Below are 144179 nucleotides of genomic sequence, written 5' to 3'. Positions count from 1 at the left end.
ACCTCATTAGCCTTATTTGTTCTGGAGTTTTCCGTTGGAACCCCTACACAGTTCACTGCCAGAAAAAGATCACTGAGCTGATCAGTGAATCCATCATGAATTGTTCAAACCACACAATTCACTTCTAGCCCTTCAGGAGCTTTCCTGAAGCCCAGGCCAGGCTGGCCAGCATTGCTACAGGACAGAAGTGGTGCAGAGGACTAAGAAGCTGAATCAAGTGGGAGCACAAATGTTTGGAATCCTCATTCTGAGTGCTGATGGACACTGCTGTGCTCTGATTTATTCTCTGTAACCTTTTTAAGGGCAGACATTAAAATGACCTCTCCACGTGTCTCCACCAATGCTCATCTGGTATGCAACAGGTGTGAGGCTGTTGCTGTTCTTAACATCTTTTAAATGTTCTACCAGATGAAGAGATGAATTCCCTTTGTTCCTTGGAGATGGAGTTTCTTTCATTTCCTGCATAAGGATGCAGTCCACACTTCCAGTAGAGGGAACAGATGATGTAGGCCTAGAGGCTAAGGGTGCATTTGCATGGGATGGGTTATCAAGTGTTTCTGCACTATCTAACATTTATGCCCATTGGGCTGTACATGTCTGGTAACAGCAGTACGTTTCTGCGGGTGTGCTCTGTTTTGCAAGAGCTCAAGAGACGAAAACCATCCTTTCAAATCCCTTTGCTCTCAAGCCCATGGACACAGTCTCTTTAAAATCAAAGCTGAATGAAAGGACCCTGATTTGGCTTATTTGCATATGTGATTATGTAAATCACCCTAACACTGCTTATCCCATGGCAGCAGACCTGCCATACTAGGCTGCAGAAGAGCCTCCAGGTCTGTGCCACAGTGGAGAAGATTGGATTATAGAAATGGACATATGCCCGAGAACAGGTCCTAGCTGCATATTCACAGATCATCAGCAGGCACATGAGAAAAGTGGGATTTAACCCTTTGTTATCAGAGAGGTAGGGTAGAAGAAAGCATTGAAGCAACCATGGAGCATGCTTAGATATAATGGACGCCTTTGTTTGAACATTTTTAAGGCTAAACAGCAGAAGCATTCTATGCCTGCTGTGTGCAAGAAGTTTATTGATCTTAAGCCACCAGCTTCAGCAGAAAGTCCCCAGAAATCAAAATGGTGAAAGATTTCCAGTCCCAGGATCATCACAGGGTGAAATGTCCCACTCACATATCACTGTCACCTAATGGTGTGGATGCACTATCTGCTTGTGCCTCGGCAGCATGCACGCTGGCTGACTTGTGAGATGTACATTCTGCATGGCTGCAGAGCTCCCCTCCATCCCACTGCTACCTTCAGGCCTCCACACTTCCAGCTGCCACCCTACACAAGTAGCACCCACACCAGTGCTAGCTGTACTACCCAGTTGTCCAGGGTGCCACAGCCCAGTACCTCCTTGGTCCTTTATGGTAGACTCGACAGGCACATCAGTGCAGCAGCACTCCTAGGGTTAATGCAACCCCAGGGCGGAATATCTGAGCATCTGTAGGAAGTGGAACATTTTTAATGCTGTGAGGAAACTGCTGCATGGACAATAGAGACAGAGAAACCAGGCTCCATCAAGAGGAAATAGAAGCACTGTTCAGGGATGCATGGAAAGTGCTGAGTAGTCACAAGATGTATTTTGCAAGCTCTAAATAATCTCTTACTAGGGCTAATAAGGCACTTTTCACAAAAAGAGCATGAAAAATAACAAAAGGAAAATATAATTGCCATTTCTGGAGAACATGGCCTTTACGAACCAGTCATCTTCCACGGACTCATTTTAAACTGGCAGTAACTTCAGGGCTTCAAGAAACATTCTGAAGCAAGACTAAGTATCTGGATTTCTCTTTGTTCTGAGAATTAAACTCAGGCTAGTTTTGGCCAAGAGTTACTCAGCTTTTAAAGCCAACATGGCCCAAACTAAAATTTCCAAACCGAGGCAAATTAAGTGGATTTGGCTGAGTTTTCCTTGGAGGGATTTTGCACATGCTTTGTTAATCCTGCCAGGACTAGGAATACAAGGGGAATTTCACCAGTACTGTAGGTTGAACAAAACCACTAACATCTCTTCAAGTGATGATGTTTTTACCCACCCTGGCTCAGTTACCCTAACCTACTCTTTGTAAACATCTGAAAAAGCACACCGACATGCAGTAGCTGACACATGACAATTTCAACTAAACTTCCTACTGTAAGCATGGAACCAGGTGAGAACAAACGGAGTGGAGTCGAAATCAAAATTAGTAAAATGGCAGCGTTAAATGTAGCCCTAGGAGTCCCAAAGGACATCACTTCAAATATCTGCAGTTTGAAATGTAAAAACCAAAATTTCTTCACTTACAGGATTCCACATTCTCCTAACTCAAACTTCAGCTTTGATGCTTCTCAAAGGCAAGAACGAATGCACGAAGCTAGAGCATCTGGATCATATCTGTACTCTAATCCTGCAGTTTAAATGCCAACTTCCTCTTCTGTGGTAGAAATCCATCTGCAAAGTCATGCTCAGAAACAGGAGATCAAGCAAGCATCAGTTTTTTTTTCACTGTTTCAGAATTAATACCGGGGTTTTGCTGTGGGGTTTCTTGCACCCCAGCTGCACTGCTCTAGCCATGGCACCATACTGATTCTGTGGTCAGAGGGATGACACCAACAGAACAACATCCGAATAGCTCCAGCAAAAACTATTCTGGCAACTTCTAAGATGATTACTAACCTTCCACTCATTTGTGTTTGTTTCCTCGCAGTGGAATTCAGAGTATGTGGTGGTGGAGTCTCAACAGACTTAGAGGCCTGCACATGACTGCCAGTCACAGCCACTCCAGAGAAGAGAGAGAAAGCAATGAGAAAGAAGGAAGCCATTTGTGGGAAGGAACATTCATATGGACAAACCCATCCAGATGAGCACTGCAAGGAGGAGCAGAGTGTTGAGTTCAGTGCATCCTTAGGGACAGAGCCTGGAAAGAAGAAGTGCTTGGATGTGCTCAACAACAGCAGTATGAGCTAGCTGCTGAGAAGAACCATCAATGGCAGCAGTCACACATTCTACTTCTCTTTCCTCCATTTTGAATGCTCCTAGCAGGCCTGTGCCACTTGAAGGTATCAAAGCCTCCACATGCACCATCTCTCTTCTCTTAGGTCTCTTCAGGGCTGGACATGAACCTCCCCTGTTGCCTGTAAGTGAATCTCACTGATCTCTCGCAGTCAGGATCTGACAAACAGGTGGGATTGCTGCTGTACCCAGCAGTCTGTGCACAGCACTCCAGATGCACCAGTTGGAAAGGTGGCTGCTGACTGGTGGAGGCCACCGTTTCCATAGGTAAGACTAAGGCAGCTCTTGTCAGACTGATCAAGAGCTTCATGCCCTAATAGCAGGGCACCCTGCTACTCCTCTGTTCTTCTGCCTGCCCCTCCCCAGGGGTCCTGTGGCACCAGATAAAGCAGCCCAAGGTCACAGCATGCTTTGTCTGGAACTGCCGTAGCATCCATAGTGCCCTGTCCCTGGCCCAAGAGAGAGCATCACTGATGCAAGGCATTCAGTCTCAGCCAGCCCAAGGTTAGGCTCCAGCAAAGTCTTCCTATCCCTGGCTGGCTGTCTCCCATGTGGCAATGCATAGCATTGTTCACCAACTATTGGCCCAGCCCAAAACTGTTTTTATTAGAAAACACTGAGGCAAGCCTTTCCAAGCCTCAGAAGAATCATCTTGTAAAGATCTGGGCTTGAGATGCCAAATGATTGCTGCTTTGGCGGAGTCTGCACATTCATTTTTTATTGGTCACAAACGCTTTCCAGATGCTGGCATGCTGGCTGCAGATTGCAACTCTGGGGACTTGGCTTCCAGCCCTAGTCACTTTGTTAAACTCTTGACCTGCTGTGGGTTAAAAGAAGCGGGGAATGAGACTGAGTCACCATGAGGGCATTGCTAAGAGAGAGTGCACTGCACAGCAGAGACCCATTTCAGAAGTTTTCTGTGCTCAGCTGGCATGGGAATCTTTTAAGGTGGTCCACAGCAATCCTGTACAGCTGCCAGAGATGGTGAGAAGTGTATGCAGCATAACACCAGTCCGAGGTTTAGGAGCAGAGACAGAGAAGGTGTCCTACTGCTGGATTTTCCACACTTCAGCCCATGCATCTTTTTCCATCTTTTTTTTTTTTTCCTCTACAAAAGTGGATTTCTCATCTCTGCTCCAAGACTAAAGTGATCCTCTGAGCCAGAACCATGTGCAACATCAGAATGAAAGCTGAAGCCAGGAAACCTTGGGTTCAGGTTTCATGACAAGCCTGAAGCTTGTTCATCAGGGAGGTTTGCATATCTTTAGGGAAAAAAAAAAGGCTTTCTGGATTTTGAGTTGTTACAGGATGTCCCAAATAAGGGAAAAAAGAGAAGTGAACAAGCAGAAGGAAACACTATTTCAATAGAGCTGTTTTATATTTTTCTGACTGGAAAAATTTCCCTTTGAAAAACACAGCTGTTAGAAATAATTGTTGTCCCCCCAACGTAGGGGATTTTTTTAACTAACATTTTGCATTTTTTTTATATACTTCTCAACTGAAACTCTTCTGCAGTAGATGACTTTCTTTAATCTCAGTTTTCAAGAAGAAAAGGTTCTCTCAGAATCCCAGTTCAAAGAGAACTCTACAAGCTGAAACAAAATGTTTCATTCTGCCTTGAAACATCCAGCCAAAAGAAGCGTTTCATAGAAATACTCCCATTCAGAAGTTCTGAACAGGAAAGAAAATGGTTCCAAGCTAGCTCTGCTGACCTAGACACAGCTCTGTCCTCCCCTGGTTGGGCTTCCAGCCATGGGGCTTTGAGGAGCAAGTTCCTGGGCATGGCCCCTACCCAGGACATCACCTCAAGCTCTCATCGCTGCTCTCCCCATTTCCGTAACAGAGTGCTGCCTGAAGCACAGCCCTGAAAGCTCCAGGTCTCTCTGCAAGGCACAGGTAATGAACTACACTGCTGCAGATGCCAGGCAGGACAGTGGACATGACAGCAGTGCAAGATGCAGACAAGTGCTGGAGACTCACAAAAATGAAGCAACTCCCCTGCCCTTCACAAAATGATGTGGTGGTGCCAGTAGCTGCCAACACTTGCTCTGCTACTGCTTCAGCTGCAGGGAAACTGAGCAGAGGTCAGACTTGCTACCATCCACCCTTGTATCTGGAATTGGAGATTTTCAAGACACAGTACACTCAGGGATGTGGGGTGCCTCACTGCTCCTTATACTAGTTAATCTCTAAGCTGTCTTCAGACCTCCTTGAGAGCTCAGTGTCATCCATGGGCAACCAGGACCTCAGAGCAGAGAGGCCTACTGCAGCGTCTTGAGCAACACAGGGAGGAGAGAGTGGGCCAGCACTCCTCCAACCTTCAGCAGCCACTCCAGACACAAGCCAAAGGCAGGGGGTGCAGCAGGTAAGCTGCTGTCTGCCTCTTCATACTAATTCTCCTCAACAGAGACCAGCTCATAGCAATCCTGCCTGATGATCTGTTCAGCATACAGAAAGCTCAGCACTCCTGAGGGGCACTGGGGAAGGTTTTATCACATAGAGCTGGTCCAGTGATACTAATTAAATCAACACATTAGAACTGGGGGCTTCCTTGAGTAAGTGTTGTCACTTGAGACAAATTGCACCTCACAGCGCAACCAGGTGTGCTGTCTAGCCTCCAGAGAGCCCTGCCAAACTCGTTTCACTTGTGCTACTAAGGCCAATTCCAGCACAGCCTACAGAGATTAATAAAATAGTGGAGCAATCCAGAGTAAACCCAAAATCTTTTAGGCTCAGCCAAGTGGAAATCCAGCCTGACTCCCCACTCAAAAACAAACTGAGAAAAAAAAAGTTTTACATAATAATCTATCCAATGTTACAGCAGACAGGGTTTCTCCGAGGACATTATGTAATGTCTCGTAAGGGCTTTTAGACGAATTATCAGGCAACTTGCACAATTACTAAAGAGAAAAACAGAAAAACAGGTGAGCAGTGGGTGTGAGAATACACATTTCTGCCTGTTGTACATGAGCAGCAGCAGAAGTAATTCAGAATCAGTGAGATGCCACTGGAGATAGGCTTATGCTACAGATCTCAGATGTGGAGCTGACAGTCTGCAAAGCTGCTTAGATCCAACATCTGGTCCAAGTGTCTTCCCTTGAGCATGAAGCAGAACCCCTTCACATTGCTCTGTAGAGGGACAGATTCCCTGATGTACATTTCCTGCCCTCTTGTATCTTTAGGCCTTTAGACCAGCAAGCGCTGTTCTGGGACCAATCACTTGTGCCACAGGGACACAAAGGAGAGCCCTTGGCTTTTTCCTCTCCTATCGTCCAAGATAGGAATGATGAAAACAGTCCAGATGAACTCATGCTAGATTGATGCTGACATTTACTCACGTGCTACTGAGAACTGCTGGGATGCAGGATGAGGACATGCAAACACCTCTGCTATATCAGGTAATATAACCCTTGTGCCAGCTTACTGAGTTCTCTTAAACTCATTTCCAAGCAAGAGGGGCAAAGAAAAAACAACAAAAACATTGCTTCTTTTTGGGAGTCTGTTCCAGAATCTCTCTCCTCTGATGGTTAGGAACCTCCTAATTACCAGCCTAAAGTTACTACTGGCTAGATGGTACCCATCTGTTCTTGTGTTGCCAGTGTTGCCTTTAGTTTAAACAGTTCATAGAATCATAGAATCCTTAGAGTTGGAAGGGACCTCTGAAGGCCATCTAGTCCAACTCCCTGCAATGCACAGGGACACCACAGCTAGATCAGGTTGCCCAGGGCCTGATCCAGCCTCACCTTGATAGTCTCCAGTGATGGGCCATCAGCCACATCACTGGGCAGCCTGCTCCAGTGCCTCACGACCCGCACTGTAGAAGATTTTTTCCTTATATCTAACCTAAATCTCCCCTCTTTGAGCTTGAAACCATTTCCCCTTGTTCTGTCACCACAGACCCTGCTGAAGAGTCTGTCCCCTTCTTTCCTGTAGCTCCCCTTTAGATACTGACAGGCCGCTCTCAGGTCACCTCACAGCATTTTCTTCTCCAGGCTGCACAGCCCCAGCTCTCTCAGCCTGTCCTTGTAGGAGAGGTGTTCCATTCCATGGATCATTTTGCTCTCCTTCCTTGGCGTTTACCGCCCTCCCTCCTTTCCCTCCTGTCCTGGTGTATTTATAGAATTTCTCTCAACCTTTCATTTTGCCAGACAAAACTTTTTATTGAGTGTAGTCTTATCTGATGGGTTTTACATTTGTTTTTGCCATAGGTTGGTATTTATTTGTCCAGTTTCAATGTCTGAGTGGGGAACTTTGCTTTTACATTAGCACTGTCCTTTTCACATGGCACTGAAGAGGTACATCGTACATTCATTAAATGAATGAATGCTTTATTGCTACACAGAGTGCTTTGCAACAGAACAAACACAGGAAGAAAAATCTACAAAGTGCTATCATAACAACAGTGATTACTGATGCAACAGGTAGATATTAGCACACAGAATGCAACAGAAGAATAAGGTGGATGGTACTGAGAGCCATTTGAAAGGGAAAAGAAAAGTCACTTGGCAGAATGAAGAAGAATTAACTTCCAGGCATGTGGAGACACCTAATACTGCTTTGGAGCAAGCCCCTAGGCAACAGACCAATGATGGATTGCAGTGGAATGAACTTCTCCTACGGAGTAGAAAAAAAATCCCACGTGTTCCCAAAATTTTTATACTAAAATTTCTTTTCAGCAGACAGCTCTAATAATTTTGCATGTGAAATCATGAAACTGTACCACAGCAAACTTAAATCCCCGATTTTCCCTCCTGATTGCTAGTATCACAACCCTATTGTGACCAAACCAGCCAGACCAGCGAAGGAGAATGCCTTTTGGGTGAATACATGCAAGTTTCACATGATGGTGGGATGAGATAGGAAGGCTTTGTCTTGCCTCCTTCTGGTTCCATAATGCTTTTCAGTGCAGCAAAATAGCTTATAAGCATATTGTCCTCTCTGCTGTGAGTGCAAGCCAGCAATACATATGTGGACCCAAGCCAGTATATGCAGCTGGCTTAAATACATCGCTGTGAACTGTGCTCCCAACAAAAATTGCCTTAGACTCCATTTTCTGGCCAAATTACTCCTGACATTTTGAAGTAGTTTCTACTGGAGACATTTTTAAGGCTAGGCTTTGTACACGCTATAAATCAAAGAATTCCAGCTGACAGAATTATTCCAGATTTCAGCAGGGCAGCTGATATAAAAAATCTCATATTTTGTTTCTCTTGCAAACTCTGCTGTGACGTCCTGTTGGTTAACTAACTTATGCATTTCACCCCCGAGGCAGCTGCATCAGACTAGTGAGTGAATAACTGAGTTAATCCATTACACTGTGTTGTTACTTCCTACAGAGAAAACAGCACTTCACAAGACCTTAGCCTATTATAATTTAAGGTAAGCGCAACTGGTTAGGTAGAACTTGGGGAGATATAGCCAGTCCCCCAGGAAGCTTTAAAACACATTCATGTCTCTTTCAAATGCATTTAGTGCTATATTTTCCAGGTTTAAAGACTTTTTACTAATCACTGCAACAAGCCTCCAGCAACACCTACTGTTTAAATGATGGGTGTCCGACCAACAGCTCTTCTGCTCCCCCTAGCACTTGTTCCTGTTATTGCAGATTATTTATTGCATTGCCAGTTACTACTAATTTGACAATGTTCTGATTGCAAAGCTGGGTTTCTCTCTCCCACATGAAACCTGTGGGAAGGGAGGATAGGTAAAGAGAGCCATGAGAATATTCCCTTGAACCAACCCGGGAACAGCTGGTTTTGGCTCGCCCCTATGCATACTGGCCCACACTGCTCTGCTCCTACAAGTAGATGCAAGCACTCACTTATGCTGAGGTCTGCTACAGGCCAAAGAGGCTCACTGGTTTTGCCTCTGTTCAGAGCATCTCATTCTCATTACATTCCTGATTGCGCATGGACTGGGGAGAAGACATGGCTGTAGTGTCCGTGCTTGGATTTGCACTCTTAGACTTACCCACATCTGTACATGACTGCACACACGGAGCGCACAACAAAGAGTAAAAACATCCTAGCAGTTCTATGGAATTCTTCCATTTGGAACTCTGTTAAGTATAATAACCATTATTACTCTCTTTGTTTGCAGGACATGCCACTGCTAACTCACAGATCCAGTGGATCCCAAACCTCACCTCTAGTGCTGCTGTACAAATAGAACAGAGTTCCTTCCCAAACAGTCACTTGGATACAGCTCTTAGACAGAGGGAACCTCCAGCACAGAGCCCTGCGTGCATGGAGCACGCTGCCTCAGGGTATTCCCAGCACTGACATCAGCTCCTCGCATCAGGAGTCTCATTCCTCACTGATATTCTCCGTGACTCACTGTCTATTCTCATGTTCTCAGCTGTCTCTTTGTAAGCATTTCTTCAGTAATTAATATATAAATGTACACATCCTTGTACACATCTGTACTCTAATATTTCAAACATGCATCTGTCATTGTGATGCTGGCAAGCTTCAGGAAAGGAAGAGTGGGTCTGATGGCCTTTAGCAAGGATTGAAGAGTGGTGTTAATAAAGATAGCCTCATTCTTAACTAAAATAAGGCCACGCTCTAAGGAGGATGAGTGAAATGCAGAGTTCTAGGGGGCAATGTATGAGAAGAAAACTCCAACAGACATACCATTTAGGTTCCCTGTGGTTAGGGCAGGGGAAGGTTCCCCAGAACACACCCTGGGGTTAGAGTGTGGGGTTCGGGAGATAGGAGTATGACTAATTCAAGCACATCATACCTCCTCCCTCTGAAAACTAAGGAATCAACACTGACTGGCAGGGAGCTGCTAGCAGTTTGGAACTGGGATTCAGACTCCAGGCATTTTTTACTCTCACCACTTTGCTCACTGGCAGATCAATTTCTCTCTTAAACATTGCCCTCTTTCTTCCTCTATTACTCACTTCCTCTCCTAAGCATAAAATGAGTCAACTGTGTAGCAAACCAAGAAAGAAAAGGAAGATATGTTTATTAGAAGCTGGACAGAGTAAAATATCTATCTGCTATTGCAGAGATTGGCACAGATTCCTACCCATAAAGATAAGCCTCTACAGCCTTAGCTCTAGGAGTTAGATGTTCCTCCAAGCATGAGGCCTCCAACCTGTGGATAGTACAAAGAGAAGAAGGATTTCCTTGGTATTGATATGTATTTTGTTAAGTTCCACCTTCAGGCAATATAAAATGGATGAATTATAAACTCTTGAAATCTAGTTTTCTAGTACAAATATTGGTAGATCCCTGAAAAAGTCATATTGATATAACAATTATGCCAGATAGCGCTGTTTACTAGCTGCAGTAACACACCATAATAAACTATAATCTACTATGGTATTTCAATATTGCACTACGATTACAGCTAAAACAAATATTATGCTGAACTGTGTGTATGACACTTCCACATTCCTCTGCTCAGCCACTCGTAAATCAACTGTTAGCACATCCAAAAACCTTAGCTTGATTTCAAGTTTCACAATTGCTAAAAATGCCAAAATAAATTGAAGTCCACACGCAGAACAAAAGGAAACTGGGAGTTGTGAGATCAGCATGCTTCAAAGAGGAAAAGGGAAAAGACCAGCAAAAGCAGAAATAGGCAAAGGGAATCACTTTATGGAATTGGAAGTAGAAGAATGTCTGGAGGGTTATAAAGCAACGTACAAGGGCTGCTCCAAAAGTAATGACTCCTATTTCATTATGTTGGCCCACGACGTCAGAGGCAGATGTTGGTGGGATGGCAGCAGAGGTTGAACCTTCCCACCAATATCCCATTACGTTTTGTCGCCATGTGACAGATGTAAGCAGAGGGGCACTGACAGAATGACGTCTGACGTGGGAGTGTGCATGGAGCAAAGGTGTGTCACTGAATTCCTCCGTGCGGAAAAAATGGCACCCATCAACATTTGTCAACACTTGCTGAACATTTCTGGAGACCAAACAGTGGATGACAGCACAGAGAAGCAGTGGATGGTGCATTTCAGCAGTGGTGACAGCAATGTGAAAGACGAGCCATGTTCCAGACAGCCGTGCAGATTTTTACGCGTGCTGCATTCAGTCTCTTGTTTAGCACTGGTGAAAATACATAGCTAACGGTGGTGACTCTGTTGGAAAATAGTGTTTTGTAGCTGAGAATTTGCTCTATTAAATTGTATTATTGTGCTCTTTGTATCTGTGGTCATTTCCATGGAAATAGAAGGCATTACTTTCAAAGTGAGCAATGAGTTTAAATGTCACAAAAATCTTTGATTTCCCTTTACTCTTTAAGATTAACAAAATAAACTGCACGTGTGCAGCAACAAATGATTTGGTCATATTTGTTTAATACATACATATCTGAAGAACTCAGTAGGAAAACATCCAAAACAAAACTATGCCACTGTTCAAGCTGCAGCTGCAAGAAACATTGTAGCTGTTCTACGGTCTGCCATATCCTTCGAAGGGATGCTCAGACTATTGCACAGTGGCTTCTATTTACTTCTAGTCAGTTTTACTGTTTGCAGTTATAGTAACTTTTTAAAATGGTGTTGGACATTTCTAATAATTGCAGCAAGCAGGCTGAACAGGTCTTCCTTGCGTACAGAATGGACAGGATATACCATCTCTCAGTCCCACCCCTAAACCATCCTTGAACAGTCTTTTCTTTTGCTTATTTCTGCTCTGGATCCACCCTGTATACAAAAGGCTCATCAAGCCATTGTGCAAACTAGCTGGGGTTACACACAAGCAGAGCTACAGTTAACATGATTTTGGTTAGCCCCATGAAAGCTACGTCTCCAGTTTTCAGGCAGTCTTGCAGTCATAGGTGAAATGAAGTTGTAAACAATTCTCATCTATCGTAGCCTCACTCTACTTTCTATAGCTGTATGTGAATCACTGCTAGTTCCAGTTGCCACACTCTGAAAATCAGAGTGTTCATTTTGGAACTGGTTTGTACACACACACTTAGTCCATAATATCACAAACACGGTTTGTCTGAAGTCACGCACACCTGATAGACTGCTTTCTGCTGCGTTATAGGCGTGGAAGTGTCACTGGACCATGAACTCTGAATTCTTCTTTGGGAGTCAGAGGAGTAGGACAGACCTACCAGTTCTGAGCTTCAAGCTGCTGCAGGCAGATTTTTCTACCATCAGTGTGATTCTGGTATCTCTGCACTACACAGCAGTCACTCTAATTCAAGAACAGAGGAAAAAATAAGATCAGAGACTGATGTTTTATGAAAGTTGAGATTCACCCTCTCTGCATGATACCATTTACCACCTCAGAGAAAACCCAATAGCTGTGGGCTTCCCATCCAGCTCTGGCTCCTACATGGCAAAGCTACAAACTAAATTAGTCAGTGACTTCAAGTAAAAGCAGAATTAATACACACTTGTCAAGCAGCCAATTCAAAGCAGCAAGACCTGAGGAGGAGGCTAAAAGTTTGATAGCTTTGCTGGCTTGACTGGCTGCCGTGATGCCCAGGATGACCGATGACACTTTCTTGGACAGGAGCCATCTCCTGCAGGGCCCACACCCTGATCAGAGCCTGCTCTCCTCCAGAGCAGCTGGCTCCTGCAGGGGGTTCACGGCCTAGATGTTTGCTTCTTCCCAACTCCTGAAACAGGTCCTACTTGTATGGGGGCTTGGTGTGTCTCTGGTATTGATAATTACACATTCATTGAGCTTGTGCAATCCAAGCTCCAGCTTCAGGCCAAAAGTTCATTGCTAGAGGGGTTCAATAATTTCCTCCTGAGAATGGAGCATTACATCACTTGCCAAGCGTGTCAGGCAGTTTTCCAGCCTCCTGTTGGGTCACACCCATTTTGACTACTCTAGTGGCTGGATACTGTACAGGCCTGGATGTATCCTTACGCTCCATTGGGTTCATTGTGTCTGCACGGTCCAGACACCAAAAAACCAAGGGAGGCTGTCATGCAGCCCCTGCTGTCACAGCCTAAGGAACCCAGAACAGCTGAAGGACTCCTGAGGTCAGTAAATAAGGATGAAATTCCACTTCCTAGCAGCAGATGACCAACTGTTGAATATTTTGCATGTATATCCCTAAAATATCAGACCATTCTTTGCAAATCTCATCACACAGCAGGCAGTCAGGGTTGACAATGATGTTTTTTTCTGACGGAATGCTTAATAATCTCAGGGACACACCACTTATCATGCTATAGACAGTGTATACATTATAAAAAGTGATGGCTCCTCCCCAAAAATTCCATCTCAATGCAGCTTGATGTCATGTTCTTTTCCCATTATTCTTGTAGCATCATGAAGAACTGAATCCTTAATAGTGTATTATCATTTCACACTTAAGGGAACACAAATACTGGTCATTCTCTTTGCCATTAAAGGATCATTGCCTGTCTTTTCACACACACACACGTACCTGAAGACACTGAAGTTAAGAAAACAGCTCATCTCTAATTCTCCTACATGATACAACACCATGCTGACATGCTGATTAACAGAATAATCCTAGTGCAAACAAACTAGAACTCTTACACAAGCAGTTTTAATTTATTATGAAGTCTGATACCCTTATGGTAGAAAACTAGGGGAATGAGGCTATAATTTTGCTACCAATATCAAGGTTCATGAGGTTATAAATGTTCCTTCTCAGCCGTAATATATCAGTTGCCACACGGAACTGCATTAAGCTTTACACCACCTTGCAATGTGATAAAGTGTTCTGCAGATGGGGAAACAGAGGCAAGAAGTCAAAGGCTTTTCAGGGGGATCCCATGGCGAGTGAAAGATACAGCCATGAACAACCACATATCTCTAGTCTACACAATCCCTTTACTGGATGCTGAGCTGAATTTCCTCCACCTCAGATGGGAGCATCTGAGGTGGAGGAAATCTAGAGTCAATGAACTAACTTGAGACTACATGGGTAACTTGGAGAGGAGAATTGAGAAACATAAATACAATCCTATTCCACAAATATAATGAGCAGATAAACCCAGATCTAACAGATACCTACATTCCTGTAGATACAAGGTTCCTTTTCTCCCATGGAACCTACCTACAAGCTCTGTGCCCCCCAGCCTTCAGAGATCTGTATTCGAAAACGAGCAAGGAACACATAAACATGATTTGGGGATATACAAGCAGCACAGCCTGGTGATTTCTTTCCAAGTCAAGGCTGCCAGCATCAGCATAACCTGCACAGCTTCAGCTCTGTTGCAAGGGACTGGAAGGAGCCTCCAAATAAAAATCCCATTGTGTTGACCAATAACTGTTCCAGACCACCTTAAATGGACACTGTGCCCATCTGCTCTTCCTCTCCTCCCCCACACCTCCTCCCTCAGGGTTGTAAGCCATCCTGCAATATTTGAAGTAGCATTGTTCTCCTCCCTTCAGAAGCCCGTGGACCATCTGAGTGGCTATATATTCTCTCCATGCTGTTTGTTATTCCTGAGGACAGGCACATTGCTGAACATACTAATAAAAATTTCATAAAAGAGGTTGCCAAAGGGGTGCGTATAAGGAATTTGTAAAGCACACACACACTCTCCATTCACCATTAAGAAAGGGCTGCAGCAGGCAAAGGCAAGCAATTCTGTACAACAACAAGGAGCTGTGCTACTGAATGGAACCAAAAGATCTTAGGTGACAGACTAAAGGTCTGTATCATCCAGTGATTCAATATAAGCAAACACAGAAGTCTATTCCTTTGCAGTTCCCAGTAAGTTAAGTGAAAGGCATGAGGAATTAGCAAGAAAATGCCTGTGCAAGGCATGCCAATGTAGTGATAAGTGCTGTGCATACATGTTAGTGTACTGCCTGCTTACTCATCCCCTAGCAGACTGCTTGCACCTTCACTGAGCAGGGATTAAAACACAGGGAGTAACATAGTGACTAGAAATGTATTTAGGTACAGAGATTTGTTTTGTTCTTTTTTCTTTTTGGTAGCTTTAGTGCTCTACTATCAGCTCTAGAGCCTGAAATCTGGAGCCCATCTGTTGCAGGTAAAGTGAGCACCTTCCCTCAGTCAGACCCACGTAGAACAGATGTGGCGACATCTTCCGACACTGGTACCACCAGGGGATGGAGGTTGGAGACTTGCCAAGTTCACTTCTTTCAAGGCGAACAATCACACTGAGGTCTCTGCAGCTTCTTATTGCTGACCTTATTAGCATAGGATTGTGGATTTTTACTTTACAGTGCTCATTTTCTGCAGACTGGGGCTCAGTGGAGGAGCAGTAGGGCTGGTACTTGAATTTGAGGCTGTAGTAATTTTAAAAGGTGCTAAATAATAGTTCAAAGCATTGAGCAAAACTATTAGCCTCACAAATTGTCCTGCCTCAAGGATAATCAGAAATAGGTTTCATATGAAAGGAGACATCCAGAAAGCTAAGGCGCTAAAGAATGCTTTCTGGTGATCTGTTTGATAACTTTTTCCCTTTGCATCTTTCCCTAGGGGATCAGTGCCCTGCGTGGAAGATTTAACACTCACTTCTACTAACCCTGGGATTGTCAGCTGAGATTTTCTGTTCAGGATATGGGGTTTTAAGAAGCTCTTAAAATTCTTTAATCTGGTGTGAGTGTAGAGTTCTGGGGATGCTGTGCCCCACTTCTAAGCTACTTCTGTGTTGGCAGTGAAGTCGCACAAGTTTTATCTGAGCTGCATCTCTGCCTCCTGGATAGAAAGCACAGTGCAAATATATGTCATTACAATCAAATGCTACAAGTAAAGAAACAAAAAACACACAAGATCTGCAAATGCATGTTTTGACTACACTCAGGAGGTAGAGCATTTACAGAATTGTAAATAAATTACCTCGGGAAGCCAGGGTCTTTGTTAAGCCATACATTAGGAAATTACTGAAATGCAGGTTATTGCCCCCACAGAGAGTAACAGCCCATGTGGAATGAGTGCTCTGCCATAACCAGTTACACATTAGGGATTTTTTTATTATAACACCTATTTACAGGCTTCATGATCTGTCTTGTAAATACATATTAAGGAAATGTAAGAAGTCAACTTTCAGTGCTGGGCCTTCGGTATTTGCCAGCTCTACCTCAGACAAACAGAGACAGCCTCCACAGGATGCAGAGCTTTGTAGCTGCCACTATAGGAAATACTTAGAAAGTACAGGAATTACTTGCAGAAGCAGCAAGCTTAAAGGAACCAGCTGTCTTAACAGTTAGAAAAGAGAACTTGCACACAAAAAGTCACACCATCCAGAGGTGAAGCCTCCTGAATTATTTGAAATACATTGATCCAAACATGGGCATTTGGGCGGGATGTTGGCTTGAACCCCTGGCATGATGTTGCTACAACACAAGGAAAATATTTATAGTGTTTTCCATCCAACCCTCGTGCACAATCTACTGATGTACCATAGTGAACATTGGTAATTGTTCTACTGGCAAACAGATGTGTGCTGCATGAAGTGCCTTGGCTAGAATTTTACTAATGTACAAGAATATATTCACTGAGAAGAACAAATTCTTTTCCAGACGACAATTTGTGCTGCATATTTCATATCCATTCACCAGTTCAGCAAGTTCCACGTATGTACGTACACCAAATGTACAGATGTTCACTGTAATTTGCTTAATGAACATCATATGTATTTAATCAGTTTTGAAGGTCAACCATATTTTAGTATTTCCGCAAATACCTTTGGAACCAACTTAATTAAACATCGCAGTTAAACTGGGCAGCAAGTTTTCCTCAGAAATGTTTACAGCAACTAGCCTGCAAAAACAGCTACAGGCTCCAAAGCCATCCAGCATGAGCACCAGAGCCAGAGACCTTTAAAAGTCCCTTCCAACTCAAACGATTCCATGATTCTACATACATACAAAAATACTTGCTCATCTCATACTGTACATATGTAACTGCAGATGCCCTGCTTCTCTACATGAGTACTCATGCAAGACACCTTTTGTATGTCAGCAGTGCTTTATGCTGGGTTTTCATGTGCAACGTACATCTTATTTTTGCACGTCAGCTCAGCAGTGTGTATGAACATCAGATTGCAGGCACATGTGCACATGCATGTGTTGTGAAATACTCTGGCAAGCTTTAGGAAAATGTTCTGTCAGACATTATGTTGACAGATGTAGATGCAATGACTCTTCCAAATTACAGAAACCAGTCCAGACATCATCTTTCCATATGCACAGCCAAAATTGGAGTGTTAAAAGTCCAGCATTGACATAACATTCAGTATTTTAATTGTTATCGCTTGACCCTTTAGTCCATGCATGTTCAAGGCAGCTTCTTTTTTTTTTATTAATATCTTAACACACTGTGCGACACAACTTGAGTGTGTCCTAATTTAATTTTAATTAGTGCTGACTTTTTCTTTCCTCGCTAATGAAACAGTGCTCATTATGAAGTGTAATTGAAGACCCCTAGAGGGAGGGGCGTCTGGAGACCTTATTGTGTTGGTACCCGGCATCCTGCCCAATAAAATTCCCTTCTGAACGAAAGCAGTTTTATCATTAATTCATACTGCAGGGGGGCTAACTAGCTGCCAGCTGCTGAGTTCATACTGCTGTTAGGAAGAGCCCAGAGCCTGTTTGTTTTCTCCAAAGAAACAATTCCAATTTTCTAATGACTAAAATACTTACATCGTAAATCCTTCACTCTTGTTGTTAAAAGTATCTTTGAACATGGCTGTTACGAAAGTGTGCCTCTTCATTAGATGCAGACTACTCATGAACTTTTTCTGTGTGTGCTTTTCATTGAGCTTGAGTGATATAAATATTGAGTTGTGGTTCACTCCTTTTTTTAAAAAAAATTAAATAAAAGGGAGAAGAAAACATGCTCAGTTTACTGGCAGTCTGAGATGACTCAGGCAATTGCAGCAAGAAACAAACTCATAAGAACAAACCAGGTAGGTGATTAAATGACTATCTCTTGTGGCATACACGGAGTGCTGATAGGAGAGATGTCTGTATGCTCAAAGCATCCCCAGAGCCTCAGTTTCTTTGCTCTATATGTGTGCAATCATTGTAACTGCGCTGAAAAATTCTTCAGATGACTGAACGTATTTTGTTTCTGGCAGATTCGGGACTTCTTGTAATTTTGGCTTCAAATGTTTCCCCTCTCACAGTTACTGGATACAACAGAACTGCCATTGAGCTCTCCCTGAACAATGACAGAGTATCTACAGGGATTATTCAGGAACAGTTATTGCATGTTAACATCACCTCCTGACTTGATCCAAGCTAAGTTTGGAGCATTTCAAAACTCTGTAACAACAGGACGGAGCAAAATGAGGCCTCCAAGTTTACCTAAACATCAGAAATGGCGGAGTTATTCTGGCACAATGAGTGTCCTGCATCCGGGCTGTTGGTACTATGTCTACCAACAGATACACAGATTTGTCCAGGAAGGGGATACAGATTCACATATACAACTCATCTGATTTTGCACTAGAAGTTTAATTTCATCAGCACGAGATTAGGCCTGTAACCGGGTTTTAGCGACTGTCTGCTGGCATCTAGTGATGATCCAAGAAGTTTATGTGAAAAAGGCATCTCCTGCCAACAGGACTGCCAAAAAATACACATCCTTTTTGCCAACACTGATCATAAGAAATGGCTGATTGGGATTTTCCCCAAAACCAGAAAAATTATATATCTTATTTAGAGCAGTGGGGATTCAAAGATCTTTTCCTTCCATGGCTATAAAAAACACCACAGATTATATTCTAATAAATAACTAGAGAGTGCGACAATAGAATGACTCACAACACCTCTCAGAATTTTGGGCCCTACAAAAATCTCCTATAGCTAATGGCAAAATTACCATTTTGTTTCTGATTCTACAACGCTTCTCTGGGCTAAGGTTTCCCAGTCAAATTTGGCACATGCGCACTGATCTGCAGCACCTTCAACTACTCCATTCCAGGGCAACATTTGCCAAACAAAGGAAACTTGTTTCAAAGGTAACATGCTTCCAAAATTTTGTTGTCCCAGTTGAAAGAACAAGTATTCTGTAGGGTTGAGACATAACTCAGCACTCCTGAGAGCATGGGCAGACTGTACAATGCACTCAAAACATGGAAGAAAATGATATGTTTACACAAATCTAGTCAATTTCCCCAGGCCTCACATTAATGACTGTCAACTGTTTACGGGCGTTCGGCCCGGTTCCGTGACGAATGGGGCGGGGGGCCCATGGACCCACGCCCTGGGAAAGTGAAAAGGGAAAAAAGGGTAGGGAGATGGGCCTGAGAGCAAAAACAGCGGCAGCAATCTGAGGAGAAACAAACTAATTTACTAAATAAGATATCAGAATGCAAAATAACACACTATAATACAATATAATTACAATTTAAGCTGATAAATCCAATACAATGAGAAAGAGTGTCCAAAGTTAAGGTAGGCTTTACGCTGATACCGATGGTGAGATGGCTGGGGAGCGAGATGCTGCCGGGACGAGAGACGGGCAGAAAGAAAGAGCAAGGTCTCGTGATCTGCGAGTTTTCATCTTTCCCTCTGACCGGAAAATGGTAACAGGGTCACAAAGTCCCCTGGGAAATGTAGTAGTCCTTCCCTTCTGAGAACCAGGTACATACACTACATGATGTTATGATGTGGAATACCAATAACCGAAAATCAAAAACCATGACAATGACTCTTCCTTAACTTTCCGCAGATACCCCTGTGTAACGAAGCTGCAGAAGAAAAGATCCATGGACTATTGTGCATTTAGATGACTCCACTTCCAGCTTAGTTCTGGAGCTGAACTACAATTTAATCGCATCTCATAACAGAAAAGCCTGTGTTCTTTGTGGCCATCATAAGCTTGGACTTTGGTGATGAGAAAGTTGGGGGAGACCTAGGGAAGGGATTCTGCCTACTGACTAACAGCACCCATCACCAGCAAAATATCATTAGCAAAATTCAGTTCCTATAATAAAGAAGGGTCTGACAGACACTGCTACTGTGCTTCCGCTATTAATCTTATCCTGATGCTGTTACATTAGGGGATGTAAACTATCTTTTCTCTCTACTCATTATGGAAACTGTGCAATTCACATCCTCCCAGGAGTGCTCCAATTAGCCAAGCTTGCATCTCTCTCAGCTTTCCATCAACTTGCTGCATTATGCTGGGCTGGAAAAACTAACCTCCTACCACAGGCATGAGCAGAAACAGCCTGCACTAGCATATCGCTGCTGACTCTTCAGTTACATTCTCTCTAAAGTTGTAAGTTTTGGTCTCATCAGCAATTCCTGAACCTTGGAAAGTGAATCCAACAATGAAGTATTTTAAAGTAGCTAAGAGACCAACAGAACCATGCCTCTGAACTGAGTGAAAAAGGCAAAGGCTGCATGTGACCTTAACCAGACTACTTTTACACAAAGAGCCTGATTTTGTACTGTCCAGCATTAAATGCACAATGAAACAACCAAAAGACACATTTTACAGTCTGAGTAATCCTTTGATGGCACAGTTGACAACCAAATAGTTAACTGAGTGCTCTGTGCCTCTAACAGTGTTTTCAGCTTGGCTCTCAGGCTTTGCTAACTTGCATTTCAAAGTACTCCCACTGCAGCCTCAGAGTTTTACACAAGTAAGTGAGTTGTAAGATGTGATTAGGATTGCTTTACTTTGTTTTGCTTTATCCAGCTTAAAAGCAAATTATTTCTGCACTGTTTCCATAGTTAACCTCATTTTGGATGGCAAGCACAAAATTATTCTGGCTCTCTTAGGTGAGATCACATACGAATTATCCTGTCCATGGGAAGTGAAGCCTGCTTCAGCAGAAGATGGGTGCAGTGGCTGGCAGTGCCTCTCAAGCTCTGATCACACCTCTCAATCCGCATGCAGCTGACAAATGATGTTGCTAATTCCCTGGTGCAGGTCCTGCCACAGCCTGTCTGATCTGTTAGCATTACTCCCGATACACTTGCTCCTTAACTTAGTGATGCATGTTGAACTGGCATGGGGAAGGCAGCGGCGTATTGCTGCCATGTGTGTCTCAGCTACAGCTAGAAAAGGGCATGCATTCAAATGAAACCAAAAGTTTTTGGCTGTGCTTGCTTGTTGCCAACACTTCAAGGCTTTGGTGGGGACAGGAGAAGGAAGTACTGATACCGTAAATCCGTCAATCAGGAAACTGTCTAAGACTCAAGTTGGAGTGTTAGAAAGCTGGCACTTTTTATTATCAACAACTTGTATCAGTACAGTATTTAAGATTTCATCCTTCGGAAGCTAGTTTCAGCTGTCTGAGAAGTAAGAAGAAACAGCTACACATGCAGAGTGACGCAGAGCTGCTGATAACAGAGCCTGCAGCTCCTCAGGCACTGTGCTCCCAGTCCCTTCCGTAGCACACTGACTGGAGCACGTGCTGCATACCAACACTCACTGTGGTGCAGCTGGGGAAGCAGAAAGGATGCTCCACAGAGTACTGCACAATCTGAGCAGCCCACAGACACTACTGAATGGACACTGCTGGGTACTCCAGAAAGATAGGAAGGTGGGGTGGGGGGTGTAATATTAAAAAAAAAAATACATGTATTTTAAATAGCTCTCCTGCAACACATTGGGAAGAACTTTTAAAGCAAGTTCTAACCCTGAGACCACCTCCTATATCTCAGCAGTGCAGCCTTCTCGGATGGCTGGTGATAGAGTACAGGTCTGAGATTTTTGTAGGGAATAGCCATAAATAGTATTTTGTATGCTATTAGTTTTTCTTAGTTCGAAATGCAATCTATGTGTATATGCATTAGCAAAACGGCACATTCCACTGCAAGGGGAGTGAACCACTCTGGAGGTGACATTGGGCAGAGGTTACACGTGCATCAAGCAGCCAGCTGATGCATGAATCCATTATTGTTATCAGCAATGCATTCAAATGACCCACTTTTAACACTGTCACAATGGCCCGACAGAAGAATTCAGTAAATTACTGGAATGCAATCCTCTGCCTAGAGTGGCAGAACAATAACCCATGCAGATACATAGCGGGTTAATCCTTCTCACATCTAGCTGTATTTTTTTCATGCAAAACTATCAGAGAAAGGTGGAAGAAGCCAAGAAAGACCTATTCAATGATCTGAATGCTCTTTTCCAGTACTGAGTCCCCAAGGTCACTGTGCAAAATGGTGCTTAAATGGCAAGTACCAGAGGATCCCAGATTCTCATCCAAGCTAAGGGTGCAGAAACTCATTCAGCAGCACCGAAGTAGCACAGACAGCTTATCACTGTTCCCACTCTTCACTGTACATTGTCCCTTTACATTTCTATTAATGAACTTGTTGCATAAACAGCAACTGTCTTGTTCTCAAGTTAGAACAGTCTGCTGAAAAATCTACTTTAGAGCTGCACGCTCATGAGCAGATGTCATTGTTCGCCCTTATATTCCTTGCATATTTTCATTTGGTCCTGAAAGAATGCTTTTCACCTGCTAAAATGTACAAATGCAGCCACATGCTTTTAAGCATATCTTGATGTAATGCCTATAATATAACACCCAAATCCAGTAAAAAAAAAATTTAAATCATAGCTTTTAGTTATCTCAAAAGTAGAACAACTGTACTGACTATAAAAAGATTATAATGAGACAATGGCCCTGTTACAAGTTTGTTGCAAATGCATTAAGAATATGCTGAAAAGGCATCTATAAATCAATACATCTGTGGTATTTGCCAGAGATCAGCTTAAGTAATTAAATAACTCAGCTGAGTCCCACTGGTTTCAACAGGGCCAAATTTTTAAGCCAGGTCTTCTGGAGATTAGGTTCTGTACACCTCTCTTACAGATGAGCCAGAGCTGCAGACAATCCTGATCATCCTCCTGCTACATCTGTAGGAATCTATCTCCTGTGTCTGTTCTAAGCCTATCAGAAGACACACTTGGGCAGCAGACAGTCCCAGAGGGGCTGCTCCAAGATGTCAGTATACTCCTGGGCCATGAGAGAACCGAGTGCTTGGCACAGATGCAGCTCCCCTGGACCCACATCAAAGAAGAGCATGAAAATGCAGAGCAGGAGCTGGCTCATAATCTGCTTATCCTAGAGAGTACTGTGCTGGCAAACATCTCTCCTCTGTGCCCAGCATTTTAAGGAACGGGGTGCTTTTGGAAATCAAAATCAGTGTGTCCACTACTCATTCAGAGCCCGGGAAGAGATAAAGACTGTAGGATGATGGCAAGGCAGCAATTTATCTGCCTCTCCACAATTCTGAATGCATGCTTGCTCTAAGTAGGACAGTTTACAGCAAAATAGAGCTGAGAAACCTTTGACCAAACAGCACTAGTATATTAAAAAATATATATTTTTCTTTACAGAAGGAAAAAAAAGCCTGAAGCAAGCGTTTCATTTGCAGGATACAGAAAAGCCCTGTCCTCAGAGGCTGTAGGCACATAAATGTACCTGTGTACTACCTGACATCAATTGGCATGTTTAATATCATAAGGCATGCATAAAAAGCAAGTAGAGCTAATAGAAGTAGGAAAAACTAAACATTCAGGTCTAGAATAATAAATATAATTATTCAGACACACCAGAGATGCTTAAGTATGTCTGTGCGCACATGCTTCTTCGCTGCCACACATGCATACCTCTCCTCACGTTAATAGAAACGCTCTCCGTTTGTCATTTTCTTGCTCTTAGGATTGAAAAGTTAGCTTCGCAAATGGCTGTTCAAGGCAAGAGCAACTACCTACATTGTGATGTTTTACTACTTAAAAACGTTAAAACATAACACATGCAAGATGGGTTCAGCTCACATAGGAACAGACTGCTGACACATGCCAAACTGGTGAGGAAAAGAAAGGGGTTTTCCAGTCCTGCATAAACCTGCACTTCGATGCAAGAGGACAGTGATGTGGGAAACCTTGTCACTCTGTGTAATTAGGGACAGAATATGCCATATGCTTGCAGTACAATTAGCACCAACTTAGTTTAACGGAGCATGGGGCCTCATGGCCACAACTGTAGTAGGAAAGCAAACTGGCTGAAATCAGACTACAGAAGCCTCCAAGCTTAGAAACAGTCCTCCAGAAAAGTCTTTGCCTGTGGGTGTTCAGAGCTGGCAGCCCCTGCTGCCACCAGGCAAAGCCCAGACTAGCAGCTCCTTGCACCGGCTCCTGCCAGCCAGAAGCTCCTGCTTTTGAACTATGCCATGCCATACATCTTGCACATAAAGGGTCTGCTTTGCAAGCTTCTTGTTACCTGCTCCTCTAGACAGATGTTCAGGGCTGTCCGTGAACAAGTTTGGGAGTCTACTTTCACTATGCTGATCAGATCTGAATTAGCAGTCTAAGGTTGCAAGGCCAATTAGAAAGGGATTTTTTATTTCCAATAGGTTTCTTCAAATTAAATCACAAGCCAAAAAAACAGCTCTAGTCCTTCAAAAGCTGCATTTCTCTAAGGCCCTAAGGGCATTTTGGCAAGTTTTTCACAGTTTGATTCAAATATTATCTCTTTCGCTGCCAAATTTCAAGATAAACCTCTCTTCCACAGAGAGAGTGTCAGTATGAGTCTATCTGGTAGTGAGACAGCAGTCTGCACACCTAAGTGTACATATAGGCTGCCCAGTTCTTGCTTTCAGGGCCACTGGAACAGATCACAGGTGGGAAGAGGGCAGAATTCTCATGATTCCATGGGGCTGCAGATATCTCCGCCCAGAGATCAGTGTTTGGATGACAAACCTTGCAGAGCACTGCCATTCACCATGTAGTTCATTCTTGTTCTCATCACTCATTAACACAAGTTCCAACTATGAAGCACTTCAATGTGTTCTGCATAACAAGATCCATCCTTTATTAAAAGAGTGACATACCGTTGTGCTTTCACTTACAATGTTTTCCACACAATCCCATTATTCCTGCGATTTCAGAGAACTTAAGGTCTATCGTGCAACATCTAATCTTTGTTTTACAACCTAAGTCAACCAGAATTAGCACAAAATTCATTAACTCCTTCACTGCTATAAACATATGATCCAAAATGATTTTCCTCTCCTTTCCATTTTGAAGTGGATCATTTAAATTCTATTTCTTTAAGTTGCATGCCTAACTCCTCACAACTCCAGTATTGCCTAATGATCTGTATCATTTTTGCACCAAATCCAGACAGAAGTATGCTAATAAGCTTCATGCACAAAACGTTTCAATTCTCAAATTCCCCTTTATGTTCTCTTCACTTTCATAGTAACTATAATCACTCTCCATGAAAAGGAGGTTGAAGTGGCCAGTTCACACAATGGGACTTGCTTTAGCATGAGATAGCTTTACAGACGTGATGCAAGCACAGACCAAGAGCTTTGAAGATGACACAAAACGGTGATGCTGTATTAGAAGGAGCTGTATCTTGACAAATCAGGGCTTCTTCCTATTAAATCATCACTGATAAAAATACATATATATATATATAAATATATTTAAAAAGCAATGAAATTTCCTCTAGTTATATACCCTAACTTCTCTAAATGTCTCTTAAAGCAGAGAGGGAACATAAACATAAACATACCTTTAAGACAACACATTCACCAAATGCATGTAATGCGCAACCCCAAAACGCATGCACGTAACCACCTAGTACAGTGACATCCAGAGAATGTGTATTTGCTATCTCCTCAACCTATTTTCCAAATGATGGAAGATTTCAATTTCTAATTTTTTCCATTCCCTTGATGAAGGATTTCCACTTTCTTAACCACCCCAGGGAAGCGGAGTCGCAGAGTCACAGCAACAGCAGCAGGGCACTGTAAATCTTTGAAACTGTTAAGTATTAACACATAAATCTATTTAATGCGTAGGGCTCCCAAACACGCTGAGTGGATAATATATAAGGAAGAAAGAGAAAGAGAAAAATACAGAAAGTAAAAGAGAAAAAAGCAATACACCATCAAGGAATTTTCAGATAGCAGAAGGGCCTGGCCATCTTTCCGAACATGAAGATGGAGTTATATTTCAGTGACATGCCTTCATTTGCTGGAATAATTAGTTGGCACGAGCCTTGGGAAGTCCTGGACTTCCAGCTTCTCATTCCATGTTGACAGCAGCTAGGGGAGCACCTGGCTTCCTCCTCATCACTTACTATCAAGACAAAGCTGTGCTAACTTGAGCCCCTTCTTCAGATGTGAATTTCTACCAAGCCAAAGAGGGTCATTTCCCCCTCACTGAAAATGACACAGGAGCTAAGTTTGAGATTCAGGACACGGGTGGTTCTGAGATTCAGAGTTCACTTCCATCAATACTCTCAGGGAAAATGAGAAACAAGTGCAACGTGCTCTATCAGGAAGCAGCTTCTGTGTTAGGCACAACATAATGCTCTGGAAACGTGGGCAAAGTACAAGCATCCTACAGCAGCCATGGGAGAATTAAAATCTGACCTGAGACTAGAAGGAATGGTAACGGACCTTTACAGGTTGCATCTTCCCATTATAGCTCCCCTTTTCAGTCCTAGCGGCTTCTCCAACCTCACTGCTTTGGCACATTAAGATACAGCAGCCTTTTGCAAGAGAATGCAGTTATAGCATTTCTAAGTTATCTATCTTAGCTAGCATTTATTTGGTCGCCAGCAGGCAGCTACCAATTTAAGCAAACATTCTCACCTTGCAGTGCTCAAAATGGAGCCTGGTGTGATGCAGCCACTCTTCTACACCAGAAAGCTTGGAAGCAGCACTTATGCAGATCTCCTCCCCTCCTCTTACCCCTCAAAACATACACAAGCTCAGGGCAGAACCCACTGTTAAATGACTTTCCTAAAAATCAAACATCTTTGTTTTATATTAAGAAGTCTGGTATTTTCTCTGAATAGAAACTTCAAATTCTGGTTTTACAATGAATTATTGGGGAATTTACAACTATACAACACTAGTTGGCTCAGGCAGAAAAATTAAAATTGGGGTCCATTAAGAAATCCGGTATGTTCCAAGTGATCCCAACTGAATACATATTTTTTTTAAAAAATAATTAATTAATGCATAAATCTAATGTACCTTAAAATCAGCTTAATTTTGGCCACAAGCACTATGGTATCTCTATCATAGTAACAAATCTGTGTCTCTGCAAAGGTAAGTTAGATATTTTTGGATTATTTTTCATTCCTTATTTTATTTGAATACTTTCAAAGTTTTATCTGAATTCCCTGGGTACATAATGCCCACTTCTGGAATGATAATATAACATAATCTGCAACGTTTTGCCCTTCAGCCATTGATATGCATTCTCCCTTTAGTAGAAACATTTCCTGTGACTGATTCTGAATGCATATCCAAACTTTACATCTGAGGACACTCTTGCTATTTGAAATATCAAGAATAGAAGATACTCTGAGCAGAACTGCACTTAAAAAGAAGCTATCCACAGGACTTTGGCAAATCTTAGAAAAGCCACTGTAGGAATGTGACACTGAGGTCTACAGTATCAAAATTCAAGGCAAGATGAGGAGTTTGAGCAGAGGATTGGACAAGGTGGTCTCTTCTAACCCACATTATTTTCTGTTTATGAGAGTATCTCGCATTTTGACCGCTGGAGAATTTGTGTCACTGTATCTCTATCTACCACTCAACAGAGCAGAAGCCAACTGAAGGATCCAAGTCGCTATGAAACCCTCCACTGGGAAAGTTCTAGATAGTCTGGATCAGGCCCTCCTCCTGTCTGTAATGGAAATGTGCTGACTGTAACTAACTGCACTTTGAATAGGCAGATCAAACACTGCGAGTGACAGGTTAAGAAAATGAAACAATCACCTCCGTATTTTGTTGTACATTTTTTTCTCCAAGAAAATATGAAAGTGAAATGTAGTGGACAAGTCCAAAGAGACTGAATTTAATCTGCTTTTGAAGTTATTTGTGGATGGCAAGAATAAATGTGAAAAGAAGTTTTGGACAGACCTCCTTCTATTTTGCAAGCTAAAGGAATTTGCTGAAACAAGACCACGAGCTACTTTGCTTATAGTATTTTGCACTGGATTCCAATACATTCATTTCCTTCTAACAGCTACTGACTCTGTTGCATACTAAAGATGGGCCTCAGCCAGTAGTCCAGATCCAAACATCCCTTTACCCTAATGGTACTCAAAACTAGAGGCTACATTTTTCAACATGGAAAGTATAATGAATCAAACAAACTCTCAAGTCAATGACCTCTACATTCTGAGTGTGTACAACTGAAATCTTGGTTAGAACTCTGTGACACAGAATCCTGAAAAATAAATCATGAATTTCCTGTGGACAAACGGACAAGATAAGAAAGATATTTGATAGGAACTTTCAAAAAGCATTTTTAATGTTTATTTTTTAGCCAACATTTCTTGGAAGTTTGAAAAAGTTCAGATCTTCCTTTCCAAAGTATTCATTACTTATAGGCTGGTTTCCTAAGAAAACAAGTCTTATGCAATTCTGCTCTGTTACATATTTGTGCAAGTTTTCTCATTAATAATGGTGAGATTTATTAATACCTATATACTACAGATTGTATATCAGTTGAACTCATTTGCCAATGTCAACTAAATTGGACAGATGTCAAATCCGGTTTTAGCAAAAACTATTTTGCTATCTGCACAGTTTTGCACAGAAAACTCTTTCTGCAAAAATCCGTGTCCCTGGAGGTGTTTAAGGCCAGGCTGGTTGAGGCCCTGGGCAGCCTAATCTAGTAATTGATCTAGTGGCTGGCAACCGTGCCAGGAGGGTTGGAACTGGGCTGGAACTTGATTATCCTTGAGGTCCTTTCCAATCCAAGCCATTCTATGATTCTCTGTGCAACCACAGATGCTGGCCAGGTACCAATTCCAGCGAGAGACATAAGAGCGCAGACCAAGCACAAGGCCAGTTCAGAAAACAATCCATCATCCTGTTTGTTGCCATCCCCCCAGTTTATATCAAAAGCTTCCAAGTTTCAACTGTCCACACAGCACTGGGATACCTAGACACCCTGTCTTTCTTTGTCTGATGCTTGTCACTGTGTCTCCATATCACCCACCTTTCTCAGCCTCAGATCTGCTTTCCAGCAAGTGATTGAAGTCTTCAGCTGTAACACAGGTGAAAAATAGAGACACAGCTTTGGGACATACAGAAACAGAGTCTAGGTTTCAGTTCCACCATGCCTCACTCACAGCTCCATGCCATAGAATCTTAGAATCACCAAGGTTGGAAAAGATCTCCAAGATCATCCAGTTCAACCACCCACCTACCACCAACATTTCCTCACTAAATAATGTCCCTTAGTACAACATCTAAATATTTCTTGAACACCTTCAGGGATGGTGACTCAACCACTTCCCTGGGTAGCCCATTCCAGTGCCTGACCAGTCTTTCAAAGAAGAATTTTTTTCCCAACATCCAACCTGAATCTCCCCTGGCACAACTTGAAGCCATTCCCTCTAGTCCTATCGCTAGTTACCCAGGAGAAGAGGCTGACCCCCACCTCACCAAAACCTCCTTTCAGGCAGTTGTAGAGAGCTATAAGGTCTCCCTTGAGCCTTTTCTTCTCATAATGACATAATACTCTGCTCTTTATCAGGAACCTGGGCATAATACATCCCCGATGGAGTAAGTGATATGAGCTTGAACTCACAAATCTCTGAAGATGCCTTTGAGACTCCTGAAGTGAAAGGGCTCAGTAAATGCTGCAAGAGCACTTTTGCACATCAAGATGCTGCCACCTAACGGCAAAAGAGGAGGAGCAGCAGTTGGGTAAAACTAAAAAAAAGACAACCATTTGCAACATTCATAAAGGTATGGGTTTTCTCGGTAAACTTAGAGAAGAATTGAATTTAGGCTTTACTCTGTAGGAAATTCCATTTGCTCTCTGGACACTGCTGATCTTTCTAGTGGGTATACAGATCCCTGAATACCACCCTTTCCACGCCACTATTTACTAGTCACACACTAAGACATTGTTACTGCCTCCAACTCAGTCCCTTTCCATGCATCCTCATCAGTAAAACTTTCCTTGCTGTGTCACTCACACATTAAATATTCATCCCTGTGATCCACACGTGATCGATCTCCCCATCCCACATTACAGTCAAAATTAACTTCTCCCACTATGTCACATATTCAGTACACCCCTTTACCTCCTTCACTCAGACAAAATGAATCTCCTTAGTATTGTCAATAATAATTTTCTTTATATCCTGTGTAACAACATGAGGCAACCTGACAGAGCACTCAGGCAATAATTCAATCCTAGCTTCCCACTGTTCATTAAACTGAATATAACTTCACCAGAGCCGCCACTGAATTATACCCTCATATCCTTGTGAGAATTGTGTATTATTCCCTTGGGAATAGCAGCAATACAGCTAAAGATGAAATAATTTGTTTTAAAAACCCCAGGATTGTATCTGATAGCACATCATTTCTTCATCTCATTACTCATTTTGCATTAGCAATTAGCAGAGGATATTTCCTCCATTCTCCTCCTCCCTTTTGTTTCATTTCATGTCTGATAACATTAGTCCATGGAAGATAAGATGCTGTAAGATTTTAATACAGCTGAAGTGACTGGGATCTTCGCTAGAAGCATACAAACCCTAGGAAATTCAAATTCAATTTGGCAAAAAAGAAAAATCACTTCTCACCACTCTGCCCTGTACTTTGGCATCCACCCCTTCCCCTAGAGAATGGGCCTGCTCTGGGCCCTGCAGAGCTGCATGGTACAGGGTCAGGTGGTTTCTACACTGCCATCATGGCACTGTGTCATTCACTCATGCCGAATGACCAGCACAAGATTATTCTGGGTAGTTTCTCATGAGGACTTTGGAAGCTATTCTGTGGTGCTGCCGTGCAGGGGATAGGAAGAGTTTGCTACATGCCACAGAAACCACAGATGAAGCTGTACCTGTACATGATCAAAATAAATCAAAAAGTGTGCAACTGAAGGTTTCTGCCTGCCCTGTGCTGTCCCCTCCACTCTTCCTGGCCCTTGAAGAGCTCCCTTTTGGCCTGCACATATGATATCATTCCTTATTTCCTATAACAATGGGACTAGATTGCCTTTGGCAAGATGGCCACTGGTCACAAAGCAATTAAAAACCACTATGACATGCTGCTGGCATCAGCCCCTATCACGGAACTGTCTCCCAGTCTGAACCACAGCAAAAAGGGCTAAAGAGCCCATCTACGGCTCTGGTGAGCTATAAGCACAAGAGCCAGGCTCTGCCTTCCGCTACTTTTCCATGAGCTGCTTGTTCTTGGGGAGTTTGGGGTGAGAGCCCAAATGTTTCCCCTGCTCCCCCACATCAGTCTCCTGATACTGCACAAGTTGCCTGCTGTTAAACCTTATCCTGCGGAATACCATGTGTTTGATATTAATTACATGTCCGAGCCCCATGAAAGTCATTGAAATTTAATGAGATGCAGGGATGGAACCACTGAGCCAGTGGCATTCATTAAGGGTTGCCATGGAGATCCATTTGCCAGGCTTGACCCATATTAAGTGCCACCGGTCACCGCCCAAACAGACAAAAACATGAAATTTGGGGGGGAGGAAGCCAATTCTTGAGGGGTCTGAGCACCCGAGCTCTGATCACCTTCAGTCAGCATAGTTTGGGCTCAGCAGCTCAGTGCATGAGCCATGGGTCTGCCAGGGAATAGTGCTTTAACAGAAACTAGGGGTGCTCCTCTTTGGCATTTGCAGGAAAGAAAAAAAAGAGCAATTCATTCACAAAAAAGAAGCCAGTGAGCTCTTCACACTACTCTTTTTACCCCTTCAAGTGGTGCAGCTGAACAAGGCAGCCACTAAACCACGTTTTGTGTTCTGCTTCCAAAACGATGCTGCTGTTCCTAGTGGATATTGGTATTGTGGCTCTAAGTCCAGGGAGATGGAGTGAGTGAGGCAGGAAGGAAAGAAAAGTTGATGTAACTTATCATGGGAATATTAAGATGGAGAAATTTACAAATAGAAGGCCTGAGTGAGAACCAAGGATTCCCTAAGATACAAGCCCTGCAGGGGGTTTGGGAGAGATGATGTTACCTCCCACCCAGCCAGTTTGTGCAGCTCTGGCCAATTCCCTTACTCACTCTGCCCTTTCCCTCTAGCGCCATGCAAAACTGGAGTCACAACAAGTCATTTTTTTCTCACTTCTTGTCTAGTGAGACAGAAGCCAAATTAAAGTAGAAAGCCTCCAGCCCACAGGCTTTTCAAGTGCCTGGGGGGAGGGGGAAAGCTGAGCTGAGACAGCTCTTTGTAGTTTCTCAGTATAAACAGTAATAATAAACGAGAATTAATTAACCAGCTCTCCAATCTGTCTACTTTCCAGACCATCAGTAATCTGTAAGAATCAGGCTAAGATACAATTGCAGGAGCAGCTGGACGGGGTGGGGAGGGCTGCCTGCACAGCGATGGACTGATACCCAGGCAGTCCTTGCCTCTCAGGTAAGTCTGGTGCCAGCACAGTGCAGCCACTTACGTGGAGCTGGAAGCAGTGATAGAGTATTGCAGCAGCAGAGCTGCCTCTGGAATCCCAAACATCTTGTAATATTTTATTTTTCAACCTTAGTCCAAGCACTCGCGTACAATCAAATGCACACAACTGTCACATCTCAAGATCTAGAGAGGAACCCGCAGGAACAGGATAGTTTAAGCCAAGCTTCAGTGAAACAAAAAACGCACTCATCACAAACACAGAAGTATAAGTTACAATTTATAAGGCAACTAACCCTGAAGCACAAGGGCCACCCTTTGAAGCACAACCAGAAAAACAAAGAAATTGCAACAAACTTATCTGAGTACATCTGGTTCACCTAAACCATCTGCAGCCCTGGGAAAGAACCTCATTGCCAAAAATGGCTGAAACCTTATCCTTACAGCCTACGGGGGTTCAGATAATTATATCTGACATGAAAACTTGTAGCATATACAAAAAAAACTGGAGGGGGAAGAAAAGGTCAACTGTATAAAGATGCAATCACTGTAGAAGGGGCCAAGTTACAGCATGGTGAGCTGTTTAAACAGCCAAGATAAATAAGACACAATTAGAGTTACATTGGCTCACCCTTTTGAGATCCCACATGTGGGCGTATGAACCTAAGGAAAAAGGGGCCAAGTTATCAGGACTTGATGCTTATTTAACTTGGCCCATTTCAAGGCTCTGCCTGTACTAACTTTGTTCAATTTTTGCAGCAAACAACTCATTTTCAATATTTTTGTATTTGTAAAGTGCTTTCCGATCACATATCTCTTCTTTTTATTATTTTCACTAGAAAGAGAAAAGTGCTGAGAAAGGGAACAGAACCTGAACTCACAGCCTCCTACACCAAAGTCAGCAGACTGTATCCCTTTGTGCCAGCCAGCTTAAGGTCTTCGGTCAAAAATGAAAGCACAAGAATTTCCAGTGTGTTTAATTAACAACCACAGGGAGCCTGGTACACATCACAAATGGAATAAAAACATATTGAAAATGGCAAAAGAAAATAATTTTGGGGAAAGGCCACAGAGTTGGAGTCCATTTCTGGAAGGATGCCAAATTTCATGGGAACACAACATCAGCACTCAAAGACTGGCTCCTGCAGAGCTGCCTAGCACCATGCTTTGGAACGAGCACTGCCCAGCCTCTGCAGCACTTCAGAGCTGAATCCACTGTTTTTACACAGCTACCACACTGAAAGGGGCTTGAGTACAGCAATAAGACTAATACAGAACACTTGTTAGAGCTGTGCCCAGTTCAAAGAACTTGATAAAGTCAAACATATGTATTTAAGTAGTTATTACCATCACAGTTATTCAGGATCCTTCTTGCTACTTTAGTCTTACCAACATCACCACTGAAAAAGACAGGAGGCTGGCTCTGTCTCTTACTTTCAACTCCATATGCCACTCCAAAGACGCATAGGAACCACATCTCCAAACTTTTGAAGTACCTTCATTAATATGTGAAACCGTACCTGGTTACGTGACAGTGGGAGGACTGTGGTGACAACCATTTGGGGCACAGATCAAAGAGCAGGAGGGATACCATACTGATATAACATGCTGTAGGGGAGCAGAGGAAAGAATCAGTGGTGCAAATCTTTCACTTAGTGTATCAGTTTTGTTAAGTCTGTTAAGGCCCTGCACCTAGCAACAGGATGAGATGGCCTTGCTACAGGCAAACAGCAAACCTGCCAAGAGCAGCTCCACGATGACTTCAGCAATGTGCTACTTTGGAGCCCTGGAGGGTAGGCAATATTACAGGTGCTCTCATTTTGGTAACTCAAATCCACTCAATCATTCAAGGGCGGATAGCTCTCTAATTCTTTCATATACATTAGGACTAACAAACTCTCTGGAAAATGTATTCAATACTACACATCTTACCACAGCATAGAGTGCTATGGGCTGTGAACATAGGAGCCCTGTGGATGACAGTGAACAATGCAGCACAGTTAGCTAAGCTGCAGTTCTGCAGTGTGGTTATCTAGAATAAACCAAAGTGGATGCTAAGAAAAAGGATGCCTTTAATAATTCTGCAGCGAATACATACTTTAAAGGTTGATCTGCAGAGCACTGTACACAGAATCATACCACAGATGTGCTGGCCCTGTCACTGTTGCAACAAAGTTCAGCAGCCTCTGCTGGCTGTCAGTTTAGTAAGCACCTGCAAGTATTACTGTCAGAACTGGAGCCCCAGAACAACAACATCACATGATTTTCTGTGCAGTGCTCTAAATCATTAGAAATGGGTGAAAGTACTGCTAAATTCATGTTTTGTTCATTGCACATTGTCTTTCAGCAGCTTTCATTAATTTACAAGGTCAGCAATGTTTTAAGGAAGAGCAAGTCTACCTCTTTCTCTAGCATTCACTATCACCTTTTGTGCTCTGTGGTCTTGCTCCTGTACCAGAGGAGTATCTCTGCATGCACCTTCAAGAAGCTGCCTGGCAGATGGGCAAGCACTTTGCCTGGCTTGTGAGAAATGTGTTGTTTTAACAGAGTGGTGATGTGTGAAATTCTCATCCTCATGCACCAATGCAACCCCATAGAAGACAAGGGGAAATCTGCTCTCAGTGAAGCACAGAAGCCAGCTGGTGATGGCTCATGGAGGTCTTCAGAAGAAAGGCATGACCAAGGCAGTAGCTGTAATCATCTGTGCCAGACTCTGGGAGGATTCAGCTTACGACCTGAGCTAGACAGGCACGTCCATTGAACTCCCCTGTATCCAGCACATCTTTCTGGGCTAGAGGCACATTCAGACAGGCTACCCTGCCATACTACAAACAGCCAGATGGCCTCCACTGCCTCTGCCTTGGGGACATCCACTCACCTAGTTAATCCCAAAGTTCAGGCAGGATTGAAGTGCACTGAATTTTTATCAGTGGTGCCAGGTTCAAGTGGTCCCTGATACAAGGACATTAACCACGGGGCGGGGATGGGAAATGCAGAGATAAAGGAGCTGAGAAGGTCTGACCCAGAGTGGTACACAATGAGCCACCCCAAGAGGCCAAAGTCTGTTCAGGGACATCTGGTCCTAAGAGCCACACCAGTCTCCCCCTCCCTCCTTTCTTCCCTCCCTCCCTCCTACTGCATATTCCCCCTTCATCTCTGGCAAAGAGACTGGCTTCCTGCAGTCACAAGAAGGAGCAATTACCATATGGGCTTGCTGCTAGGAGACAAGAGGGAGACCCAACATAGCAGACGGATGAGGGTGGAGCATGCAGGGGAGAACAGATTCCCACTCCATCTCCTTGCTACCTCTGCCAGATATTTAGGAAACAACATTCCTGTCTAGTTTCATTAAACAAAAGATGAACCCTATTGTGAGCTCTTACTGCCCCAAGCCAGAGAGGCATCTTTGTTGTGCTACACTTCTTCCTTCTGCCCCACACTCCCCAGAGCCATGGGCACAGGCTCAGACCAATGAACAGAAGTACCCCGAGGAGGAACCCAATCATGCAGCCCCTCTTCCCCTCTCCATTTATCACTGTCAAGCTCCAATAATTGAACATTTGCATCCCTGATTTCCCACAGCAGTTCCCCCAACTCCCCTCAAATTAGCAGTCCACCTATATTTACACACCAACATGTCCGCTACATATCTGCTTGTAGTGAAGGCTGCAGAGGGAGGGCAGAGCAGGAAAGTGTGATGTTTCTCTCCCGGTGCTCCACAAACATTCCTGGCCCTGAGTAGTAATACCAGCTTTCATTCTTCATGTTCCCCCATCCCACTCCACAGTCTAATGAAGCCAAGCGGTGCTACTGCTGTTACTGGGAGTTTGTTCTCTTTGTTTGCATCATTATCACTTATCTCCTTCCCTTGTGAGCCTTCATGGAGGTGTCTCCATTTAGTATGCAGGCCTGGCTGACCAGTTGCCATAGTAATCCATTGGAGCCCTTGACATATTACAGGAAGTAATATGAAAAAAGCTGTATTGTAATAATGCCAAAAAAAAAGAAAAAAAAAGAGCATGCGAAGAAGGAAAGGCATCTTCTCCACTTCTCTTCTACTCCACCACACACACTGGTTCTTTACAAGAACACAACTTTTGTGAACTGGAGTAGAAGGTGAGAACATAGGTTCAATAGCCACACTGTCAAAAAGCGACACCCACAGGGAAGAAAATAGGCATCTCTCATTCAAAAGTGTGACAGCATACACAGCATGCAGATAACCTCCATCCCTTGGAATGCTTTATGCACCACTTCTCCCTCTGGTAAATGATGCACTACTCAGCCGAAGACAAGGCTTTACCTAGTACCCCTTAGGCTTCGCAAGACCCAGTTCCTTTTCACTAAGGACAGTGAAACAGTATGTTTATCCAGATGGTCCAACTTTGCTTCAGGAGGAAGTAGTTCACCACCTGGATTTTGCAGAGGCTGATGCCGGCCCTCAGTGACTAGAGACCAAAGAAAATCTTTCCCATTTATTTCACTACAGCAATTTCATTTGATGTTTTTCCTGGATGTGCTTGAGATGCTCATTTGAATCAAGTTTGTACTGTTGTTCAATAAGAATTAACACAGCCCTTTACAAAGGAGCCTCCAAACTGAACGTAAGCATCAGCCCAATCACTATGATATACAGCTAAGTGCTACATAAATGAGCCTTTGCTATAAAGGAGCCTAGCGGAGGAATGCAGCAAACACATGCTCTAAAACATCCTGTTTGACACGAGGTCTGAAGCAAAGGTTAGAGTGCCTGGTCTTGGTGATGCTGCAGATGATGCTTAAGTCAGCACCAAAGCTACGTGAGTGCTATCTGCTTTCTGCTCCAACTTGTGCTGCTAACCACACTCTGTGGATTTGTGTAGTTATGAAGTGCGTAAGTGAAGGCAGAATCCAGACAATGATACCAGAAAATCAGACCTGGGCTCATCACCAAGACCATGCCCTCTTCCATGCCTTCCCTGAGCCCAGAATCTTCACTCATCTCTTCCTTCACCTGTCTCCCTTCTCCATTTTGGACATTTTGATTTCCCTGTAAAAATATTAAAGGAAGAAAGTTGAAGGTTGTTTTTTTGTTGATATTCCTGCTGTTTCTACCTTTTTCTTTTTTTTTTTTTTTTTAAATCCATATTGTATAAACAGCTCTAGGGAGCAAGCAGATGAAGACTCCATCCCCACTGGAGAGCATGTGGCTAATGGGTATATTTATTTCATATGAAGCACACTGTTCTCTTGTAAATCCTGCTTGGCATATTAAACTGATATCTTACATCTCTTTCCAGTGCTAGAAATATTCATTTCCCACATCATAAAGACTCATCCATGAATAATAATATTAATAATTAAGCGCCTGACTCTAGGGCTATACTTTGAGTATCATAACACTGTAATCATTTGCTTATCCCATGATAATTATACTCCTCTTTCCTATTTCTACACTCTGACTTATTGGTTAACCATTTACTTGCCACAGTCTGTTTTTTAAGACTCCATCAAAGTGCAGTTCAGGCCTTTAAGTCCCGCCTTCTTAAAAAACTGGTGAGATATGTGCTCCAGATTTAGAATGACTTCTTTTTAAAATAACATCTCTTTGTGGCACTGCAACAAGCAAGGAAAAATCTAGTTATTGCTATTACTTTTCAACAGCAGCATAAAAGCAGCACCTTGTATTCCTTTCTTAGAGTCTGAGAGCAGTAACATTCCAAAAGACAGTGGTTAAGGCTCTGCTGATACCCATCATTCTTGCTAGGCTCAAAATCAGAGGTGGACTGGCAATATGGAGCAGTACGGATGTCCCAGCAATCTGCGTTACAGAGGAAGCCACACTCCTGAACTAAGGCAAAAGTGGCCAAAGCAGTGAGAAGGGAGGAGGATGAACCTCTGCCATACAGAGCAAGGCAGACAATTACAGCTAAGTTTGCTCAGCACCAGTGAAGAACTAGAAGAAATTCAGCTGAGTTAACACGGTATTCTGCTTGAACTAATTAGGTTTACTAAGAAGCATGGACAGTCTTGCACAGGCTCACCTGAAATAGCCACTTGCAAAGAGGTTCCTTAGTTCAGGGGGTGGTTTTTTCAAGCCCAATCCTGTAAAAATTATGGTCCTGGTTCTGCCATTTTTCCATGCCACACGCAAGTACAGTAGCTACAGTACTGATTTCAACAAGAGCTACTGTCACAAGTAGCTCAGGATAAGAAAAGGCTCAATAACTACTTTTGCACACATCTCTTCCTTCCATTTTTTCTCCACCAAGATCTGAAACTGCAGCACAGATATCTAAGATTCACAAGCAGCTCCATATTCATGGCATTTTTGGAAAGCCAAGCCACAAAACTGCTCCACAGAGAAGCAAGTCTCTGAATAGGCAAAGATTCCTCATTACCTGTGATCTCATAGCTTATAAAGCATCATTTCTGAAAGGGCTTCAGAAATGTTCATTAAAAGCAACCGGACAGCAGTCCGCAAGGCCATCAGTAACAAGAAAACCAGAGCAGAGAAGCAGAACAAAATGGACAATAACTACTAGTTATTTTCAAAAGCAAAACATATCAAAAAGTTTAGTGTCAGCAAAGAGGGATTAAGAAAATAACATCAATCCAGCAGGACCACAAACAAAGTTCTGATAAGGCAGAAAGCCTAGCATGCTGAAAATAAAGTTAGAAAGGCAACTCCTGATCAGGACAGTTTTATAAAAAAATGACATACAATACTCTAGCACTGACACTAAAAGACAAGAGTCAGAACGGCTGACTTCAATTTCAGTGCTAGATTTCAATGCCCTGAGGTAGTGATACATGCAGAGCTAACTCCCAGAAATGATTAACCCCATTTAGTGATGTCACATAGAGCACATTAGGTTTTATGGAGGAAGCAAATGCCTATATGGCTTGTGGTTCCCCACACATCTCTAAATGCAAGTCAGACAATGTAAAACAGTGACACTACTGCTCTTGTCCAGAGCTTTGCCTACGGCTCAGTCTGCACTAGAAAGGTGCACTGCTTTGTTATACTAAGATCCCTACAAATTTCCCTAGCCAGAAAGACCTTGTCTTAAATGCATTCTATGCAGATTTCACTATTCCTGTAGGGAAATTGGGACAGTCATCTCTTACAGCAGTGCCCAGAGGCAAAGATATGCAGAGGTGCATGATGCTTTTTCCTTCCTTCGCAACACCACACTGCCTCTCCCCTCTCCTTTTCGGTCAAACAGCTGCATGCTAAGTACCTGGAAGGATCTCGCAGGGGTTGCTGTCTGGTACAGAAGCAAACCACCACCCATCAGCTCCAGGAAGTCACTGCCTGGAGAGTGGCTGCTCACTGCTAGATGTTGCCTCCTGCAAGACAATGCCCCTGACTTCTCCTGAGCTCAGAAAGCATCTTCAGCTCACATTGCCCAGCTCATAACATTGCCTACTAATAGCCTACGTATCACTGTATCTGCCTTTATATCACAATTTTTACCATTACAACCATGCAAAGAATATTGTCTAACCATATTTAGATAAATTATTAAAATTTCAAGCCAGGTTTAGGTCAAGCTATTTAAAAGAAAACCAGAAATAGATACTTCCAACCACTGCTTTAACAGGATAACACAGCCTTATCTGATGGTTTATGCAAACATATTACACAACAGAATAGTTCCAATACTTCCTGGAACCCCTTGCTTATCTGGAATATTTGCAAACAACTTGTTGCAAGTGTTGACTTTGAGTGTTCCTTATTGGAATTAACTGTCTAGTGTGACAATTGTCTAGACCATGTTTCTGGCTTTGCTGTTTGCCCAAATGCCTTCCAAAACAAAAGCCAGCCTTCAAAGTAGCCACCGAGTATTTCAACATGAATATTGCATATGTCCAGAGTTAACACAAGTATCTACAAGTGTCTCTTTTCTCCAACATCTCTATAAACTAAACCATGATAGAGCATTGAGGGGAAGGCAACAGAGAAAGCCAGGGGTATGATGGCAATTACGTTTTGATAGCTTATACCAAATCCTGCATAGCAACTGAGATGGGGTAGCAAAAACCACCAATTATCCATCAGTGACTTTTGTCAGCAGCCGTACAGCTCCATCTGGTACATGACAGTCCCCCTTGCCACAGTTATTTCAGGTTTCTTGTCTTACTGAAGCTGTGCACTAAAATATTTTACATTGTTTAAAGACAAACCAGAGCATAAACACTTGTATAAACTGATACACAAGCAAGCCTGCCCCTTTCCATCCAGGACAAAGCAAACTTAAACTTAACGACAAGACCATCACCTGACAGCCACGAGGACCTGAGGGTAAAACCTAGCTGTTTCTTTATACTTTTAACTGGCTGGTGATTTGTTTGTTGTATCAGTCTGCTGTCTCTTTGTGTGCTCAATATTTTAAGAGCTGCAGCGCAGAGGCCATCATTTTTTGTATGTTTATACAGTGCCTACAATACAATAGCAACGATACAATAGCAATTGGAAATAAAATAATTAAGTTGTTATGGTAATAATGACAGGGCTGAGTAGCAGTGACTCTGGCAGTCTGAAAGCTGCATAAATCCATTTCACGTTTGCCCAGATATTCTAACCTCCCCAGCCTAACTCCTAGGGGCACAAAAACAGGGACGTAAAACAATGCACTGAGGGCTAACAGTCCTAGTAGGTCAGTACATAGCTGCCAGTGGGGTGACACGATGGGACGCTTAAGGAAGCAAATGACTGCTTCAAAATTTCCATTCTGAATGCTGTGGATTAAACGCCCTTTAACACAGAGAGTTAGAACTGAATACAAGAAAGATGAATGAGAATCTGAGAAACTACTCAGATCAGCAAACTAAGTCAGGCTTGGCACACTCAACCCTTCCATTGCACACACAACAGCTTTCCCCGCAGTGATGTTAAAGCCTCAGTTCCCTTTAGAGGCTGGTTCTACACAGCTAATTAACATCAACAGCACAAGGCTCCACATAGTTGTCTTATACAAACCTGAGTGTAAACACACCTAGTTTTTACACAGTCGGTGAGGCAAATTCAGCCACATGCTCAGCTTTGACTATTTACCACTGATGCATCAGCACCATTAAGAGACGATTCCTCAGTCTAAGCTAACACAAGACTGTAACTCCCATAGCTTTCAGTGGCACGCATACCAGAGAGCATGGACACTGTGATCTCTCTACTGAGGAAGATTAAGTAGAATACAGTCCAGATTCACAGATAATGCAGAGATAAAAGACAAGAGTAAAAGCTTATTTTTATTCTTTCTTTTAGCTACTGTTGCATATAAAAAGTAGTGATGTGTTGCCTATTATGCTAGAAATTCTACGAACATTTACATCTGTTTTTACTTAAGCAAGAGCTGCTCTGAACTGATTATACTCTCAGTTAATGACAGGCACAACATGTGGGTGGAACAGAAGGAGGCAGAAAAGGAGACAATACAATGAAGTAAATTAGAGCATTTTGTATTTTAAGCAGTTATCGCAATTCTCTACACCCTAAGATTGACAAGTACCTTTTCTGCAGCCCTTCTGCAGAGTTCATCCATAAGACCTATTCGTTGTTTGTATGACAACATTTACAGACATACAAGAGAAACACCTGCTGTCATGGTTGGCACTGCAGGAGATTCGGACTCCTGCTCAGACAGGCTACAGTGTTTTGAAACAAACCAGAGAGGACACCAAAAGCCAGCCTTGTTTCCACCTGGCCTAAAAACTCCACCGACTACAGCCCTACCTTATTAGACGTCATACTAACACGCTATAGTTCTGGGTCCGAATCTTAAATTTTCACCAGACAAACGGTGAAAAAGGAGTATAGCTGAGATGCTACAGGGAATAGAACATATCAGAAAAAGGACAGGGAAAGACCTCGAGTAACATCAGATTTCACCAAGACATCATACTACCACTGCCTTACCCACATTTTGTCTTACAGAGCACAAGGTTAAGACTGTACCGTCACTGCTTTCTCCAAACAGTCCAGTCTGTGCCTCATCAGTGGAAAAAGGGGACATGACAAAAGGTCAGGAAAAAATAAGCACCACTTATCAGACTCGTGATTGGCTTTCCCATAGCTAGTCACCTATGGAAGAACCAGCATCCGACGTGACTCTGAAATTCAAAGATAAAAAGATCAAAAAGCCCCCTTATGCTGAAGGGGTCTGTCATGGTTTTATGATTTTTGTTATCGGTATTCCACCTCATAGCATAATGTAGTGCACTGGGAGTTAAAGAGTTAATGCTCCGGTTCCATGGATTGTCAATATTTTCGGGTAACTGGTTCTCAGAAGAGAAGAAGAACTACATCTCCCACAAGACTTTCACTGTTCTGTTTCGATTTTCCATTTAGAGGGAAAGATAAAACTGTTCACAAGTCATGACACTGCTCCTTCTTTTACTGCTCGTCACTGCGGTGTGGCCTCCCTAGCTGTCTTGCCTTCAGCATTAGAGTAAGGTCTTCGGTTTTGGACACTCTCCCTCTCATTTATTTGATTTATTAGCTTCAATTCCAATTACATTGTATTATTGTATTACACTGTGTCATCTCGCATTCCTTTATCATATGTAAGTAATCATATGTGTGTAAGTTTTCTCCCTTAGCTCATTGCCACTGTTTCGTTTTTAGGCCCACCTCCCTACCTTTTTCCATTTTTTTTTTCTCTTCCCCTTCTCCCGGGGTGTGGGTCCATGGGTCCCTCTGCTCCAATTAGTCACAGAACTGAGCCAAACTGTCCCATAAACCATTGACAGGGTCAGATACAGGACCCAGTAAAGTCTGGCATATGCATTATTGATGGAATCATTGGTAAGTCAATTGCTCTTGCCACCAAGGCCTATCCACAGCACAAGCAGTTCCCAAGCAGGATTCACCAGGATGCACGTAGCCAAAACTTCACTCTGGGAGGGTGAGCCCAGACCAGGTTTAGCAGAGGGCTTTGTTCTCTTTCCTGTGACATTCAGACTCCCATGCAGCCACTCATACTGCCAGCAATTCCAAGACTGAAAGAAACCCAACAGGCCATGATAGGCACTTGTCCTTGGCTCCCTCCACTCACAGAGACACAGCAAGTGGCAGAACAGCAGGGCAACACTGGGCAAAAGTTATCTCCCTTGTACATGCACAAGAAATCCATCTGTCCCACATCCCAACCCTGAATCCCTGCAGCATTTGCTTAGGGAGGGAACTGCAGGGTCAGGTGGGAGGCAGGAGCTGGAAGCTATTGTCAGTGCACATGAAAGTCAAGGAGGTGATCCAAGACAGTCAGCATAGCTTCTCCAAGCACAAATTGTGCCTGACCTATCTCGTGGTCTTCTGTGATGGAGTGATGGCTTTAGTGAATGAAGGAAGGCAAATGATGAGGTGACCTACTGCTTCACAGCTGTGATGATGGCATCATTACTGAAATGTACCACCCCCTGCCTCAGTGTATTAACATTCACTGTTTGACACTGGTCTCCCTAAATGTTCCGCAAGCATTGATGAATGTCAACAAGTGCCACGTTTTCCACAAGGAGGAATTTTGCTCCATACTCACTTCCGTGTCAGATGCCATTCTGACAGACTGTCCCTCTGCTGCCATTTGTTGCATGGCAACAAAATGTAATGGGATATTGGTGGGAAGGTTCAGTCTCTACTGCCATACTACTAACATCCACCTCTGGTGTCGTGAGCCCCCATAATAAAATAGGAGGTTTTACTTTTGGAGCAGACCCCACATGATTCTGTGAGGCATGAGAACAAAACTGCTGTCACTCCTTAGAGGAGCAAGCATCACAATCCTGCAGTCTGCCAGGGTGGCTGCAGATGAAGCTGGCTCACTTTTGCCACTCTGAACTTTTTCAGCTGCAGCGAATTTAACAAGAGCAATATTAAAATAACTACTCACTTGTAAAAGCAGGCTGGCTTAGTGACATTTCTATCACAGAGTACAAACCACAGGGAGATTTCCTGATGCAGCAGCAAACCAGTGCAATGTGCACTACTCTCTGCAGTACGTATGAAGAAGCTGTGCCATATCAGTGTTAACAGCAAGGTTTGATTCTTCTTCCCCTAGAACTGAGGGAAGTTTTATCATAGGCATTGGCAGTAATAAGTATTAAATCCATAAGTAACCACTTATGTTACTTGCAACCTGGTCTAGTACCAGATCTGGAGGTTGGTAGCACTGCCTTTGGAACTCGATGGTCCCTGGGGTCCCTTAAACCCAATCCATTCTATGATCCTATGATCCTTGCATTCTTCACGTCATGTAATCAGCATTACATATCTTGTAATCATGCTGTCACTGCAACATCTTGCAGCACGCTATTCTTCCCAACAGCCCAGTCTGAAATAAGGGCATTCCCTTTGGAAGACAATGCATGAAACTACATTAGACTATTATGTGCATATAATACTGTATGGATGAGATTTTCAGATATTTAAACATTGGACCACTGAAGTCAGTGAGGGGCTCATTTTACAGTTGTTGAGACTCCTTTAAAAATCTCAGCAACCTACCGAAACCTGTAGGTGACTCTCCTATCCATTACAAAGACTGCCACTATAGAGTACTGGATATTAACAAACACAACAGAACAACAAGGTCAGATGCCTTTAATCACACCGGTTTAAACCCAGAGTCATTCTGATAAAATAAATGTGATAATTGATTTTTACAACAGTATATGGGAGAGCAGAATTTGACCCCCTAATCTCTATCACATGGGTTGCTGCTCTGCAGCAAACTGCCGGCCCTAATAATCTGTTCAGATGCCAGTGTAGTCTGCAACAACTGCTACGCATCTAGCAAATTAGTACAGCAATCAAACACTGAGCAGTAGGATATAAGCATTACTTGTTCTAAGGCACACACAAAGCCTCTGCAGTATATTGCACAAACTAGCTGTATCTGTCAACATAAGCTGTAAGGACAGCCTCCCTGCAACACACTACCAACATTGTTTTTCCTAACTCAGCATTCACCAGGCCTCATTCTGTTTTTCGCATCTCAGGTATGAGCACAGTGGCACACACTTCTCCCGCAGTTCTTCTGGACTGAACTGATGCCAGTGACTGAAGAATCAGATCAGCTAATATCAACAGAAGTTGCAGAAAGCACTTTTCTACCTTTTTTTTGCCCTCCTAATACTAATGCTAAGCAATGAACTTTCTGAAATACTCTTTTAATATATATTGGTCTAATCTGTACCAAAACATTTGTTTATTTTCACAGTGACTACAGATTGTTAAAGACAACACTTTTTTTTGTCTTTTTCCATGAAAATTCACTTATCAAAAATTGAAGAGTCTTTTTTCTTCCATCATGAGTCAGGGAGAAAAAAACGGTATATCAAAGCCATACAGGGAAAAAAAAAAAAGTACATTCAAATAAAGGCACAAAGCTCTGCTCTAGATGCCTGTGGATTCTGATTGTACCCATACCAGTCCAAAGACAGCAGCAGCACATGTTCAATCAGAACACACTTAAAAGCTATTCTATGGTGCAGTCAAAAGGCATACACGGTATGAATCATAATCCCAAAGACTGACACTAAAATTGCCTTAGATGTCTCACAACTGAATATAGCTTAGCTTTTACATATTAACTTGGCTTTAAAAGCATTGTATTTCTAGTATTCAAACTGCAAGCAAGGTGCAGGGGGATGACTTTTATACAGGTGGGTGGGCTCTTTTTCCATGCCAGACCGCTGCTGAATTGAAGGCTTACAGATCACAGCAAGCCTGACTCAATCACTATTAGAAAACGATGCCATCTTAAAGTAGCACAAAGGCAGTTCTCAATGAAGACAGCACAGTTTCTTTCCATGTATTTGCCTACAGATGTAATTCTCATTTTACATGGACAGGCAGAAGGATACCATTATTACATAATTGTGTAACTACTGATAGAAAAGCTGTACCTGAATGCTGATACAACTTGGCTACAGGATCTCCATTGTAACTGTTTCCTTTTCACTCTTTTCTCATCATAAATAAATTACTTCCTAAGTGAGATAACGCTCATTTAGCTCGCATGTGAGAGGAAAGCAATTGGCTGTTGGGAAAGGCTGCTCTGTGCCAGAGGAGGGTTGTTGCACTACTGGAGAAAAGCTTCCAGATACTTAGGTATTTATTATAAAACATGTCAAATTAGCATCGACATTCATACAAGTTCAAAAAACAAAAATACTTCCCCTGGAAGCACACTTAGTTTTCCTTCCCATTCCAAACTCAACACAGCCCAGTGCGAGGATGGCTGCAGTGAGGCAGCCAGCTTCACACAGCTTCGCCCGCACCAACAGCAGTGGTTTCTCCCTGGTTTGGAGTGACAGAAGTTCTGTTCAGCAGCTCAGGACTTCACACACTTTCGGATTTCAGCACTTCAAAGTCTAGAATTTTTCTGTTTGTTTTCCTTTTTGTTAAACAATCCTTAGCAAATATTTAAATGTGAAGAGCTTCACAGCAGGCAAATTAGAGAACAATCTGCCCAGAGGGAACATTCCTTCCTAACTGGCACAAGCCAGAGTTTTATGCCTTGGCATACATGGTTCTTCGAGCTTTATTGTTTCATGTTATTTTACCCTATTTGATGCAGGTGTTGAGGTTCTCGGCACAAACAGACAAGGAGGCAGTCTCAAGGCTCATCATTTACAATTTCCACAGGGAGCTAGATGCTCAGCTTATATTTTCTGCCTTTAAAAATTCTCTTCAATTCCTCTTTGGATTCTGCTAACTTCCCATCCCACTGCCATATCAGACAGGACATCCTGCAGCACGGGACACACCATTTTCTTTACATATTTTAAAAAATTTGCCTTTCAAATCATGAAATATCTCCTTCCTTTTCTACTATGACATGTATAAAGGGGAGTTCCTTACTATTGTCATATTAGTCTTCATTTCCCATGCTTTTAGGATAATTCTCTATTGTTCCCTCACTCTCCAAATCAAACTGATATAAGATGTAGTGATATCGCTGAGCTTGCTAATGCTCATTGATGGATAGCCCTGTAGTTGGTTTAGAAAACAGGAAGAAACTCTGCCCTTGCACTAAGTAGATAGCAATGATATACTGACCCTCTTATGCCAGGTAGATAAGGAAGTTGTGCTTAGATCAGCTAATTTTGTGAAAGCAGGTATTATATGATCAAGGCAAGAAGATAACTGAGCATGCATGAAGACCAGGTTCAACCAGAGAACACAAGTGAAGACGACTACTAACTTCATCTAGAGGGTCTCAGGACCACTACCACAAAAAAACTAAGCATGAGCAAAGAGGCGGAACCCTATGTTAATAATCTGGAAGTACTGGATATATACATACTGCCTGGGAAAATCTTTGCATATGTAACACAAGTAAGGTGTATAAGTTAAAGGTCTTTTGTACCAGGTATGTGCGATTAGGTGGAAGGATCCACTCTTGCATCCAGTGCCAAGAGTAAAAGAATGCCTGCTTTCTAACACTCCAAATTGAGTCTTAGAGAGTTTCCTTACTGACCAATTTACAGTATCGAAACAAACTATCTTTTTGTGTGAAAGCAGCTTCATATTTATAAGAGTAATCACTTCTCCCTGAAGACCTTTCATTCCTGTAATGCTTCTTTGCACACAGAATGACTGAGAACAGTGCCAGGCTCCCAGCTGATGATTTTCTCCCAACCTACACTGCATCTGATGTTAGAGAGGAAACTGCCAGATCTTAACCAGGAGCAGTTCTCGCTATTGAGACTGCTGACAGTCCAAAATCAATACTTATCAACCTTCTCCAGGTTGCAGATCCTAAATATTACACTTTGTACAGCAAATCTAAGCAGACAGAGAACAGGCTTGCTTTCCTTGGTCACACTCAGAAGAGCCTCCAGACCACAGATATAATAAATCACGAAATCAACTGCCTTGAAAAGAGGTACAAGTTTTCTATTTGGTTCGACAAGGCGTTAACACTACAGTACAGCACCATGTGTGCCAGCACTCTTCATGGGTCTGAAGGAACGATGACCCATAAAACATCAGAGTTTTGCAACTGCAAAAAGATTCACGGAGTAGAGCTGGGCTCATCTGTGTCATCCAGCTGGACCTCCGAAGCTGGAGAATCCTAAGTCAAAGCAGGGGGTTTAGAGAAATTCTCTTTCACTTTCCACGGCCCTGATTAACATTAATATATGGAAATTTTTATGCAAAAGTATGACATTTAAAGGTAAAATTTCCAACCCATATAATAATTACCCATACTTTAAAAAAATGTTTTTTAAAGACCTGTAATTATAAGATGAGTGAGCATATAACTATCATAGTCAATATCCTACACAAGTTAAAATAGATATTGTAGCTGAGATAATAAAAGATTTTTCTTTCAAAGTTCTGACTCAGCAAGATGCTTATGCATATAATTTAAAACATATAAATAAATCTGGTTGAGAAATACTCGTTGCTTTTCTGAAGAAAATTCTGGAGGAGTTTATAATTTGCAGTAAAGCATTTTGCTCCAGTAACCATTAAACAAGTCTTTAAAATATATCTTCAAAGCTGAAATGTTTCTTTCCAATAACAGAATTATATTTTTCCCTTCAAGAGGGAGGAGAGAGAGCAGAAATTTTAAGTTAACTAAAATTCAGTGCAGAAATCTATGTTTCCGTCTTTCCCCTGCAAGTTTTCCACAAGCCTGAAGTTGCTTATATGCTTATTCTGCTGAAAGAAAGGCCACACAGAGCTCCCTTAGCCAGGTGTGTGAGGGCCAGACCCTGCAGACCCTGATCCTGCACAAGGCTACCCACCTCCAGTGCCACCCCCAGTGCATGATGTGACTGCTGAGCGGCCCCTGCATGGGATCCCAGCTTCTGCTCACCTCCAGTTCAGTTATGCCTGACCTAACCCACACTGCAGCACAGGACTTGTACTCTTCACAGGTGAGTGCCATAATATCCCATGTTAGATGTCATGCAGATGAAGAGCACAAAGGGGAGCCCACTAGGCTCCAGCCCAACCTGGAATAACTTATATTTGCCTAGAAGAATGGCTAAAGCCATGGGCAAATTATCTGGTAACATCCTAAGAAGAGAATGATGAAGAGCTGTGCCAAAGAAAACAGTGTGAGTGGTCTTGCCCTGATGAGTCTCCCTCTTTCCAGGGATACCAGGACCCAGAAGCAGGTGTTCCTCGAGCAGCAGTCAGGCAGAGCAACTTCAGCCAGGCCTCTTGTCCTCCCTCGCTTGATTTACACATACCAAATTGCTTGGCTTTGCTTTGAACTCAGGCAGGGAATTGTGCAATTCCCTCCTCAAGATGAAGCTACGGTAGAAATAAGAAAAATGTAAACAAAATTAATCTAGGACAGTGACAACCCAAGAACTGGGGTGGGAGGATTTATTCATTTTCTTGACAGTAGCCACAGAGAAAGGAAACGGTCTCCTGCCTCTCCCCAGGGACCTGAATTGAATTCTCAGGGCTGCCAATCAGATCAAGAATTTAACAGCTTTTATTCTGTGGGAAGGCTGTCTGGAGCCAGCAGGTCAGCATCTAGATGCTGCCCCAAGCCTACACAAGCAAAGTGGCCAGAATCAGGAACGTGCCTGCCTTGCCATGCAATGGGAGATTTTAGACATGTACAAAGAAGCAGTTTCTCTCTCATTTATACTAACATAAATCTGGAGAATCAGAGAATCCTGAATTATTTCACGGAAACAAGCTTCAGACCAGAAATCATGGGCATTTGGATACACAGTGTTGCTGTAAACCCCACTTCCAGAAACCCAGACCCTGACTCACTTCTGATGATTGGCAACCAACTGGTTTCAGTGGTTCCCATTTGGAACAGTGGTTTTGTGGGAACTAAGCTAGTGCATACAAAGAAAGAGACCCAATGCTTTGTGAGGTTAGCTCTTCTTTTAGGATGGTTTGCAAAGAATTAAATGGCACCTTATGTGACTTTTAGACCACAGCTTGCAAAATTAACTCATTTTAAGTGAATGTGAACCATTCAGAGTGCTGGGAGGATGATAAGCTCTTAGGGTAAGTTATTGCACAGGTGTGTCCCAGTTCAGTTGCCACTGACTTTAGTGATAATTTCACATACCAAGTGCAAGGTCCTGCACCTGGGTTGGTGCAATCCCAAGCACAGATACAGGTTGGGTGGAGAATGGCTTGAGAGCAGCTCTGAGGAGAAGGATTTGGTTGATGAAAGACTTAACATGAGCTGGCAATGTGCACTTGCAGTCCAGAAGGCCAACCGTATTCTGAGTTGCATCAAGAGATGTGTGACCAGCAGATCAAGGGAGGTGATTCTGCTCTTCTACTCTGTTCTCGTGAGACCCCATCTGGGGGGGTGGGACTTCTTACAAGGGCACGTAGCAACAGGATGAAGGGAAAAGGCTTTAAACTGGAAGAGGGTTGATGTAGACTAGATATTAGGAAGAAATTCTTTACTGTGAGGGTGGTGAGACACTGGAACAGGTAGCCCAGATTGGCTGCAGATGCCCCCTCCCTGGAAGCATTCAAGGCCAGGCTGGGTGGGACTTTGAGCAACCTGGTCTAGAGGGAGGTGTCCCTGCCTACAGCAGGGGGTTGGAACTACATGATCTTAAAGGTCTCTTCCAACCTAAACCATTCTATGATTCTATGATACATATTTCTATATATTTAGCCTATATAGGTTAGTTGCAGTGACTCCATCATATACAATGTTTTTTCCTAAACATCCTTGATGTATACAATTGGTATATTTATTACCACAAAGTTTGCACAGCTGCTTCTACAGAAACAAACAGGACCATATGGGTATTTCTCATACAAACAGTTCAATCTTTACCTCCCTGCAGTTTCATTTCTTCTGCTTTTGTTAAACGCTCAGCAAGAAAAATCACAGTGCAAAGTATACCAGCCCCTTCTTTGTTCTTCCCTGGGGCATTTATTGTACTGACATTTTTTTTATGCTGCTTATAGCATGGTACAACCTATGCAAGATGTCATATTCTACTGAAAATCCTGGAAAGATTGAGAACCATCTTTTACTGGTATGGAATTTCCTCAAAAATGGGTGAGCCAAAGGACAGGATATGCCACTACAGACACTAGAACTAGTCTCAAACTCCAAAACCTTAGTTCCAGAGTGATTCCAAAAGACAATTAGCCATCGAGATCTGTCAAATCTAGCACACAGGGAATTACATGACAGTATCACTGGCATTACCCTATCTTTCCTGAGCACCATTACTCATCCAGAATACAAGAGGACTTCATACTCCACTTGATACACAAGAATTTTTAGCTACTCCCAAAGAGAAACATCACAGTAGCACTAGTGAAGACAATGGTGGTATACTTAGTATATTGCATATTTCCCTATATTAAGTCCAAATTATTTTAATATTATCTGTTAGAGGGTGGATAGCATCCATTAGAAATTGATCACCTTTCTTTTTAAGGAAAGAGTGTTTGTAAATAGAAAAGAAGAGTTGACAGGAGGGAGTACCAAGGCTTCATTAAGAGCACCAAGCAAAAGGTTATGCAAATAACTGACAGAAAGGCAGGCTGTATTTTAGCGCAACTTACAGATTGACCCAAACTGAGAACTCTATGTTATTGTTATTCACTCATTTATGGTCCTATTTTCACTTCAGTTTCCATAGTAACCTGTTGTCCTAAATCTGCAGTACTTACAGCCTTTTAGTGGCATGGGTTCTTTTTTTACAGCTCTAATTACACCATCATCCACAAGGGGAAATGGCTAGGAAGCTTTTCCCACTACAGAAACATTCAGGAAGTGCTACTTTGTAGACAGAGGGAATATAAAACCCAACCATAAACCTTCAGACATCATCCATTTTGGACAATTCCCACATGTCACAGATGTATATTTTATTGTTTGGGTTTTGAACATGGGCCACGGCAAAAACAAGTGAGGAATCTGCAGTAGGAAAAAAAAAGAATTTAAGTTTTAGGTTAGCTTTTTCCTTCCTTCTGTTTTTCTGATCTGTAGTAAGGAGTAATTAAATATGACCGAAGAAACTGGAAAAATATTTGTAAATTGACTACTCTGGTGTTACATGGATTTAAATATACATAAGCTTGAATGGGCCTGTCAAGCCATATGGCCCAGAAAGACCTCCCACTGCCAAAGGAATGAAACTCATGTGCCCTTTTTTTCATTTTCACGCAGCTCTCAGGTCTGCATACAATTTTCTTCTCAGCATATGAGGGGTTAAGGTTCCCACCTATGCATTCCAGATAGACTCAATAAGAGTTTTTCAGTGCACTAATAAAAAACTCACAGACACCTTTGTCTTCCTACATGCTGGTAAAACACTTGTTATGCGATGCAGATTATTATTGTTGTTATTATTTCTGGCATGGTCATTTCTAGCTATGGTGCTGCAAAGCAGCGATATTAAAAACAAAAAGGCAGGCAGTCCTTTGGAAACAAGGAATTGGAAGAGCAACATCAAGAACTTTTTATAGTACCCCTTACTGAAACATCTGGAGGAAGCATCACCTAAAGGTTAGTGAAGATAGCTAAAAGAACAGGACACCTATGTTCTGTTCACTGACTGAACATAACCTTGAGGAAGCAACTTAAAAATTACACGAAAACAGCACCTACCATATTTTGATTTTTTACAATAGGTAAAGAATTTTTCTAAGATTTGCTGAAACTTTCTTTTATAAGCAAGAATAAAAGATTTGTCTACACACAGAGAGCCCTCTACTACCGCTCCAGTTGTACAATGGTATTTCAGGACATAGCCAGTCATCATCACCCAAAACCAAAGCCTACCCCCTCCAGCTGCTGCTACCTATTCCTTCCATCTCTTCCATTCTCCTTACAGAGAGACGCTGTGTTCCCACTAAACTGTCAAAGGAGCACTTCCAGTAAGTACTCCATAACTTTCTTCAGGTGGAGCCAACAACTTGGTTCTGGCCAGCAATTTAAAGCGCTTAACATATTCAACTTTGCCTCAGGTCTCCCAGTGACCAGTGTAAGAGATTACATCAGTTGGTGATTACGTCTTTAACCAACACAGTTGAATCTGGAAGACAATGTTTGCCTCTAATCAAAAGTTTTCTTTAGGGGAAGAGAACAACACTAATGAATTAACACCTGTTTCTATTAATATGGCCTTTTAATCTGCCTAAGTTTAAATAGCTGAGAGACTTTCCCAGTGCTTTTCACAAAGGACCACACTCCTGGCCAAGAGAATTTATATAGCTATAAAAGTGGTGCAGAGATCAAGTTTTGAACCCCAGCTTTGCTGAGAGAGATGCCTCATTGCCCCACTTGCCGAAATGCTCAAATTGAGGTCCATCGGACATCCCACAGACAAGCCTCCTCATGGCTTACTCCATGATGATAGATACAATGAGAATAAAGTGTTTACTTAACAGTAAGTATCTGATAGTACTTTATTTTAAAAAAGGATATGTTGGGAAGATTAAGAAAATGTATTGTTATATTAGATAATCATAAACCAGAATTGAAAATGGAAGAAAATATTTAACTGATTTTTTTTCCTTTAACTAAGCTTAAAAAATCAACGTTCTCCCTGCTCAGATCCTGAAAAGTCCTCTTGGTAAACCTTGACTCAACAATAGTATCTCCAACATGTACAAATTCAGTACCTGTGTCATGGCGTTTCCAATAATGCCTTTTGACATCACTTACTCTTCATCAAGGTTATCTCATAAAATTAAAACAAGAGACCCACAAAGCCAGAGTTTCTCTAGCAGATATTTTATTTAGCAGCAGTTCAGACTGCTCTGCCTAACAGCACCATAGAGGTCCAGACAACATTGTGAGCTGTAGCTGCAACACTGAAAGCTCTGCCTTTTTTTTTTTTTTTTTTTTGGATTTAGGAGATTCTCCATGCTCTGAGTATACCTGCTTCAATTTAGAAGTGTGTCTTTCTAGGAGAGAAGAAAAGATGACTTAAGGCTTTCATACAGTCAAAAATAATATAACGTATGGGGCAACTGCAGTGTTGCTTAATGTCTCCACAATCAACAGAAAAAGATCTAAATCTCCAAATCTATTTTACCTGAGTTTTTGATTTAAAAAATAAAAGGTATTAACCTGTTCTTAAGATAATAGGAATGCTGGGAAGGTAGGTGGGGAGAATACAGAATGCAACACTGTCTTTTTGCTGTATTCACAACATGGTGTGGTCCTCAGTGTCTATCACCATATATATCTCAAGCCAAAATATCAGAAACACGAAGATATTCTGACCATTCATCCACACATGCTTCAAAGAAAATACAGCAAAAAATACAATAAAATGAAATCTCCATTAATATTCATCAGATTTAGGAAACATTATTTGTGTCGTTGCTGTGCTCTTGATATAATTTACGTGAACAACTTTTACTGATGCAGAGTACAGATACAGATTGTCTTTACTGTGACAATCATCGAAAGCTTCTTCGAAAGCCACTTGTATAAGAAACAGAAACAAAACTAATCCCAGCAAAATCTATACCATAACTATTTTCGAGGTTAGGTAATGTAAGATGTTAGTCATTTAACCACAGTGACCACAGTTATCAAGCTCAGGTAGTTTTTTTGTTGTTTTTTTTTTTTGTTTGTTTTTTTTTGTTTTTTTTTAAGAGAAAGCCTATGACGATCCAAAAAGCCAACTCTTCACCCTACAAAATTCCAGAAATTCCATATAAAAGGCAGATACATTTATAAGATAAATAGTATTTATGTTTAGTATTCTACACTCTAATTCTCTCTAGAAGCAAGAAGGTGCTGTAATTTACCAACACATCTCGAATGCAACAGGCCAAATCAGAGGTCACGTTAACCCCACCAGCCTTGGCTTTTTATCCCCCTGAGCTGCATGCAGTCTGATCCAACTGTACCCTCAAACTGTCACCTACTCCAAGTGTTTTCAGATGTTTCTCAGCTGCACCAGAGGACACTATTATGACTTTGTTGTTATTGACACCTGAAAGACCTCCTTTAAAAATAGTTTAGGGCCATTTAAGCTTCAACACTGGGGGGGAGGTAGAACGTCCATCCTGCCTTCACAATCTGCTCTGCTAGTCGTCTGCATGCAAAACAAGAGCAGCTCTCTCATATATGATGAGCAGAATGCGGGAACAAAATAACTGCCTGGCCACTGGAAGTCCTTGTAAAGCTATTTCCAAAACATGCCTTGGGAAAAAAAAAAGAGGTCACTGACTTGCTTGTTTCCAGCTATCATATGCTTTAAGATTGAAGAAGCCTGTTTCATGGAGTACACGCAGGTATACATACTACATGGGGGCACGGCACTGGCTGAAAGCTACTCAAGAACAAAAACCAAAAAACATGTAAATACATGCAACATTCCCAGTGTTGAGAAAAGCAGGAATGCAGCAGTAACTGTTCAAGCAGGAGAGATGGCATTATACACAGACCAGCCACTACTGACACAGGCATTAAGCTCAAGCTACATGAGAAGGAAGTGTTAGAGGAACCCCTTGCTTCTTCTTGCTAGAGGTCACCATTAACAACAACTTTGTCCTCCTCAGGGGTCAGAGAGTCCCTTTTTCACCCAGTCTGCATGAAGAGGTTAACTCCAGAACCAGCAGAAGCATGGGAGGCTTCTCTCCACTGCCTCAGCTCGTGCCTCAGCCGGAGCCTGTTCTGCGCACTGGCAGAGAAGTTTAGCATCTTGGATCTTCATACAACATTCATTACTTATGCCAACAAAGGCTCAGCCATCCCTTTTTTTAGATCTTATTATCTGATATGACACATTGTGGAGAATGTGGCCCTGGGTGGATGTTAGGGGCACAAGGGAGTGGCTAAGCGTGTGTGAAAAACATTGAGCTCAGGAGAGAAACTCAGCAGCCTCATGACAGAGCTTTTTCCTTCACTATTCTAGTTAATTACAGCTTACCTCACTTCTCCACATCAGAAATCCCCTTTGTCCTTCACGCTACCGTGCTATTAATTGTAGCACACTCAGCACTGACAGGTGACAAATGAAGCATAAGTTGGTTCACCACACTGACCCTTCTTGGCAGGGTATACCAGGCTGGGCCTGACCTTTTCTTGCAGCCTAAGCAGATTTCCTTTCTCTGATATTCTGCTCACGGGATGCTGCTTTGTGGTTAGACACTAGAGTAGAAGCTTTTTGCTTCCCACTGCAGGGTTAGGAGGAGTCCTCTCCTGGCACGACAGTCAAAATAATCAGAAGAGAGCAGATACAGCAGAATATGGGGAATATTATTTTGATAACTGAACTGTAGCAATTAGATCTTTTTCTACACAGAAGAAAGAGATGGAGGGGAAATCAGAGAACTGTTATAGTGCTGTATTACTGGCAGGCAGCTCACTGACCAGTAGTCTAAACCAAGCCCTCCTTTTGGAAAAGCACAGTGCAATAGCAGTCTGCCACTCATCCCTTCTGAGCAAAGCAACTGTCTTTGCCATGAATTACTAAGTTTTCTTTACAGCTTTCAGCAAATACAGGTTTTCCAACAGAACCAGTCAGCAATAGTCTGCTTTCAAGACAACTTGCAAAGACAGTTGTGCCCACTACAAAAACAAACCTTAAAGGCACGTACTAGATACTCAGAAAGCTGAGCTCTGCATGTAAAAATGCTCCCCAGGAGTCAAAGAATCAAAGCAAAGGAACAGTGATACCAATAGCTTGACTTTTTGAGTACATCAAAGGCCAGAAACAAGTCCCTCTCTAATCTAGAGACCATGATAGAAAAGACCTAGTACAGAATTAAAATGCCATAAACCACATAATTCAATAAGCTACAGTTAAACCAAAATACCTTTTCAGTGATCATCCATGAGCATGACAGGAAATGACTTTCAAGTCCCAGACATTGATACCTTCCTTCTCTTCTCCCTGCTAACACATCACACCCTGCTGGTGGGACAGATGCAAAGGTTTGCTCTTGGCATCAGATTTGCACAAAGGAAAACAGGAAAGGGAGAACAGCACCTCAACAAAAGGGAAGCAGTTACTGATAGCACAGCAGTGCAACGTGTGCTGGACTTGCTGCGCAAGAATCTGGTTAAGGTACATATGTGAGAAAGATGAGAAAGGACAGAGTCTGGGAAGCAGAAAGGGACGAGAACAACAACATCCTCTTCAAGACAGTTGCCAAGGTTAGTTCCTGTCTGTATCACACCACAGTACTCTTCCACACCTTGTTTTAATCTTGTTCTTTTCACTTCTCTTCCAGTCCCATGTCTCCCCAGTCCTGACTGTCATTTCTGATTTTCTCCCTCTCGTTGTGTCTGGGGCTCACTCCGTTATTCCTGCTCCCCTAGGTGTATCTCTTCCATTATCCCTCTGACAAGTCTGCCAAGCGGGGAAATGACCTTTACTTTCCCACTGCACAGCTTCAGCAGCTGTACAGAGTATTATGAATGCAAGGCAGAATGACCCTAATGCTCACACACTGATGTCCACTTGGTTACAAATGGCACAGAAACAGGATCTCCCTCTGACACTGGTATTGGCATCAGCTAGGAACGTTGTCTCTCCTTTGACATGGAAGGTAGGACTGTCCCCTTCCCCTTCTAAGCTCAGACAAGCAGTCAGGAGCAGGGGAAAACTCTGACCTAGCCTGAGGAGAATAGATCCAGACTTATAATCCTTCCTTTGATAGAAAGCCCATACCTGGCTTCACTTGAGTTATCAGGAAAACCAAGTTTTGCTGACATGTGTTCTTTATGTATCTACTGTCACACAAGTCTCCCTCCTGCAGTCGGTGGGCAGAGAGTACTAACTAGAGAGTGCAACAGAGCAGTGTGTGTGAAAACATTCACAGCAACTGTACAGTGAATTTCAGCAGTGGGGATATAGCAGAAATGGGAAGGAAATGCTGAATTGTTGTGTATCATCTTTTACAAGGTGCGTTATCAGGTGATTCACACAGCAAGAGTCCCTCAGAGATGGTTCATGATAAATTCATGAGGCATGTACTTTTGACCACACAGCGCTCTTCTCATGTGTTATTTCCAGCTCTGTCTTTAACCAGCTTCTAGAGTTTCTACCTCACGCAGTAAATGGACAATACAGATAACAAGGACTACTCTGCAACAGATGACTCTTGTGACACAGCATGCTCTGGAAGGGAATAGATACCATGAGAATCCACAAGTCTGGGAGATGGTAGTGCAAGCAGGTTAACTGAAGGAGTAAAGACTTGCCTCCTAATATCCTTAGTACGTGTATAAATACATGTACGAAAGGACTGACAGTGACTAGTTCACAGTCAGCTGGCCTAAGACAAAGATGCTCTGTACTGTACACATGCAACTAGACTGAAGTACATACTCTAGGGAGAGAGTAATCAAACCAGATCTGTCACAGAATGATCTATGTCTCAGTTTGCCCATCTGTAAAATTTTATAGCTGGGAGACACACAGAGAGGATAGGACCTGCATGAGCCAAGGACTGTGTGCAAAGCTTGAATTTACTTGCTGGGAACAATACACCAACAAAGAGATATTACCTCACATCAAACAGCTAGAGCAGTACCATTTGATAGAGTTTCTCTGCAGCCTAGATACTCAGCTCTGATCTAGAACATGCTAGGAGAATACTTGTCCTTTTAAACACCTTCACTAACTGCTGCATTTAGGGAGACAATAATTAGCACAATTGGCTGATTCAGCCTTTAGTAATACACAGTTCATTCATTAACCCTACACAGCACAATAACCATCACAAACAACGGTGTGTGGAGCAACTTGATATAGTGGAAGGAAACAGCCACTTGACAGTCCTGCTGCTCCCGAGCGTGCTGATGTGGTACTGCCTGCAGGTAACTCCCAGCAGCACTGAGATTCCTCTCATAGTGGGGATGGGGCCCACTGTCACCTGAGCTGGTGTTAGCCTTGCATTCAGCTTCCTTCTGCCCAGTCACAGGGCAAGAAAATAGCTTTCCTTTCCCCAGGGTTTTGCCTGGAAGGGACTGATGCATTTAATTAAGTACTACTTAACAACTGCCCACCCCTCACCGCACATACCCCTCTTCTCCAACCTCCTCCTTCCTGAAGAGTCTCAGGTGGGATTCACTAGCTTGCATTTGCTGCTGCTTAATTCAGTCAGGCTAGTAAATAATTCAGCAGGCACTCAGCCAACAAACTGGCAGGCAGCATAAATGACCAGAAAGTGAGATAGAAGATTGAGAGAGAGACTGAGAGTGCAGATGGGAGAGTGACAGTCTTTGCTGGAGCTCCTTTTCTACATGCAGACTTCAGGCAAGAAGCAGTGCTTCTTCATTCCCTATAGTTACACTCCCACCCCCTAAAGAAGCAGAGAGCCTGATGCTGCCAAGACCAGTTGACCACTCACTGACTGGGGTCCTCCTGAACTCAGCCTTTTGCTTTGTTTTTAGAGAGGACTTCAGTGCACTGCTCCAGCTCTTTAGCTTTGGAATCTCTCTCCATGATGGGCACCAGCTGTGACTGTGCTAAAGCTGGGTATATGGGAGTCTGCATCACTGAATCAAGTCTCTTCTCTGTATTTCCAGCTGTAGAGGAGAAGACTAAAATCCTTCCCAATGGAGTCTAGCACACTGAACAAGGTGTGCTCCCAAGGAGCAGCTTGAGAAACCCGACAGTTCTGACGAAAGACCAAGCCTTCGCACTTTCAGTCCAGGGGTCACAGAGCGCTTTCAGCAGCAGACTCTTTATGTTATCCTGCATTACAGGCACATAAACAGATCCAAGCTGTTTTGCTGACTTTCCTGACATACTGCAGCCCATCAAGTGACATGAGCTTCTTATTTTCCTGGCTCTAAACATCATTCACATAATTTAGGTTATCTGCATGAGCAGTTCTGTGGGACTCTCACATCCATACAGGAAGGTAACTTTGTAGAAGCTTGTAGTAGAGTGGAGGCAGCACAATATAAAAACAGAAGCGGTGTAGTCTGGCTAGCAAAGACAATACTTCAAACTTCAGATTTTATCAGAGGGGCCCAGCACAAGGGCAAGTTGATACTCACTTTGCTATCCTGTGTGTAAATGTGGCAATGACCAGGTACAGGTAGCAGAACAGAGGGAAGACCGCACTGATTCTCAAAAACACCTCTCCTCCAAACTACATTTCTCAAACTTCACATCAGCTTGCTGGGTTGCTTCTCTACTACAACAGCATGCAGAAAGTGAAGAGGCAGGAAGCACTAACTTGCAGAATGTCAGTTCTTAGGCAAGAGATTCCCAACCTCAAGCCAAGCAGAAAGAAACAAGCATTACAAGTATCCACAGCAAAGAGCCTTGCTGCACTGACATTTCATCCTCTTAAACAGTTCAATTCAGCCTCACAGTCTTTCTGAATGACAGTCAGCCTTTTCAGAGTCCCAGTCTCTAAGCAAAAGCCAGTCACTGAATACATATGAAATCAACATTTACAAGCACTCTGACAATGTTTCAGTAACATTGTTCTTTCCTGCAACGCATAAGATCTTTCATAGCTCAAGGTGAACAGTGCTCCCAGCACAGACGTTTGCAGTTTCCTCACTCCCATGTCTGTGCCAGAGACTATCAATATTCTACCACTGAAGAAAGCTGGCAGAGCAGGTGGCAGGGGTGGAAAAATATGTAGGAATTATTCTTTTCCCTGTTCCTGCTCTGCACATTGCAGTAGGGAAATGTTAAAGGTATGAAGGAACAGCTACAGACCAATCTTAACATTCACAGAGAACTCAACCCACTAATTCTGGACCAGTCAGTGCTGTACAGAGCCCTGGAGATTGCTTGTGGCTGCTCCACTCAGCTCCCTCACTCATCTGCTCCTTTCAGAGAAACAAAGCAGCTGTGCCTGCAGTATATTAACTCCTTGGAACAGCAGAAGCTCACACAGAACTCAAGGAGAATATTAACAGTAGCATAAGCATAGACAGTGCTGAGTGCTAGATGAAGCTGTATCTTTTGTCTTCAGTCAGAAATCTCCTCTGAAAGCAGTAATTTTCTTTAAGCAAAAGTCTTCAAAGAAAAAAAAGGATTTGGGGGTGTCAGTTGGTTGATGAAAGACTCATCATGAGCCAGTGATTCCGCCCCTCTACTCTACTCTTGAGAGCCCACCTGGAGTACTGCATCCAGCTCTGGGGGCCCCAGCACAAGAAGGACATCAAGCCATTGGAGCAGATCCAGAGAAGGGCCACAAAGATGATCAGAAGGCTGGAGCACCTCCCCTGTGATGACAGGCTGAGACTCTTCAAGCCTGGAGAAGAAAAGGCTCCAGGGGCACCTTACAGCAGCCTTCCAGTACCTGAAGGGGGCCCACAGGAAAGCTGGGGATGGACTTCTTATAAGGGCATGTAGCAAAGGATGAGGAGAAATGGCTTTAAGCTGGAAGAGGGGAGATTTAGATTGCATATTAGGAAGAAATTCTTTACTGTGAGGGTGATGAGACACTGGAACAGGTTGCCCAGGAAGGTTGCGGATGCCCCCTTCACTGGAGGCATTCAAGGCCAGGCTTTGAATAACTTGACCTCGTGACTATAGCAGGGAGGCTGGAACTAGATGATCTTAAAGGTCCCTTCCAACCCAAATCATTTTATGATTCTATGAAAGTTGCAATGGATTTTGGAAGGCTTATCAGGGATGGAAGTTACCTGATACCCTGCCAGGAGTGAGACTAACTGACTGAGCTCCTACTTCCATCCCCTTATGATAGTCTGGCCAATGCCTGAATACCACTCCTGCTGTTCCAGACTTGGACAGGAACAATCGGATGTAGCACAACACAGCCATACTATGCTTGGCATTCTAGTCCATGACTATCATTTGTTTTACGTCTATCACATGCTACCTCTTCTGAATGGTCACGGTGTCAGTTTTGCAAAAAACTCATGATAGACTATGATGGGCTTAACCACTGCAATGCAGAAAGAAAAGAGTTGGCCTCTTATCTCTCCTTCCTAGAGTCCTCTCATCAAACACTGTCTAATCACATGAAGAGTCCTAAGAATGAAGGGCTTATATGAATGAAAATAGGCAATCTCTAAAAATCAACTACTGTGTTGCAGCCTTGCATGGTAACAAGTATTGTACCTGTATTTCTAAAAGGCCCTCGGGGCTTTCTGGAGAGCAACAGTCTCAAAGCTTGTATGCTGGTAAATTCATTTAGACGCTTAATTAAAAATAGGAATAATGATACTGCTGTTCCATGACAGGCACGAGCAGTCTTTGTAAAGGAAACCTCATTTTACTAATCCATTAGAGTTCTCTGGTGGCATCAGTGAATAGAGGGAGCAAAAGATGTAGTATTGTGAAGCACCAGAAATATATACTTCAGTTTTACATTAAAAACTGACTTCCATAGAAACGTTCCAACCAGAGCAACACTTTGGGATGATTCAAGGTAAACGCTGTGATCTTTTGTCTATGAAAACAAACAGCAAAACAAAATATTCGTAGTGGGGATATCTGAGATTCTTAAGTTTACAACAGGGATGAAGCTTTTATGAATGTTGTTTTGAAAGCGATTTCTATGCAGAGAATAACAAATTAGTACAGGAGAGCTGTATTAATATGGCTAGTGTGTTTTAGCCAGTCATCTGAGTGTCAGAGGAAAATACCAATCTATGAAATCAATATCTCAGGAAACTCCCACATACTTCAAGATTTCCAAAATAAAATCCAAATCTCCAAGCACTTTTAAGAGTCCCAGTACTGCTGAAAAGACCCATCTCTCAAACTCCTGGGATCCCTCTAGGCCATGGGTAGTGTGGCTGACACTAGTACATCAGGTGTCAGGGCTGCTTGCACACAATGCACTCATTAGACAAATGCCTGTCTCACTCTGCACTGACTCCTTGCTGAAAGACATTCAGCCAGTTTGCATGTGAGGATTGTTACTGAGGTGGAAAGATGAATTTAAAAGGAGATGACAGAGCACTGTACAAACATTTCTTAGATTATCAGTTCCCTGAATCTACCCTCCGAGCCAGGTAATTACAAGATAGTTGCTATATTCTGCTAAGCAGAAATACCCTTAGCAAGAATCAGACATGCAGGTTAGTTTATTAACAACATGTATCATGTGAGCACCCTCTTAGTCCCAATGAAAGGGGTGGAAAACGAGTAATTAGAGGACAAAGAAGCTTCCTCAAGCTAGGCAACAGCTAAGAATTTCCTGTACCAAAAAAAAATTCTACATCCTGTCATATGCGAAGTGACCTGCCACTCACAGTGACAGCAAGTTAAAAGGGAAGTGGTGCTGACCACATTTAGTTCCTGCTTTTGAGCTCATGCCTGGGCCTACCTTGGTGAGCAGTGAGGTCACATGATGCTTCTTACAACAGTTCACAGCAGCGTGTGACAGCAAACCCCTTTCAGTTTGGCGCAGGCAGGTTCATATTCCCTGAACTTCAGTCTGAGATTTTGTTTCAAATACACACAGGCCCTCTAAGCAGAACCACAGAAAAGAACGGCCTGGCTGCAAGTCCAATGTTCGCATCATTTCCATCCTAAATCCCATCCTGTCAGCTGGAACTGACCCAACCCTGCTCCATCCTCAGCCTACATTTAGGGGAAACTTGATCCTGGTTCACTGAAAGGTTTGCAAATCCAGACCATGTCCTGGTTTTGGAACAAAACCTCGACAGCACACAAAATACCCACGGCTTTATGGTTACTTTGGACCTTGTTGCCAGAGGCATGGTGCCACCTAGTGGTGGCAGCTTGTACGAACATACACGCCTCTACTTTCCAAACATCCACTGAACATGCAGTGTAATCCCAGGTCCAGTGAATATCTTTCTCCCGAATTGCTTCAATTATTTGAGAGGCAGAACAGCCACAGTGTTTCAGCAAAAGCCATTCACAACCAAACAGAATTTTTTGCAAAGGGCCCCTAATAAAGTGAAGAGCAAGCCCTACTTTCCCTATCACTTCCACGGAACTGGTAAGCAATCTCTCGGGAAAGGGCAAGCCACGGTAACTTTGAGGGGCAGCAATTAGCAGCAGTCTGTCATTAAACCGGTTTTGCACTCAAGTCATTCTTAGCACAAAACTGGCAGCTGTTGAAATTTCACTTGTAATTCAATTATTATCAATAATGCCAAAATGTCCCAGTAACTGATTTTAGAAGAAACAGGACACAGATTTCACTTTGTACTTCGAGAGCTGCCTTCCACAGATAACCATACAAATGCACTCAATTCTCAGGAAGTAGCTGCTGATTTTTTGATTCCCAATTTGTGTTGTGCTGTATTTAGCTTTCCTAAGTATTGAGCAACCAAAGCAACTCCTAAATTTAAATCACCTCTGTGAAAAAATCAAGCTCCTTCTGTCTCACTTCAAGCATTGCTAAAGGAATTTAGCTCATCACATACTCCATGTGATGGGATCAGGACAACATGAATTCCTGCTTCTTGGTGAAGTTGTAGGAACTGGTGTTCCTGCTCTAAACGCTGCTCTGGATTTAAGGAGCCTTCAGTGAGACTTAAGTCTGTAAGTTTTACCTGTCACAAACAGGTTTTGAACACAAACTCAGTTGGTTATCACAGCTCAGCTGATGTGTAGGAATGCAGTTACCATCAGTCTTGTTCTTGTGCACTGAATCACTTTTTGCACAAGCGGATATGAGTCACATCTCAAAGGAAAGACATCTATTCAGACTGAAAGAAGGATTACAGTGTCAGCAGAGAGGCAGAGAAAAATAATATTTCAGCATCATCCTGAAAACCAACTGGGTTTTCAGGATCCTGAGGTGTTTTGTGAAGTTTCATCATGGATCTAGCTCACGTGTTTCCTTGGCAGGTTTCACTTCTTACCTAGAGTGTAATTTCTCCCTCTGTTTCAGTCATTCCGCCTGTAAGCAAATGAGCCTAAATTACTGTACACTCATTTGCCCCTCTCTGAGCTCTGATCTGTGATACAACCACAGCTGTAGCTGGACTGACTTCTCTCTTTATTGACTGGGGTTGCAGCCTAAAGGGTAGGCTTGATGCTGAAAGCATTAAAATTTAAATCTCAGTTTATACATGAGGTAAAATGGAGAAAGCACTTTTCAGAGCTTAGGTTTCTGTTGGGATCTATTCCTAGACAGTGTTTTTTAAGCTTGACAGCAGCACAGACCAGGACTACCTTCGAGGCAGAGGACTCCAGACAACTGATTCCACTTTTGTCACAAACAGCAAAGGAAGGACTATTAACTGCTACTTGCCTAGATTCCAAATGACCACAAGAATTATTTGCAATCACTGTGTTCTTCATAGCTGAACTGTTTCTGTGTTTTTTTCCTCACGGACTTAATTTCTTCCCCCATCTTACTGCCTCTGTTGTTTACTCTGTGAGGCTAAACACAGTGCCTTGCTACGTCTACCATGAGGGTGAAGCCCTGAAACGTAAGAGATAAAGTTATCTGGGGAGCACTGTATTTTTTTAGTATGGACCCATGAATCTTAACATCTTAAAATAATGGACAACTTCCATCTGAGCCCTTATACTGAGTACCTCTCCAAAAATTCAAATAAGCAGTTTTCCAAAAACATACATACACACAAAACCACAGAAACGTAGCCACCTCTGGAGCTGAATGCAGCTGCTACTTGTCCAACACAGAGAGATAATAACAAGGAGATCTACTGCACTGCCCACAGCAAACCTGTTTTCTGGTGAACACACTATGGATTTCTACATGCTTACTACTCTGTAGGAGACCCATGTATTTAAAGACTTCACCTGAGACAATAATGCGGAGTCAGTAAAATGCATTTCCTTTAAGTCCCTTGGAAGGTCAAAAACCTTCCCAGCTGAATACACCGGAATACGAACTGCCAGGCTCTTGAGCAACTCCATACCTGATATGCATCACTATCTCTACCACTCAGTGCCTGCCATGACAGACATGTCACAACTAGAGGTCATGGCAAGATTTTCCCTGCCAGACTTGCTCACCTTAAAGGAAAGGCAGATTTGTTTCTCTCTTAATTGCTCAGTCTGTGGGTCCCAGGCACCACTGTCTATTTCACAGTGTCCCATGCTGCCATCCTACATTGTATCGAGGCTCTAGTTCATGAAGCCAAGAAAGCGAGCAGGATGCCAACAAGGACAGGCAGCACTCAGCATCACCCAGCTTCACACCAGTGCTGAGGCCCCATGCTAGTACTGAGATCCAAGCTCAAGGTCTGGTCCCAACTGCCAGAGCTTTAACTGCAATGCGTTTGAAAAGCACTGCCATCTGCCAGGGTTGCACTGACAATGGATTTGCAGGACTGTGTTCGCTATCGGGGGGAACCACACCTCAGCTCACAACCTACACCTCACAAAATTCTTCCCTGTTCTTATCACTCCTACCTGGGTCAGAAAAGCACAGCTGCTCCTTGTACTAGTGCTGGGGTCCCTCCTCTGCTGCCACAGGAGGCAGCTTTACTTCTCCCTTCAACTCAGTGTGTGTAGAGTAACTCCAGACTCCAAGGGAGAACAGGGAAGCTGATGTTCAGCCAGTCCTGGCACAAGACCCAGATCCAGGAACCCTTTTGGCAGCGGGGGTCCTCTGAAGACTGCACGTAACATTTCTGTCTAGTTGGTATAAGGTCAGCTATTCTAGATTCCTACTGACTTACAGCCTCCAATCCTTGGCCAAACTGCTTACAGTCAGTCCAATACCCTAATAGCTCCAACAGTCCCCACCTCCCTCTTCCCAACAATCCTTCTGCCATGTGTAATGGGAATTCAAGGTGGTACAGGCAGCCAGGCCCAGCAACAGGATTAAAGCTTGACTCTCTTCCAGAATATAAGGCATTCAGAATAAAAGAGGTAATAAAAATTTTGTAGGAATATAAGTTAATAAAATTCTCCCAAGCCCAACCCCTATAGGTGCCCTTACTGGATTGCTCACTCGTGTACACTTGGCTACCATACACACACAGATCAGCCTTGTGCTCTTGAACCTTTGTGGCATTCACAGGATACTCTGTGCCAGGACATCAGGCACTGTGAAGCTACTAGGTGTGTCTCTCAAACCATAAAGCAAAGTTCTCAGTAAGGAAACAGACTGCACACGTGCATGCAAAGATGCACACATACTTTTTTTTTTTCATCTGTATGGTAACACCACGGATCTTAAAAAGCTTAGGTGTAGCAATGGAAATGTCTCACCAAATCTCATGTGAGAGAAGAGAACTTCACAATGGCAATATGGGATTTTTTTTTTCCTCTTCTGCTAGCCGGAGATCTATTCCTCTCTAAAGCATCACTCTGATACTGCTACGAGGATGAAGTTTCTCACAGACATATACTCATCCCTTCACATGTCAGAAACAAGGTTAACACCCTGCACATCACTCCTAACCAATACATGCAAACCATATTGTCTCCCAGATTTGCTAAACATCGGCATATTTTTCCCCAAGGCCTCCTTTACACAAGGCCTGGAAGCTGAGGCAGCACCTTCAGACTGGACTGGAACCAAGGGGCTCCAGCAGCTCAGTTATGGCGTAAAGCAAGAAGCATTATGCACTTCCAAGAGGAATCAGCTCCTCTCCCCGTGTCCGATCACAGCACTGGCTGCTCCAGTAAGTACTGCTCTGCCTCTACCAGCAGTGCCCATGGGAGTCCTGCGCCCCAGCACATGGCACTAGGGGTTGGATTGCTGCCTGAGTCTCAGGGCACGTGAGATTAGCATATGAATAGCGCTGATCGAAGCACCAGCAGCACTGAATGAATGAATTTCCATTGGATGGAAATGAGCCGCTACAAATTTTGCTCCTTACTTAAGGGCTTTTTATATGCACAGCCAATGCGGACTGAAGACAGGGAGATATGGTTTTCCCACGAACCTGGGCTCCTGACAGCGGAGAAGTGACAGAAGCATCTTCGCTAAACATATATATATATATACTACATATATATTATTTTTTGAAAGAGAGCATTTTCCCCTCTCTTTTTGGTACTTTTTTTCTACCAGGGCTGTGGAGGCACCAGAACATACTCTAACATAACGTTCAGGGACAAAAACACTCAAAATACCTCTGTGTAAACCTTAATTCTGAACTTAATTACCTCACGCACGGAGCAGCTCCTCCTCTGGGCTGACCGCAGCCGCGCCTCACCGCTGCCCCCTCAGGCTCCCCACAGCCGCGAGGCGGGCTCCGGGCGCGAGGCGGGCTCCCCACAGCCGCGAGCTGCGAGGCGGGCTCCGGGCGCGAGGCGGGCTCCGGGCGCGAGGCGGGCTCCCCACAGCCGCGAGCTGCGAGGCGGGCTCAGCCCTTCAGCTCGGTCTCTGCCATTTGCCAGAGCAAAGTGTCCCTGTTGTAGCCAACCCAGAGAGCAGTTTAAACAGAAGAGAAAACACCTCACACCACTGTCTACTCGGCAGTCCCTGAGAGAAAGGAAGCCATGACAGGACCCCCCACCTCCCAGGTGGGTCTGTTCTCGAACAAAAAGCCACACCTATCATCACGACTCCACAAAGCCGGCGAAGCACAGAACACAGCTGGTACAATGAGCAGTGCCGAGAACGTGTTAGGGCCTAGCCTTCTTAGCAGGAAGCAGTGGGGTAGCATTTGCTCTTACCTTTCAAGCCCTCCATGCATGAAGCTTGAACAAACCATTTCTTTCATGAGGAGAACGTGACCACAGAGACAGATGAGAATCTGAAGAAAAGATGGATTTCTCCAGTAAAAAGAAAGGTCACATTATAACAATCAGGGCCCAGTAAACAAATTGGCAGAATGATATAGTGTATGAAATAAAACTCAGTCTGTGTCAAAAAATTTGCGATAAAGTGTAAGGGCTTTTATTACATTTTCTAGATTAAATAGAAGAGTCTCCTTTTTTTAAAACACACAAAAGGAAAAAATACATTCTTCATGTACATTTGAAATACTGACCACATCACAGGGACAATGTACAGTGAAAAGTATGAACATAGCTACACAAGATATCACCACAGTGGACAATTATCAGTCTTTTTTTTCCTGCAGTAAAATTTGAGCAATTCAACATTACTGCTTCCAAAGAGAAATGCATACCTATCACTTCCGTGTTATTTTGTGGGATCATGCAGGGAAGTTTTTTTTTTTTTTTTTTTTGCTTTTGAAAGGCATAAAAATCCTTGCATCACGTGAAAAATTACAGAACTCCACAAGCTTTACACCTCTTTCATACATTCATGATTACAGTTTTTTTTTTTTTTTTTATCATGATTGCAGCCCAACTCCAAAATCCAGGGAAAAAATAAATACATAGAACCTGGTACAGAGAAAGTAATGAATCAGACTGATTGTTGCTGTGTCCAGGAAACAGGTACCCACATGCACACACACATACACAAAAGGTGGAAGACAGCAAGGTGTGACTGAACATCTCTTATTTATTACAAGTCTGGAGCGAGGGCATTGGGTTGCTTGTGTCACTTCAGCAGTGAATCTTTAGAGTCACTCAGTATGGGATGTCATTCTGGTAGTACTGAATCATATCATAGGTCCTACTCCTAGAGAAGAAAAGCAAAGCCAGAGGTAAATGATAGTTAAAGAAAAACCAAAACACTGCACCCATTGTCACAAAAACCACCATCAAGATCCCACAGAAATAAAACATAGGTGAAGGGCAAAAACTACATATTTGCTGCACTCAGTTTTCCCAGCTTATGGGTTCACCTTTCCTTTAGCTGTAGAGAGAAGACAGACATAAATGCCAGACCTGTTGCTGAGGAAACAATTCTGGATGATCTTGATGATGAAAGTTGCAGCCTCCCGTTCAGTCATGTTGGGGCTGAATCTGTGTCTGTATGAAGAAAACACCACAACACAAAAAACAGGGGTACAAATTAGAGAGGTTTCCTTTGAGCATGACACAAATGTGTTTCTGCAAAAGCTCAGCCCAATGTTGATCTCACTTGCTGCAAGTGTGCAGTTCCTTCAAGACAACCTTGTACATAATAGTAATATTTAAAAGCACTTGTGTTTATTCCTACAGCAGAGACTGAGGCTGTGAACTTTTGACCAGTTGAGTGCTAACAGCAGATCTCTCTTTCTAGACAGCTGCTGCTTTTAAAATATCTTAGTACCTAGCAATGACTGTGAGTTCCAGCCCATTATACTTTACAAATTTGTGTTCATTTTTAGGAAAATGTAGGAAGTTATATGCAGGAAATACCGACTGCAGAGCTATTCTGGGGGCATTAGCCTGAAGGGTTGTTTAAAATATATAACATGTGTTTGCATAAACTTTTTACACTACAACATAGTCCCTGTTCAGTACTGCATTATCTGTCAAACAAGTTCTAAGTTGCGACTCCTCAGATTCCAACACCACTTCAGATAGAACACATTACCTCTCATTAAAGCAGATCTTTAGAGTGTTGCTTTGGCAGTGCTAACAACTAAGGTAAACCATGTACTCACACAGTCACTTAACAGCTTGAACTTAATCGTATGAAAGGCCTCTGAAAACCCTGCTGAGATATTCTCTAAAGAAATCTTAACATTTTTTAACACTAAGAAATTTAACATATTTGAGTATTACAACAACACTCGCTGCAGAAGCTGAGACAATATACATACTACGAAGAGCAAGCATTATGAACAGTTCATATGCATGCTGACTTACTTTAACAGCTTGATTGTCTGTCCCCGGAAACATGGCAGCCCTGTATCTAGCATTAATGTAACCAGGGAGACTACAGCATCCATGTAAGGCCTAGAGCAAAAAAAGAAGACAAAAAGGTTACAGTGCTTCAACTTCTGCAGCTTTAATAGGTAAAGCAGGCAGGCTGAGAAGACTGAAGCTGGACCATACTTTTTTCTGTAATTAAAACACCACATGTAATCCTCTCACATTTGCTGGCAGAGCTACATCATTGCTTACGATCTCTTACATTAATTAAATTTCATTCCTTTATGTTGGACTATGAGAGATTTTTTTTAAAGGTTGAGGGAACCGGGCTTGTTTAGCTTGGAGAAGAGAAGGCTCTGGGGAGACCTCACTGTGGCCTTCCAGTACTTCAGGGGAGTGTATAAACAGGAGGGGGAACGATTGTTCACGAGGGTGGATAGCGACAGGAGAAGGGGGAACGGTTTTAAACTGAGACATGGGAAGTTTAGGTTAGATATCAGGAGGAAGTTTTCCACACAGAGGGTGGTGACGTGCTGGAACAGGTTGCCCAGGGAGGTTGTGGATGCCCCGTCCCTGGAGGCATTAAAGGCCAGGCTGGACGTGGCTCTGGGCAGCCTGGTCTAGTGGTTGGCGACCCTGCACTCAGCAGGGGGGGGTTGAAACTCGATGAACTTTGAGGTCCTTTTCAACCCAAGCCATTCTACGATTCTATGATTTAGAATGCTGCAAGATGAGGAGCCCTCAAGGATGACTATATAAAGCAGTACTTTGGGAAATAACACTTCTTTGGCAATGGAAAGGTCAATTGATGCATCAAAACAGAACAGAGGGCTGAAACCAGCAACACTACAGTAACAGATTACCTTCTAATTCCTAATTACACAATTTGCTGCTACATCAGCCCAGCTTCCCTTCTTCCTCCTCTCCTCCCACTCAGAGGAGCTCCCACTAATCTATTACTATGCTACTACTTAGGTGACATTTCTGTCTTGACAAAAAACATTCTCCAGATTGCTCCACTTCAAGGAAGCAAATTGTGCTCAACTCCAAAACAGCCCCTTTTGGGGCTACTAACTGAGGAAACTAATTCTGTAAGATAACATCAATAATATTTCGCACTCATGATGATTGAACAATCTCTTATCTGGGCTCTGTCACACTGTCTTCCTAACCACATGCAACATCCACTTTGTATCAAATTTAGTACTCATTCTCCACGTTAAAACAAAACTTGCTTCTCCAAGTGGAAGCCCACGCCAGAGCAGCCATGGGAACTTGTTGTGGCCTACAAGTATTCATACTGGACCCTCAGTTCCTCATCATCTTCCTCCTCCTATGGTTCTAGTGTGCTTGGTGTAGAACATAGTGAAGCTGCTGATCTCTACTGTCACTGTCTGGGAATCATTGCTGAAAAGCACATCTACAAAACCTTTAATATTTTATAAGGGAAATTGTAGTGCTTCTTCCCACATAATTAACTCTAGCTGAAATGGTGATTAATATGATTGTCCTATTTGGAGCTTCTTACTGCAAAGTTTTAATTAACAGCATGTTGAACTGAAGAAAGGAGATGATGACATTTATAAATTGAATATAATATATGATCTTCTCATATATCATAAGACCAGAAAAAACACAAAGTTAGGCTGTAAAATTTAAGTGTTGTTTCATGCACCAGTTTGACAGACTCGGACCCTCTACAGACTAATGTTTATTATTATTTAACATCCCATCTGGTTTTAGGTGTGCAAGTACTTCCACTTTTGAGCAGTTAAGAATGCTTTACCTGACTGCCAGATAGCCTCTAACACACATCTCCATAAACCATTTGAATGGAGTTGCTTCCATTTTTCCTCCCATTATCATCACCATCTCATCAGTCAGCTTAATGTCGGGCTCCCAGCCCAGATTACCACCAGGTGAGCTCTCAAACATGAATCCAAAATCTGCGCACAAAAGATAAACTGCTTCAGAAACTGCTGATTAGCTGTGCACTGTCAAAGCTGACAGAAGAAAGGAGAGGTGCATTTCAAATAATATCTATTTTACTACTTGCATTCCAATTCTGAATGGAAAAAAAGCTTTGATAAAGTGTAAAAACACCAACAAAAGAATTGTCACTTTAATGTTACACAATACTCATGGATGATGACATCAGATAAACTTTTGCGAAAACATCTGCACCGTTCCAGAAAAGCAAAGCTAAAGCAGAGGTTACAGCCTCATGCAATTATATAAATTTACTCGTCAAGTTTAGTTCACACTCACACAGCAATGAAAGGGACCCAAATATGTACTTACACATATTTATATACACTTGTATATATATGAATATATACGTATGTATAAATATACACACACAATCCACAAGTGTACATTCCTTCCTGAAGCTGGTAAAACCTTGTAAAACTAAAATTATGCAGAAGCAGCTAACACAAATATACATACAATACTAAACGGACAGGAAAAACATCCTATGTATATTTACAAATTGGAATCTGATTAATCTCAAATGGAAATTCTATAAGCAATATTTTACAGCAGAAGGAAAAGATGACTATGACTGACCAATGTGAATGATGTGTCCCTTTTTGTCCAGCATGATGTTGCCATTATGCCTGTCTTTAATTTGGAGCAGAAAGAGAAGAAGACTATACGCAGCCATACTGCGGATGAAATTATAGCGAGCCTGTACAAGCAAGAAGTCAAAGCAAATAAGATGGATAATTTAATAACTCAACCATCCCAGAAGCAGATGCAGTTGAACATTTTTTCCCCCCTCCATTCATGATTAGTTTGAATCTATGTTCAAAAATATTCTCCACATATCTACAGCTGCAATAATTTCTTTAGCTAGCTTACTCATAGTTAAAAATAAATTATCTGCATTAGAAGCCAGGTACAGCATTACGGTAGTAATTATCTAATTATCTGTCATTATTTCTTATGGCTAGAATGTTATTCAGTTGAAATTGTGCTATGTCTGCCAACTGCTATTTTACCTTCTGGAATGCAAGAGTAGACTCATCTCCGTATTGCCTTGTAAAGTAATCATACATCCCAAAGTCTGTCTGCCTGCCCAGCTGGTCACGGGATGTACAGTCAGGAATGCATTCAATAACACCACACTGAAGGGGAAGAAGAGAAACAGGTCTGTAAAGCATACTCCCAACATATATTTTGTTCATGGCTCTTGGCAGTCATAGAGGTCTCCCAGGAAACGTAGGAAAGCCTACGTTTAGTATACATCTAGTATGTTCATTAAAAAAAAAACCTATGTCACAAGTTTGAGAATTTCCATGCAACATAAGACAGTCAATCTGTGACTTTCCACAGACTTGCACAATGTTGTCCCAAAATTGAACAACAAACATGAATAACCACAAGCAGCAAAATTTCAGAGCCAAAAGCTTTAGAAAAGAAGGAAGTAGAGGAGGAAAGACTCTGTCAATGGTACTCCAAATATCTGGTATAGTGATGCGCGCAGTATTTCTTTGCAGAAATGTAAATTTATGTGTGCAGGAAGAGAAAGAATTTTTTAAATTAGGAACTACTTTCGACAGCAGTAGAGTTAACTGCCCACTTACCCCAGGAGCTGTGGCCACCACTCTGTATGGAAACACAAAAAGATCCAAGCCTACCAGCTGAAATATGTTCTTGAAGAGGTCAATGATTTGTAAAGCTAACATGTCCTGTTATATAAGAAAAAAATTGCACAAGCATTACAGGGGTTACGGATCACAAGTCAGATGATAAAAATGCTCTGAAGAACTCTGAAGCGAACATTAAGTTTCCCCAGAAGTTGTGCATACACTGGGGCTCTGAGGAAAATCAAAAAAGGAAGAGATAAATGATGCTTAGGTGGGTAGCAAACAACACCAAAGATTTAACTGCTGACAAGCTTTCTATCGTTCTTTAAGAGAGATACTAATAACTCCGGAGATAACAGCTAGCATTCTCCTTTAATCAAAAACAATCGAGCTTCAACGTACAAGATAGTACAAGGTATCACCTTGGAAATTACTCTGATGTTACCAATTGTTCCGTTGAAAAAGAAGTTCTAAAAAAGAGTTTTATGTCATGGCATTAGACAAACTGTCTTGTAAGAAAAACATTTGTTTCCAAATCAAGTTTTCCAGAATAGTATAACACAATTCTCTCCCCTAGTCCATACCACGCAGGGATTCTCAAAATTCCGAAGAAAAAAACATTTCCATGCTAAAATTATTTCCTTCTTTTATACTGTCACCTACAAATCTGTTTTATATAACTGCAAAGCCTAGTAGCTTTGTACCTGTCTGCAGTCATCACCCACTTTAAAGATAGCTGCTTGCCAACAGATTTTCTTACTGTCCACTCCTTCTTCCGCACTTTCATCTATGGAATCAGAACGACATCGCAGACCTACATGAGGAGTAAAAAAGCAAAGCCCAGAAGTGCATTTCAATTAGTATCTTCATACCATGACAAGCCCCCCCACACTCAAAACCACGTTTCACACTGAAGGACCACTACAAAAATTTCTGCTTTGGAAGGTGAATTCTGTAAGGCAGTTTCCTTTCTCTATTAGAACTGGAACATATACATCAAAAATCATCTTCATTATTTACTTGATAAATGCCTGAATTACATTAAGCTAGTCACTTAAGAGTATCCCACAAAACTTGTTATGAGAAAAAGCTGCCCAGATCTGGAGTCTGCCACAGTCTGAAGACCACAGAAAGGCAATTAATTTTTCTGTTAATCTAAAGTAACTGTTCACATTTCCTCAGGATACTTTTGTGGCATGCTTCCAGGGACTTAAAAAGAAAGAAAAAAAGAAAAAACAGAAGTTATCAAAAATTTTCTTCTCTTTCCATTTTATGCATTTTCATTTGTGAGCTGAACCACTGCAGATTAAGTTCAATATGGAAGTATTCCTTTACTGCAGCAGCACAGGTCACTAAAAGCAGGCAATTTTAAAGGAAGTGCTGACTTACTTAATAGCATCAATGATTAAACCCATTTACTTACCTTCTTTTTCAAGCTCACTAACTCCACATCGTTTCACTTTAAATTTGGCCAGGTAGGGTGCTTTTGCTGCACTACATGGTAATAAATAAAAAGATGATGAGTGCAAGTTAGCCAAATGAGGATTTATAGAAAAATATAATGAATTAACTTAATGGAAGAATACAAGAGCACACTACCTCTGCATAGGGGTTCCTGATTTGTAATCAATGTCCAGAACAATAGCTTCAGGATTGCTGGGCAAATAGCAGCCTGCAAAATGGAGCAGAGAGCAAAGAACAAATTTATTGGCTAGCATGACAGTGGTACTTGGAGAACAACTGTACTTAGTGTCTACAACTTCAGTACATACTTTCGAGTTAAATGAATGTTAGAGATGTTAACTGGAAGGTACAGTCTGCATGTCACAAAGAATGCAGTACCCTGATTGCCAGAAATGATGGCCAGAAATTAATAGAATACAGTTTTGAACTAATACTGCAGAATCTTTACCACAGAAATGCACAGATAGGACTTCTTTTACAATAGTTCCTAGTAAGATGTGGCAGCATATCCCAGTGCGCTAGGGAGCACCTTTAGCAACCCAAACATGGTAGGAGAACTGAAACCTATTAGACAGAGGTCAAAGCCCATTTTAAAAGGAAGATTCAGATGGGGAAAATATGTTTAAAATATATCTATGTATGTGTGTGCATATACATATAAATAAAAGGACTTTGAGATAGTCATGTTTCAAGGGCATGTCCAAAGCAAAAGAAGAACAAAGGCAACTGGACATGTTTTACTCTTGAGATAAATTCTTTAAGATGTTTAATCTCTCTTAATAAAAAGGTGGTCCAAAAGAAGAGAGTTTATTTTCCCTCTTCAGACATACTTTGCTGTTTTTACCTGTGTTATCTAATTTGACTGTAAGCACTATGGGGAAAGCTTTGATGCACCATATACAAATGAATGGCTGGTAAAAATATTTGAGTTGCTTCAAGAGAAACAACCCAAACGTAAGAAGAGCCACCTTGTCACTAGCACCAGAACTGTGAGCAGCCACTTGCCAGACATTTCAGCATTTGCTTACAGAAAATTTTGCACTCACACTGAATGCAAAATGACCACTACATTACATGATGAAATCACTTCTTACCAGGCTGCACTTTCACCTCAGACAGAGCACTCAAACAAGCTTTTTTTCTTTCATCTCCTTTAGGAAACGGCCTAGAAAGATTAATAATATTTTACATAACTATATTCTATATACTATTATATGTACTACCCTGGAGTTTTGTTTCAAATTTATACAATGACAAACATGTCTTACTGCACTGTCTTATTGAAGTCCTTGCTTTGTAGATATAACACTGATTTGACATACAGGTAGCTGTCAAAACCAAACAGCCTAAGAGCAGTGAATTAAATATGAAGATAATTCCTTGCAGAGAAATTTGCATATAAAGAATGCTTTTGTTAGCAGTGCTTGTAGTTATGCCAATGTAATTCTCCTTTGTGGAGCTTACTCCAGAATACGAACATTGCTTTGGAAGTGGTATAAGCTAACTGAAAAAGGACAAGCCAGCAAAATACCTATGCAATTACACGCCTAATTTGTTCACATACTTAGCATGACTGCAGGTGTCAACAGGATAATTGGTAACATGGTTAACGATTAGTACATGCAATTACCCAATTTACACAGGCACTTGTGTTAACCATCTACTGAAATCAGTCATGCAATTGCACACTCATTTGGCGTAGTAGCATGTAACTGAAAGTTATTACTTAGGCTCTAATTTTAAGCAGTACACTAGATTACTGAAGCAGCAACATAACACTTAAGGCAATGAAACCATCACGGATGATACATTTACTGATTTATGCCATCTACAAAGCAAATGGCATCTCTTCTGCGTTGTCTTTACATGGGAAATGCATAAAAAATGGATACATTTTAAGTACCTGAGATGCAATGCTTGCAAATGCACAACTATTAATAGTTGCTTAATTATGATTTCATGCTAACAAAAAGTATTTTGATTTCATCCTAAATATCAAGATACTGGGGCCCTAACGCCCTCTTTTTAACTCATCCTACTGGGTGAAAACATCTTGACATGCGCATTGAAGACACATAGTATTTGATAGTTTTTGTGAAGCAAGTCTCCTTTAACCTGATGCCTTTACACTGCTGGTTTCAAGAAATATATTTTATATGACTTTCAAATATTTTAACATACCTGAGAGTGTTTTGAAAATATGCAATAAAAACACACACACAGATTTTAGAGCTCGTGTGCTAGGCTGCTGCCCATTCACTGGCAAGATTTGTAAAAGTTAAATTGAGTACCTTGCAGTCAACAGTGAGAATCTCTGTAAGCAAGACTTCAAAAATGAAAGATCAACCATCTGCTTACTCTGACAGTGCATCTTTCTCTGTAACCACAATTTAGGTACAAAGGGAAAACACTTATGTATGAGAAAAGTTCTTTGTATTTCACCACATAATGAGATCTCCTTGTGAAGAGGAAAAGAGTTTCACGCAGTTTTAGCAGAAGGTGAACTATTTATCTGTACTTGAGATGTTTTTGTTGACTGGGTTTTTTTTCATGTTTTATTTTTATTTACTTATTTTGAAGTCCACACAATATGTAGATAACATGTTACAATATGCAAAAAAAAAAAAAAAGACAGTCAACCTTCCACACCTAAATGCAGGAGTACTGCTTTTTCTGAACCGAACTTTTCAGGAGAATGCTAAGAGCCTAACCAAGAAGCCAAATTAACAATGTAGGTGACAACTAGACTGACAGAATTTCAACCTATATAGGAACATGGATTGTTTTTCCAATTCCAATCACATCTCAGACCACTCTTCTATGAAACTTCATTCCACTAACTACAATGTATTTATAAAATCAGATTAAATCTGAAATTTACAATCATCTGCTTCCAGAATTAGAAGTAATAGCTGGTTAAGACAGAAGAACTGCTAATTTCAAGCATAGAGATTAAGCCAGATAAAAATTATCTCTAAGAGTCAAAGTAAAATGAGCCCTTTCATCCTACTATGACTGTTAAGTTACACTTAAAAAAGGAAAATACAGTTTCTTATCATATGAGTAATTAATTCTTTTTTTCTAAAGACACTCTTTCAATACCACTAAAAGCAACTTAGCCTGTTAACTGTGACACTAGTAATTTCCAGAACTGCAGCCCCAAAAAAGCACAATTTCTGTAGTACAACACTTACTTGATAATGGCTGAAACATTAGTGATTTTATTAAAGAAATCAAATTCCCGCTGGTAGAATTCCTTGGCTGGGCCAGATAATGAGCCAGTTATCTCCTCTACCAGCTGCTCCAGGAGTTCCCCAATGTCAGCTGCACATGAAAAAGAAAACACCTGTGCTAGAAGCTTATTTCAGAAAGCTAAGGGATACATGTGATGGGGACAAAAAAAAGTAGCGATGCAAACATTGCTGCATCTCTTTTGTCAGGTAAAGCACTTCTACCGAATGTGCCCTATCCCTACAAATGAAAGAAGTTCCCAACTAAAAGGATTCCTTCCTGCCAGAAAAAAGCAAGGAGATTTAGACTGAACTGAAGCAAGAAAGGAGCTAAACTATATTATATTTCAAAGAACTCACGATCTTTTTGGTGTCCTTCTTCATCCAGGTAGATATTAGTTTTCATGTTCCAGATGAATTGGTGAGCCAAGAGCTGGGATTTGGCAGCTGCCCACAGGATGTATTCTCTAACATAACCCATCTGCAATCATAGCCAGTCCAATATGAAAAGATCATTACAACTCAAGGAGACTCAACATTACTGCTACTAACAGTGATTCTTAAAAGCCAAAAAATACTTAACAGCTGAAAAGACGACCACTGCAATCTCATTCATGTTGCTAAAAGGCCTCTGAAGAATGACAATGTATTCTAACAGGTAGGAAATTGACCTAACCTGTGTTAGCTTTATTACTGACATATTCCATCACTAACTTTGCAAATCTGTGCCATTTTCTTTATGTTCTACAGGGTTTTCAAGTCTCCTTAAAATCTGGGCAGCTCATACTATGTGTACAAACCAGAGTAAATGCAGTGGAGACACTGGTATTGCCTGGCATCACTAAATGCTCCTGTAATATTAGAAATACACAGTGTCTTATCGACTGCACATTTGGATGTGAAGAACTACATGCTTGCACAGTTCCACGGAAATTCTAGGGAATAAGAACAAAATCACAAAAGAAGTTGAAGTGTACAAACGAATTCTACTCATCCCAGGGACAGCATAAAAGAGGTGCATCCAAAGCAAGACAGCCTCTAGAAGCATCTGTCATTTATGTATTAGATATAACATGATAATAAGCAGCACTATTTTAAGCTTAGACTTTATCTGCTTGGCAGTTTTAAGTCTGAAAGCTGTTTTCAAAGTTTGTTTGGTTCATATGCAGCTGTTTCATATCCTCACCTTATCATACCGTAGTGCCTGCACAATCTGTGGAATGTAGAATAAAATGGCATCCTGAAAAAGATGTCAAGAGTTTTTACTGTCATTGTTTTAGTGCTCAAGAAAAGAAAGGTCACATGCACAGCGAAAAGTTTCCTTCAGTTATGTGATAGAATAAAATAGCAAATACCACTCCCTCTTTAAACTGTATATATGCCATCTCCTTAAATACAAGGATTTTTCTGCCCTGTCCAACATCAAAAATATTGACAATTGTGTATTTTATAGTCCTCATACAAGCTTGACTAGTATTAAAAGTTCTGTACTGAGAGGAGAATTTGGTACTATTTGAGAGGAACACTGAAGAATTCAAGTTGCTGTGATTTATGACAAAATAGTTGCCAGGTACACAAGCCAGTATTATCTTGGACAATCAACTAAGTTTTCATCCCAATCTATTCACATCCGCCAACGAGGTGTGCCCATTTAGCATACGTGTCTTTCCACAGTACTAAAATGAAGCCATCATGTGGCCACGGTGACTGTGGTCACAACTATACAAAAACTCATTTTACCGGAGGAAAAGACCGCAGGACTTTAACTCCATACTGAGCTGTTAGAGGATGAGGTGGATACATGCTTGAAAAATAGGAAAGGCCAGTTGGTGGATCCGTTGGCGCCCAGCACAGAACATGACTGAGCTCAGGTGCATCAGCATCAATTGTATGCCAGGTAACCAGGTACTGAAAAAACAGGTCAGACCACATTAGGAGTTTACAGCACCCCATAACATCTAGGAAATGCACATCAGATGGTAATGCTATAATCTAGCTTATTAAAGCAGGGCAGGTAAAACATGCTATATTTTATTTTACAAAACCATAGCTATTTTATCTTCTTGGAAATCTAACTATTGGAATCACTCTACCTCCTAGATCACTATGTGAAGTTAATGAGGTCAAATTACTAAAAGCACAGTAGACGAGTTCTAGTATGGGGAAAAATAAGAACAGATGAGAAAAAAGGTACAGTTTTCTTGTCTGCTTTAGAGGTGATGTACAGAACGCTTTACTGCAGATCAGCATAAGCCTCTTCCATTTTAAGAGGCTTGGCATCTCAAGAGAACAGGATAAGCCTAAAATAACTTCAGCAGCAGTGCTCACCATGATTTTGTCCAGTGGTCTGTCTATGCATTATGCAAAAATAACAGAAATAGTGGGTGTAGTGCAAGTTATGAGTCCTGAGATATTCTGTGAATAGCGAGAATACACCTGGGAGCAAGCACTAACTTGCCACCTACTTCAATTCCTGTGATTTTTGCCTCAGCATCTTATTTCCACAGCTGTTTTGTCATTCTCTCCTACAGAAATATGCTTAGCATTAGAACATACACTCTGCTAAGGCTGTATTTTCCAGTATAACTGAGCTAAATAGTCATTTTGGGGCTCTGTATATAAATATTCACTAGTACCTTTATTGCTTCAGGAACATCACTAACAGCTCCTGGGTCCAACCGAACCAGACGAGTCACTTCTGTTCCAATAGCTTCAGTGTTCTTAAATCTACATATAACCAGGAACACAATAATCTTAGCAGAAAATTTTGAAAGCCTCTTCTATTTACATCAAGATGAAAACAGCAAAGGGCAGAAAAGTAAATGCTTAATAAACAAATAGTCCAGCCATCAAACAATGCACACTGAGGGAACAATATGCTGTCAAAAAGAGGATTCAGGTTCAGGAACAACTGGTCCTCATCCAGTGCTTTTGTAATTACGGCTAGTATTTTAGCCCATTATTGAATTCTTGGTTGAAATATAACATCTGAGATTCTAGAGAAACCTTCACACAAACTATCACTGTTGTAAGGAGGAAATAATTTCCTTTCCCTTCCAAAGCCAACTATGCTAACTCTCCTAGCAAACTTTTTAAAAGTACAAGCCAATATACAGCTAGAATGCTTCAAAGATACTCTTCAAACTATTCAAATGCTATGCCTGCTAATGGTTTAAACACTATTAAAAAAAATGAACATGATTTCTGCTGAACAAAACACTGTCTTCATGTTAGCATAGAATAGATAGAAGGGATGGAAACCAGACTCTACTAGAGACTGAGCCAAGTTAATTATTAAGTAATGCACTTCTTTTTATTTGAAAGGTCTCAACCAGCTATGAAAGTATGCAAGAATGCTGTGAACAGGACCAAGTACCATCAATACTTATTGTGCCTGTATTCACTCGTCTTCTAAGAAAGGCAGCAGGAATTAGATCAGCTTTTTCTTTTGAAATTTCTCACCTGGTAGGCAGCTGTACAGCAAGATAAGGAGAAATGCTCCAAGCTAGATTCACATTATCCTTCCATTGCTTCTCACTGAGACTGATATACTTCGATCTCCAGTTTGCCACACTGCTCTCCCCAGTTTGATCCAACTCTAGTTCAGGGGAGGAGAGGGGATTGTACCACGTGATTAAGCGTTCAATCTCAGTAGCCTGATGGAAACAAGGAAAAAATACAAATTCTCTGGAAATAAAAATGCTCCCGTTTCACTCTCTCATGCTACTTTAGTCAATACATCATGCAAAAACAACTGTCTTAGAAACTCATACTGTTTCCCCATTCTTCTGCAATAACTCACCAGCAATGAGAGCAACAACGTCCTTCGCTTCATGTAGTACTTGTGTAGCTGTGTACCTCTGTTAGTCTTCTTCGACATTCCTGAAGAAAAGGATAAAATTGTTTTCAGTGTTTTTTATTTGATATTTTGATTAAATTCTGTTTTTAAACTGAACACACCTGGCAACATCTACATTTAAGATCTGAAATACTATAGGACAATTGTAAATTTACATTTGAATGAACTCAAAGTTAGCAATGCAGCTACTGATTGTGCTTGCTACCAGGGGACACTTTTTATTTTTTATTTTATTTTATTTTTTTACCCCTCCACAGTTTGGCATTGGTAATCAAATACTCCGCAAGGAGAATGTGAGCCCAATGTTGAATACTGACTGTAGACAAGACCAACATATAAAATACACTGCAAAGTTGGCTATAATTAGCTGGTTACAATTAAAAAGATACCTGATTTTTTAGATATGGTTGACATGCCACTGGACAGAGGGTAGGTATTTATCCACCCTTGTGTCGCCTGCTGCCGAGACCCAACGTTGATATCCAGATTGCTCCTGGTGTCTTGATTATCTAAGAACAGAACACAGATCTGATGTAGAATGTAATCAAATAAAAAAAATGGGCTTTTGAAACTGCAGATGAAGGATCTCACCAGGTGGTACAAGTTGGCTTGCTGTGAGATACTTTTTGTCTGAGAACATCGCTGTCCAAAACTTGATCAATATGCTGATATCCTCACGAAGCCTCTTTTCCCCCTGTGTAGGGAACTTCGATGGCCAACTCAAGAAAAATCATACAAATAATGTTGAGTGTATTAAAAATAAACAAACAAAGAAAAACAAAAAACAAATGAATCAAGATCTTGTTTTTCCTCCTTTTGATCACAGTCTAAAAGAGATGAGACCACACGTTATACTGTATTTTATTCTTCATTCTGTCTCCCTGAAGCTTCCTCTTATAATTGAAAATTAAGGTGGTAGCCTGTCAGCATCTTGGATTCATTTGAAATGTAATATTATGACTGATTTCCTCACATTGTCAGACACTCCCACCACAGCATTATTTTCTGCTGTGTTCATGTCAAATCTTGGAATCAAATTCAATGTGGTTGTACTCTCAAAATGATAAAACAGTATTTCAGCCACATGTTCTGTAACAGCAGTTCTTTACATCTTACGACAGTTTTGTTGATGTGCAACTTACATTAGTACAGTTTTGAGCACTGAATGAACTCCAAAAAAAAAAAAAACAGGAAGTAAAGAACTGCAACATTCCTGAAGATAATACTTCATAAATGACATATAAGAAATTGAACTTTTCTATATAGGTCCTCAAGACAGCTCAAGAACTACAAAGAATCACAAAGAAAAGCCTTTGTTAGAATGGACAAAAAATAGGAAAGGAAGTTAAATCACTAGAGAAAGACAGCTTGTGCTTTAAACTATTAAAGCTGGTTTAGGAAATCTTACACACACTTTTAGAGAGCAGTAGCAAATGAGAAAGTACCTGAAATAATCAAAGGCAGTTGAATAAATCTTCTCTCTCAAAACATTTCGGATGGTTGCATTTGGAACCACATCAGCATGCAGCAAAGACAACCCCAGTGTCAGCAATCTAATATGCAAAACGTTTAAGAGAATGAAAACCTTGACCTTCCCAAAACACTGACTAATGCAACGCCATACAAACCAGACTTATAGCAAAACTATAGCTATAATTCCATTCAACTTGTTGAAAAGTGCCTGTTTCAGAGCTCTCGGAAGATTCTTTTATCATCAGCCTGTTCCTAAAGCTCTGACAACTGAACCATAGAAAGCTGAAGTCTTCAAGTCACAGAAGAGAAACTAACTGATAGAGCAAAATTATTACTGATACACAAAATTGATTCATGATGTGAATAAGTCACTATATAAAATGATCTCATTAAGTTCTCTGAAGCACCAGAACTGACTTTTAAACTAAAGTTAGATTCTTCTACTTTGAAAACAGCTTCAACTCCAATAATTCCAGGCTTTTAAAAGAATTTCCACCACTTTAAGCCAAGGACAAAATAAACACTTAGCATTTAGTTATTTTGTCCCACACCTCATAACCATACTACTGCCACCAAGGAAGAGAAACCCTGCTCACTTGAAACGGGGTCCAATTGCTGCCACATGCCGATTCAAACTGCCCTTTGCCCCTCCAATGTTCAAGGAAAGAGATCGCTGGAGCAGGCTGGAGAAGATCTCTATTTGGTCCGAACTGCAGTACTTGGCTATTTCAAATCTCTGCGCCAGAAACTGAGGAAGAGACAGACACACTATGCGTCTTTCAACTTTATTTTCAATCTCAAAATCAAACAAACCAGTCTCTTCTGTTTCAGACACTTTCTCAGTTATCGTGCTCCTGTAAAAAGAGCATGTCTCTGAGCTTTGAGACAGAGGGACTACCATCATCACTCCACTATCTTTCCAAATCACAAGAACAAACAGTGCATAATGGCTTAATCACAACACCACTCCAACATCATCACAGGAGGGACATTCCAGAAGAAATACACACCTCTATCCAGATGTAATGTGGGGTGACTTCTGGAGGACAAGGCCTTGGCTGGCTCTCTTCTGAGGCTGCTAATGGATCTGCTTCTTTCTGCTCAGCAGAAAACAGGCCAACTTTCTGCTCCACTGTCATTTGCCAGGCTCCTGCCATTTCCCGCATGAACTGCAAAAAGCAAGATTATAGGATTTCCTGTTTCAAGAGTATCTTCTTGTATGGAAAGCACAATATTTCTCCACATGGTATACAATGAAAATAAAAAGACTCCTTCACAAGTTCAGCTAGTAACAGAAAGACTAAGGGCAACAGCAGACAAGTGCTATTTTTTTTTTTTTGAGGAGGCTGAACTATCAGTATTATGTGGTGCTGTCCTTTCTCCCCTCTGCTAAAGGTTACCACATCCTGCTACAGGATTATAACTTTCGCAAGCTTTTTTTTTTTTTTTTTACGTGAGGCAATAATGCCAAATACCAGAAGCACTAAATGATGAGCAGTGATATTAATGACTGTTTTAAAGTATCATTCCATAAATTATCATAGTTCAGGATCTTATTCATGAGAAGCATAGGTACCTCAAGCAGCAAAGTAAGTTGTACAGCTGTGATCCTAACAGCCTTCCTTTGCTATAGCATCCCCACTGCTAAGAAAAATCAATTTCTCACAGTCCACATAGTGAGGGTGTTCAGATTTCCAACAATACATAAAGAGAAATCTCCTGGCACACTGAAGTGATTAACAACACATTTACTATTCCTATTTTACATGGGTTCACAATAGCTGCGAATCTCTCCATATATTCTTCTTTCCCTTTCCTCTTGCAGGGACAGAGAAAGAGTAGTTAAATAGATTCCTACCGGCACTTCTATTCCATTCTTGGCAGCAAGCAGCCACTCCCAGCAAGCGATTGCTGTTTCCATACCATGTTCGTTGAACATTTGCAAAGGTCCCCAACACAGATGATGAAGGAGCAGGGGATCACAATCTGAAAGCAAACATTCAAACAGATTTCTACAACAGAATAAATAGATGCATAATCAGCATAAAAGCAGCTAATAAATAGGTTCTAGTTTAAGAGTATTTTCCCCTAATAATACAAGCCTAACTGAAAGAACTTCAAACACAGTTTTGCTTCAAGTTGATGCATACGGAGTTAGTACACAGATAGTTTCTGTGTTTACTACACATGGCATTCACATCCAGAAAGCAGAACTCCATTTGGTTTTCATTACCTTTGCTGCTTATTAATAGTGCAGTCAACTTAAACATGGCCTGCGTGTAGAATTCAGTCTGGCCTGATTCAAGAGCACTGTTCAGCTCTTTGACCATCAGTTTATTCAGGTCAGATGTCCGTCCTGTAGCATTTGAGAACTGAATCATTCCAGAAACCTGTAAAATATGAGGTTTTAAATGAAGAACGATATTTTTAGGAGCCTATTCTGGTACTGGTCATGTGCTGAGTAAGGAAACTCAGTACAAACAGGTCTCCTTTATTTGCATTTTGCTAATGCACCTTACCTTTGCCTGTAATTTAGAACTTCATACAAGACCAGCAGCAGAAGAGCTGCTTAATAGCCTAGGAAAACTATAGTCTTTTATCTTGAAAGAATCTATAACTTTAGATTCCAGGCTTAAAAGAACATAAAATCACAGAATAATTTAGGTTGGAAGTGACAATGTCTGCTGACACCAGACCTGGTGAGCACTCCAGACACTACGTAAAAGCGTGTACTTACCTCCCCTGCATAGCGGTTGCGCAAATTAAGAGAAGCCATGAAGTTGGAGTAGTCCTTCTTCACACAAGTAGGTCTTTCAGTTAGCTGGGTTGCCTATGATCAAATCATATACAGCTATTTATACTGTTCATATCCAACCACTTCTCTTTTTTGTCTTTTGCACCTTTACCTACGTTTTAAGCTTAGTTTCCTTTGTACTTATAATCAGAGTAGTATCAGGACTATTAGGTACAAAAGTACCAGAACTGATCAATATGGAATAAGCAACATGTGCACTAGTTACATGTAAACAGTTTGAAATTCTTCAAAATTTACACACACATGCACTTTTTGAAATATAAAAAAGGCATTAAAAAGGATAATGAAATTCTGCAAGCTGATGGTTTTCTGTCACTCAATCCTTATCATATTTTTATCCGTACAGTTCTTGACATGTAGAAGGGCCCTAATCAAAAGCAAGTACTGTGAACATGAAGCAGCCATTTCTCTTATTTTCTTTGCAGTCTTAATGTTTCTTCCAGCACATTCTTTATTCGAAGTTTTTTAACCTTTCCTCTTTAGGGAACTACGTTACAGCATTCCTACATCCTGTGGGAATTCTTTATCCTATTTACATGTAGTGACTAGTATTGGCTAGAACGATGACTGTAAGAGGGAACCCCGAAGAAAATCCTGCTAAAGCCCGGACTGAGGACAGTTTCAAAGCTGCTGCTAGAAAACTCGCTGGCTGATGACAGAACAGATTCTACAGATTTCTTCAGGAATCACAAACATATTTGAGAAAAAGAAAATGTAAACAAACTGCATAAAACAGAATGAAATAAAATATGCAGTGGGAAAGCATATTTTGAGTGAACCTACATAAAACTGGAGCAAATGAGCATACTATTCTAAAAAACAGCTCATTTCAGCCTTACTCAAAGATACCTCTTCCAAATTAATAAACACCATCCCTAAATATTTCTTAAGAGGAAATAGATACAGTTTTACTTTCTTGCTTGTTAGCATCCTACTTCTCAGTAATTTACATAACAGTGTGATTGGAAGATACCCTGACTTGAGATGGAAAGAAATAAGTTATCTGAGTAATTTTCATGTGCTATGACAAATATGATTTAGAGACTCTATATTACCTGGCTAAACTGCATATTATAAAATTAACATGACAGCTACACAAACAAACAAATACTCACGCCCAAAGTGGTGTTCTGCCTGTTGTAGCCAGCAAAGTGAAGCACACTTTCTGTAGCCATAGCCAGTCCTGTATGCTGGGACAAACCTGATACCCAGTTCTGATGTTTGTTTAGGTACTCCTGATGCACCAAAAAACATTTGTTGAAAAATTACTGAGCTTTACAAAACAAGGCGGCTCACAAGCAAACACTGTATCATTGCAGAAAACTTAATTACAGATGTATGTGAGGAGAAGTAAACTGTCTCTACACCTCTTGTAGGTACTGTTCCCCAGCAATAAAAAAATCAAAGCCTCATCCTAAATTTGAAAAGAGAAAGACTTCTTCCATTTCGTAAAAGGATTACATGAACAAGGTAATACTTTAAATCTGAGGTTCTTTTTAAATAGAATCATTTTTCACAAAAAGCCTTACAAAACAAAGTGCTTTGCTCAAGACTTTGCAAAGTCTTGAGCCTCCCCAGAAACTGTGTTTTCACCTCTAGGTAGACAGAACATTAGTCTAATCTGGACTACGTGTTTTCTTCTGCTACTTAGCAATGGGTTAACAAAAAGAGAACTCCATTATACTGTAGTGAGACTTCTTGTTTATATAAAGTGTTTTATTTATTAATACACTGTAAAAAGTCTTCTGTAGTTTTTGCTAAGTTGGTGGTTTTTTTGTTTGTTTTTACCAGTTCCTACCTAACTCTGCCATACACGAGCATTTAGTACATCCATGCTGAAATTAATGTCTGCAGTTCACCACAGACTCATATATGTTTTATCTTTAAATGAAAAATAAACAGCAAGGATGGAAAAAAAAACATGCTCCCAAGAAATAGGACTCACAACCTAACTACTCATTTCAGTCCAGCTGGTATTTTAAGTTGCCTATATTTAAACTTTGGTAGGCAGAGAATTACAACAAATTTTTATTTCTGAATTAAGTCTGCGGGTGATCAACTGTTTTCAAAACTGTCACGTTAAAGATACTCAAGTTTAGATCAAAGCAACAACTCTAGTTATTCTCTGGCAATAAGGGAAATTTTAGCGCGACGGAAAATTTAAAATGAAGTTCAAACAGGCTGAAAAAATAAAAAAAACCACAATTCTAATTTTGAATATCTACAATGATCAAATTCTTTCACAGAAACAGGCTCATTACCTGTAGATGAGATTTTGTAACAGAGGGAGCCCATTTCATTGCCTCTTGCAGAATCATCCCACAGCGTGCAGCAAAGTCTTTGACTATACTCTAGAATAACAACACAACAATAACAACAACAAAATCAATGAATTACAGGATATTGAACAAGAAGCACTGGTTTTAAAGGTGTAAGAAGTAACATCATACTAAGATAGATGTGTCAGATAGTACTAGAAAACTTTACCCACGAAGCATTGTCCTTTTAAAGTAGCTCAGAGTAAATTACGTCTGAGACAAAGAAAATCAAGAATTATTTGCTTGTTTCATAAATCAAGGACTGCCTACCTCTCTGGCTTCATGTGTGTCAGGGACAGTTATTCTATATGGAGCATCAGGAATGTCATAGTATGGTTGGTCCTTGTGAATATCCTAAACAAAAACAATCAGATCTCAATAAAATAAAATACACAATCACTTAACTTGAATATTACAGGCGTCGCTCTTCCTAAATAACTATTCCCAAAGTAAATCTGAACAGCTCTAAGAGATGGTTTTTTACTCCAGTAAGGTTTTCAATACAAGCAATTCCAGAAATCTTCTCAAAATTTAGCATGAAAATAAAACTTATCCAACTTTAAAAATACTAGTATATAATACTTCAGTTATTACAGAAAAATAATAGGTACTGAATCCAAAAGATACAAACACATATACACTGGAAATTGTATATGCTAACAACCCTTATCATTCAAAAAACAAAACAAGCTATCAACAAAGAAGGAAACTTACTGCACTAAGAGACAGTGACAACGTCTGCAGAATGTCAAGCATAGTCTTCAGCACAGTTCCACTCCACAGCAAGTGGGGAAATCTAGAGCAAGACAGGATTGGAAGGAAATTATTTTATCAAGAAATGAAGCTGCTCAAACAGCACTTGAAACACTCATACTCTACAGAAATTGCAAAGTTTGCCTTGGCTCACACCAGACTGGCTCAATACACGTTTGAAAGCTCTCTGAAAATCAAGCTAAGTAAAGCTATTCCAGTGGAGATGATGCTGCAGTTATTTCATGGGCTCTTTTCTTTGCTCCATCCATGGGAACACTAAGCATACACAGACAATTTAAGCATGGATTTCAGAGACTGGATTAAAAATATTGTTGCATGTTATTTTACAAGGTGATGTTTCAGTAGAAGTACCTGCCATCAAATCCACATGACTGTTTTCCTTAATTGCATGAGTATTCACAATGCAGTCAATGTGAAAAGAACAGCGGAGTGTAATCTATACTCACTTGTCTACCAGACCAGATAAGTACTTGTCTGCAACTCTCCTGATCCTCTTGTGAATGTGATTAAAATTCACCAGTAAGAACTGAGCATGTCGCTCCAGCTCTTCTTCATTCTCCTTGGTTTTAGGCTAAAACACATGCCAAAGAAGTATAAAGCCAAGCACATTTTCATAAAATGAATTAGAGCTTCTACACTAATTTTAAATTTTAGATGCTGCGTTACTTACTTTATCAGCCATCATTGTCAGGAAAGCTTCAAACACCTTATCAGCAACAGCTATCACACACTGCATCATTCCTGAAGAATTGAGAGAAGTTACTGGTTTGATCATAATAACTGAGTTTTCTTTACGCTTAACAGTTAAAAAGTGTTCATGTTTACACAGCCAGCACTGAATCAAGCTTTTTCAAAACTAAGACAGAATATTTGGCAAGAACAAAACAACAAGCAATCCAGTGAATGAGATCTTTTTTTTTTTTTAATTGCTGGATTTGGTTTAATTTTGCACGTCTGTAGATAACTCTCCAGTATCTCAAGTTGGTAAACTTACCAGATTTGTCTTTTTGAATTGCTTTATCCTCAAAATAGCAAAACATGACTTGGAAGCGATCTTGATCAGTTGAACGCAATACCCTAGGAGAGGAAGAGTTTTGCATGCTTTTTTTCCTCTTTTACTCAAACACCTTCAACAGAAATCTACATACTCTAACAACACATTACATACCATATACACATGGTAATGATTCATTTCATGGTAACTTTAAGTTTCTAGTAAGTGTGATACTGCTATTTGTTTCTATATTCAACTAAGTGGACCCAAATGTTAGGAAAAAAAAAAGATGATTCTCTGTCATCAAGAGAATACCTTTCACTCCTTAGGAATAGGAAACCTGATAACGCACTTACACAACCACCACAAACAAATCCAAAAAATACACAATCTTTGACATTTCTGTAGGTTTTCTCTCTACTGAATTTGCACAATGGAAATATCACTGACCAAAAAACTGTTTCTAAAATACAGCCTATATGTTTCTGATAAAAATTGTATGTGTTGTCAGCTACTGTCAAAGTAAAAATAGGAAGGGGAAGTTTCTACCTACTTTCCTTACTACTAGACTTCCACCTCAGCTTTCAGCTACACACTGCTTTGGATTGCAGCAATGAATATACTTCTAGAGAAATAAAAATGTGAATTCAGCAAGTCACATTAGTACAATCTAACACACACGTCTGAGGAAAAAAACCAGCACAAAAAACCCCACATTTTCACAGCTCCTACATTACATTAATCTCACAGAATAGATGATCTTTCAGATATTTTAATCCTTCCGAGATGCAAGCACAGTACTTTAAGTCTGTGCAGGAGATGCATTATACTTTTAAGATGTTACTTTGAAGAACCCTTTTGTCCATCTTCTGTTAATTCCTACACAGAGGAGCTCTCATTTTTGTGACTCTGCTATATTATCACATTCTTTTACCTACCGTGACTTCTGTACAGATGAATTCTTAGTCTAAAAATCTTCAGTGGAGCTATTTTGACTCAAAATACTGATTCCCATTTGCCATAGTGTCTGGCAATTCTGACTTGAACACAATTTAAAAAAATCATCAGAAGAAAGGTATATATATACCTCATGTACTCCAGACGGTAAACAGAAAGGAGATAAGTAGACATGGCAAAGTCCAACTTATTGATCAATGCTGACACTTCTGGAGGAGGATCCAAGAGATTTATTATGGTACTCCGCAGTTCATTTAGTTCAGCCTAGAGATGAATACATGCAGTTATCTGAAGCGGGAGGACTACATTAATTTGTGTTCTGAAAATACTCACTTTTAGCTATTACTCTTTTTACTTTTTAATGCTCACAAATACTATGCCAGGATGCCTCTGCACGCAGACTAGGACCAACATGCTCTCACTCAGCAAGTCAGATTCTTACTATACAGCATTAAATAGAATATTGGAGTCAAGCTCCCTGCTGAAATAACTACTAGTTAATATGCAATTATACCATGAAGAAATACAGTTCCTCTAATGAATGTAATTTAATTTTGATCAATACCAATATCGTTCAGCTTCTGAAACTTCATGGAACTGTTGCTTTGATGTCACAGAATAAAGTACCTAGGCACATGCAGACTTCTGTATTATTTGGGAGCCAGAGACATCTCATATGCTGCAGCAATTCAATTCACCATACACTTCTACCATAATAACCTTCATGTAAATATCTATCCTGCAAACACTAGAGAGAGTATACTAGTACCATGCTGGAGGATAAAATATAAAGTTCAGCTAACATGCATTTCTTTGAACAAGGAGAAAGAATGAACATGTTGTTTCCTTTCAAAGCTGTTTCTTTTTTTGTTTTTCCCTCCCTACAGTTTAAGTTTTGTCTCTGGCTGATACAGAATGGATGAAACTGACTATTAAAAGGCTTCCATCTCCACAAAGCCCAGGCTTCTACAGCTAATCAAAATAGTATAGCTACCAGTAAAGCACTTACCACACAGCAAAACAATCTAAAACGTTTGTATATACTGCTGTCAAAAGAGCTTTGTAAAAAATGTATTTTTGCTAAGAGGAGGCAGGTTAAATGCATATTGTCCCTTTGAAATACACTGTAATTCTTGGTTACCACATCACTTAACAGTTGACAGACATTATGGAAGGAGGCAATAGAAGAAGCTAATTCTTACAGAAGTCACGGTATCATTCTTCATGGCAGAATTGTACTGAAGAACAGATCTGAGTGGTTCTTTGCTAGGAAACGTGAGTAACGGAGACTTGGTGGCAATTTCACATACACCTTCATACCATTCCTCTGGCCAGAGACCTGGAACACAAATACGAAGAGCAAGGTGGAGCAGAGGAGAAAAACAGTATTAAGACTCCCAAGGTTAATCAGCATTATCAAGCTTTGCACTACTTCCTCAAGCGAATTCTTCATGCTCTTCAACACAAACACAAATGGTCCATGTTCCAAACATAACACACGTTTAAGTGATTCCAGGTGAAGCTTCTAAATAGATAAGAAGTTTCTATTTTTTCCCCCCTTTGTACCCATGTTTTGTTTTCCATTTCAAGAACTTGGCCATCAAAATTAATACCTAAGTTACAGATAATTGCTGTATTAGCTTAGAAAAAAATCATGTTCAAGGATAAGTTGTACTGTACCGAATGTCATAGCAAAACAGAATAGTTTCCATCTGCTTATCAGAAGTTTAAGTATGAGCAGCAATGTTTTTCTCTTCAAGTTCACACTACCTGATCCTTCCACAGCAAATCCCATGAGCACTGAATACAACCAGAAGTCACGGAACAGCTTTTGCAGTCTGGGCTTGGCTTCCTTGATAGGTGGCAAGCGTCTAGTGAGCTGACAGAGAAAAATAAAATAAAATTGGAAAATGGTGGCTACTACAATAACCTAATTCCATGTGAAGGAATCAACTTATATACTTTCACCTACTATGATTTACAAAGGTAATATCTTTTGTCATCTAAAGAAACTAATACAATATTACTAATGTTATACTGAAAAAAACTGTATTTTGTGAAAACAGCTTAAATTCAAGATGCCGAAACTAAATTTCTGCAGCTTCACACAGGAATACCACCATACTGATAGAGTAATCCAAAGAGAATACCTTACATTAGTATACATCAACTGCTGAGAGGAAGAGACCACATGGTCCTTTAAACCGCGAGCTAAAGACAGTATCACAAAGCTTTGTTTTAGCACAGAGGAACTCAAAACCAAAATATTTGTCAAATGTACTTCTGGTTGCTATTGTTTATTGGCTTTGTGGAAATACATTGAGGCTCCAGTTGGGGATCTTTTGTTTTCACCCACGCACATAATGACATCAGTCATAGAGAATTTACTATCTAAACAAGCAAGTAAAAGAACATCATTTTCAATACATCTATTCAAGTTGTCTGATAGCTTTTTCACAGACAGCTGCTACCACTGGAGCAGTTTATACTCTCAGACAACAAGTTGATGTGGAATACTTACAAATTTACGTAGAAAACTTGACAGTCTTTTACTCTAAAATTGTTAGCAGCACAATGTTAAAAAAAAATTAAAGGAAAGATTCACTAAACTGTGAGCTTTATCTAATATGACCAGATATTATTACGGTAGACTTCGTTTTTAGAAGTGTTATATTCTAATGTATCCTGAAGAGGTTTTTTCCTAACTGTACAATAATTCTGTTGTGGTACGAAAACAGTACTTCAGTAAAACCTTACATAAAGCCAACTTAAAACATATTTGTAGATCACAAGGCAGTCTGTCACTAAAACAAATAACTAAAAAAATCCTGTAGTACAGTAAAATTAACCCGAGTCCTAGCTGGTGAACAGCATTGCTGAGTTGACAGCAAATGTCTGCACCAGTGTAACACTGACAGAAGTAGCCTCACAGCCCCAGTAGCCTCAACCACATCTAAAGGGACATACAAATAATAACACAACCTCATCTCAGCACAAAACAGTAGTGACATGGTTTCTACTAGTCTTAAACTGCCAAGTTTATGCGCATGCTTGACTGCGAAACTTTACAAACACACCAACTTTTGCTCAAAAGATTTTCCTCAAAGATGAGCAAGTACCTGCAAAGCCATAAAAGTAGTTCAACAAACAACAAACCAAGCAATCCAGCAGAGATCAGTAGGCAAGGGAGGGATTCTGGCTGACGAAGTAAGTTTAGCAGTGTTTGGTTTAGAAAATGTTTACTTTGGGAGATATACAAAAAACTAGCATCAAAGTTCAGATTTAAAACCCACCATTCCCCTCACTTGAGCTATTCAACACATCCTTTCCATACTGAGACTTAAAGGTAAGCCTCATTCACATCTTGTTATTTTAGGTAGCTATGATACAAATGCACATGTATTGCAGAGCAGGGGAATGCTTTGTTTGTGTAGGTGGAGACGAGCATTAATTAAACTTTAGTGAATATGAGAATGTAAAGTTGGCAACTACTGACAGCAAATTCTTATACGACAAAAGCAGAAAACATTTTTCAGTGGTTACTGGACAGAGAATGTCAGCCCAAAGACAATAACTCATCTTTTTCTCCCCTGGGGGTGGAGAATGGGGAAAAAAAAAAAAAGGATGAATTCATGAAGAAACAAGTACTTCTGACTCAAGTCCTTTAATCACAATGTAAATCTTTCAAAATGCACCTTCTAGCAATCCTTCATCACTGCAAAAAACAATTCATTTTTAATATGGGATAATCACCTTGGTTTAAGATTTCAAGCTAATTACTTCGAGGGGAGAGTTCGGAAAGTTAAGTCTTAGCTTAGTTACTTCAGTCCTGCTACAAGTTTGAAGTCTGCTGCAAGCAACGGTTTACAACTATGTGCATACATATATTTTACTTCTACAGCTCCTTGGTCTATTTGCTAATTTACAAAACATTTTAATCAACCTCTTAGTAAAATTTTACTTTCACCATATTCAGCATTTTTTCTTACATTATATTATAAATGTTTGTTTTTCCTTTACTCAAAGCAAATGCTATTCATAGAGGCTGATTTTAAAAAGTCATCAAATAACTTTCTAAGGAAGTACTATCAAAAATCAAGACCCTGGCATTCAGACACCCATTTTACAGTCTCAGGTGACACAGTTATTGAATGTTTGTATTTTGGTCTCTGACTACTGCAGGAAGAGATTAAACTTTTTCATACCTTTTTAAGATCACTGTTATTACTGCAAGTCAGAATTGTGGTGAAAAGTCTCTCAGACCTACTTCTCGTCAGATGAGTAAGGCTGATGGATTCTCTCCAAATTATGTATCTAATACTAGTACTTGATTTTAAAGTCATGACAAAAAAATGCAGCAGTGCACTACTGAAGAGTCAAAGAAGAGACCAAACTCCTCTTAAGAAAAAAAAAAAACAACACAGGTTCTGCTTAAACATATTCACAGATACAGTAAGTGAAGTTAGAAATCTATCATCAGGGTAACACCAAGACCAGAGGAACAGTTACAAACAGGAACTTATGGGACTTCACATCATGGGGAAAATAGACAACACTACATACTGTGCAGCGCTACATAAAAGTAAATTGAAACAAAATACAACTAAACAAGAAGCAGATTCAAGATACTCCAAATAGAAGAGGCAGATGGGTGTACCACAGTTGTAGAAAGTGAGCACACCCATGGAGTAACACACGAGTAAGACAACAAGCAAGCCAGCACAAACATTTAAACGCTTCACACAGCACAGCCCCACTAACGGCAGTGCAAATAAATGTTTAAGTATGTTGCTACAGCCCAAATTTCCTTTATTCCATCAAGTTTCAGCTTCACTTTTCAAAAAATTCTCCCAAATTTTTTTAAGCTTTTTTTGCTGTAGCTTCCTAACGCCTGTTTTGCAAATTCTTCAATGCATCTCAGCCTTCTAGTGAACTCCCTTCAGTGGATTCCCAGTTCCTCCTCCTACCAAGCTCAGATCTTTCAACTTTTCTTCAACTCGTATTTTTAGTAACACAGTAAACATTTTAAGCAATTGTATTTTGCACATAAATAGATGAAGGTATTTTAGGTAATGAATTTGTTACCACTGAAATACGTCAATAACCACTACTTCAGCAGGAGGAGTTCAACCAATTATCTAGCAGGCTGGAGACATTATGTAAGCAAGAATGGTTACCAGTAAAACAGATTTATCTATCTAATTAAGCTCTGTCCCACAAAAAAAAAAAAAACGCTGAATAAAGTAACAACAGACTTTGTGGTCTGACAAATTCCACCAAAGACCTAAAATTACGGAACAGACAATTAAAATTCAATTACCCTCTTTCTTTCAACTTTGTTATCTTCCAGATTTTCAGAATGAAGTTCCTGTTTCATTTGCTTGCCTTGGCTGTCATCATAACCCCCACATTTTGTGGAATTAAGGACTTCAGTGACCATTTTGAAAGTCTCAACGGTGCACATACACACGAAAATGGAACCCATCATATGCCGGACCTACCACTGGAGTTCCACAGAGAAAATACTATCACCAATGACTTGATTCCTGAAGAGGAGGAGGAAGAAGACTATCTAGATCTTGACAAGATATTGGGTGAAGATGACTACAGTGACATTATCGATGCTGCTCCACACATAGTTTCTGAGATTCAGCAAGGAAATATTCTGGAACTTTTCCAAGGCAAAACCAGAATCCAGCGCCTTAATATCCTCAATGCGAACTTTGGCTTCAATCTTTATCGGAGTGTAGTGAACAAAGCCAACTCCTCAGACAATATTCTCATGGCTCCTGTTGGTATTTCCACTGCAATGGCTATGATTTCCCTAGGTCTAAAGGGTCAAACTCAGCAGGAAGTGTTATCTGTTCTTGGTTTTGAAGACTTCATTAATGCCAGCACCAAATACGAGCTCACAACCATACATAACCTCTTTCGGAAACTCACTCATCGGCTCTTCAGGCGAAATTTTGGTTATACTCTGAGATCTGTCAACGATCTTTATATTCGTAAGGACTTTCCTATTCTAAATGATTTCAGAAACAATATGAAAACATACTACTTTGCTGATGCCCAACCAGCTGATTTTTCAGATCCTAACTTCATAACTAAAACCAATGAACGCATCTTGAAGCTGACCAAAGGATTAATAAAGGAAGCTCTTGTGAATGTAAACCCCACAACGCTGATGATGATTCTTAATTGCCTTTACTTCAAAGGTAAGTAATCCCAGACTAAACTTAAATCTATTCTATAGGTCAAAATAGATAACTGATTCTCTCATCAAGAGCAGTCTCTATTATTAACCCCTTTGTTTCTGTAGTACACTGATGTTCTAGTTATGCCCTAAAGTTAGTGCATATTGTAGTAGGACAGCAAGAACTTCATATATACAAATGCTTGTAGTCTAAAAGTGAGACTAAAAAACAACATATGAATGCAGAGTAGCCTCAGAAAGCATGGGCTTCGTAGGAGTCTTGGATGGTGAGGAAGTACTTTATGTGCAAATTACTAGTCAGATTGAGTCCTACTTCAGGTTATTGGCTTCACTGAAATTGTAGAGGTTGATTTCAGTTAAAACGGTTAACATTTCTGAAGTATTAAGGATTCTTGGAATGACTATAGAGACCTTCAGCTTGAACTACACATTTTTATGTGATCAGAGTGTGATCCTTGTCAACGAGTCTATTCAGAGGGCTGAAGACAATAATCAAAACATTGTTGTAAAATTGAAAAAAGAATACATTAACTACTTGGAGTGATTTAGAAATTCAGCATGGCCTGTCCGCTGCTATGAGCTCCTATATGCTTCACTATAGACAGAACAATAAGAAATAAATATATATACACAATACTATCTTAATATTCTTATTTTCAATTTCTTTACACTTCAGTTTAGAGTCCCTGGTGAGATTTTTAACTTTGGCTATTTTCCTCAGGTTGAAAGTTCACTATTTTTACTTTTTTTTAATAAAATATTGAACAATATTAAATGAGCAAAAAAAAAAAGACGGGAGGTGCAAGCAAAAGAGGAACTGAGGACAAAGCCAAATCCTGTTACTGACTGTGTAAGATGAAATCAGATAAAAGTGAAGTAATGCACCAGTGGGGAAAGAGAGATTACCACTAATGGATAGCAAAGTTTTCAAATACTAAATACTGCTTTCCATAAAGGAGTTTCCTTTTTCTCATTATGTCCCTCCTTCCTGGAAACACATATTCAAGGCATCTCTTACAATCTGCATTCCCAGCATTTGATTTTCCAACAGTGTTCCTCCAGCTTTACACAATGTACCTTTTTCACTTGCTTGCAATGCATTATTTCCTTGAAAAATGTTGGTTTTCTCTTTAAAAGATCTGGAGCTCTCAATGAGCATAAGATCCAAATAATCCCTTATTTCAAAGGGTCATCCAAAATCAAAATATTTGTATCCTTAAATACATCTGATGATAATATCTTGTCATCATGAAGGTGTGGATTTACAGTCCATTACACTATCCAGAAAAAAAGGATTACGCAATATGAAACAGACATTATTTTTCATGATGTGGTCCTATTTAAAATATCTTCTATTTTACAAGATGTACTTCGAAATCATTAAGTGCTTGCACTATCTCAAAAAACAAGACACCAACAAAAATTAATTAGCTTTAACACTGGAACTCTTGAGCCATCAATATCAAAAAGACTTCTTTTTTTTTTTTCTTTCCTCTATGGAGCCATGTTAGTATGAATTACCACTCAATCTGCTGCTGAAGATTGTAATTTGTAACTCATAAAACCAAAATCCATCAATTCTATACTGAGATGTGTCATTCCTTTATCTTATAGTAACAGTCTTCTGGCAGTTCCATCTCAAATGAAATAACTTTTCATAAGCAGGCTCTGCTCTTTGTGTTCCCAACGTGTTTACTAGTCCTTTGAGAAACAGTAACTTTTGTCCACATCTTTCAAATTACAACACCCACACCGTTTGTGTCACTGCAGACAAGCCGTATTTAGCCCTCAAAGAAACCTTCAAATATTCTCATGTATACAGAGAGGCTCAGTACAAGAGTCATTGAGCAATAGTATAGTTCCAGACACCAAGAAGTCTTAAGCTTCTCTTATGCTAAATCCAACAAAAATTAATTGGAAGCTATTCAGCCTTAGTAAGAAAGAAGTTTTATCTCGGGTAGGTATCCAATGATACATCTGAGATCCATTCTCCATTTGGCAAGGGTTTGAACGAGCCTCCTATCAAGTAGAAGCCATTTATTTTAGCCATGGTAGACCACAGCAGCTTGTGATGACTGAAAAATTTTAACAGGTTCAAAATTGCTTCTCTGATATTCTAGTAATGAGTACAAGAAAAAAGCCTATTAGTGAAGATATGTGATTGGTTCTATCACCTGGATGAAATCCAAGACATCGTGCTGGGAGGATTTAAACCTGTAAAGAAAGTCAGCACAGTGCCAGCTTGTTTCTGCTAAACCCAGATCACATGCTTCCTGCTGGAGAAACAGTACTTTATATCAAGACAAATGCACTCAAAGTGAATCCAAGAGAAAGTTCTCAGCTCCCCTCTTTTACTAGGAAAAGCTGATAGATTGCTCCCATCCCTTAGGAGACAACAGAGCTGCTGAAGCTCCCACAGCCCACAACAGTTTTGAGTCATTACCTAGCTTGAGTCCCATGCCTGTGAATTCTGCTCCCTGAAGAAATCCAGATGGTGCTTTCTCCTGACAACTGAGACAATTTGTTTGGGAATAGCATAATCCATTTTACATTACATTCTTCTCAGAATAACGACCATCTGATGATCACTTTGACAGCTTCTAACACATCAAGAAAGCATCAGAAAGGAAGTCAGACTCGAGGCTTTTTGTTACTGCAGTCAATTTAACAAATTACGGGGCTTAGAATCATTTACCTCTACTTTGCAAGGCTAAATTAAGTTTGTAGTCTCTCCACACAGTTGCAGTCATACTCCCCATATATTTTCTTGCCAATGGTGATCTAAAATCCAAAACTTAAACAGGAAATACCAGTAGCCCTATCTCCACCACAAAATTCTACCTTTGTCTGTCTATTAAGAATGTTTTTCACACAGCTACAGTTCTAAAGAGAATAAAGTAGCACCACTTAAAAAAGCACTGGCTTTTTTATTTTGTGCGTCTGGTTTTGTTTCTTCCTTTTTCTTTGTGTTTTTTTTTTTTTAAACACAATCAATAAATACTTGGAATACCAAATAATCTTCACACAGCACTATCATCAGGGTTTGAATCGTGTTTTCTCAGCTGCAAAATGTGTTGAATTGCATTCTTTGGGAATAAAATCAGATGACCAACAAGCATGCTGAAATCAAATCAAACTGGATCACAGAATTAACTAGTAAACACCCAAACTTTTCAGAATGCCTTAACATGGTGCATTCATTGGCTTGGATTGATTAAGTCAAGATAATGCCTTCAGCATAGTATCTTCGAAATATTATGCAAAACGAAAACAGCTGTTATGAAGATTGAAGCATCAATAACATGCCTGATGCAGTCTACTTCAGTACTGGATTCAAGTATCAGATCTCAAAAAAATACAGCTGTACCATTAGGTGTGAGCCCTGTTAAGTGGTTTGCATCTGTTTATATTTTTTAATTTCTAGATTCCTTATAGAAGAAAAGGGCACACAAAGACCTTTCACATATCCAGATCGTTTAACTGTTGTAAACTGTTGTTTACTTTTTGTAATTCAGAACATTAAGATCAGATGAATATTAAGCTGGAAATAAAGACAGATTTTAAAGTTGCTTTAAAACTTGCGTTCTCATTCAGGCTTAATTAAAATTAACATTCTCATATAGCAAGTTCTAATTCACATGAATGAAAGTATAATGTATACTGCTACTCTGAGAATATTTTTCTAAATAAGGATATTTGCTTTTTTGTTGTTTACATGCCTACCAGGAACATGGGAGAATAAGTTTCCAGTGGAAATGACAACCAAGAGAAGTTTTCGACTGAATGAAAAGCAAACAATAAAGGTTCCTATGATGCAGACTAAAGGAAACTTCCTAGCTGCTGCAGATCCTGAGCTAGACTGTGGTGTGATCCAGCTCCCATTTGTGGGGAACATCAGCATGCTGATTATACTTCCACACAAGCTCTCTGGCATGAAAGCCCTAGAGAAGCAAATAACTCCTCAGGTGGTGGAAAAATGGCAGAAGAGCATGACAAACAGGTATCTGCTGAAAAACACATTCTGTTAAAGTCTTAATATACTTTCCTGGTCATATCGGCAAGGGTAAGTAAGCAGCATAGAAGACAACAGATTTTGATTTAAAGCATTAAGTTTAACCTTAATACAACTTATACAGAAATGGCTAGCTTCGAACCCCAGAAAGTGTCACAGTTCATTATAAGCATACACATTGAAATGCTCAGATCCCTATATACTATGTGCACAACCAAAGCAAAGCATCGTGTTAGGTTGACAAACTAACAGCATGTTAATTAATTTTAAAGAACACAGCTTAAAAATTAACAATGCCTAATTTGTAAAGGCAAGTACAGGAACTTGTACCATGCTTTATTTGTGCCCTACTTTTCAAAACAAATACATAGCAAAGAAATTATGCAAATATGCATCTTCTCAATGATTTTTTTGTTTTTATTTTTACTAGAACCAGAGAAGTGGTTCTGCCTAAATTTAAGCTGGAGAAGAACTACAACTTGATTGATTTTCTGAGATCCATGGGAATAGAAGAACTGTTCAGTGAAAAAGGCAACTACTGTGGTGTATCAGAAGAGAAAGTCACCATTGACAGAGTATTTATACCTCTCTTTATCTTCATCTCCTTTCTGATTAAGCGATACAATCTGAAAACAAAGCACCATAGTAATAATTCACAGTTTAACAATCTAAAATATTATTTTATATAGTCTTTCTTGGAGGATGTAGGAGGGGTTGTGGGTTTCCCTGCATGTTCTAGTTGTCTTTTCTTTTTTTTAAAAAAGAAAGAGAAATACATTTAATTAGATGTCAGACTTACTAAAAGGGTTGTGGTTGATCAGTCAGTCAGCAACACGGCTACTCAGAAGCCAAGCCCAAAGGACTCCTGCCCCACAGGAGCTACCAGCCGGAGTGTCACAAGGCAGCTACATGCAGGACACAGCTTGGCTGGGAGGCAGAAGGCTCTGAGCACATCATTTGTGTATACTGAAATCCTCCTTTTTTATTTTATTTTTCACAGTTCAATCATCAAGGCACAATAACTGTGAATGAGGAAGGCACAGAGGCTGGAGCAATAACCAACGTCGGATTCATGCCTCTTTCTACTCAGATTCGCTTTATTGTTGACCGCCCCTTTTTGTTTCTGATCTATGAGCATCGTACCAGTTGCCTTCTGTTCATGGGTAGAGTTGTCAACCCTGCCAAGCCTTAAAGCAGAGAACACCAACATGCTTCCATACACGGGCTGTATAATTACACATAAATATATATCAGAAGTATCACAAAAGGCAATTTTCTTGTCATATTAGTTAATAAAAAAGCCACTGGTATAAAAAAAATATAGTATCTATAAATAGTTCTACATGAATGGACTCAATAATAGATGATTTGACTGCAGTGGTTAGTGCAATGTACCAATAGAAGTATATTAAGAAATATCACAAAGTAACTTACTGTGTTTTATTTCACTCTATAAAATGTAATCAATAAAATATGAAGACTATCTGGATTCTTGCAGTTCAGATCTAAGTTTTTTTTGCTGGAGTACCTATTCATAATAAATAGGAATTAGAAAATCCTAAGTATCTGACTGGTGTTAGAAATCTTTGTCTCTCCTGGATATTTTACATACTCTAATAACAACAGGTGCCAACGTTCTTGCTTTTGCTTGCACCATTTAACATTCAGCAGACTATGCTACAGACCATGAACTTTATGGATCAGCAAAACAAATAAGAGGAGACAATGTCTTGGTGGAATGAAGTTCTAACAGATCCACTACCTTTCCTCAGTCTGACTTCAATGATTTCAATACTGTTCTCTGATCTCCACCAGTAGAAGCAATTTCAGAATTAGGCCAACCAAGTAATTTCTTACAATAACTTATGTATTGTGAGCAGCTAGCAAAATGCTCTTTTGATCAGCTCAATATCATCTAATTCTCTCTACAAAAAGTGATTTACAGCAATCACAATGTTTGTTAAGAATTCAAATGCACTCTCCATACTTAATTCAACAGACAAAACATTTCAAGTCTTGCACTAAGACTGTAAACAAGCTTGTTTCAAGCCTGCCAAAGATTTGCCCACACTGTAGAATATTACTACAAACCCGGTACCAGGAGCATAATTACACCTTACATACAAGTTATTAAAGCCCATGAACATGCCCATGGCATACACCTTCCTTTGCATCATAACTTCTAAAGCATGTGTCTCTCAAACCAGTAATTTTTTTTGTTATATGCAGTGACAAATATTGTATCAATCTAAATATATTTGTATTATAAACTTCCCTCATGTTAACAAAAATACAAAAAGCTACAAAAAAGCTATAAACCAATACTTTAAGCAGTTTAAGGAGTAAGACAGCTCTTAAAAAGGCATTTTTCAGTATTAACTTACTGATTACACGTTGCTGACATTTGTAATTTTTCCATCTACTACAATTATTTGCCCCATACCTAAAGTCATTTTTAACAGAATAGTCAAATTAACATCAAACAAAAAACCCAGATGTTTCTCTCTATTTCTAACTTACATTGTACTTACTCAAAAGTCAATACCAGGAACACAATTTTCAGTACTGAGGTTTCACTACACAAATAATTATCATTCATGTAAACATTTCATCTTTTTATCTATATTCAAGTGACTAAATATTCGCATCCCAAATATAATCAGCGTACCAAAGATTAAATGAGCTGGAGTATCTGATTTTTTTTTCCATTAGTTTTTGCGACCTAAGTAACGAGAATTATTTAAGGGAAAGAGGTCATGCATAAAAGCAAATCAGCTACTGCTCAAAACTCACGATCTTCATACATTGTGCAAGAAAGTCAAATATTTGCTTCAACAACCATAATGTAACCATTAACTCTTGCTACAGATTCTGGCAGCAACTCTATTTAAAGGTCACATTAGTTAAGAAAAATGCAGTTGTCACAAGCTATTCAGAAAAAAATACATTATCAATAAAAATCTGAAACAAAACTATGTCCATAACTTTTACATTAAGTCTCTAAAAAAAAACTACTCTTTTTTTTGTCTCCATTATGTAAGGAATTACCTTGTACTCTAATCAGTGATGACACTACCATTCGCTTAATTGATAAGTCAAAAATACTACCCACTAGATTATACATCTCAACACAAGATCTCCTACTTCGTTCAAAAACTGAGCAGCTATTCAATAATAGTATCCCAAGACATTTATTAATACATTTCTGCAAATCTAGGATTTGGTTATGTTGGAAACTGATGGAAGTGATCAAGGAAGGTTCTGTGTAATCAATGCTAATTTAGGGCTTCCCTCCTGTAAAAATTTCAGTAGATAGTGTGAGGACAGAATATGAAAAGCATGATTTTTTTCTTCTCCTTAACAGTTGCACAATATCAGCAAGTTACAAGTAGGCATGCTCACTGCATGTATGTAATACATTTTCCTCTTTTATCCCCCTGGCTGTGCAGAAAAAAAAAAAAAGCCACAGAAAAATTCACCTTCACAAGGGGAGAAAGTGACCTGATGCTTTTTGTCTTCCAGTAAGCTTGCCTGGATCTTATACATCTGGAAGTTCTATAGAAACTACAGTTGGTTGACTAGTCCTCCTGACTTGGGAACCCAGCTTGGACATAATAAGCTTTCTGTTAGGAATCTATTAAGGTCACAAACCAATTTTTGGATGGATTAGTAGTTACATCTCATTAAAAAAAAGCGTTTAGATACAACAAAAAGCAGATAAACAGAAGAAGTGAGCCTGGAATAGCCACCAGCATCTTAAATGCTATCAGCATGATAGTCAATTCTAGTTTCAGGATACACAGGACACTTGATACAATACTTCCTCTCCTACATCCTCCTTTCTCAATTACTTTTTTTTGTTTGTTTGTTTAAGAAGCAGAATTTGCTGCAATGCAGAACTAAGATTTATTTTTAACTTTTGGTGTTCACTTTTTCTCCAGCCACTTTTTCTTAGATAAGCACAGTTTATTACACCGCACACCAAACGTCATAAAGAGAGATATTTTCTGTGGTATTATTTAGTCTACAAACCTCTTGAATTCACATTCAGCAACAATTTAACTATGAGTCACAAAATATTAAACTATACTACTGCATACTGGATGCTTACTTGTACACTAGTTCACTAGCTGTTAATCAAATCATTTGACTCTGCAATAGCACTGATACTTGATATAAGTGAGAAAAATTATTTAACTACCCAGCTGGATACTTACCACAGCAATAACAGGAATAAGCACACCAAGATTCCCTGCACTACTGGAAGCCTGGGAAAAAAGAAGGAAATTATCAGAAACATCTGCAAAAACATGTCTAAAATACTTGCTAGATGACATTTCAAGCATCAAGCATTCATACCGCCTATGTAAATGAAAGCATACATTGCCAATTACAACTCTGAACCTTTCAACTGGATGTGCATGAGGTGGCCAAGAGAACACCTTTGAAATCCACAACACTGGGCAGAGAGCCAGAAGCCTTTTCAACAAGATTCTTCAGCCAACCTCCTCTCGTAGCCTCCTGAAGGAAACGCTCCCTCTTCCAGAACAGTCTTCTAAATCTCAAAATCAGATATTATGCCTTGAGCTAAGGGGGAAAATATTCATTGATATCACCTCTTTTCTGATATCCAACAACCACAAGAAAAAAAGGCCATGTTAAATCACAGAATGGTTTGGGCTGGGAGGGACCTTTAAGATCATCTTGTTCCAACCCCCCTGCTACAGGAAGGGACACCTCACACTAGATCAGGTTGCTCAAAGCCCCATCCAGCCTAGTCTTGAACACCTCTAGGGACGGGGCATCCACAACCACTCTGGGCAACCTGTTCCAGAGTCTCACCACCCTCACAGTAAAGAATTTCTTCCTAATATCTGGTATCAATCTCCCCTCTTCCAGCTTAAAGCCATTTCTCCTCATCCTGTTGCTATATGCCGTTATAAGAAGTCTGTCCCCAGCTTTCCTGCAGGGCCCCCTCATGTACTTTCCTGCCCCCATGGCCAGTGTAAGGTCTCCTCAGAGCCTTTTCTTCTCCAGGCTGAAGAGCTCCAGCTCTCTTAGCCTGTCATCGCAGGGGAGGTGCTCCAGCCTTCTGATCACCTTCGTGGCCCTCCTCTGGACCTAATCCAATGGCTTGATGTCCCTCTTGTGCTGGGGTCTCCAGAACTGGAGGGTGGGGTCTCACAAGAACAGAGGGGCAGAATCACCTCCCTTGACCTGCTGGTCACACATCTCTTAATGCAATCCAAGGTACAGTTGGCCTTCTGGGCTGCAAGCACACATTCCCAGTGCATGTTGAGTCTTTCATCAACTGACACCCCCAGATCTACCTCCTCAGGGCTGCTCTCAAGCCATTCTCTGCCCAGCCTGTATCTGTGCTTGGGATTGCCCTGACCCAGATGCAGGGCCTCGCACTTGGCCTTGTTGAACTTCATGAGGTTGGCACAGGCACACATATGTAGCCTGTCCAGGTCCCCTGGATGGCATTCCTTCCCTCTAGCGAGTCAACTGCACCACTCAGCTTGGTGCCATCTGCAAACTTCTTGAAGATGCACTCAATCCCACTGTCCATGCTGCCCAGAAAGATGTTAAATAGCACCAGTCCCAGCATCAGTTCCTGAGGAATGCCACTCTACACTAGTCTCCACCTGGACAGTGATCCACTGATTGCAACTCTGAGCGTGACCATGAAGCCAATTCCTTATCCAGTGAGTAGTCCATCCATCAAATCCATTTCTCTCCAATCTGGAGACCAGAATGCTGTATGGGACTGTATCAAATGCATTGCACAAGTCCAGGTAGACAATGTCAGTTGCTCTTCCTTTATTCACTGATGCTGTAACTTCATCATAAAAGGCCATCAAGTTTGTTAGGCATGACTTGCCCTTGGTGAAGCCATATTGGTTAGCCACCAATCATCTCATCTTTGTTTTCCATGTGTCTTTGCAGGGCCTTCAGGAGGATCTGCACTACAATCTTGCCAGGCACAGAGGTGAGACTGACTGGCCTCTAGTTCCCTGGATCTTCCTTTTTTCCCCTTCCTGAAAATGGGGGTTATGTTTCCCCTTTTCCAATCAGTGGGAACTTCAGACCGCCATGACCTTTCAAACATGACGAAGAGCAGCTTGGCAACTTCATCCACCACTTCCCTCAGAGCCCATGGATGGATCTAATTGGGTCCCATGGACTTGTGCATCTTCAGGTTCTTTAGATGGTCCCAACCTGATCTTCACTTATAGGAGGCAGAACTTCCTTCTCCCAGTTCTTACCTTTGCTTTCTGCAGCTTGGGTGGTACAGCTAGAGCCTACGATCCTATGGTACTACTAAAATTAGAAGCAGAGGTCTGCTTCATTTTAAGACACAGTAAGTAAGAGGTGTTCAGAGATCAGTGTTCCCTATTTCTCTTTGGAGTTCTGCCTCTGACAGCTGAACACTTCAGTCAGTTATACTAAGTCTCACACAAACTCAAGAACAGCTGCACAATACAGATTACCACCGCTTTATCTCAGATACAATATTCAGGTTAGCCAGGTGTTTGGAAGACATACCAGATCTGCACTCTAATTCCAGGACAAAAATACATCCTTAGGTTTAAGGATATGTGATTTTATGAAATGTGCATCTAGAAATGTGGTTTTACTGCATGCAACTGAAAAAAAAAAAACCCACAAACAACTAACTTACTTTCAGTGCTGGTCCTTTTTCACTTGCTCTCTCACTTGCTCTCTTTCCTTCTAGCCCAAGCTGAACAAACAGTTCCAGCAAGTTCATCAGCAGTTCATCCACAAGGTGCTCTCCTTGAATGTTTGCAGCAATGTTCGCTAGGGCGTTAATGACTGCTAAGGAACAGTGTCTGAGAAAAAAGAAAAAAAATTAAGAACAAGCAACCCCTCAGTACAGGCTTTTCTAATTTCAGTCCTTTCTTAGTAATGCTGACCAGTAATTATTTTATTAGAACTACTATAATCAGTATTTAAATGAAAAATTGTCAGCTTTGTCTGTGAACAATGTGTAATTTATGATTTTGTCATTGCCAAGAAGAAATTACTTTTTTGTAGCAGATATGACTACAGACAGAAAACAGCAGAGGGCTGCATTTCTGGAAAGGGAAAACAATATTCAGCATATTACCAGCATGCATTTAAGGGAGACAACTAAGTCTTACCTGTATCCATGATCTTTATAATCTTTTGTGGCAGAGTAAACAACTGAACTTGCTTTAACACTGATTTGCTGAAAGAGATTCCACACCTCCTGATATATATATTGCTATAAAACAAACAAACAAAAATACTAACTAGAGCTTATTGAATACTACTCCTCTGCTATGATGAATGACCCTGTAAAATACATTTTAGGCATTACAAAATTTCTTCAAGCATCTACTTGTAACCTGAGCAATAGCTTCAGCTTCTCAAGAGCACACAGTTGAAGTGTTCTTATTAATGTTTTTCACTGCTTGGATGTTCACTCAATTGCTTTAAAGGTATGGACTTACAAGACTCCAAAAGCTAATTACTGATATGAAAAATGATAACGTGCACCTGTTAGGGATGCAGACCAAGTTTAGAAACTACTCAACTTATAAAAACACGGTTTATAATCTTCTGTAGGGACTAATCTTGTTTACAGGTACAGCAGTTTTACACATTATTATTTTTGGTTTTTGATGTCACTGAGACAAGGATTGCACAAGTGTGCCTACGTAAGTTAAGAAAACCTTTCAAAACAATTCTTGCAGATGCAGTTTCTAAAGGAAAAAAAAACTATAAACCGGAACTACTTTGACCAGTTCTTTCCTCACATTTCCAGTGATAACCAAGCAGCCCAGCTGGTCAATGATGAGTACATCAAGATTAGAAGGTGGCTGGCAGAATTTTTGCTGTAAGATCTGTAGGATGGGTTCCATCATTTTCGGTGTGTCCCTCAGCGCCACTGCAATGTGCCCAAGAGCACGAATTGTGTGGTCAGGAATCAAATGAGCTTCTCTGTTAGAAGACAAACAAAAAAACCAACCCAGTCACACATGTAGTTGTCCAGCAGTTAATAAGCCCTCAAAGCAGGGTACATTCCAGGTAAGAAACAATTGGTATACTAAATTTAAGCATCACTGAATTTTACTGTTGCCCTCTACACACCCACCTACCTACCCTCAACATTTAGCATTAGAGACATACATGCGCAAGTTTAAAAAACAAAAAAACACCAGAAACCAGAACCTATGAATGCACTACACAAGAATCTGTTTGTAAACTGCCCTAGAAACAACAGAGAAAGGAGGTAAATATGATGTGCAAATTAAGACAAGACCGTTTGGCCAGCTACTATAGGACTTCCCCTCACTCATCTCAGACATTTAATTCTATAATAATGCTGCCAGTACTTATGTCTTAGAATAAGCTTCAGGTTGTTTAAGTGAAGGAAAAATTGGTTTTATGGCTAACAGCTTACTTATCACTCTCTTGTGAGATGTACAGACGGTTAGACAAACTGGCAAGAAAGGCTTCAACAATCACTGAATCTATAGTCAAGCCAGCTTTCAAGCACCTGGAATAAAAATGAATGGAGAACATGCTACAACAGGTAGAGGAGAAACAACAAAGAAACACAAATATTTAACTTTGTACTATTGTACATGCTCACTAGGTATAAGGAAGAAGAGTCTACAGCTGAAGTCTAAGAACCAACTATTTAGGAATACAACAGATATATTCCAAAAAATGAGTGGAACTTCTGCTACTGCTTTCTCCAGCAAAAAAGATGGGAACATGCAAAAGATAAATTTAGAATCAATTTGCTCAGCGCCCTTAACTCCTTGTCTCCAATCACCAACTTTTTGTCTTCCTTACAGCTCTGTGAAGCTGTCTAGAAGAGAATAACAATCGTTAGAGGAAACAAAAACCTGGCTGAGTATCAAGATGTGAATAGCACAAATTATATGTGGGAAGAAAAACAATGAAACTAAGTGACCATTTTGAATTTAGGACACATGCAGACCCAAGGGATCGTCTAAAGGAAAACAAGATCAAAACAGGAAAGGGCAACACTTCTTTATAGCACCATGCACTGCCTTTTAAATGGCCCCAGTACTTTTCACGCTTGGGAAAGGGAATATATGTTCCAAATGGCATACGTCATCTCTGTTATCACACACTTCTTACCTGCAGATATTATCTATGGCAATGTCTCGAAGCTGTTCATACATGGATGGCTGACTTTTCTTGCCAGGCATTACATTTAGAGTGGACTCCGAATGCTCATTGGTTACACTAATCTTGATGTCATTAGCACCTACTACGAACACAGTAGAGAGATCAGCACCATCCAAAACACCCTTCCCCCATCCACCGAGATGCGAGCATACAGGCAGAGCTACATCTGGCAAGTATAAAACAGGCAACTTGGACAGGTCAGAGTTGAGCTGAAGAGCTTTGTAACTGCAGTCACTACCTTGGCAAGCTATTACTGTATTTAATTATTTCTACATATAGTCATCTTCGGTTCTCATGTTATCTATTCTGTTTTTGCATTACAATAGCGCTTTTGCATTAGCAACTAGTTTACATGGTAGGCTTTCTTTTGGGAAATCATAACTTGATATCACAATTGAAAAACAAAAACAAACGCCATAAAAAAATCTTCATAACACGTTGAATCCACGAATCCTACCTACTCATTGTCTTTCACCAACACTGCACAGAAAAACCAGGTCCACACTGGTTATTACACAAACGTTTTCTTGTCAGTTTTAATGCCACTTTCTTGTCTTTCGTGTCCAGAGTAGGAAGATTCCACAAGGCTGTCAAGCCAGGGAAACAACATTTTCCTTGACAATCTGAAATCACTGAACAAAATGGAACACTATACTGCTAGCCACTGAAAACAAACCTGAAAAGGCTAGCATTTTTAGGGATTAAGAAGTCGATTCACAACAACACTTGCTCACTCGTGTGTGTAAGTAAGCACATCCTACTGCATACAGATGCTGATTCACTGAATGAGCAAAAAGTATCAAAGTACAGTCAACATGCTTGCACGCTCAGTTATGATTTGCCTTATGAAGTTCACATTCTTTCGTACTCCTTATCTTGGTTACCTGCTGTAATGCTATACTGCAATAATAGCAAGGTGGCAAAGTCCTAGGCTGCAGCAGCCATGGATGCAGAAGCAAAGGAAAAAAGCTGCTTACCCTCAGAAGGCTTCAGGTAGGCAGGAATCTCCAGCAAGATACCCCCACCTCCACTGCCAACTCTTAAATGAAGTCTGGGAAGGGGTGGACCCTGGTTCCACCCCTTCTGGTCACTCAGCTGCATTGCATGCACCTGAGCTCCTCTGAGTTGGTTCTGCCTTCCCACCAGGTGCTCAATCACTGCTTCAGGTTGTGACTTAGCATTTCCACTACACATGCTAATACAAATGTAACTCAACCTACAAACGGAAAGTAACCATTCTCTACTTATCAGCACACACTGCACAGCCTACACAGTAGAACACTATTTCAACACACTTGTTTTTCTTGATCGGGAACATGATTCTTTAGTTCTACTTTATGCTACATATAAATAAACGGACATCACCCATAAGTTTGTCATAAGACACACACAAAACAGGATTCAATAATCCAGCATCACACTGCAACGACTGGGGATCTCGCTCAGTCTTATCTCAAGCGCTTTTGCCCCATCTTAGTTTTAACAAAGCAGGCACAGCGATGTTGCTCAAAGGATAAAAATCAGTTGTATATATACTGCTATCTCAACTGATAGATACACTTCTATCCCAATCCATATCCTTCGGAACACGGCCTTTCCCTCCCCACCCCATCCAACTACCTGCATGATACTGGCTATGATACTTGTAAAGTTTCACAAGCACTGGGGAAGGTATCACAAGGAAGTCTCTCAAAGATGGGTTGACAGAATGAACCACAACAGGGAACCTCTCGCATAAACGACCTAGACCCTAAAAACAAAAAAGGAAAAAAATTAAATTATTTGAATATAGCAGCATGGGTTTTTATTTCAACTGTAAGCTTGCAACATCAGCACAACACAGGAAAAGATAGTTCTGAGGTATTCAATTTTTAGTGGAAGACCTAGATATTTCAAGCCTCTAATTCTTTTAAGTTATGTTAGAGTGTGGTATGCCAGTCAACTCTTGCTGCCTTCTTCATAGTTAAGATCACAGGAGGCATACGAAATGAGCTGCACATTCTAAAAATAAAGTTACTAGGCAAGTTCCACCATGTAAAGAATCCTGATAATTTACTACCTTAATTTTGGAAAATAACACATTTGTAAGAATGTGTCCAACAAGATGATGTGAAAGTTAGAATAACCAAATCTTAAGGGTTGGTAATTTGCTCATCCCAGTTTATGTAACAGACTATAATACTAAATATTTCAGAAACAAAATACTGGTTAAAAACACTCAGTATTATTCTTCACGATCAAATAGAGCTAAGAACTTTCTGAATGCATTTCTCTGCTGCAGATCTAGTTTCTACACCAGACCTCCGAAGTCTAAATGAAATACATAATGAAAAGTAACACAAATAGCAGACATAAAACACTTTCTAGCAACTTGTAATCCCCACCCAACTCTCACTCACTCATATGGTAGCGTAAAATACAGAAAGGCCAGACCTGCAAACAGCAAATCAGCAGGGGTAAATGAGCAATGATGACTTTGCTGGAAGTTTTTGACTGCAACTTCTCTGATAACTTGATGCACAGATTTTCTGCACCTTAATGCCAAAAATCCAACAGAAATAAGTCAGTTTGCCAGACTTGTTACTAGGCCACACACAACCAAATGCTTATTGGAATGTCTAAAACATACAGAGAATTTATCAGCTTCACTCTCCTCATACTACAATTCTTCAAAGATATTTACCACTTTTTTTTCCCACAAATAAAAAGTTTAGGAATCTTAGTATCTCCACTAATTAGCCCCTCCAAACACTATGGCTGAAAGAATGACAGTACTTAAAGTTGATTTTGAGCATACTTCATATTTGACAGAAAGTAAGCATTGCAAGGATCAAAAGAAAAAAAATTACATGCATTCAGAGCAAGTGTAAGAATTATATAACAAGTACGAAAACTGAGAAAAATTTAGAAGGAGCTTCCCAATACCCACAGCAATGAAGAAAAAATATTTTCAGTCGTCAGACTGGGAAACTTTTAAGATACTAAAAGCAATAATTGAAAATAAGCTAAAAATAAACAGCAACAATTATAATGTCCCTTCTAAATAAGCTAATCAGAAGCTTCTGACTTTATTTATGTAGAGAGATGTGTAAATACCTGGTCATCTAATTTAGCAACTTATTGAAGGAAGTCTGACTCTTGTATTCTAATAACAAAGAGTATTGAGTATACTCAAATTTATTTCATATTTCTCTGAGCATCAGAGTTTTTCTATGAGTTTTCCATGAGTATTCTAAGTATTTATACAAGTTAAAAATAAAACAAAAAAGACAGACATTCCAGAGAAGGGAGAGCATTTTTCACCTTGCTCATCTTTCACAGCCCACACCATGAGATCCACACAGGCAGCATTAGCCTGACAGCGCAGTTTTAGGGGACTCAGTTCATTGTGCAGTCGATCAACATCATGAAGGATTTTCTGAAGTTCTGATTGGCTGCTGTTGAATTGTTCTAGCACAAAATCGTGGATTTCCTTCACAAATGAGTTGGGAAGGTCTAAAGAAATAAAAGGAAAGAGCATTAGCATAGAAGAAAGGGAGCCACTGTATCAGAAAAACAGCACAAATAAAATTCATCACCATGTCATGATTGAAATTATTTCATGAAGTTTATTCTCTACATGAAAGATACACTTCATAGCAAAGTACACTAGTAATCAGTAAATCGAAATGCCATCCGTTAATCATTTCAGAGGTACGGTTTTCTTTCCCTTACTTCCCTAGCATCTTTTACATGGAAACATTTCAAAAAAACATCCTAGATTACACAAAATACACATATACTATACCTTTCATGTAATATAAGGTGTCTCTCAGCATTTTGAACTGAGCAAGATAAAGAGGATCACTGAATGTTTTATAAAAGAGATCTGTATTAGCACCTATCTGCAAAAGAAAAGAAGCATGTTTTCAGAAAATAAAAATGAAGTATTTTATATAAGATGGATAAATAAATCTTCACATTCAAGTCACAGTTGTTTTCCTCTGCAACATAAACAAGCATTTAAGACACATACCAAAAGTAACCTCACAGCTTGTTGTCCTTGCTATATTTAACAGAAGAATAAGTACAATTACTAAGTGCATTAAATGAACTCAGTGTACTAAATCAGATTCAGTCTGTCTTTTGACTTGAAGAGCACATACGTGTTCTCTGTGTTTTAATAACAATAATAATAAAAATCAAATCTATCGTTTTACTGAGAAAGGAGAAACAGAAGCTGCCTCCACTTAGGCCTAAATCTAAATACAGCAGCACTCAAAGGAAGGCTGGAGAGAACAGCCAACAAATTTCCACAAAAATGAACACACGCTTCTTCCAATGCAGCTTTACACCTCCAATGAAACAGGGCTAACCCCAGAAAACATTGTGGGGGAATAGAAGGAGGGAACAATTACTCACAGACCAACAGAAACAAACATGCCACCTCTAATAGTAAAGGTCAAAGAAGCGTAATACTTTTACACTTCTTAAAATGACACCTACAAGAGCAGTTGTGACTTCCAAGGCAGAAAAAGGGGAGGAAGAAATAAAAAGCCATGAGCAAAAATCCACACATTCTATCTCCATGAAAAAAGACAATATAGGAAACCAGTCTGGGAAACTAATGTAATTTAGAAGATAAAAGAGCTCAAGTAGCTCAGTACTTCACTTGTAAGAGAGTAACTACTTCCTTTTACGTTTGTGAAAAATATTTTTCCCCAGTTTTACACAGTCCAAAGGCAGATGTAAAAAACTGAAAGAATAAATGAACCAGGAAACTACAATCCTTTTGCAAAGGCAAGGTATACCTTACATTTTAAAATAAATTTCCAATATTAACTATTAAGACAAAAAATGAAGTGTCCTAATCACTAGAAGGGGATTTTAAAAACATACCTCTGCAACTTCAGCTACAACTGCATCTAAGGTCTTCAGCAGAGAATCCTCAACAATCTGTTTTACCTATAGAGCAGGAAAAAAACAATCTTCCTACATATAAGATGATACAACTTTGCACATGCAAAGAAACATTCATCTGATGCTTTGCAGTTGGGACAGAATTCAATAATTTCCAGTTGCAACAAGATTTAACATATTTTGGCCTGTGTGTACTACTGCAAAAACAGCTGATGCGTGAAGCAGCTGGAACTAGTAGCCTTTGCACTTTTTAGGAATACTACTGAAGCATGATGTTAAATGCCATAGAAATAACATTACACAAAGCTTGGAAGATAAGCGTAGTATTTTATTTGCAATTCTAAAACTTAAACTGCATATTTCTCTAGTAAGGACATCTAGAATCACTGCAGCCTGCATAGTGTATCATCACATACCATATTCAAGAGCTGACGGAGCATTTCCAATGGGATGTTAAATTCCTTATTGTTAATACCATTAAAGAGGGGAGAAACTGAAAAACTGGAGCTGATTGTAGTGAAGTAATAATCAGGATCCAGTGCATTACCATCAGGAAGATAAGAACCTGATCAGAAAAAAAAAGTTTAGGGAGAGGAATTAAATACAAGTTTTGTTTAATGGCAACGCTTAACCACCATTAAAAAGAGTTATTTTCCAACACAGGTACAGTCATGTACTCGCAAACTACTTGGAGGCTCAATTCAGCTATTCTGTTGGTAAATCAAGGCACAAAACTACAATGTCTGTTGGAAAGCAGCAAGCATGCAGACAGAATTGATTTCAGTTTCTTCTGTTCATGTCACAGACATGGCTCGCTAGAAGTCTTACCATACTATTGATGTCCATTTACCTGAAATTTTTTTGGTAAATGCCATGTTAATAAAAACACAGTGGTAAGAAGAACAGGCCGAATCAAAACTATCTTGCAAGGTTTTTCCCTATATCAGTTCAAATGAACATGTGGAAAAGCTTTTCACATTAGAAGAGAAGCCAGTTCATTACTGCAACTTGAAATTAAACAATTTTTCAGATTCAAGTACTCTGTTAAGCAAATAAATTGCAAGCTGTAGTGCTTTTGGCACTGTTTGCGCTTTTGAAATTACATCTTTGTCTTTCCAAAGTGCTCAGCTGCCTGTACTAAAGTAGCACTCCTACGATAGGCTTTCAAGCAGCACTGTTTATTAACAATAATTTAAAAAAAATGTTTTCAGTCCTTTTTTTTTTCTACCCCTAAAGCCTCAGTCTTGGCCAGAGGGGGAAACAAAAACACACACACACACACACACACACACACACACAAAACACCCAAGGAAGGTCACTAATTATCATCTTCAGAAAAATAAGACTATCACAAACCATATTACTGGAAAAAAAGTAAGACTTGTCTTCACATTTTAAGATGTTTTGTGTACAGTCATTGTCTCACTCTAACATATTGCATTTTTTCCTTAAAATACAACACAAAAACAAAACAAAACAAAAAAACTCACAACAAAAAATGCACAAAAAACAACAATGAAAAAGCCACCAGAAAAAGCCACACTCAAAACGCAGAGAACCTAAAGCCTAATAGAAAAGTTAATAGCTTGGTTCAACAGGATAGATAGAGGACAAACAGGTTTTTTCTTACTTGGCCACTTAAGAATTATATTTGAACTACCCTGCATCCCAGTGATTTAATGAAGGAAGACAGATGCCGCTACAAATAGTAACATGAAGAAAGGGGAAATTTAATGTGGAACAAATCAATTTAAGCCACAGTTCCAGAGTGGAAAATGACCTAGAAACACAGAATGCACAAACGTAAAAACCTCAAATGGCCAGACAAAAATCAGAGACACCAAAACACTCAAATACAGAACTACTTTGCCACTGGACTTGTCCAAGTCTTGGTTTACTTCTAAGCCCTGATTTGACATGTCACAACACACAAACCTCAAAGCTAGAACTATATCAAAATCCAGTGGATAAGAATCAACTTAAGTGTTTCCTTTATTATCGTCATTTTTACCTTCAGCAAATTAAACAGTGACCTCTATCAGGTTTACTTCAAGTGGAGTTGTTGTTTTAGATCAGGATAGCGTGACACAGAGGTCTCAAAATTGCAGAGACTAGTCCACAACTCACTTGTTTAGTGGATTATCAACATTTGTTCCTTAAGTCTACCCTGCATAATCTCCAGAAGTATTTTTGGCATAGTCAAAATAAGCTTCACAGTGCTAGGCACTGCCCAGCATCGGGGAATCATGTCTCTCAAAAGTCTGCCAGAAACAACTAAGCCTGGAAATCAGCAGAGTTAATAACGACTGTTTCTTTACTCCACAATTTTTCTGAACCCTAACAGACATGTCCCTTGGAATTATTTAAAGAATCCTAGAAGGCAGAGAATGAAATAAAAAAGGTTTTGGTTCACGTTTTTCTGTAAAGAAAGAAAAATAATAATAAAATCACACACTGTTGATTTGCAAAATAGGTTACCTTCAAAGTAATGAATTGTAGATCCTCCAGGAGAGCTAGGTGGGGGAATTCCACGTTCAGGACTAACCTGAAATGCCACACAAAACACGTATTTCAAAAACTACTGAGAAGTGTTCCAGACAGTAAGTTCACACACTTCACAACAAAATACAGTTTCAAGTGAAAACTAACAGGAACTATGTAGTGCCAAGCCTAACTGCTCAATTACAGTCAAAAATAGGAAGTTAAAAAAAGGCTAATTCAGTACTTTTGAAAGGAACAGACCAGAATGATGACTCCACCCCTGTACAAACGATGCTAATAACAATTCATGGTTTCAAAATAAGCACCTGAACCCATTTTTCCACCTGATAATGAACACCCACAGCTGCTGGTAAAACCAGTAAGAGCTCACATAGGCTCAGCACACCTGATAACGCAAGATATCAAGTGCCAGTTTCCCCAAATTCTCCAATAAGCATAATGCTTTTTTTTCTCATAACATGAAACATAACACCATATAACAAGAGGAACAGAATTTGCCAACTGCCCCTGTATGAACACTAGTACAGCTGTTAGTTTAATTGTCACTAATTATTTTGAAGCTTAGTCACAGAACCAAAATAAAGATCACTGAATGTGGTAAAACACTGTGTTAAGAGCAAATCCTAAGCTTAAAGCTATCTTAATTCCACCAAGACCATGGACATCTTCAAAGAACCAATTCCAAAACAGAGCAAGTTAAACAGACCTGCGAGATGCTAGACACACTGCTAGCCTTTCTCTTCAGTGTTCCTTCTTGGCAAACCATGAGTAGAGAACTGGGAAGAATGGATCTGAAATCATTAAAGGATCGTCGGCGAATTCCTTCAAGCTCTTCTGGAACTCTCAGGGAATGTGGGGGAATTTTTGGAAAAAGCTTTGAAAGGAGAGCCTCCTCTGAATTGCTGTAGCGACCAAAGGCTCGAGAAATTCCTATCAGGCAAGGCACTGCATACTTGCATAAATATTCTGTAGAAGAAAAAAAAAGACTGTATAAAGGATAACTTTAAACTACATCTCTAAAGTTTTGCTACCGGTTCATTAAACTGTTCCAGCTCAGTGTACTTTACAAAGATTTACTTGTGGAAGCAGAAGAAAAATCATGGAAGATAAATTAATTTATCTAGCTTCCATATTTAACAGACAGCAACAGAGTTAGTGTGTGCTAAGAGAACTCAACAGAGAGAATGCTCACATCTCAGGAGCCATCTTCGTAATTAGAAAATGCAAGAGCACTCCAGAGCACAGGAGTTCAGATACAGAAGTGATTAAGAGATATTTTAACAGTACCTTTATCATGCATTTGTGGAGTCTGGCACATTCCCAGCAGAAACTGCATTACTTGTAGAACTGCATCCAAAATCTAAAGCAGTCAATACAGACATACAAAAACACATTTTGGTAAAGATATATTATCATTTATTCTGATATCACTGCACCACATGGGAAACTTGCTTATGAACTTATAAATGTAGGTATCACTGTAAGCAAGATTTTGTAACGTTGTGTGACTAGAAGTATACTGCTCTCGCTCAATTTACAGATCTTTCTTTGTAAAGCCTTCTGGCATGAAGAAAAAACTAAAATTGCAGCAGTCCTGGTCCTAGCACCAAAACTTGAATGCTAAAACTCTGTACTCAATTACTGTCGTTCTTTGGAATCCAGAAGTAAAACCAGATGTACAAATTTCTACTGTATACCTGAGGGTTAACTAACTCAAGCAAAGTAAAGCAACAGGACACGTGTCAACACAAACTTAAAGCAAATTCTACCTGCTCTCTGAGGGAGGCATCCCTGTAAGCAACATCTGACAACAACGTTACCAAGCAGAAGCTGAAGTTTTCTGCAACTGGAAGCAAGCCTACAAAGTAATATATGAAACACTTGAGTATTGTTAGAGAGCCTAGTAAGAGCAACAAATAATAAAGACAAGTGGCTCTCATGTCATACAGTCCCAAGTCAGATTTCAGATATAATACAACAAACAAAATTTAAAAGTATATTCTAACCGTCATAATTTCAGCATGAAGTATTAAAATAATATTTTTTATTTCTAAAAACTTCTTCAGGTTTTCAAATACATATTAAAAAATTTAATATCTCCTGCGAAACAGAATTATTCTTCTATTAATTCTAAGAGATATTAAAGGAGCAAGAAATTAAGTATCAGTGTCTAACTCAGTATTTTACAAAAGCAAAGGATAAAAATCTCAGGTTCCACTCTCCTGCCCTAATTGCTATGTAATCTTCCCCGATCCAGTACTAAGATATATTAAACTGCACTTTCCAAACAATTCATCATTTAATTTATCATTTAGCAGTCAAGCAGGAAAGCTGGGAGGTGTTCAGTTTCCTCTCCATTTCTAAAGAACAATTAATATTAAAAGCTATTAGATGAGAACCTCATCAGAACTCTTGCCTCCCTTCATACCTTGTCCTAAAGAGGCTTACTTCTATTTCTTGGCTGTCATTCAATGAGAATGATAATTAAAAATAATAATAAAATAATACAATACAACAACAAACATCACCTCTGCCTTTCCGTGCACTGCTTTCTTCTATCCATTGGACTTTGGGAAGTCCCTTTAGAAGCCGAAGGAGGTAAGGAACCACGTTATCTTTGTGCTAAAAAGCAAAATATTCTATTTTAAATGGAGACAAAATGTTGAACAATATCATCCCAAAGTATTGTAAAGGAATGAAAACATTACATTAACCACATACACAACTCCTTCTAACAATTACTCCATAGGCTTCTTGAATATTGCAAAACAGATTTCAACACAGGCAAAGGAAAATAAACAAATGAATTCAGTGCTATAAACACGAGCATTTCATCCCAGGTAACAAGTTTATTCTCCATAAAAGTTGAGGTTAATTAAGGTTCTGGATCTTTTTCTCCAATTCACGTATTGATTTACAGCAAAGTCACAGAACAATTTTAAGGTAGTTAGATGTTTAGAAGTGCCAATCTCTATATACTATATGAGATCCTCCCCACAGCCTTACGCAAATCACTTAGCACATCCATATAATAACTCAGTTAAATCTGCAAATCAAAGGATAACATTTTCCTTCCTCACAGAGCTGGATTAATTAAAACTGCTGGCTTTGAAAACATCACAAAAATGCTAAGAGGCATGAATACAATTGCCTCAAGCTTCATATTACAAAAAAAGCCTACTATGTATACAAGCTGAATCATAGTAAACAGATGGAAATATAGGCCCAATTCAAACCCGAGCAAAATTAAAAAGTTCGAAGTTAAGTCTAATGTCGTTGGACCCTGGACTCCATATATACTTCCTTTCTCTTTCAAGAAACAATACCACATGCAGTGTTTGAGGAGAAAAGAACCAGCTTGTCATAATCAGATACAACAGGGATGCTCACACACAAAGCCAACTATACAAACTGGGTGTCTTTTTATCCTAGCTAATGCCGAGGCATAATAAGGCTGTTACAAACCTGACAGTACAACTCATGCTTCCCCTCAGAAGCCACTTCCCTCCTTTACTACCTCAAATTCAATGCTATGCAGTTGACTCATCACCTACCTTTTAAAATTTGTAAACAAGTGCCTCTGTCTTGTCTACCACCATCTGTAAGCCTGTGTAAAATGACTTAATCTTTCCTGTCTCTCCTTAATCACAGTTTGGCTGTGGCAGTGCCACCACTGCTGTCACACATGTCAGTACTGTTCTTGTTTCCTTGTCTCTCCCAAGAGCTCCATCTGTTATCTCTGATCTTTCATCACTCCAACTTTTTAGAATGAATGAAAGTTTATTACTTATTATTAATTGAACTACTGCATTTGAACTAATCCCACATCCTTCAAGTTCAGTAGAGGAAGCCTAACAGGGAAAATACCTGAAGATCAGATTCAATTAGAAAGATTCCCAGAGCAATCACAGCATCTCTGCGACGTTCATCGAGCTGAAAAATTCCATGAAAATCCACTGGACACATACAGAGCAGTTTTTGTACCTGAAGAACAGTGAATTGAAAGAATGGGAGGAAGAAGGCCAAAAAAAATCAGAGCAATGCAAAAAAACAAATGAGTGTTAGAACTGTCTTTAAAAAAAAAAAAAAAAAAAACAGTAAGAAAAACAAACCAACCAACCAAAAAACAGAGCAGAATTTGGGAAATCCCAGCTATTTTTAAGGACCAGCTCTACTCATCACATGCATGTCCCATGGCACCCCAAGCAGCAGGCCAGGGCTGCACCAATACTTGTGCAAGTATTTTCACATCAGAGAATCAATCCCAGGGGCTGTGGATTTCAGGACTCATCCTGAGCTCCTGTAGTTGAAGGGGACGGTGCTCTTTCCAGCTCCTGGAGGACAGCCAGATGGCCACGCTGCCCTCCTTTAAGCATCAGTGTATGAATGAAAACACCTAAGGGCCAGGAAAAAGAAATGAATAGCAGATACTGGGAAAATCTACCACTGATCGATAAGGGTTGATTTCAGTTTCTTACAACACTCGAACAAGCTTCTTTTTGTATTTCAAAAGAATTTCTGAAACTTTCCAAAGCATCACAATTACACGGCTCATCCACTGATATCATTTCACTCCTACTGCAGTTTCTCACACTGAAGAAAAAAATTAACAATGGGTAACATGGAGCCAACAGCAAGACATTAAGAAACATTGCCCAGGGAGGTGGGGGAGCCACTGTCCCTGGAGGTATTCATGAAACATGGAGACGTGGCACTAAGGGACACGGCTCAGTAGGCATGGTGGGGTTGGGTTGATAGTTGGACTAGATTATCTTAGAGGTCTTTTCCAACTCTAACGATTCTATGATTTTATGATTTGCAGCTAGGTGTCCAAACAACAACAGGACTTCAGAAGCAGAACTAAATAAAGGCACTGCAGCATCTGGGCAAGAACAGCTACGTACTGCAGTTCTTGCTGGCACAGAGCTGTACTTTCTGACAATTCAGCATTGTTCATTGACACGTAAGGGTTTACAGGTTCAGCTCACACACCGAGATGTGATGCTGTCCCCTCACAGCTGCAGGGACTGCACAGCAGCAGCTCCAAGTGGAACAAAGATCACAGCAGGAACCTTCCCAACACTGAGACCCCCCCATTGAGTTCTACATTCAGCAAATGTTTATTTCAGCTATTTTTTTTTTCCACCTTGAGCAGATAACATCACTCTGATTTCACCAGATACTGGAACCGCGGCCAGCTCCAATAAGGCCAGGAACAACTACGCCCCATGAGCCCCGATCCGCGTTTCCTCAGAGCAGCGCGCCTTCGCCGCAGGCCCACGAGAGCGCCCTCTCACGCGTGGGTGCGCACCCCCACGGAGTACGGCTCAGCCGCCCGACACACACATAGACACACATACTGTGACAAGACCCCCACAGAGCATCCTCACAGACAGAGCCTGAGACTTCCCCTTACAGCACTGAAGGGTCTCATTCGTGTGACGCGCCTCGCAAACAGCTCCCACCCGCGTGACACCCCTCAGCGAGTCACACCCCTCCGTGGCTCTACGCACGATAGCCCTACATGACGCACCCACCTTCTCCAGCGGCGCCGGGCTCTGCACCGCCAGCGACCGCGCCAGCGACAGCACCGTGTTGAAGTAGAAGCCGCGCGCGGTGCCCACACCGTTCCCTTTGCCCATGCCCGCCGAGGGAGCTGCGGCGGCCGGAGCGGCGGCCGGAGCGGTGGCTGCCGCCGCCGCCGTGGCTGCCGCCGCCGCCGCCGCCGCAACCGTCGCGGCCGCCATCCCGTGAGACAAGTCAGCGGGCGGCTAGGCCCCTCTCGCGAGAGCGCCCGTCTCGCGACATTGTAGATCACCAATCGCACCGGGAAGATGGCGGCGCCCTGCGTGGCTTCACCGCTCGGAGCTCCCCGCCCCGCCCATCCACCGGCGAATAAGCCCTCTCTCAGTGGAGCGCTTGGCCCGCCCCGGGGAAGCGGCAGTTCCGCCCGGTGCCTGCAGGCGGAAGAGCGGAGCGGGTAGCGACGCGGCGCGGTGAGCGGCCTCACCTTAGGCTCCGTGAGGTGGGGTTCGCCATGTCGGCCGCCTCGAGGAGCTACAACCCCTTCGCCGAGGATGAGGACGAAGAGGCGACATGGGGCAGCAGAGAGGCGGGCGGTGCGGAGCGGCGGCGCTACCTGCAGCAGGAGGTGCTGCGCCGCTCTGCCGCCACCGCCGACAGCACCGCGCGCTCCCTCTCGCTGCTGTACGAGTCCGAGCGCATTGGCGTAGCCGCTTCTGAGGTGGGTCTGGGCCCCGGCGGCGAGGCTGCCCCTGTCCTCGGCTTGGGCCGTGCCCCACCCGGACCTGCCGCTGCCCCGCTCCGGTGTGGGTTTTGATTCTGATGTTTTCCCGTCCTCTGTGCGCTGTCATTGCTTTTCGGAATCAACCAGCGTCTCAGAGACAGTATGCCCCTCTGTATCACGGTTTGCTGCTGGAGAGGGCTGAATTTTAAAGCATGAAATCCCAGTTGGAGTCTCCTTACACTGAGAGCAGAGCTCAACTGTGTCAGTTTCTTAGTGGGTTTTATTAACAGTGCGTATACTTAGTTTTCAGCTGCTCTCTGATGAAATGAGAGGTCTGCACGCTTAGTTGTCGATCATGCTCTTAGTTCCACTTCTATTAATCATTTCCTTCATTCTCACGTGCTTGTTTTGGAGTGTATATTCAGATATCACTAATGAGGGCCTTGCTGTGACATCACCCAGTAATGGGGCATTTGCCTGAATGCAGCCACGTGACTGGCAAAGTGACCCCAGAAGTGGTGCTGGTGATGGCAGCGTGGTGAGCTCTGCCTTGTGATCTCTGTGTTACGAATGGCTGAAATGAGGAACCGAGAACTGAATCTTAACATAAGGTTAATGGTAATACTGGAGTTCTGTAGATAAACACAAGTCCTTGGTTTTGCACTAGCATTAACTGAGGGCAGCTCTTCTGTCAGAATGAGTCTTTGGATTGCTTTGGCATGATGCCACAGAAATACAAAGTAGCACAGCTGTGTGTATCAGGATTTCTAACGCCTGCGCTGTTAGCATTAGCTTAAAACTAATCCTGCAGTGAGAAAAAATTCTAGCTGTATTTACTTCCTTTAGCTAGTATGTTTATAAGTCATCTGGAACACCCCAGCAATGTGAAAATAGCATACCTTGTTAACTTCCAGATTCAGAACTAGATATAGTTTTCATTTTCCTGTTGTAAACCTTTGCATTTTTGCTACATTGCCCATTCAGTGCAGTGCTTGTTCCATCAAGAAGCAATCCATACTGGCCTTTTGTCAGGTTGTAAAGTTCCTGAATCCCCTTTGTAGTACATACCAGGAAGCTGACTGCGCAGAAATGAAGGTTTTATAGTTGGCCTGTGCCATACCTGACTGGCAGCTCTTCATTGAAATGCCCCAGAACAACAGGAGTGAGCGAAAAGGCTGCATGCCTTTAGAAGTAATCTGCACAGTTGAACAAGTTATCTTATTTTTTTTTTTAAGTACATTTATTAAAAATGCTTGATGTTTCAGTTTACCTTGGCTTTACTAGCTTCATTTTGTCTGTAAATATCCATTAGGAGCTCGTACGTCAAGGAGAGGCACTGAAGCGTACAGAACAAATGGTCGATAAAATGGACCAGGACCTGAAGTCTAGTCAAAGGCACATAAATAGCATTAAGAGTGTTTTTGGAGGCCTGGTTAACTACTTCAAAGCCAAACCACCTGAGAGCAAACCAGAACAGAATGGGATACCTGAGTATTATGGTAACAGTAGGTAAGTAAAATGAAAATTTCATCGGGGCATGATAGCGTTTTCTTGGGTTCAAACAGGGGAGCTGCCTGTCATCAGAAATCTTCTGAGAGAATCTGGGTCTAGAGTAGTTCTTCTAAAGTAAGTGTTTAAGTGGGACATAATGCTGTCATATATTCCTTGTTCTGTTACCAGGGTCTTGGCTGTCTACTCTGTGCTCTTTGATCCCTCTCTAAGTATCTGACTCTAAAGAAGAGGGTTTCCTCTGTTTCCTCACAGCGTCACTAGTTTCATTCACGTGTCTTTTTCCTAAACTCCCCAGTTAGTCCATTTACTTTTTTTTTCCCCCTACAGCATATCTGAAAAGTCACCAGAAATACAGAATCAATACATTATTTTTAAATTCTCATAACTCCTGAGATGGTGTCTGGTTCCCTTTTTGCTTTAACTCTGAAAAAAATGTTCTTTTCCTTATATTTGTAATGATAAGAATAACTTCAGATTTTTAGGAATTCATTCAAAAGTTATTTTTCAGAGTCCCCTGAATCATCATGCTTAATTCAGTTGTATTAGGAAATCATGATTTGCATAAAAATTTAGTAGAAGCATGCCAATGCTGCATCTTTCTCAACTTTTTTTTTATTAAAAGTTATAAACAGAAAGGAATTGCTGTGTCTCACAGTGCTTGTCTCTCTTCAGCTGAGAAATTTATGTAAAGCATGGTGATGCTGCATGGACTGATTTTCCTCCTTCCCTTTTTCATTTTCAATTAGAGGAAAGGAATAGATTTCCTCCAAGACTGCAGATGTGGTTTCTTGATATCAAAGCTTACACTATTTTCAGCACTATAGCAACTGATTCTGCTTTCACTGAAGCTGTGATAATAATTAGTTGTAAAGGGACATGTTGGATCAGGTCTAGTAAGTTCTCTTCTCTTGGATGATTTTAATGCCTGTTCTTGTTTAACTGATTCAGAATGAAGCCTTTGATCCATAAGAATGTTCTAGTTTTATTCTCTCTCTTACCAGATTAAAAGAAGCAATGATGTCTAGCAAAGTACAAGACTCAAAATATCAGGAAAGTCATCCGAATTTAAGGCGGCTAGATAATTCAGGTTTGTTTATTTTGTACTGAATGCCTGTCATCAAAGTGGAGGGAACTTGCTCAGTAGTGAAGGTAGGACCAACTGCTGACTTGTGTTGCTACCTAACTTTTGGAGATTGGTATCCTAGCATTCCTGATTCATAATTCTTTAAGAAAAGAAATGCTTTTTGGTAGCATCAATCTCCATTACATTTCATATAACATTAAAAGTCTGTCCAGAGGGCAGAAATGACTCTAGTGGCTTTACCTGAGGGAATGCTAAATGCTGGTAGAAGGTAGTAAGCTTGTTCTGTTGGTTGTGGGATTTATCGGTTGTGCTCTTTTTGGTTGTTGTCTTTTTTTTTTTGAGCTACACAGAGTTACAAAAGACAAAGAAGAGAGTGATTATAGCTTTATAATGTTCATTTTGAGTGTGTCCAGTAGGTAGCGATGTTGGACTGCTTTTGATGCTCTTGCTAATAGCTTATATAATTACATAGCATCCATAGTCCAATTAAGTTTTGATAGTTTTCCAAAACTTGATTCTTCAACTTTTTTATACTTTATTTTGTACTCTTAGCAGATAGTGATTTCAGCAACGTAGATTCGATTTCTTCAGTGCAGCAGGATGCCTATCCAAAGAATCAATGTCTGAAAGCTTACCACCGGAAAATTGATAACAACTTAGGTAGGTGAGAAAATTGAATCTGTTCAACATAGTACAGTTTTCAATTTTTTGCTGTCAAGCCAGAGAAAACATTTAATATATTCACAACAAGAACTTAGTGGTATAGTTCATATGCGAGCTTTGATCTAAAAAAAAAAAATTGCTTGCTTGTAGATATGCTTTTGGTGTAGATAGTTTGGAAAGACTGAGTCCTCTTAGATCATATACTGACCATAAGAAAAGCAGTCTTACTAAATGTGAATATGCTAGCAAATCTCTGCTCTTTGAATGAGGAAATGCTGCTGATGTATCCCAGGATATGTTAATATTTCTTTGAATTATCCTGTGACTAAAATATCATTAGGAAAGCAGGCTAATCCTTCCGTTCTAGAGGAAAATAGCAACAACACAACCTTATTAAGAAGGTACTAGTAGTATTAAAAACAAAGTAATGCCTCAACCTGTCACCTGAATCAGAGCAGTATGGTACTTATTACCTCATTATGTAAAGTTTACCAGTTGTATTGAAAGACACATTGAACTTATCAGACTGACAGCTGTATCATGCACGTATTAAATTGTACATTATTTGGACCAAGAAAACTTACAACTGTGTGCAACTTTTGAAATAAATGTGTTTTGCAGAAAATAGAACAATTAAAGGTACTAAATATTTAATTTGTGAATTTGCTTCTTTTATTACTTCCAAAAGTATTCAGCTGACTTTCTCTTCTTTTTACTGTAGTGTGTATACAAAGTGCCTCTTTGCTTACATGTGTCAGTATTTCACTGACCTAGAAAGAAGAGATTGGAAGGAAATCAAAAAGGAATGATCGAAGAGAAATAATAAAGCATAAGAGTTAGTGGAAGCACATTTGTTCTACTCCCAAATCACGCAAAACTTAGTAGCTTCAGAAGCATCTATACCAATCAGTCACAATAGAATAGTTTTCTTGTAGCCAAATAATTAAATTTCCAGAATTTTTCTCATCTATGTTAAATAATTAACTGCTTCAGTCTTCACTGTATTTAGAATATCTGTATGCAGATCAGCTGGGAAAAAAATAGCTTATTCTTAACATGGAGCTGAGAAAAGATACAGTCCAGTCTTCAACAAGGTATTTTAAGAAGTGAACACTACTTAAGAGGGTGCCTCTTCATAAAGGTTGAATTTGGCTTTAGGCATTTAACTTGTAGTGGAAATAAAGAGGTGATTACTTTCTGATTGTAATGCAGTAGCAGTGTTTAAATTTTGCCTCTTCCATTATCAGAGAGAGTCGGACTTGAGCAGTTGTAACTAATAGTTCCTAACACAAGGTTTTGGAGGGGAGGAAATCCCAGTAGTGTCCATTTAAAACAGTATGCTTTCTACTGCTCTGAATCCTTATGGTCAATCTCTCCTTTGACAGATGAGATGTCTTCTGGGTTGAGTCGTCTGAAAAACCTAGCTCTTGGTCTGCAGACAGAAATAGAGGAGCAAGATGATATGCTGGATCGGCTAACCAAAAAAGTAGAGATTCTAGACATCGGTATTAAAAGCACGGATAAAAAAATCCGACAACTTTAAACATCTAACAAATTTTTGTCCAGCATTAGTTCTTCTCGGTTGTCTTTTCTCAACAGATCTCTTAAGGTCTTGGATAATATATCTTTCTTTGTCATGCTGCTGATTTTGTTGCCTTTAAGAGTGTAGCATAATACCTTAAGTTTCTTTCTAATGTACATGGGAAAAGTGCATTTCAAGTAAGATCTCTCAGCGCTCTGTTAATTTTTTTGTATTACTGTGCATTGTGTGCATGGAGGAGTTTAGAGTCTACAGAGCTTTGGTATCCCTGCCCTGAAAGCTGTGATGAGAAAATTAACTACATTTTGCCTTTTTTTTCCCCAGGAGAGGCAGAGAGAACAGGATGTATTCCTTTGTTCAGAGCAAGCGTTGCAAATACTGCTTACCTACAGCTACTTTAAATTCTGAAAAAATGCCAATTTCCAGCTGTACAAATAATTCTGAAGCAACTGTCTTCTAGCATTTTTGGGACTTAAGGAACTAACTGTTCTATAGAAGGTGTAAAGGTTAACTGTCAAGAGCGTAATACAAGAATGATAAAATCCTGTGCTTGTTCCTTTCCTAAGATGACTTTTTCCAATGAGCAGTGGTATTTATGATTGGATAGCATAAAGCTGGTAGCATTCAGTTATTTTCATTAAATATCTGTAAGGGTATTTTATGATTTGCAAGAAATGTTGATTGGCAAGTACCCAAGAAGTCTGGGTAACAAAAAAAAAAATCACAATTTACACATACGTACTTCCTAAGATTCTTGTGTAGAAATTGTCACTATCTGCTCTCTTATTTTCTGCCCTTTCTCAACTTAGGTATGTAGGTGGTTAGTCTCCATTTTAGAAATGGAAAGTTGGTCTGAAACTGTGCAAACAGATGATAGGAAGTCATTCCTTAATATTTGCTTCAGATAGAGGCAATTAGGGAGGGAGCAGATGCTATGTTCTCCTTTATGTGACTGTTTTTAAGAAGCTCAACTATGATGCACATACTCCTGCATTGGCTTAGCAGGTATGAAGAGTTCCCATAGGTGAAGAGAAGTTTGAAAAGTTTTGAGTCTTCCAGATACAAGTTGGGTCTTCCATTTTGTTTTATTCATTTGTAAATGTAACTCTAGAATAATTTCGTTTCTACTCCAGCCTGAAGATGTGACAGTGAGAACTAGATGTCTCTCTTGAAAGCACAAGAAATTCCAGTTTGGACAGAACTTGTGTCAGTATTGCAATGCTTGCTATCACAACTGACAAGGAAACGTTAAAAAATAATCACTTTGTGCTGGTGCCACATTATCTTCTGAATTAAGATAACTAAGGTGTTTAGAACTATCAAGCTTGTATCCTTTATGAATATCACGCTTTTTTTTTTTTAAGGGAATTTGTTACATTGACTTCCTATAAAGTTCACCCGACTGGTTAAGGAGACCTAAGCAAACTCAACCATTTTCTGACTTACTGTGTCTCCTGGGAATTCAATTGTAAAGAGGAATAAATAAAAAAACATAAACCCACACCTCTAAGGCACAGTGTTATGAAAAATACGTGGTAGAGTTATGAACTGGATTGAAGGTGAGCTTCTGTTTCCCCTTACCTTGCTGCTATCATTAATTTAGTCCCTAGAAAAGATAACATTTGTAAAGACTTAAAACTACGTGAGCTTTTAAGCATGAAAAGCATTATTTGCTTTCACTTTAAGGTATCATTTATACTCATATTGAATCTTAAAAAAAAAAAGAACTTAATGTCAATGTCACCATTTACCTTTTTGGTAAGTGTCATATTTTTCTTTAACTGTTAGAATAGTCACGAATTATATGATTTAATGCCTTGAAAAGGTTTCGAGATTTATTTATTACATTATACTAGTCAGTAGTTATCAACATCTGTTAACCACTTCCATGAAGGAATATTGCAATTATGATTGTATTTGCTTTGATTTCATGTTTTTCTCACTCCCCATTTTGGGAAAAGGGTGTGAAGAATGGTGGTTTTTTTTTCTTATCCCAGTACTGATTAACAGAAACATTTGCATCTTAAAAAGGACTTATAAGATTTGTCAAGAACAGAGAATATTCAACAACAACCCACCACAGTAAATACCTCATTGTAGTTTGAAATCTGCCCTCACTTATATGCAAGGGTTTCAAAATTAAGTTTCCTCTAAAGTTAGACTTTGGTAACTTAGATGTAGGTTGAGGTTTTTTCCCCATTAAGTTCGGGTTAGTGGAGGAAAAGTGTAGCTAAAAGATCTAGTTGCGTTAAATGAAATTAATGTGAAGCTTGACTCCCAGCTAAAGTTTTAGTTTAACTGAATGTTGTTTTAACAGTATGCTGTCTTTCTGAAGTCAGCTCTTCCTTTTTTAAGTCTAAATTAATTCACATGATGAATTCAATTATTTTTGTCAACAGTTCAGTTGTATCAGCTTTATTAAATGCTTCTCGATCCTGAACATCTTTGAGGGCCTTAAAAACACAGGCAAAGGAGGGAGAAATTTTGTAGCTCCCCCTATTTCTGCTTTGAGAACTTGATAATCCAAGCAGACTAAGATCGCCAACATGTGGAAGATGCACAGAAGACTAACTTCTTATCTCTTTAAGAATCTAATTCACTGTCTTAATAACATGTTATAACGCTGTAATGGAATGAAAAGTATGGTGACAATAGCAGGGTGACACAGTCTTTGGCTGTAGCAAATCAGGACAAGCCCAAATACAGCAACTACAGACACAAAAACAAAGGAAAAAGCTGCTTACCTTTAGAAGGCCTGAGGTAGGAAGAGACCTCCAGCAAGACACCCCTACCTCCACTGCCAACCCTTAAATGAAGTCTGGGAAGGGGTGGATCCTGGCTCCGCCCCCTTCCGGTCACTCAGCTGCATTGCACGCACCTGAGCTCCTCTGAGTTGGTCCTGCCTTCCCACCAGTGCTTAATCTCTGCTTCAGGCTGTGACTTAGCATTTCTGCTACACGTCTCTATTTTCTTGGTGCTTCTGCTTTCCTGGTCTGTTTATTACTTTTGTTTTGTTTAATAGCCTTGTTTTAAAGGATCGTTTCACATGCTGAGTTTTCTTTCTTGGGGGAAGAAAAATGTTCATGGGTACAATGAATATTTGCTACAAACTGAATTACCTTTCTCAGCTTTCATGTTTTATGTTTTCTGCTGATTTACATGAAGAAACAACAGTATTTTGTAAGCGTGTTATTTTTTTCTCATTAGACTAACTTTCTCTCCTGCAGGAAGGTGGGAATTCAAAGGTAGGAAAAAACCCACCGTGATCTTTGCCTTTCTAGGAAATGTCAATTTATATATATAATGAAGGACTTTCTGTAACTTTTTGTACTCTTTTCTGTGATGAAGTACAATTTTATTTCTTTTTGGATGCTGTTGAAAAACTTACTTTGTATAAGATATAGGACTTTCAGAAGACTCAAGTGCTAACTTGATTACTTAAATTGTTTTGCCTAAGTGTTTGTGTTGGCATAAGAAATTGGTGTCCTCGCAGCAAAATAGCTCTAATTAATATTATTCCTACTGGCTTGAGTAGAAGCCTAATGCTAAGGTCAGAATAAGAGAGGAAAATATTCTTTTCAGTCGTCTTTGTAAAAGGATATGTCTTGTTTCTCAGAAAGTTTGCTAATAAATTTTTGAAGAGTTGTTAAACTCTGGGAACTAGCATACGCTTTCTAACATACCTATAATAAGATATACACTAAAAACAGGAAGGAGAAAAAAAAATGGGAATAGCCAGATACATTTACTGGTTTCCTCAGTGAGTATGATTTTTAAGTTGCTTGAGTGTTGAATTAAAACGAATTATGCATAGCTGAATTTTAGTCCGTACTATGAAGATGTGTTGCTGTGCTGAACTCTTGTCTTACTGAAATTGCTGAGACACTGCACTGTGTCCCATTGGGACGCAGCAAGTGTGCCATCCAACATTTCAAACAGAAACTACTGCCTTTATTTGGGTTATATATAAATGCTGTCTATATGAATCTGGTCTTTCCCTGAAGAAGGTTTTACAGTTGGTGGTGGTGTTTTTTGTTGTTGTTTTGATTTTTAGTATGTGAAATTTATCTGAAGTATTTTGCTGCCTACTAGCTTTTGTGAAGTGATGTTGTTTGTTAAATGGTGAAATAGAAAATACAACCACTCTGCCTTCTGAACAGATAGACCTTTATAGGCATTTTTAGAAGCATAATGTTATATGGAGGAGGTGTATTAAGTTTAACTCTGAAATATATGGAGTTTGATTTTCAAAATCACAGGTAGTGACTAGTGATTATTTGTCTACAGCCTTTTCTTTTCCTAACAGTGCTTTAGTTCTATGCCACCCAGGTATATCACTTGCTTTTTCTTCTATTTAAATGTTAAAATGGTCTGCAATTTAGAAGATTGAATTAAATAAGTGCTGAATGGTAAGATGGTTAATAAAGATGTTTATTGTTAATGGAGAGTTCTTGCATTTATTTCCTTCCCATGGTAAAATCTATTAAATTCCTCAGCATATTCTGTAAATTTTGAGTCAAAATGGAAATTAGTTTGCAGCTGGTGGCTTTTGATTTCTTAGCATAAAAAGAGGACATTAAATTTCTACTTGACTATTGAGTAGATTTTCTTAGATACTGAAAGTGGAATGCAGATAAGCATTCATTTATGCAAAACCTTTGCTTGCAAAGAGGAAATAATCCAAGATGTTACTTGAGGAGTAATCTTGCCATAGTGCTTGGTATTATCAAGAATATAATAAACTGTATACGTGAAGAAGACAAGTAGGATAGGAATAAGACAAAAATAATTGTACCATCTTGAAAACTTAAAAGCAACAGGTATCTGATATTCCTGTATGGTCCCAAATTTTGTGATGGCAAAAATCTTCAGAATGTCCTGGTATTTAGCTAGGTTCTTACCTGTATTTGAGGACAGGAACTTGGCTTCTGCGTTGTTTGTTTTTCATAATAAAGTTTAATTTTTTCTGACACTGTGTCACAGATTCAGAAGTGCTACTACAGAATCTCTGAAAAGGGAGTCTTTATGCTGGAGAAGCTGACAGGTTCTTAAAATTCAGAGAACTGTTTTGCTGCCCCTGTGGTTTCTCCAGCAAATAGGAACTAAGAGCTCTTCTTTTTATGTACCTTTTTAGATGCATACAGAAAGCTCAAAGTCAAGAGTACAGCAGAAAATGGTAGAGAATGGAGTAGTGCAGTGAATACTGAATCTTTGCTGAGAATATTATTATCTTGTGTTGCTCGCATCGAGAATCAGTTTCTGAGACTTAGAAGAGGGTACTTCACACTAATTTGTTTATAGCTGGCCCAGCATTTCAACTTTTTCTTAAAAAGATGCTTGTGCGAGTATGTACAAATGGAAAGAGTAGGTCCTGTGCTTCTGTCTGTCTTTTTCTCTCTTTCCCCTACTTCTGAAGAGTGGATTTGTTTTATTTGTTTCTTAAAGCAGGGAGTCCTGCAGTTTGCTTTTTCTTTTGTGAGATGGTTGGATGGTTTGTTTGCAAACATTTGTTTTAAACATATCCCTGAAGTGGGAAAGTAAGAACAACTGCACTGGGGTCCAGAACTAAAGGGTTGGTAAGGCTCTTGAAAGAAAACAGGTGCCCTCAGAATAAATGGACTCCCAAATCAGGAAGATCTCTGGATGCTGGGCAGGGTTTTCTGAATACAGTGACTTTGGACCCCTGGCTCAGCTATTAAAATTCTAGATGGATTGCGACTTTGTTGTTGGCAAGACAGAACTTTCTAGAAAATGGCCTTCCAATTCTATTTGTGTATATTTTGGGGAAAACAGCTGTCCTCCTTGGCATCTTAATTCTAGATGATCCTTCATTTTTCTCTGTATTAATCGTAAATCTATTCTTTCTTTTAATGATTAACAATCATTTGCCAATGATGAACTCTGCCTGCATGTCAGTACTCTAAAAAGCTGCTAGATTTTCTATTGCTTAGAAAAAACCTTTGCCTGGCTTCAGTGTGTCTCACAGCCTTCACAGCTAATACTGCACTGAGTTCAAATTACGTGGGTACTAAAATCTGACTTGCTTACCCTGGGATTTAAGCCTTAGATTTTTCTTAGAATTTATTTGTAACACCAATGTTTGTTGGCATCTATGAAATATTCATCTATACGGGGATTGCTGGGTAGTATGACTGAGTACATTTGAAGAAAAATGCCTTCAGGAATTACCTTGTGTGAGGTAATGTAGGAGGATGGTAGTGCAGTCTGCCCTTGGCTTCCAGCAGGCTCCCCAGTAATGTCAATACAAAGTTACTGCATACTAACGGCCATGAAAACAGTCTTTTCTACCCTATTTTCACCACTGTCTTCTGTTTGGATTGGCCAATCTGTTTGTGTTTTTTGCCCACTGATCTTCTTGGATGATGATGACAAGATGTTCCTTTCCTCTTCAAGTGATGTCTGAGCAGAAAGGCAGCCAAGAAACCCAGCAAGTGGTGTACAAATACTAAGGTTGCAAAACAATTGTGTAAGAAAGCAGAAGTTAAACCTGATTTGTATTCACCTGTCTACGAAGAGAAGTTTGTGAGGGAGGCACAGCATCACTCCTTTTTGCCTCCTGGAATAATGCATACAGGCGAGATGACCTGGACTGAGTGTCCAAGGACTTGTTACTTGTAATTTGACTGTGGTGGAAAGACAAGAACTCCTAAAAGGTGAGAATTTGATGGAGACTTTGAGACAATTCCCAATTCAAAGTTCTGCAACCTTCTGCCCTGAAAATACTTGAGCCACTAACTACACCAGAGGGGAGATGTAATTTCATCTGCTACGTTGCATGTTGTTGGGTTTCAGCTGTTGACATTTCTGATTTTATTTTTACTCCTGAAGTAGCATGCAGCAATGTAGCATTGATAGGAGCCAGCAGAATTTGTGGATGCTAATCATCAGTTCTCGCCTTTGGGATTATCCCCACTTCACCGCATGTGTTCGAAATGGCACCACAGGTGCAGCTGCTAACAATGCAGTTGCCTGCTTTGCTATGGCTACCCATGACCTCTCATCTCTAGCCCAAGCCACCAGCCAGATACTATTATACTATATACTACTACTATATAATAAGAAAATATTAATCAGAAAATGCTGTATCACAATATGGGGAGATGGGCATTTTCTACATAAGGATACAGTTGCACTAGTTCAGTGATGTGTTAGTATTTGTTGGTGAGTGTTTAACAAGCTAATGCACTGAAACTGAACTGCAACAGTAAGCAAAGTGCAGGTGGGAAAACTCTTAGCTTGTCAGGGTCCTGTCATCACTGCCAGAGAATAACTCAAATGCACTACAAATTGACATTTATAGCACAGCAAGAGTAGCCTAGAATCGACCTCCAGGTGGATTATTTGTTATTGGCTGCTCTTGACTCTTTTGCATGGCTCTTTACTGAGCAGCATTTCAACTGCTTGTCCAGCTCAGTGCCTCACAGAAACAATAGTCAGACTGCCTTCCTTGCAGCTGAACGTGGTGGAGAGGAAGCTCATTCTTAGGACTCTGAAGCGCCTGAATGCTCTAGCATTTTCAGCTTCAAATTTCTGAAACTCTTTCCTTTCTGCAACCTACATAAGCTAAAGAAACATTTTTTTTTTCCAATTGCCTGCTTTACAAATGAGGGTTTGAGATACAGCGTTGAGGTCTTGTTTTCCTCTCAAGGTAATGTGCATTCTGCTGGGTTTACAATGGCAGCTGCCAGAAGCCTGAGGGCTTCACAAGTGACCAAGTGAGATAAGATGAGCAGCTCAACCAAAGCAGCTTTTCACCATGATGTATAGCAGGATATCACTGATTTCCTGGCATTGTTAGACACCAGCAGCCAGTGGCTATGATGGAACAGTGGGGTTTGAGTGTATTAGAAGGCAAGGAGCTAAGTCCTTAATTCAAAAATGAGCTTAAATATGGACATATTTTTGTGTTGAGAATCACATTAAAACTGTTTAAGTTCCTTCTATTGTTATGGTTAGGCACAGGCAGACATACTTGCTGAGTCAGTCCTACCATGTTAATGATCTTCATGAATCTCTAGGGGTGTCTGCTTCCTTGGGTCTCTCAAGTGACAGGAGTTAGAAGGTAAGTACTGCAAGAACAATTTTCATTTACTATTTGAGAGAACCGTTAATTCCAATTTACCCTTCCATGGATCAGTGATAAATTATGGAATTGATAACATTTGGAAATATTCCTTAAGCCTCTACAACCTTTTACATACCTATTCAGAACTACTTAAAATGAATGTTCTTAAGGAACTTCGGAGGACAGTCTCAGATGCTCTGTGATTTATTTATTCAATTATACATAGGCCACGTAGTATAAATATATAATTTCGTTCTGTTTTGACTCTCATCAATTGTTCTGCTGTTTTAGTACCTCTGTTGTAGTATGAAGCAACTGGAAGGTTGCCAGGTAAAAGTCTGTGTTCGAGCAGCCAGAAGGGATAATATGTAGAACTGGTGGAAAGAAGCAATTAAAGGTGATGTTGAGATAGTCTCAATATTGTGTGTTTTCCGTTCTCATCAGAAATATCAACATAAACAGCTGCTGCTTTACAAAGTCTCTAAAGTGAACTCTGTTTCTTTAAGTAACTGGATTCTACAGAAAACGGATGGATTACGAAATCTATGAGCAGACTTCCAGAAAACATCTTGGTCTTCAGGAAGATGTCCATGTTGATGCTCATCCTACCCTCCTGGCGCAAGGGGGAGGACAAAAGGCTTCTTTTTCCTGCTGCTGTATTTATGTAATTCAGACAGGAGCTGGAAGGTTGGATTAAGTGCAAGCCAAATATAGCTGAAAATAGTACCACAATGTCATATGTAACTGTGAATGGAGATGAGTAGAGAGGAAGTAATATCTGAGGTAAGATATATAAGAAATGCTATGTTGTTGCTTCATAACTAAACAGCTGAGATAACGTACTAATCAAAACAAATCAGAGAACACTGACTAACCACAGCAGGACCGTGCCAATCGTTTACCAGAGTCTTGGTATCACCAGCGAGTGTATTTGCATTGTTTTTGACAAGGGCAGTTGGACGGGAAGGAACAGACCGTACCAAAATGTTCAACTTTGTATTACAAATGAAGATAGATTCAGCCTGTGTTTTGTGTTTTAACCCTATGGCCTATATTTGACCATCTCTGTTTTGATATCATTGGTTGAACGCAGAGTTTCCAGTATTTTAGCAACAATTTGTTCTCTCACTTTGTGACTGAGTATGATCACAGTCCAGACACAGCAAACTGAGCTCCTGTTTGCAGGCACAAACTTGGCAATATCTGTTAATTTAACATACTTCTTGCATCAGGCAACACAGTGTATGTTATCTCAAAGACATTCTGAGCTAGGAGAGAAACATGTAGATATTTAAAGATCTTTGGTATGGCACACAAAAGTGGTGGTTCTTTCATTTATTTAGCTCTCATGTTTCAGCATAACCAAAGAAACAAAAGAAGAGCTGCTTATTATTATTAGCAGTTATGTTTGAGTCCTCATAAAATGACAATAGGTAGAAACACACAAAGACTTTGGATTTGCTCTGACAACAGAACCTTACTCAATCCAAGGTGCACACTAAGCTCTGGTTGAATATGAGCAAATGATTTGCAGATAGCCAGTACAGAAGAGGGAGAAATCTGACACTGGGACTAGAAATCATTCATTTACTTCCTGGATGCAGTGTTGCATGGTGCAGGAAACGAGTGGCAACAAAAAGCCACTGCATATCTGGACCTCCATGCATTCTTTTGAAATTAATGCTTCATTTAGTCATATTACTCTATGATGAACACCAAACGTCTGCAAATTATGGCAACGAAATGCTAAGTATATGTTTTAACTAGCATTTTGTATGCTTTCACCTTTCTTTTTTTTTTTTTTTTTTTTTTTGCATTTGCTAAAGATACCTATGTGGAACAGCATATTTTGCCAAAATTGATATTGCTTTTGTATGTTGTAGGCGTCTTGTAGGCCTTTAGAAAAAGCAGAAAGTACCAAACACTTTTTTTTTTTTAATCTGGGAAGATCTTTCTAAAAGATACACATCTCTAAAAAGATTAACTATACTCTAAAAAGAGAGGATTACAAATTCCCTCTCTTATTAGTTAAGTCTGCCTCTGCATGAGAGTTTTTTTCCCTTTGTTTAATATCCCTGATACAAGCAGTATCAGTTACACTGAAAGCACTGGCATAAAGGGGCACAGCTGTCTTCATCATTGTGTCATCTAAATGTATTCTAGTGGCGGTTAGCAAAAATGCTTACATATTGCTTCTGTTAGCACTGATAGGAATGTTTTTAAAGGTGGTTTAGACATTCTGTCCTGATGACTTTGGATGACGTAAGTTTGCGCATACTTACACTCTATTCTAGGTTGGTAGCCTTGCCAGTTATTTTCTCAAAAATCTGAAAGGTAGCAAATGTGCATGGCTGTTGAACCTCTCTGGGAAACATCAGTCTCAAGTAATTTTTTCAAGAAACAAACACAGAAGTTCCAGAGAAGCCAGTCTATTATTTTTTAGGTTGTATACATCACTAAGAACTATGAAGTGCGGAGAACTCCTATTGAAACCCGTTCCACGAACAATTCTAGACAGAGAAAGATGAGAGAAAACTGTAGTGATTTTATTTTCAGCTCCCTGTAATCCTACAAGGTAGCAGGAGAGCTAAAAAGAAAAGGGGGTGGGTGGGTGCTCTGTTATATAAAAAAGCATCACGTGGTCTACTGAGAACCTGTTTTTAAAGAGAGCAAACATGAGAAAATAATGGTGTTTTCAGGAGGAGGCTGGCGATTTCTGAACCTACCTCTAAAGTTAATGTAGACAAAGGTACAGGTTTCTACAAAAGCAAGAATTTGGGCATAAAGTGAACAATGCATTTCCTTGATAATAAAATTAATGCAAAAGGATGCAAGCGTTGGTCAATGATTTTATTTTTCCATGATTTGGGTTCATTTTTTCACAGATTTCCCAGCTATTCTGTCTAAAAGTCTCCATTCTCTGGCTGCCTATTGTCATGAAACTTACCGAAATCTATTATCTTTGAGCCTATTTCCCTCCATCACATGGCTGAATTTGGCCAGTGGTCCTAAAACTTGCTATGGTAGACAAAAGGAAACAGGAAAACATAGTGAAAGCATAGCCATAGAAGACTTGCTTCCCTCTGGGGATGAGGAGGAGTTTGTAGCTTATGTTTTTAGCAAATGTTTCTTTCCAGGATTAATAGAAGAGGAAATATACTGTAATGGCCCTACAGAAAATGAAAAGTCTGTTTACCATCTGCATGTTTTACTACTATACTCTAAAATATAATGAGGTTTCTGCTTTTCTTGGCTTTATTCTCTTTCCTGGAAAATAGAATAATGTTAAGAAAATGAACACTAAAGTTTGCTTGTCAAGGATCTATTTCAAAGGAAATTGGTAAAAGGCCCTAACAGTCAATAAATTCAGTATTTCCTAAATCACCCTATTAATCTGTGATTAGAAAATATTGGCTCACTAAATCTTGCTGTAGGGCAGAGGTAATAACCGAAGACCTCTTCAGATCATTTCTAGCTTTTTATTCTAACAGCCTCTTTATGCATGCTTACTAGTTATTCTGCTGAATGGCGTTTAACCACTAAGCCCATTTAGATTGAGATTCTACTTTGTTCACTTGCAAGTATAGTTAGGTTTCTCTCACTCCAGAACTAGTGAAATTAGTGATAGAAGCACATTCGATTTGTATTAGTTACCTCGTTCCTTTCCAGTGGCTGTATTTTCAGTGAACGTGTAATCTCTGTACATTTTATAGATGTACTGCCCAAGAAGATTCTCTGGAGGAATTCAGTTTCAAAAAAGGTTTGCGTAACTAGCAGCCCTGACCCCTCTGCGTGATTTTGAAGATGGGCATTGACTCTCACACCCTTTCTTCTGCTTTGCATCACTGACCAGTATACCTCTGTTTTCACAAGGGTAAGGTGAAGAAGTTGCCATTTCAGCTGCCTAATACATTACCATGCAAGCAATTCAGCATCTGCATTGCAAACCCTGGAGAATGCAAATGTCCAGAGAAGAACCAAATGATGATGTTAACGCACGGGGAGCATAAATGTCAGTGCTCTCCACAAAGAGAGACAGAAATGGCTTCTTTAAATGAAAACATTTCTGGAAGGAAAGACAGGCATACTGCTTGCAACTTACAAGTAAAATATTAACATGGTGTCAACAGTTTACGGGCGTTCGGCCCGGTTCCGTGATGAAGGGGAGGGGGGACCCACGGGCCCACACCCCGGGAAAAGGGGAAAAGGGTAAGGAGATGGCCCTGAGAGCAAAGAACAGCGGCAACAATCTGAGGAGAAACAAACTAATTTACTAAATAAGATATCGGAATGCAAAACAACACACTATAATACAATATAATTACAATTTAAGATGATAAATCCAATACAGAGAGAGAGAATGTCCCAAAATCAAGGTAGGCCTTACTCTACTACCGACGATAAGACGGCCGGAGAGCGAGGTGCTGCCAAGAGGAGAGACGGCGGAAAAAGGGATGAGGTCTCGTGATCTGCAAGCTTTTATCTTTTCCCTATGTCTGGAAATGGTAACAGAGGAGAAAAGTACCCTGGGAAATGTAGTAGTCCTTCTCTTCTGAGAACCAGGTACATTCACTACGTGATGTTATGATGTGGAATACCAATAACCTAAAATCACAAAACCATGACACGTGGCATTAGCTCTCTGGGGAATCTGAAGACCACCAGCCTGCACTGCTACTACTTCTCAACACTTCTGTTCGTTTTGACATTAAATACCATCAGAACTTATCATCTTCACCTGAGCTTTGCGTGCATAGGGAATACAGAATGGGACTTCAATACCAACCTATAAATTCATGAAGTGACCTATATCAAGAACATGTTAGAAGCTAAATCCATCATATAAGAGGATTTCCTTTCAATGCTGTGTGTACAAACTCATATCCCTGCCAGAAAATAAACTAGAGGTAATGTAAGCATGAAACACTACCTACTAAACAGTGCTGCAGCAAAATCTTTATATTTCAAATTACTTTTTCAAAAATACCATATTTACAGTTTTCACCAACCTACTGCCAGGAATGTGCACAAAGACAGACAAAAACCACAGAACACACCCAGAGCCTCAAACTGCTTGGTACGATCCAGAGTTATGCATTCAATCATAACAACAGATGGGGAAAGAGGAGAATTCCAAGGGAGAAGGACAGTACTGGACTGGAATTTTGCACTACAATGGAGAATGACTACAGGACACGTACAAGGGGTCACTTCTGGATGAGAGAAGATGAGAGGAAACAGTTCTTGGCCCAGCAGTGAGGAGCTTGTTGGAAAAAGGGAGAGGAGGAAAGGAGAGAGAAGAGGAAAGGAGAATGCCCCACAGGCTCCAGGAGACAAGCAGGAAGAAAAGTCTGAGGAGTGAGGGTGTGGTTTGAAAATCAAGGAGTACAATCCCAAACCAGATCCTACAGCAAACAGGGCAGTCAGTATGGGCCTTGAGATGCATGAAATGTCAGTTTTCTTTGTGAGATCAAATCAGGCTTTTTGGAGGTGTTCTGCTGTCTTTGCTGCTCTGCCACATCTTCACACTATGACTGCTGACACAGCATTCCTAAGATTTGCTTTCACCTGTTAGGCAAAATATTGGCACTCAGACTGTTCCAGTCAGCCTATGGCTGGAAACAGATGTGAATCAAATCCTACATTCACTGTCATGCTGCACGCTTTGGTCAGCAACAAGGACGTGCAGGTCCAACCTGCAGACTCCTTACTGCTTGAGGCTTTGTTTGTTACCAAATTACAGACTCTGCTGTTGATGAGGGGTGCTCTCTCATGCAGGCTAGAATATGTGCAAGAGCTGGGTTTGTTTGTTTGTTTAAAGATTAAGGATTTGCTTAAAGATTAAAGTGGCCAAACATTTGCAAATTGAACACTTCCATAGTTAAACCGTGAATTGAACTCATGTTGT

At 40.4% G+C, this 144179-nt stretch overlaps 3 protein-coding genes across 6 annotated transcripts; 2 read left to right on the top strand and 1 right to left on the bottom strand.

Moving 5' to 3' along the window:
* PI4KA (phosphatidylinositol 4-kinase alpha) lies at positions 68983-124901 on the bottom strand. Of its 2 annotated transcripts, none has more exons than XM_021412966.1 (55): positions 124677-124901; positions 123007-123123; positions 121668-121761; positions 120909-120997; positions 120427-120499; positions 119846-120105; positions 119116-119182; positions 117054-117202; positions 116617-116682; positions 115526-115622; positions 115042-115233; positions 114172-114272; positions 113359-113488; positions 111688-111820; positions 110978-111073; positions 110331-110514; positions 109692-109795; positions 109211-109379; positions 106743-106793; positions 94070-94178; positions 93502-93638; positions 92430-92563; positions 91343-91425; positions 91019-91089; positions 90795-90919; positions 90289-90370; positions 89845-89928; positions 89518-89607; positions 88372-88491; positions 87179-87271; positions 86675-86831; positions 86300-86427; positions 85452-85610; positions 85038-85189; positions 84414-84521; positions 83560-83687; positions 83358-83477; positions 82912-82991; positions 82572-82765; positions 81746-81836; positions 80850-81017; positions 80296-80349; positions 79470-79590; positions 79074-79203; positions 76974-77044; positions 76015-76087; positions 75839-75909; positions 75120-75229; positions 74413-74517; positions 73828-73953; positions 73394-73514; positions 72612-72771; positions 70820-70909; positions 69911-69994; positions 68983-69701 (listed from the first exon to the last, which is right to left on the bottom strand). In XM_021412966.1, the coding sequence occupies exons 1-55, from the start codon at positions 124884-124886 to the stop codon at positions 69650-69652; spliced, it is 6363 nt and encodes a 2120-aa protein (XP_021268641.1). In that variant the 5' UTR covers positions 124887-124901; the 3' UTR covers positions 68983-69649. The 2 variants fall into 2 exon arrangements, with proteins under 2 accessions (XP_021268641.1, XP_021268642.1); XM_021412967.1 differs by having other exon boundaries at positions 111688-111817.
* SERPIND1 (serpin family D member 1) lies at positions 95102-103749 on the top strand. Of its 2 annotated transcripts, XM_021412979.1 has the most exons (5): positions 95102-95645; positions 97650-98514; positions 102240-102513; positions 102956-103100; positions 103526-103749. In XM_021412979.1, exons 2-5 carry the CDS (start codon positions 97659-97661, stop codon positions 103715-103717), a joined length of 1467 nt encoding a protein of 488 aa, XP_021268654.1. In that variant the 5' UTR covers positions 95102-95645; positions 97650-97658; the 3' UTR covers positions 103718-103749. The 2 variants fall into 2 exon arrangements, with proteins under 2 accessions (XP_021268654.1, XP_021268655.1); XM_021412980.1 differs by lacking the exon at positions 95102-95645 and having other exon boundaries at positions 97516-98514.
* On the top strand, positions 125006-134626 carry SNAP29 (synaptosome associated protein 29). Of its 2 annotated transcripts, none has more exons than XM_021412983.1 (5): positions 125006-125383; positions 126699-126895; positions 127900-127985; positions 128538-128642; positions 130031-134626. In XM_021412983.1, exons 1-5 carry the CDS (start codon positions 125177-125179, stop codon positions 130186-130188), a joined length of 753 nt encoding a protein of 250 aa, XP_021268658.1. In that variant the 5' UTR covers positions 125006-125176; the 3' UTR covers positions 130189-134626. The 2 variants fall into 2 exon arrangements, with proteins under 2 accessions (XP_021268658.1, XP_021268656.1); XM_021412981.1 differs by having other exon boundaries at positions 128535-128642.

This window comes from Numida meleagris, chromosome 14, assembly GCF_002078875.1.
Source record: "Numida meleagris isolate 19003 breed g44 Domestic line chromosome 14, NumMel1.0, whole genome shotgun sequence".
In the NCBI taxonomy this organism is placed as follows: domain Eukaryota; kingdom Metazoa; phylum Chordata; class Aves; order Galliformes; family Numididae; genus Numida; species Numida meleagris.
The sequence above is the reverse complement of the archived record's forward strand: the minus strand, read 5'-3'. Positions and strand labels throughout refer to the sequence as shown.

Bases quoted from the DNA above. Each gene is read 5' to 3' on its own strand.
- SERPIND1 (XM_021412979.1), top strand. From the start codon at position 97,659: ATGAAGTTCCTGTTTCATTTGCTTGCCTTGGCTGTCATCATAACCCCC. The intron at 98,515-102,239 runs GTAAGTAATCCC...CATGCCTACCAG, and splicing joins TAATTGCCTTTACTTCAAAG to GAACATGGGAGAATAAGTTT. The intron at 103,101-103,525 runs GTATTTATACCT...TATTTTTCACAG, and splicing joins AGAAAGTCACCATTGACAGA to TTCAATCATCAAGGCACAAT.
- SNAP29 (XM_021412981.1), top strand. From the start codon at position 125,177: ATGTCGGCCGCCTCGAGGAGCTACAACCCCTTCGCCGAGGATGAGGAC. The intron at 125,384-126,698 runs GTGGGTCTGGGC...AATATCCATTAG, and splicing joins TTGGCGTAGCCGCTTCTGAG to GAGCTCGTACGTCAAGGAGA. The intron at 126,896-127,899 runs GTAAGTAAAATG...CTCTCTTACCAG, and splicing joins GAGTATTATGGTAACAGTAG to ATTAAAAGAAGCAATGATGT.
- PI4KA (XM_021412966.1), bottom strand. From the start codon at position 124,886: ATGGCGGCCGCGACGGTTGCGGCGGCGGCGGCGGCGGCAGCCACGGCG. The intron at 90,920-91,018 runs GTAAGTAACGCA...CATGTGTTTTAG, and splicing joins TGACAATGATGGCTGATAAA to CCTAAAACCAAGGAGAATGA. The intron at 82,766-82,911 runs GTGAGTTATTGC...TGTTTCCATCAG, and splicing joins CGTTGTTGCTCTCATTGCTG to GCTACTGAGATTGAACGCTT.